Here is a 144,179-nt window from a genome sequence, read left to right as displayed (position 1 = left end):
TGCGGTCACTCCTATAGTACAACTGCTATATTCAATCATTGTTTCCCTCACTTGCATATATTGATACTGTGCCTTTAGCTTTTCTAAAATAAAGGCTCAAACTCTGCCCCCTAACATGTTTTGCCGAACCTTCGGCATCTTGAGGGCATCGGGCAGACTGGATCTAGTGACAATAGGGCATATATAGTCTTATTACTTTATGTAAAATGGAGACACAGTTGTAGCAGACTCCCCAGAACAAGTCCTCTTCAGCATTCAGATTGAACTTTTTTTTCCACCATACAGTATCTCAATCTGGATTGAGATCTGGATTCTGGAATATTTAGAGGCCTTATCAACAACTTGAACTCTGCCATGCTCCTCATACTGTAGTATCCCACTTATGTGTGCATGGGCCACTCCAAATTGCTATATGCCCTCTCATGTCATATTGCATTAATCACTGTATTTTCTGTTGTCAATGCTGCTAAATTCCTATTTCAGGCTGGTGAATGCATTACACACTACCAACACCAGAGGTCACTATAACACCATTTATATAGGTCAGCCACAGGAAGTTAGAGAGGAGATTAGGAGTTAGGAGGAGAAGAGGAGACAGACTTGTCTCTGTTCTCCTGGGCCTTGCCCAGGAGGTAAGCTCCTTGAACTTTTGGAATCCAGAAGCAGGATTTAATAATCCTACATTGTAGAGTCAAGGCCAGGAGCTACTTGGACTATAGTTCAGACAACCTTTTCAAAGAATGGAGCAGAAGACTGATGCCTGCCATGAGGGAGACCACCCTTGGGTTGTATACTATTAGTACCAGAGGATCCTGTGAGGGAAGGATTTATTATTTTACGCATATATAATTAGAACATTCTGTAGTACACATTTCTGTCCACTAGATGGCCGCAAACCATATGTATGAGAAGGTCAATAGGGGAGGGGGAAGAGGGGATTACATTACAGTTTTCACATACACCTATAAACTCAGTTGAGGTTGCTGAAACCACTCCTATCAGGTTAAGTACTGTGAATAAAACACACAGTGTTTGTACAGTGAATGTACTGTGAATAAAAGGCTCTCGCCTGCCTCTTCTACCATGGCTCAGGGAAGATGAGAAGATGCTTTCATGAAACCACCTAGTGTGCCTGGTCTCATTATAAAGCAGTATGGTGTACACATACTTATTCTTCTAATTGATTTGGCACCACACAAAGAAGAAGGAGAAGCGCATGAATTGCGCTAACAATCCATATTATTGCAAGACTGCATAGCTAGAGCAAGATCAGGAACCAAGTAAGGTATCATCATCACTCCTGCATAAGTTGACCTGAAACATATATACATCACCTCACAGAGACTGCTAATTGGGATTTGCAGCTTTATCATCTTTACCAACTTCATGTAAGACAAAGTACTGCTTTTGAATGCTACTAATTGAAAGATTACAAACTACAAGTAAAGTTTCCTGTTTGGTTCCACTACTGCCTCTTTTATCATTCTACTCCATCTCCTAATTGCATCTCACGGTGCTGGCGTCACGAACACAGGGGCCCAGCCACCAAAAGCATCCTAAGCATTACCCAATTACAATCAAGGGCACCTCAACCAACATCTGGCTGTTGTTTCCTGCAAGAGTGTTAGTGCTGTCTTCCCTTCCATGCCAGCCCAGGGAGCTACAGAAAAGTGAATACAACTACTACTGCACCCACTCGGCAACATCACCACTCTCACTGTGCACTCACATACTGCCCCTGTGGCTCGGGCTTCACAATACCATTCCTGAACAATTTTTGCAGAGCGCATTAACACCGAATGTGTGGCAGAGCGCATTAACCTGCTGAAAGCGAACACTGTTCATTAGGGAATTGCATTGCCATGATTGGGTATACTTGTACTGTAACAATGTTTAAGCAGGTAGTACATGTCTAAGTTACACCCACATGGATGTCAGGGCCTAGGGTTTAGCAGTAGAACATTGCCCAGAACATCACACTGCCTCTGTAAGGTTGCCTACTTTCCATAGTCCATATGATGTAAAAAGATAACATCAGACTAGGATACTTTCTCCCATTACTCCATGGTCCAGTTCTGATGCTCAGATTCTTATTGTAGATGCTTTTGCTGGTGTACAGGGGTCAAGCAGGGCACTCTAACCGGTCTGTGGCTACATAGCTCCATACTCGACAAGGTACAATTTTCTCTGCATTCAGACACCTTTCTATCATAGCAATAACTTTTTCAGCAATTTTGATACAGCAGCAGTTCTGTAGGTTCGAATCAGATTGACTACTGCTTGTCCTTCCTTGGACCACTTTTGCCACGGTATAGTGGGAACGCCCCACAAGACCTGCTGTTTTGGAGATCTGACCCAGTTCTCTAGCCACATTATTTGGTCCTTGCAAAGTCACTCAGATCCTTAAAGGAGTTATCTTGAATTGTTTTCTTGAAACTAAACCTACATGCTGGAATAAAATACTTTGAAATACCTTTCCTTATTAAAATTTTCTACCTTTTACATACTTTGGAGCTGCGCCACGTGACCTCTCTTCACTTCCGCCTGATATCTTCTACATCACGAGCCATATATTGCTTCTGTTATCTGCCCCTGCTGCAGCAGGGGCAGACTGGGAACTAAAAGTGGCCCCATGTTGCAGATGGGTCCCAACTGACAGAAGATGGGGCAACATAATTAGGCAGGGCCAACATATGTAGACAGGGCCAACAGAAGTAGGCAGGGCCAGCAATACCATAGTGCAGAGCAATATACTTCCCCAGCTGCACCAAATACCACAGTGCAGCACAAAATACCACCACCTGCTCTACAGTATTTAACTGTATCACTGTCCTGAGGATGTCGATGCAGTTGAATTCAGGAGGGCACCTACAGCTGCTAGTCAGGTGCATAAGAGGGAATCAGTTTATTATGAACCTTGCTGGTGGCCATGAGGGTCTATGGCCTGTCTGTGAGACACAAGGGGCTGTGTCTCACAGGCTTCCATAGGAGGCAAACTCTGATGCCTGTGTTAGGCATCAGGCTGCAGTTCCTGCCCTCGGGTCCCCATCACCACAGCGCGGGGACCTGTTGGGGACGAGGAGGGAGCCCATACCCTCTGCAACCCTGTGCATGCTGCAGTCAGCGCTGACTGCAGCTTACAAGGGGCTAATACGTCGGCATTGGTGTATGCACTAAAACCGGTGTATGCATCAGGGGTCTGGCTGTTCATGGTGGCTGTTGAGGGAATTGTTAGATTTAAATATATATATGTATATATGGCCTTACATATATGCATATATATTGGCCCTTTTGCATGGGCCTGTCCAGGGGGTGTAGATGTATACATAGGGATGTATGTATGCTGTCAGCATACATCTCTATGTATATAATATATATGTATAAATGGGCTTATTGCTGCCCATTCAGACCCCCAGTTTTATATGTACAGTCGTGGCCAAAAGTTTTGAGAATGACACAAAGATTAGTTTTTTCACAAAGTTTGCTGCTAAACTGCTTTTAGATCTTTGTTTCAGTTGTTTCTGTGATGTAGTGAAATATAATTACACGCACTTCATACGTGTCAAAGGCTTTTATCGACAATTACATGACATTTATGCAAAGAGTCAGTATTTGCAGTGTTGGCCCTTCTTTTTCAGGACCTCTGCAATTCGACTGGGCATGCTCTCAATCAACTTCTGGGCCAATTCCTGACTGATAGCAACCCATTCTTTCATAATCACTTCTTGGAGTTTGTCAGAATTAGTGGGTTTTTGTTTGTCCACCCGCCTCTTTAGGATTGACCACAAGTTCTCAATGGGATTAAGATCTGGGGAGTTTCCAGGCCATGGACCCAAAATGTCAAACTTTTGGTCCCAGAGCCACTTAGTTATCACTTTTGCCTTATGGCACGGTGCTCCATCGTGCTGGAAAATGCATTGTTCTTCACCAAACTGTTGTTGGATTGTTGGAAGAAGTTGCTGTTGGAGGGTGTTTTGGTACCATTCTTTATTCATGGCTGTGTTTTTGGCCAAAATTGTGAGTGAACCCACTCCCTTGGATGAGAAGCAACCCCACACGTGAATGGTCTCAGGATGCTTTACTGTTGGCATGACACAGGACTGATGGTAGCGCTCACCTTTTCTTCTCCGGACAAGCCTTTTTACAGATGCCCCAAACATTCGGAAAGAGGCTTCATCGGAGAATATGACTTTGCCCCAGTCCTCAGCAGTCCAGTCACGATACTTTCTGCAGAAGATCAATCTGTCCCTGATGTTTTTTTTGGAGAGAAGTTGCTTCTTTGCTGCCCTTCTTGACACCAGGCCATCTTCCAAAAGTCTTCGCCTCACTGTGCGTGCAGATGCGCTCACACCTGCCTGCTGCCATTCCTGAGCAAGCTCTGCACTGGTGGCACTCCGATCCGCAGCTGAATCCTCTTTAGGAGACGATCCTGGCGCTTGCTGGACTTTCTTGGACGCCCTGAAGCCTTCTTAACCACCTCCGGACCGCCGAACGCAGCGACGCGCACGTTCACAGGAACGGAAGGTAAGCGAGTGGATCTCCAGCCAGCTGGAGATGTGTTTTTTTTAACCCCTAACAGGTATATTAGACGCTGTTTTGATAACAGCGTCTAATATACCTGCTACCTGGTCCTCTGGTGGTCCCCTTTGTTTGGATCGACCACCAGAGGACACAGGTAGCTCAGTAATATGTAGCACCAAGCACCACACTACACTACACCCCCCCGTCACTTATTAACCCCTTATTCACCCCAGATCACCCCATATAGACTCCCTGATCACCCCCCTGTCATTGATCACCCCCCTGTCATTGATAACCCCCTGTAAGGCTCCATTCAGACATCCGTATGATTTTTACGGATCCACTGATAGATGGATCGGATCCGCAAAACACATACGGACGTCTGAATGGAGCCTTACAGGGGAGTGATCAATGACGGAGGTGATCACCCCATATAGACTCCCTGATCACCCCCCTGTCATTGATCACCCCCCTGTCATTGATCACCCTCCTGTAAGGCTCCATTCAGATGTCCGTATGATTTTTACGGATCCACTGATACATGGATCGGATCCGCAAAACGCATCCGGACATCTGAATGCAGCCTTACAGGGGGGTGATCAATGACGGGGGTGATCACCCCATATAGACTCCCTGATCACCCCCCTGTTATTGATCACCCCCCTGTAAGGCTGCATTCAGATGTCTGTATGATTTTTACGGATCCACTGATACATGGATCGGATCCGCAAAACGCATATGGACATCTGAATGCAGCCTTACGGGGGGTGATCAATGACAGGGGGGTGATCACCCCATATAGACTCCCTGATCCCCCCCTGTCATTGATCACCCCCCTGTAAGGCTGCATTCAGATGTCCGTATGATTTTTACGGATCCACTGATACATGGATCGGATCCGCAAAATGCATACGGACATCTGAATGCAGCCTTACAGGGGGGTGATCAATGACGGGGGTGATCACCCCATATAGACTCCCTGATCACCCCCCTGTCAGGCTGCATTCAGATGTCCGTATGATTTTTACGGATCCACTGATACATGGATCGGATCCGCAAAACGCATACGGACATCTGAATGCAGCCTTACAGGGGGGTGATCAATGACAGGGGGTGATCACCCCATATAGACTCCCTGATCACCCCCCTGTCATTGATCACCCCCCTGTCATTGATCACCCCCCTGTAAGGTTGCATTCAGATGTCCGTATGATTTTTACGGATCCACTGATACATGGATCGGATCCGCAAAACACATACGGACATCTGAATGCAGCCTTACAGGGGGGTGATCACCCCATATAGACTCCCTGATCACCCCCCTGTCATTGATCACCCCCCTGTAAGGCTGCATTCAGATGTCCGTATGATTTTTACGGATCCACTGATACATGGATCGGATCCGCAAAACGCATACGGACATCTGAATGCAGCCTTACAGGGGGGTGATCAATGACAGGGGGTGATCACCCCATATAGACTCCCTGATCACCCCCCTGTCATTGATCACCCCCCTGTAAGGCTGCATTCAGATGTCCGTATGATTTTTACGGATCCACTGATACATGGATCGGATCCGCAAAACACATACGGACATCTGAATGCAGCCTTATGGGGTGATCACCCCATATAGACTCCCTGATCACCCCCCTGTCATTGATCACCCCCCTGTCATTGATCACCCCCCTGTAAGGCTGCATTCAGATGTCCGTATGATTTTTACGGATCCACTGATACATGGATCGGATCCGCAAAACACATACGAACATCTGAATGGAGCCTTATAGGGGGGTGATCAATGACAGGGGGGTGATCACCCCATATAGACTCCCTGATCACCCCCCTGTCATTGATCACCCCCCTGTCATTGATCACCCCCCTGTCATTGATCACCCCCCTGTCATTGATCACCCCCCTGTAAGGCTCCATTCAGACATTTTTTTGGCCCAAGTTAGCGGAAATATTTATTATTTTTCTTACAAAGTCTCATATTCCACTAACTTGTGTCAAAAAATAAAATCTCACATGAACTCACCATACCCCTCACGGAATCCAAATGCGTAAAAATTTTTAGACATTTATATTTCAGACTTCTTCTCACGCTTTAGGGCCCCTAGAATGCCAGGGCAGTATAAATATCCCACATGTGACCCCATTTCGGAAAGAAGACACCCCAAGGTATTCCGTGAGGGGCATATTGAGTCCATGAAAGATTGAAATTTTTGTCCCAAGTTAGCGGAAAGGGAGACTTTGTGAGAAAAAAAATAAAAATATCAATTTCCGCTAACTTGTGCCAAAAAAATTTTTTTTCGATGAACTCACCATGCCCCTCATTGAATACCTTGGGGTGTCTTCTTTCCAAAATGGGGTCACATGTGGGGTATTTATACTGCCCTGGCATTCTAGGGGCCCTAAAGCGTGAGAAGAAGTCTGCGATCCAAATGTCTAAAAATGCCCTCATAAAAGGAATGTGGGCCCCTTTGCGCATCTAGGCTGCAAAAAAGTGTCACACATCTGGTATCGCTGTACTCAGGAGAAGTTGGGCAATGTGTTTTGGGGTGTCATTTTACATATACCCATGCTGGGTGAGATAAATATCTTGGTCAAATGCCAACTTTGTATAAAAAATGGGAAAAGTTGTCTTTTGCCGAGATATTTCTCTCACCCAGCATGAGTATATGTAAAAAGACACCCCAAAACACATTGCCCAACTTCTCCTGAATACGGCGATACCACATGTGTGACACTTTTTTGCAGCCTAGGTGGGCAAAGGGACCCACATTCCAAAGAGCACCTTTCGGATTTCACAGGTCATTTACCTACTTACCACACATTAGGGCCCCTAGAATGCCAGGGCAGTATAACTACCCCACAAGTGACCCCATTTTGGAAAGAAGACACCCCAAGGTATTCCGTGAGGGGCATGGCGAGTTCCTAGAATTTTTGATTTTTTGTCACAAGTTAGCGGAAAATGATGATTTTTATTTTTTCTTTTTTTTTCCTTACAAAGTCTCATATTCCACTAACTTGTGACAAAAAATAAAAACTTCCATGAACTCACTATGCCCATCACGAAATACCTTGGGGTGTCTTCTTTCCAAAATGGGGTCACTTGTGGGGTAGTTATACTGCCCTGGCATTTTAGGGGCCGAATGCGTGAGAAGTGGTTTGAAATCAAAATCTGTAAAAAATGGCCGGTGAAATCCGAAAGGTGCTCTTTGGAATGTGGGCCCCTTTGCCCACCTAGGCTGCAAAAAAGTGTCACACATCTGGTATCCCCGTACTCAGGAGAAGTTAGGCAATGTGTTTTGGGGTGTCTTTTTACATATACCCATGCTGGGTGAGAGAAATATCTTGGCAAAAGACAACTTTTCCCATTTTTTTTATACAAAGTTGGCATTTGACTGAGATATTTATCTCACCCAGCATGGGTATATGTAAAATGACACCCCAAAACACATTGCCCAACTTCTCCTGAGTACGGGGATACCAGATGTGTGACACTTTTTTGCAGCCTAGGTGGGCAAAGGGGCCCACATTCCAAAGAGCAACTTTCGGATTTCACCGGCCATTTTTTACAGATTTTGATTTCAAACTACTTACCACACATTAGGGCCCCTAGAATCCCAGGGCAGTATAACTACCCCACAAGTGACCCCATTTTGGAAAGAAGACACCCCAAGGTATTCGCTGATGGGCATAGTGAGTTCATGGAAGTTTTTATTTTTTGTCACAAGTTAGTGGAATATGAGACTTTGTAAGAAAAAAAAAGAAAAAATCATCATTTTCCGCTAACTTGTGACAAAAAATAAAAATTTCTAGGAACTCGCCATGACCTTCACGGAATACCTTGGGGTGTCTTTTTTCCAAAATGGGGTCACTTGTGGGGTAGTTATACTGCCCTGGCATTCTAGGGGCCCAAATGTGTGGGAAGTATTTTGAAATCAAAATGTGTAAAAAATGGCCGGTGAAATCCAAAAGGTGCTCTTTGGAATGTGGGCCCCTTTGCCCACCTAGGCTGCAAAAAAGTGTCACACATGTGGTATCTCCGTACTCAGGAAAAGTTGGGCAATGTGTTTTGGGGTGTCATTTTACATATACCCATGCTGGGTGAGATAAATATCTTGGTCAAATGCCAACTTTGTAAAAAAATTGGATAAGTTGTCTTTTGCCAAGATATTTATCTCACCCAGCATGGGTATGTGTAAAATGACACCCCAAAACACATTGCCCAACTTCTCCTGAATACGGCGATACCACATGTGTGACACTTTTTTGCAGCCTAGGTGGGCAAAGGGGCCCACATTCCAAAGAGCACCTTTCGGATTTCACAGGTCATTTACCTACTTACCACACATTAGGGCCCCTAGAATGCCAGGGCAGTATAACTACCCCACAAGTGACCCCATTTTGGAAAGAAGACACCCCAAGGTATTCCGTGAGGGGCATGGCGAGTTCCTAGAATTTTTTATTTTTTGTCACAAGTTAGCGGAAAATGATGATTTTTATTTTTTATTTTTTTTTCCTTACAAAGTCTCATATTCCACTAACTTGTGAAGAAAAATAAAAACTTCCATGAACTCACTATGCCCATCACGAAATACCTTGGGGTGTCTTCTTTCCAAAATGGGGTCACTTGTGGGGTAGTTATACTGCCCTGGCATTTTAGGGGCCGAATGCGTGAGAAGTGGTTTGAAATCAAAATCTGTAAAAAATGGCCGGTGAAATCCGAAAGGTGCTCTTTGGAATGTGGGCCCCTTTGCCCACCTAGGCTGCAAAAAAGTGTCACACATCTGGTATCCCCGTACTCAGGAGAAGTTGGGCAATGTGTTTTGGGGTGTCTTTTTACATATACCCATGCTGGGTGAGAGAAATATCTTGGCAAAAGACAACTTTTCCCATTTTTTTATACAAAGTTGGCATTTGACTGAGATATTTATCTCACCCAGCATGGGTATATGTAAAATGACACCACAAAACACATTGCCCAACTTCTCCTGAGTACGGGGATACCAGATGTGTGACACTTTTTTGCAGCCTAGGTGGGCAGAGGGGCCCACATTCCAAAGAGCAACTTTCGGATTTCACCGGCCATTTTTTACAGATTTTGATTTCAAACTACTTACCACACATTAGGGCCCCTAGAATCCCAGGGCAGTATAACTACCCCACAAGTGACCCCATTTTGGAAAGAAGACACCCCAAGGTATTTCGTGATGGGCATAGTGAGTTCATGGAAGTTTTTATTTTTTGTCACAAGTTAGTGGAATATGAGACTTTGTAAGAAAAAAAATAAAAAATCATCATTTTCCGCTAACTTGTGACAAAAAATAAAAAATTCTAGGAACTCGCCATGACCCTCACGGAATACATTGGGGTGTCTTCTTTCCAAAATTGGGTCATTTGTGGGGTAGTTATACTGCCCTGGCATTCTAGGGGCCCAAATGTGTGGGAAGTATTTTGAAATCAAAATGTGTAAAAAATGGCCGGTGAAATTCAAAAGGTGCTCTTTGGAATGTGGGCCCCTTTGCCCACCTAGGCTGCAAAAAAGTGTCACACATGTGGTATCTCCGTACTCAGGAAAAGTTGGGCAATGTGTTTTGGGGTGTCATTTTACATATACCCATGCTGGGTGAGATAAATATCTTGGTCAAATGCCAACTTTGTATAAAAAAATTGGAAAAGTTGTATTTTGCCAAGATATTTATCTCACCCAGCATGGGTATGTGTAAAATGACACCCCAAAACACATTGCCCAACTTCTCCTGAGTACGGAGATACCACATGTGTGACACTTTTTTGCAGCCTAGGTGGGCAAAGGGGCCCACATTCCAAAGAGCACCTTTCGGATTTCACCGGCCATTTTTTACAGAATTTGATTTCAAACTACTTACCACACATTTGGGCCCCTAGAATGCCAGGGCAGTATAACTACCCCACAAGTGACCCCATTTTGGAAAGAAGACACCCCAAGGTATTCGCTGATGGGCATAGTGAGTTCATGGAAGTTTTTATTTTTTGTCACAAGTTAGTGGAATATGAGACTTTGTAAGAAAAAAAATATATAAAAATAAAATCATCATTTTCCGCTAACTTGTGACAAAAAATAAAAAGTTCTATGAACTCACTATGCCCATCAGCGAATACCTTAGGGTGTCTACTTTCCGAAATGGGGTCATTTGTGGGGTGTTTGTACTGTCTGGGCATTGTAGAACCTCAGGAAACATGACAGGTGCTCAGAAAGTCAGAGCTGCTTCAAAAAGCGGAAATTCACATTTTTGTACCATAGTTTGTAAACGCTATAACTTTTACCCAAACCATTTTTTTTTAACCCAAACATTTTTTTTTTATCAAAGACATGTAGAACAATAAATTTAGAGCAAAATTTATATATGGATGTCGTTTTTTTTTGCAAAATTTTACAACTGAAAGTGAAAAATGTCATTTTTTTGCAAAAAAATCGTTAAATTTTGATTAATAACAAAAAAAGTAAAAATTTCAGCAGCAATAAAATACCACCAAATGAAAGCTCTATTAGTGAGAAGAAAAGGAGGTAAAATTCATTTGGGTGGTAAGTTGCATGACCGAGCAATAAACGGTTAAAGTAGTGTAGGTCAGAAGTGTAAAAAGTGGCCTGGTCATTAAGGGTGTTTAAGCTAAAGGGGCTGAGGTGGTTTACAAGAATTGAACCTCTTTCCTTGAAGTTCTTGATGATCCTATAAATTGTTGATTGAGGTGCAATCTTCGTAGCCACAATATCCTTGCCTGTGAAGCCATTTTTATGCAACGCAATGATGGCTGCACGCGTTTCTTTGCAGGTCACCATGGTTAACAATGGAAGAACAAGGATTTCAAGCATCACCCTCCTTTTAACATGTCAAGTCTGCCATTTTAACCCAATCAGCCTGACATAATGATCTCCAGCCTTGTGCTCGTCAACATTCTTACCTGAGTTAACAAGACGATTTACTGAAATGATTTCAGCAGGTCCTTTAATGACAGCAACGAAATGCAGTGGAAAGGTTTTTTTGGGATTAAGTTAATTTTCATGGCAAAGAAGGACTATGCAATTCATCTGATCACTCTTTATAACATTCTGGAGTATATGCAAATTGCTATTATAAAAACTGAAGCAGCAACTTTTCCAATTTCCAATATTTATGTAATTCTCAAAACTTTTGGCCACGACTGTATATATATATATATACAGTCGTGGCCAAAAGTTTTGAGAATTACATAAATATTGGAAATTGGAAAAGTTTTTGTTAGCTAAAGACTTACAAAAGTCTCTGGCATATGCTAACATTCCTGTTAGCGAATCTATGATACATAAAACACTAAACAAGAATGGATTTCATGGGAGGATACCACAGAGGAAGCCACTGCTGTCCAAAAAATACATTGCTGCACGTTTACAGTTTGCACAAGAGCACCTGGATGTTCCACAGCAGTACTGGCAAAATATTCTGTGGACAGATGAAACCAAAGTTGAGTTGTTTGGAAGAAACACACAACACTATGTGTGGAGAAAAAGAGGCACAGCACACCAACATCAAAACCTCATCCCAACTGTGAAGTATTGTGGTGGGGGCATCATGGTTTGGAGATTCTTTGCTGCATCAGGACCTGAACGGATTGCTATCATCGAAGGAAAAATGAATTCCCAAGTTTATCAAGACATTTTGCAGGAGAAGTAAATCAACAACAGAATGGCTTAAACAGAAGAAAATATGCCTTCTGGAGTGGCCCAGTCAAAGTCCTGACCTCAACCCGATTGAGATGCTGTGGCATGACCTCAAGAAAACGATTCACACCAGACATCCCAAGAATATTGCTGAACTGAAACAGTTCTGTAAAGAGGAATGGTCAAGAATTACTCCTGACCATTGTGCACGTCTGATCTGCAACTACAGGAAATGTTTGGTTGAAGTTATTGCTGCCAAAGGAGGTTCAACCAGTTATTAAATCCAAGGATTCACATACTTTTTACACCTGCACTGTGAATGTTTACATGGTGTGTTCAATAAAAACATGGTAACATTTAATTATTTGTGTGTTATTAGTTTAAGCAGACTGTGATTGTCTATTGTTGTGAAGAAGATGAGATGACATTTTATGACCAATTTGTGTAGAAATCCATATCATTCCAAAGGGTTCACATACTTTTTCTTGCAACTGTATGGTCCCCCAGTTTTACATGTATATCTATGTGTATATATATATATATATATATATACACTCACCTAAAGAATTATTAGGAACACTTGTTCTATTTCTCATTAATGCAATTATCTAGTCAACCAATCACATGGCAGTTGCTTCAATGCATTTAGGGGGTAGGTCCTGGTCAAGACAATCTCCTGAACTCCAAACTGAATGTCAGAATGGGAAAGAAAGGTGATTTAAGCAATTTTGAGTGTTTCATGGTTGTTGGTGCCAGACAGGCCGGTCTGAGTATTTCACAATCTGCTCAGTTACTGGGATTTTCACGCACAACCATTTCTAGGGTTTACAAAGAATGGTGTGAAAAGGAAAAAACATCCAGTATGTGGCAGTCCTGTGGGCAAAAATGCCTTGTGGATGCTAGAGGTCAGAGGAGAATGGGCCGACTGATTCAAGCTGATAGAAGAGCAACGTTGTCTGAAATAACCACTCGTTACAACCGAGGTATGCAGCAAAGCATTTGTGAAGCTACAACACGCACAACCTTGAGGCGGATGGGCTACAACAGCAGAAGACCCCACCGGGTACCACTCATCTCCACTACAAATAGGAAAAAGAGGCTACAATTTGCACAAGCTCACCAAAATTGGACTGTTGAAAACTGGAAAAATGTTGCCTGGTCTGATGAGTCTCGATTTCTGTTCAGACATTCAAATGGTAGAGTCCGAATTTGGCGTAAACAGAATGAGAACATGTATCCATCATGCCTTGTTACCACTGTGCAGGCTGGTGGTGGTGGTATAATGGTGTGGGGGATGTTTTCTGGGCACACTTTAGGCCCCTTAGCATCGTTTAAATGCCACGGGCTACCTGAGCATTGTTTCTGACCATGTCCATCCCTTCATGACCACCATGTACCCATCCTCTGATGGCTACTTCCAGCAGGATAATGCACCATGTCACAAAGCTCGAATAATTTCAAATTGGTTTCTTGAACATGACAATGAGTTCACTGTACTAAAATGGCCCCACAGTCACCAGATCTCAACCCAATAGAGCATCTTTGGGATGTGGTGGAACGGGAGCTTCGTGCCCTGGATGTGCATCCCTCAAATCTCCATCAACTGCAAGATGCTATCCTATCAATATGGGCCAACATTTCTAAAGAATGCTATCAGCACCTTGTGGAATCAATGCCACGTAGAATTAAGGCAGTTCTGAAGGCAAAAGGGGGTCCAACACTGTATTAGTATGGTGTTCCTAATAATTCTTTAGGTGAGTGTATATATATATATATATATATATATATATATATAGTTAAAATGTGGCCAAAAGATCCCCCATGAGTGCCACCTCCCCAGCTAAATCCTCCTGCAGGCACATTCCTACGTGCCTGCAGAAGGGCGATGCCGCCAAGATAGCTGGACAATTATGTCCAGGTGCGGCTAGTTCAAAAGACAGGGGATCAATTATGATCCCCTGCCTTTTGATAACATCTCCAGAGGTATGTACACGTACGTCTGGAGATGCGCAGTCACAGGAGAGGCGCGTGCCAGGGACGCGCGGGCTGGTGCGGTGATGTCATATTGCCGCGCCAGCCCACGTGTCCTTGCCTGCGGGCTGCTTGGGAGCGAGCTCCGCCGAATTTAAATAGTCAGGAGTTTGAGCCAGAAGCCCGGCACAAGAAAGGATCATCCCCTAGAGAGACGAGCATATACAAGCGGGAATTAACCCCTGGACAATGAGCCTATACAAGCAGGAATTAACCCCTGGACAACGAGCATATTGGGCTAAGTATCATTAACCCCTGCATTTCCCTATACCACCAATGCCTTTTACCCCTGCATAATCCCTGTTAACCCCTACTTTAACCCCTGCTCCCCTGGTATCCTCTCTAAACCCCCTGCAATATCTCCCCTGCATTAACCCCTTATTCACCCCTGAACCACCAAACTATACCCCTTCCATATCTGATTTAACCCTTATCTTTCCCTGCATTTAACCCCTAAGTCCTTTACCACCAATGATCTGCATTAACCCCTGCAATCCCTATACCACCAACGCCCTATATCACCAACTATTTACCCTTGCATTCCCTACCCTATACCACCAACGATTTAACCCTTATTAATACCCTGAATTGCATTCCCCTGTACCCTTACCCCTGCTGCTGTCCTGCAGTATTAACCCCTGCTTATACCCCGGCACTGTATTGCTTACCTTACAGTGCTAACCCTCAGTTAACCCTTTCCCTGCTGATTGACCCTTTATTACCGTAGGGATAGTATATTGCCAGGTTGGGTGGGCTGCTGTTATATGTGTGCTAATAAGTGTAATTGTAGTTAGATTCTGAGGAGGACTTGGGACTGTGTTAGCGTAGTTAGGACCCTATTAGTGTGTTTTTATAGTGTGTTTACATATATCGCTGTGTGCTGCTATAAATACAGTATACTGTATATATCCCCATTTATATAGATTTATATCATTTTATTTCAAGACACGGAGGCTCCTATTGCTTAACCCTTTCTTTACTGTCCACCAATAGCAGCAAAGAAAAAAACATGACATAAAGGAAGAAACCATGGCAACAAGCCCCCCCCCCCATATGTGCCATTATAATAGACCCCACATCCATAAGTCCTTCCTCTTTCTTTGCTGCTGCCACCAAGATAAGTACACTCCATAACAGTTATTTTCCTTGTTTGTACCTATCTCACTGGTTGCGTTTGATTATTAGGTTTTCTTCCCTCAGGTTCGCCTATAGATTTATATATAGAAATGATGAAAAACGGGCAGCACTCCGGTCTTGTGGTGAAAATTCTGTGATGTTTATTACACCCTAAAGCAATGCAGCATTTCAGTTCTCTCAATGGAGCCATATATATATATATATATCCTTATAAGTCTGGTTTTATTTCGGCGTATATATATATATACACTCACCTAAAGAATTATTAGGAACACCTGTTCTATTTCTCATTAATGCAATTATCTAGTCACCCAATCACATGGCAGTTGCTTCAATGCATTTAGGGGTATGGTCCTGGTCAAGACAATCTCCTGAACTCCAAACTGAATGTCAGAATGGGAAAGAAAGGTGATTTAAGCAATTTTGAGCGTGGCATGGTTGTTGGTGCCAGACGGGCCGGTCTGAGTATTTCAAAATCTGCTCAGTTACTGGGATTTCCACGCACAACCATTTCTAGGGTTTACAAAGAATGGTGTGAAAAGGAAAAAACATCCAGTATGCGGCAGTCCTGTGGGCAAAAATGCCTTGTGGATGCTAGAGGTCAGAGGAGAATGGGCCGACTGATTCAAGCTGATAGAAGAGCAACGTTGACTGAAATAACCACTCGTTACAACCGAGGTATGAAGCAAAGCATTTGTGAAGCCACAACACGCACAACCTTGAGGCGGATGGGCTACAACAGCAGAAGACCCCACCGGGTACCACTCATCTCCACTACAAATAGGAAAAAGAGGCTACAATTTGCACGAGCTCACCAAAATTGGACTGTTGAAGACTGGAAAAATGTTGCCTGGTCTGATGAGTCTCGATTTCTGTTGAGACATTCAAATGGTAGAGTCCGAATTTGGCGTAAACAGAATGAGAACATGTATCCATCATGCCTTGTTACCACTGTGCAGGCTGGTGGTGGTGGTGCAATGGTGTGGGGGATGTTTTCTGGGCACACTTTAGGCCCCTTAGTGCCAATTGGGCATCGTTTAAATGCCACGGGCTACCTGAGCATTGTTTCTGACCATGTCTATCCCTTCATGACCACCAGTAGCGTGATGGCTACTTCCAGCAGGATAATGCACCATGTCACAAAGCTCGAAAAATTTCAAATTGGTTTCTTGAACATGACAATGAGTTCACTGTACTAAAATGGCCCCCACAGTCACCAGATCTCAACCCAATAGAGCATCTTTGGGATGTGGTGGAACGGGAGCTTCGTGCCCTGGATGTGCATCCCTCAAATCTCATCAACTGCAAGATGCTATCCTATCAATATGGGCCAACATTTCTAAAGAATGCTATCAGCTCCTTGTTGAATCAATGCCACGTAGAATTAAGGCAGTTCTGAAGGCAAAAGGGGGTCCAACACCGTATTAGTATGGTGTTCCTAATAATTCTTTAGGTGAGTGTATATATATATATTTATTTATTTATTTTTTCTCCCTGTTGTTATCGCTCCCACACCAGTCTCTGCCCAGGGGCTGGTGTGGTTTTCCTTGCTTCTGGGGTCTTGGATCCGTCCCCCCCCCACCCTTTAATTCATTGTTCCTCCCCTCTTCCTACTGCGTCGTCCGCCATTGCTTACCTTCTCTTCTCTTGGCTCCGCCTCCTTCTTCTCCTCTTCGCGCGCTCCCCGACCGCTCTGGTTCTGGCCCGCCCCTTCTGACGCGCCCGTAGTCTCGCAAAACTTCAGGCGCTTCACTCTTTATCCCGGCCGGCAGTTGCGGACGTCGCTCCCGTAGTCTCACGAGACTTCGGGCGCCCCGATCTTCATTCCGGCTGGCAGTAACGGACGGCAGCGCTGGTTCTCAGGCCTCTGGTACAATTTAATCGGCTCTTGGGCTAATATTTTTGCCCCACCCCTTTGTTCTTTATACCCTTGCTGCAGGAGGGATCCAGGGTCAGGTTCACCTGCTGCCCTCGATTAGTTCCTATAGGTACCTTAGAGGGATTCATTATGTCCAAGCATAGGGTGCCCCTTAGTCCCCCTTCCTTTGGGGACCTTACATCTGGAGAAGCCCCAGCTAATCCTGGCTCTTTTTCCCCTGCGGGAGTGGATAATCCCCGGGTGGATAACTCCCAGGTCCTTGCCCTCCAGCGCTCTATGACGGACCATTTTGGCCCAGCCCTCTACTTCCAGACTTCAGGTTCCCCATGCCACCATTGAAGCTGGATCTTCAGCTCCTGACCTGTCAGCTTCCATGAAAAGATGTTAGTGGTGTGACTTTTGCCACCCGTGATAGCGCGCCTATGTCGCGCAAAAGGGCCTGTATGCGCCAGGCAGAAAGAGCGCGCCCGTGGAAATGTGCCAGAGCACAACAAGACACTGAGTCCGAGTCGGACTTTGGTTCAGATGAGGAGGCTCCGGCCTACGCTTTTGGCGACGCGGAGGGGGATCTTGGGGATGTTCCGGTGGACCGACCCTTCTCAGTCCCTTCGGCCAGTGGCTCCCTAGCTGAGGCCACCACTGCCTGTGCCACTACCCTTATAGACCCGGTCGGTGAACCCCTTTTTGACGCCCGGTAGACCACGTGGTCAAGTACTTAGAGGCCCGTGTGCGGTGCCCCCTTAGTAAGGAGGCCCGCAATAAGCTACGGGTGGAATACCCGAGACCCCTGGTACCTAACAAGGTCTGTGAGACTCCAGTGGTGTACCCTAAAATGGTACAATTTTTGGCCAAATCGGGTTGGAACCCTCGCAAGGGGCTAGAATCAGCCTTAAAAGCCTGCCAGGACAAACTCCTGGATGTCTTTGGCCCCTTAGCAAAAAATTTCGAGCTGGCAGAGACCGCTAGAGCTAAGGACAGACAGGTGGACCCGGAGGAACTCCGGGGCTGGGTTCAACGCGCCATTTGTATTACCGGGAATGTTAATACTTCCCTTTTTAAGATTGAACCCAAATTGGCCAACCTTGCCCTTACAGAGGCGGGCAGGGAGGCACAAGGTTTGCTCTTCGGTGATTCCTTTATCAAGGATATGGGCCGCTTTGTGGGCGCCTTTACGGCCTTGGACAAAGCCCAGTCCTCCATGAAAAGGGTGTTTCAGAATAGGGTTTCTACCAGGGCCGGCAGTTCCAGGGGCCGTCTGTCCGGCCGGTGGACCTTCCAGACCTGAGGCATGGGTCGAGGCTCCTTCTCTCAGAGGTCCTTTGCTCAGAGGAACCCTTACCCGGAGGCGAGGCAATCATCTTCTTTCTTCCACGTCCTTTTGGTAAGTCCAACACCTCCTCTGCATTTTTCGGATTGTTGTGTAGGGGGGGGGCGACTCCGTCTTTTTTCTCATGTTTGGTCCAGCATCACCTCGGACCCGTGGGTTCTTTCTACTGTTTGGGGGTTCCACATAGAGCTGGTAGACGACCTTCTTTTCCTTCCCCCGCCGCACATCCAGGTCTGCTCCACTCAGGCGCAAGCTTTGGTGGATCAGGAGCTGTCGGAACTCTACCGGAAAGGGGCGGGGATTCGGGAGTTGTCAGCAGCATTTTCCTAGTGGAAAAGAAAGGAGGGCATATGCGCCCAGTCATCAATCTCCGAACTTTGAATGCGTTCGTCAGGTACCGCCGCTTCAAGATGGAGGGGATTCACATCCTCAGAGATCTTCTTCTACAACAGGATTGGATGGTGAAGCTCGACCTCAAAGATGCGTATCTGACGGTTCCGGTGTCAGAGTCTTCCAGAGACCTTCTGCGTTTCCTCTGGAGAGGGGACATTTGGCGTTTTACATGTCTCCCCTTTGGTCTCTCTTCAGCTCCCAGGTGCTTCACCAAATTAATGCATCCAGCTATGGCTTGGTTGCGCAGTCGAGGAGTACGGCTCATAGTCTACCTGGACGACATCCTCATCATGGCTCAGGACTGATCCATCCTTTTCAGTCATCTAGATTTGACGGTGAATCTCCTGTCCCGTTTAGGTTTTCTTCTCAACAGAGAGAAGTCTGGGCTGAAACCATCTCGCTGTATGGACTTTCTGGGCTTGACAGTGGATTCGACCACGTCTACGCTACGCCTCCTTCGGGAGAAGATCCATTCCATCCGCAGGGAGTTGCGCCTCGCCTTGGCGACTCCTCAGATCTCGCTGCGCCATCTGGCCCAGATTATCTGCCTTCTGGCCTCCTCTATTCAGGCGGTCTTTCCAGCCCTGCTACATACCGAGCCTTGCAACGCTTGAAGATTGCCCACCTACACGGGGGCTTCATATGCAGATCTCATCTCGCTGGACTCGGAGACCAGAGACGAGTTGTTATGGTGGATCCACAATCTCTCGGCCTGGAATGGCAAGGCCATTTTCGGGCCCCAACCGGACTTCACGGTGGAGTCGGACGCCAGTCTGCGGGGCTGGGGCGCTCACTGCGAAGGTGTGACCACCGGAGGATGCTGGTCGGAGGACGAGTCCCACCTCCACATCAATGCTCTGGAGCTTCTGGTGGGATCCTTCGCGATCCGAAGTTTTGCGAATGGGGTAGCCAGGGCGTGCATCAGGCTGCGTATGGACAACGTCTCGGCGGTGAGGTACGTAAACGCCATGGGGGGCACTCATTCGGCTATGTTGTCTCAGCTAGCGAAGGATTTTTGGTAATTTTGTCTGGCCAGGGACATTGTGGTTCGGGCGGAATTCCTGCCAGGGCTACACAACACTCACGCGTACTGGAGCTCTCGATATCTCAGGGATGGCAGCGATTGGAAGTTACACGAACAGGTGTTTGCTGCTTTATCATCTCACTGGGGTCCCTTTTTTATCGACCTCTTCGCTTCCCATTTGAACACTTAGCTTCCCCGTTTTTTCAGCTGGCGCCCCGGATCCAGACGCAGCGGCGGTGGATGCCTTCCTACAGGACTTCCTACAGGACTGGTTATTTCCTTTAACAGTGGCCATGAGGGTCTATGGCCTGTCTGTGAGACCCAAGGGGCTGTGTCTCACAGGCTTCCATAGGAGGCAAGCCCCGATGCCTGTGTTAGGCATCAGGCTGCAGTTCCTGCCATCGGGTCCCCATCACCGGCAGCGCGGGGACCTGTTGGGGACGAGGAGGGAGCTCATACCCTGTGCAACCCTGTGCATGCCGCAGTCAGCGCTGACAGCAGCTTACAAGGGGCTAATACATCGGCATTGGTGTATGCACTGAAGACGGTGTATGCAGCAGGGGTCTGGCTGTTCATGGTGGCCATGAGGGTCTATGGCCTGTCTGTGAGACCCAAGGGGCTGTGTCTCACAGGCTTCCATAGGAGGCAAGCCCCGATGTCTGTGTTCCTGCCATCGGGTCCCTGTCACCACAGCGCTGGTACCTGTTGGGGACGAGGAGGGAGCCCATACCCTGGGCAACGTTGACAGCAGCTTACAAGAGGCTTATACGTCAGCATTGGTGTATGCACTGAAGCCGATGTATACAGCAGGCGCAGCTCCTGTACCCGCCTGACCAGAGCACCCTATGATGCTGGGACTTAAAGGGACACTGACAGGCCCAAAAAGCATATTTAGGTATATATATGACAGTACAGGTCTTATAAAGTGTATTAGAATCATCTAAGTATCCCCCCTGTCCACCTTATAAATACAGTAAAATTAAGTTTTATAACCTGCTTGAATCGTGTTCAATCTGCCCAAGGAGTGGCGTTTCATCTCAACTTGCGCCCAGCCAGCCTCGCCACAACTGCCGTTTGAAGCGTCGCCCAGCTCATCAATATTCACTTCGCTGGGCGGCTACTAGTGTCCCCGGCCATCTTCAGCGCATGCGCCCGGCACCCTCACTGGCCAGGATCGCATCGCGCCTGCGCACAGTCTGATTCTCAGAGGCCGATGCAGCCTCTGCTTTATGCGCATGCGCCGGGCACAGTTCAGAGCAGCGCTTCAGAATAGCCGCCCAGCAAAGTGAATATTGATGAGCTGGGCGGCGCTTCAAACGGCAGTTGTGGCGAGGCTGGCTGGGCGCAAGTTGAGATGAAACACCGCCCCTTGTGCAGATTGAACACGATTCAAACAGGTTATAAAACTTCATTTTACTGTATTTATAAGGTGGACAGGGGGGATACTTAGATGATTCTAATACACTTTATAAGACCTGCACTGTCATATATATACACCTAAATATGCTTTTTGGGCCCGTCAGTGTCCCTTTAAGTCACATCCTGTAGCGCCGTACATGTACGGCGCTGGCATCCTACGGGTTAATATTATGACAGATCATTGTATATTGCAATTCATTATATATAATCCACTTTAACTTTTTTATAAAGAAAAACAAACAGGAACAAATCTCTAAGGCATGAGAATGGGAAAGTTTCCAAAGGAAAAAGCTTTATCCTTCAGTCTTCAACATGCAGCAAATGAACTTGGCCTTGGTACTCTTTAGACAAAATCAGTCTGTCTGTGGCTTTCTGCTGGCAGCATTGAATGTGCAGAACATTTCATTATAGCTGCATTCTTTGCCAAGACAATGGGAGTGAAATGTTGGATGACAGATACAGCCTCTAGTCTTGTTTACAGAGAAACGGCTCAATCTGCCACTGACACTGACAGCAGCCTCTTTACACTGGGAGATCTGTTTCAGTTTCATTTCTTTGTAACCGAGACTCTTGTTCTAGCAGACGCAATGTTCACTTCTCCCTGCAGTATCATTACTCTCCGCTGAACGTACAGGCAAAACGCTATCCAGCGGAGAAACAAATGTAACTAAATCTTCTGATGACATCTATCGGACCTAGATTAGCACAGGTATCACCCATGTGGCCCAGTGAGATCACCAAACGATTTCTTTAAAGAACCGCAAAAATCTTTATTCTCCAAATTACATGATGTAAATAGTAGTAAAGGTAATCTTCTTACCAGTGACTGTATTTGTGAGTTGTATCTTCCCTTCTTCAACGTTACTGGATCGGTGCTGCAGGAACAATCAGGAACTCCTCGAAGAGGTAAGTATTTCAATCCTCATTACGAAGCAGCTGCTATCCCTAGGTTTATGCTCCAGTTCCCCGATCTTCACCTTCAATCTCCACTGGTTCTCTGAATCACATTAATCGGTAGTGATGTTTTTTCTGTGTGCGATGGTCTCCTGCTGTAGCCTTTAATCAAGGGTGAAGCCACATAGTGAAGATCCACTTAGGCCAATTTCACATATGAGTTTTGGCATCTTAAAACTGGGCCAAAACGGTTCTGTTTTGTCGCCATGCATTCTGAATGGAAAGATATCTGTTCAGGAAGCCTTCCGTTCCATCAGCATTCCGTTTTGTGACCGGACACAAAGCCGCTGCAAGCTGAAGTTTCCGATCATCGTAACGGAACAAACGGGATCAGTCACGACAAGCAATGTAAGCTAATGGTGACGGATCCGGTTTTCTGTCACTCATTGACTTTCAATGTATTTTGTGACGGATACGGTTTGTTCCGTTTTCATTTCACACAACCGCATCCTAATGGAACAGATGCATTCCAGGACCGTTTTGGTCAGGTTTTTTAAGATCCTCTGCCAGATCTCAAAACCTGAAATCAAAAAAGCATATGTGAAAGTAGCCTTACACAGGTTACGCAAAAACAATTTAATTTACTCACAAGATAAAAGCTTTTAAAACAGCGTATAAAATTCTTTCCAAACTTTCCTGACCCGGGTTTCGCTCCGTTTCATCAGGGGCAGAAACATACAATCAATCAGAGCTGGGGGGTGTTTATATAACGTTTACCGGCCATCTTGACCAGTCATTTTTGCTGGGTGTGCATTTCACAAAACTCACAGGTACATAATTCTTACAGCCGTTCATATTCTTTAAAATTTTCTTTTATATAGAAAGCATTTTACATCAATTCTCTATTAAATCTGTATTAAAAACCACGCTACCAGCATGAATGAAATCACATAACTATTATCACCAATCAGGGAGCGAATAGAATACTCCGCCCCTTCATTATCTTTATGAATGACGTCACTTGTCTCCTGCCACCAATCAGGAAGCAAGATAAAATACCCGCCTCCTCCCTTGTTTTTAGGACTGCAGGACTGTCTTTACTACATACTCGTGTGACATAGATCATACCATTCAATAAAATTCTCACTTTTTTCTCCTTCATCCATTGTCTATTACGATCTGTTTAGTTCTGGGTGCGCTTCCTAACAGAATAGGCGAGTTCTCAATCACTTCTATCTCTCTACTTCATTACAGAGAATATATGAAGTCATTTATCAAACTGGTGTAAAATAGAACTGGCTTATTTGCCCATAGCAACCAATCAGATTCCACCTTTCATTTGTAACAGCTCCTCTGGAAAAAGAAAGGTGGAATCTGATTGGTTGCTATGGGCAACTAAGCCAGTTCTACTTTACACCAGTATGATAAATGACCCTAATACTTCGTTCTTTTGTTCCCCCGACATGGAAATATGTTTCATGATCTTCAATCCACATGACTTGATGTCCCACTCTATACTCACTCCCAAAGGTTGTAGTGTCTGTAGATTGTATATCCACTCTACCTCTCTTTTATTTATAATTTTACTTTTAATGGTGAAAGTCTTTCGTCGGGTCGGCCCATGGGACGCAAACTGGGAGGGACCGTATAAGGTCCTTGAAGTAATGGGGGACACCATGCTGAAGGTACAAAGGCCTATCACGAGCAAGAAGAAATCCCGTAGACGCCAGGAAGTTTTTTGGATTCACATTGACCAGGCCAAAGCCACCCGAGCCTCCCCAACTCAATAACGCATACCGTTCCGAGTTGGGTGAGGGGGGGAGAAAGGGCTTGGTGGGTCGAGTGTGAATCCAATCCACTTAACACATTCCATCTCATTTCAGAACACAAGAGGGAGACACTCCATGGTACCACACTGCCAGGGAAGAGCTAGGCATCCTCTGAATGGGATACGTACCCAGCTTGTGACACTAGTGGTAAGCATGTTCATGGCGGGCTCAGCCTCTTCAGGGGAGGACCTGGGGACTAATATTGGTATGGCCAGCATATCACTTGATGGACCCGGCCTTTTAATGGTGGAATGTTTGGATGGCAAAATCCGGGAACCATACAAGAACGTTACCTTTACACCAGGTCAATGGTATCTGTATGGTTTCCAGAGAGAGGGTTTTGCCAATGGTGTAATTCAGCATTATACCCCGGTGGAGAATGTGTCTGCCATACAACATGACTTGCACGCCCTCTGTCTCAAGGAATACAGGCATTTTCAGGACTTGGACCCTGTACCTAGCAAATCCTTAAGATGGGTGTCTAGGAATCCACACTTGCACCCTTACCAGCAAGTGAGAGCCAACACTACCACAGTGTTGTGTACCAAGGAGGGTTTGCTGAGTCCTGAAGATGTCACTAGGGCAGAGTACAGCGGTTGGTATATCCTGAAAGCTACCTTCCTAGGGAAGGATAGCAGAGACGGGTTGAGGGTTAGGACATATTTTGATAGGCCCATTCCGGTAAAAGGCACCCTGAAGGCTTATTGTATGTTGAGGGATTCCCAGATGATTATCACCAGGGAATCCAGTTATGTACAGGGCCATGTATCCACAGATTACGTGCGAACCAGCATAATGATGTTAAAGTTAAACTGCAGTGACTCTGATCAGGCCATTTGGAATGATCAGAGTGGTCCGGTAAAACTGGAGGGTTTGTATCGAGCCACAGTTTTAAAAGTACGGACCGATGCCAAGGACCCAAGGTATGCGCAGTTAAAGGGGTCTCCATCCATACGGTCTTTCATGATCACGATCATGAGAGACAACTGCGTTCCTGAGGTGACGGGATACTATTTCGTCACCTATGCCCACTGGGAACAGGATACCCAGATGGTAATGTTGGACACTAATCCCTGGAGGTGGGATTTAGTGTGCAATGGGGTGGACACCCCTACAGTGGATGTATAGATGGATGGTACCCCTATGACTGAGGAATACCGGGGTAGGTATGTGTCTTCCGATTGGACAGACTCCAGGGGCAGGGACATTAACTTTGACATCAATATAGATGGTTCATTCAAGTGGCCTTTTTGCGAGGCAGCCGACGAAGGGTGCTGGACCTTTACTCAATGGGTCTATCTGTCTCAAACCAAACCCGTAGAGAAACTAGTGTTACAGGCTGGAGAAGACGATCAATGGTATCCATTCAAAGGACGGGGACGGGTCTGTGTTACTATAGTAAGGGTCCCCTACGAAACAGAAGGTCTCCAACCAGTAAGACCACATTCAGACTCTTGCACCACCCCTATCCATCAATTGGCAGACCCTGTAGCTCCCCAACTGTCATCCCCCTGGAAGATCATCACGGATGCAAAATTCATCCTGTTTACCTGGAGAATTTCCGTAGATGACTTCCGAGTTGATCACTGGGATCATAGGTGTGAGGAGTTCGTTAGGAACCAAATTGACATGGTAAGAGGTTGGATAGAGGCGGGGCAAGAGGTCAGGAAAGACGACTCTCGACTCAGGAAGAACAGGGGGAGGAGAGACCTGGTGGCTATGGGACTGGGCGGAGGTGCTTTGGGAGTGGGTGCCCTGAACACTATGGACATGGAAGTCTTGAGAAGTAAGCTTGGGGAGGTTGCGCGACACGCCGGGGAAGGATTCAAGACCCAGATTGATGTAGACCACGTCTTAGAGGGTTTACAACACTCGCACATTGATGCCACTACCTCTCTATCTTCTGCTATACGTGAGAAGTTTAGGAGGTTAGTTGTGGGTCTTTTAGAGGAGCAGGATCGGGCTCAGCTTGCTCTGGCGTGTACGCAGGTCCAGAGCGAACTCTCGGACAACCTTAAACATATTGTCACGGCACTTCACAACGGCCACTTCCCATTCAACCTCCGTCAGCGAATAAGTCCACTGATTTCTCCTTTTGCCATTAATCACACCAACTGGTGGGTGGTTCAGTGGCATGGATGTCAAAATTTAACCTGCACTGCTTCGTCCCTGGCACCTGTATCCGGTCGCATCAGACAAGGATACAGTGTCATCAATCTAGGAACGATGATTAACAACCAGACGGTGCTTCATCCCCAGCTCCCCTCGGGCGTTCTAACCTATGAGGAGGGCCATCCCTCTTTGTTTGATACAGAGGGATGTCGGATAAGGGAGAATGCCATCCTCTGTCAGGGTAGTCGGGAGCGGATGCTCAGACACCAGTGTTGGAACACCGAGGGGTCCTGTGAGATGAAGGCCAACCCAATGCCCTCATCCTCTTTGAAATATTTGGGGCAGGGGTATTGGTGTTGGTACCAGGGGAGTGACCCATCATATGCAATTTTTGGGCTTAACTGTACCGAACGAGGAACACTCCGCCCCGGAGCGTACTGCACCCTTAGTCCCGTTTTAGGTTTGAACGTCGCAGAGCAGCAGGGAAGAACCCCGATTACCCCAGAGAAAAGACTTGACATCCGCCCCGATGTTCCTGTAAGACTTCAGAAGATTCCTCTTGGCTTCGGCAAAGAACTTAGACATCTCCTGATGGATTTCGGCCAAGAGGAAGAGATCATACAACGTCTTCGGGAGACGGAAAAGCAAGCCACCATTCAACTCACCCATGACCGAACAAAGATTATCGCGGTTGCCACCGCATTGGACAAGGACTCAAAGGTTTCGTGGTGGGAGAGTCTTTTCGGATACAGTCCAAAGGCAACGTCATTTTTCAATTTATTGATTCACCCGGTGATAGTGCTTCTGGTTCTGGTTGGACTCATGTACCTTGGACTATGGTGGATGTATCGGAGAGTAAAGAGACTAACGGACCAACTAAACCAGAACCAGACGGCACTTCACGAAAACAACCGCCGAAGGCTCAGGACTTGACATCACAAAAAGTCCTGAGGCCTAATCGCCCAAAGAACAAGACAATTGGACTGAACTCTTGGATTTAGGGGGGGGGGGGGGGGGGGGGGTTGGGGGTTATTGTGTAAATAGGTGGTGTGAATGGGGATAAGATTAGGGCACGATAGGGACAGGCCCCCTCTGGTTTCCATTTGCCACTTTGACCCCTGAACGGTAAGGATCATAAGGGAATAACCTGGATGTGTAGTGTAACTGAGGTATTCCCGTTGTTAGAATTTAGGTACCGTGACATCGCCTCTATTGAAAGAAAAACATATATATATATCTGACCTGCCTTGTAAAGACCGATTCAGCTGTCCATGGGAGAACCGCACCCATCCTTCGATCAAGATGGAACAAGACAGGCTTAAGAAGAGTTGGCGCAGAATAGAGACTGAGACTGTAAGGGTGGACCCACTCCAGATTCCTTGGGCGTGGACGACACCTGAAGATCGACAGCAATGCCGAGACAGCGAGGGTGTGGTCATTCTAAACTTATCAGGAGTGACCGACACCGGAAGAGTGAGAGAAAGACAAGTCAAAGACTGCGAGGATCAAGCCACTCCGAAAGTCCAGAAAGAAATGACAGTAGGAGGGGCTAACACCGTAACAGTCAAGGCAGAAGAGAGTTCCTGGGAAACAAAGACGACGGTGTATCCTGTGGATGGAGGAGTCGGTTACGGTGAAGGGCAGGTCGGAGGAAGTCGTTGGGTTAGATGATGTCTAGGTACCTAAGAGACAGGGTGCACTCCGGTTTTCCTGGACCATCACCGAGGATGGGGTTGAGGGGGGCAAAAAGATGCCTCCACCCTTCCCCCAAGATATTGTCGTATCACCGACAACAGGGGGATTGTTGAGGAAGGGTGGCAGGTATACATAAATATATATGCATGCCTACTGGGCATGCATATATATATGTATATGTTAGCCCCTCAGAGGACGATGTGCGCAGATGTGCCCAGCACCTGCGCCCATCTGCCTCTGGTATTCCCCAGGGGCTCATTCATGCCCCTGTGGGAAGTCATATAATGTGATATATGCATGTGCCCCCTTAATAGATATGTATGTATATGTTAGCCCCTCAGAGGGCGATGTGCGCAGATGTACCCAGCACCTGCGCCCATCTGCCTCTGATATTCCCCAGGGGCTCATTCATGCCCCTGTGGGAATTCATATATGTATGTGCCCCCTTTAATAGATATATATATATATATATATATATATATATATATATAATGCCCCCTGTATCCTATAATGCCCCCTGTATATCATATATATATATATATATATATATATATATATCTATATCCCCATACCATATAAATCCCCCCCCCCTACATGGACACAGATGCATCAATGTAAATGTGCCCCAAGCATTTACATTGATGTAATCTGGGTGAAGGCGCCAGAATGACCGAACAAGGTCCGGTCATTCTGGTGACCTCAAAAGGATTCAAATTCAATAGAATTTGAATCCTTTTGTTCTAATTATCTGCAGCCCTGCTGAAGATAATTAAGCATAATAGAGGGAGAGGAGATACCTCCGCTCACTCTATTATGCGCATTCTGGCATCGCAATTACCATTGCGATGTCCAGAATGCTAAGAGCTACAGACGGGAGATCAAAGGATCTCCCGCCTGTCAGCTAGTGCACGCGGCCCTGCGGTGCGCGTGCAGGGACGCGCGGGCAGGCGCGGTGACGTCATCTCACCGCGCCGGCCCACGTGTCCTGCACTGTGGTGCGCGCTCGCGCGCCGCTGTGTGGGCGGTACGGCAGTGCGGGCGGCCGGGCATATAAGTCCGGCAGGCCTGCACTAGTGTAGAGAGAGCCGGCCGCCCACCCACCCTGAAGGAAGGAGACCCCCTTTGGACTGACGAGCACCCCTAGACGAACGAGCGACCCCTGGACAACGAGCATTAACCCTAAGTATCGATATATACCCTCCATATCACTATCTATATACCCTCCAGTCCCCCCTGATATACCCTCCGGTCCCCCCTGTCTATATATAAACCCCACTGCTCTCCCCTACTATATACCCCACTACTATATATATATATATATATATATATACCCCACTACTCTCACCTACTATATACCCCACTACTCCTAATATATACCCCCCTACTGTATACCCCTGGTAAACCCTACCCTATATACCCCTGGTAAACCCTACCCTATATACCCCTGGTAAACCCTACCCTATATACCCCTGGTAACCCTACCCTATATACCCCTGGTAAACCCTACCCTATATACCCCTGGTAACCCTACCCTATATACTCCTGGTAACCCTACCCCTTATTACCCCTGGTAACCCTACCCCTGATCCCTGATTTACCCTAATCACCTCCTGTGATATATATATATATATATATGCTCTGTGGTTGGCTTACACCCTTGTAAGACCACCATCAACCATCGTCAACCCCATAGGGATAGTTAATAGTACTAGGTGGGTGGGCTGTTAATATTGAATGTGTGTATTGTATAGTTAGTTTATGGGTGGAATTGGGAACGTGTAGTGTAGTTGAGTACTGTATAATTAGTGCTGTAATGTTAGTGTATTGCGCAGTGTATTGTTAATGAATACTGTTATATTTGTATCTACCTGTGTAACGTGTAGTTATTGGCGATAGTTAGTAAGGCGCATGCAGCTAGTGTAGCGATCAGTGTAAGGCATAGTGAAAATATTGTTATTGTTATATAAAGGCATAAATAGGCGGAGTTATCAATAGTTGACTCCTCCTATTTATGAATATTAACTATCGATATTTACATAAATATTGGTGATCAACATTCTCCCTTTACATTTTAATAGGGTCACCGCCTCTCCTTTTTTTTTAACTAACTCAACACCCATAAAATTGAGGCCTCTTGGATTCTTCCCATGACATTTTTTAAAATGTGCTGACACACTATGTGTCCCTAGTCCCTTTTTTTCAATATTTCGGATGTGTTCTTGGATCCTGATTTTTATTTTTCTCATTGTTCCCCCCACGTACTGAAGGCCGCTCAGCACTCTAGCACATACATCACTCCACTAAATTCACATGTAAAGTTCCCCCGTACTTTAAACTTTTTATTTCTAGTGTTTGAGCTGATACTTTCTTCTTTACTTTTAGTCTTCTTTCCTTCGGACCAATTCTTGCAGGCTGCGCAGAAACCGCACCATGTGAATATTCCTTTAGAGGAGTCTTTTTTGTTCTGAAATAAACTTCTGTGTACCAATTTATTTTTAACAGTTGGTGCTTTTCTGCAATTAAATGGAGGAGCTGTAGGTAGAATCAAACCCAGAACTGGGTCATTTTTTAAAACTCTCCAGTTCTTTTTAAATATACATTTTATTTGTGCATGATTCACATCAAATGCATATTTAAACTTTTCATCTTCCAATTTTTCTGGTTTTTGTGTTTTAGTATTTCTTTTCTACCTCTTCCATATTTTTCTTTAGTTCTTCCTCCTTATATCCCTTCTCTATAAACCTTTGGTTTGGTATTTGGCTTTGTTCTCTATAGTCCTGTTTTTTAGTGCAGTTCCTATAGACGCACTGAAATTGTCCCTTGGGTATATTCTAAATCTGTGTACACCATGGTCTGTAATGGTAACTGGTTACACCAATATGCCCTTTACGTTCCGTGGGTTTAAAGAAGGTTTTTGTATTGAGCTTTCCTCCCTCTATAAAAATCTCAGGGTCCAGAAAACTGACTGACTCTTGGCTGATACTCCATTAATTTTATATTCCACTCAGTCATTGATATATCTCTTCCACAATATTAAATTGCTTTTCACTCTATTTTGCACTAAAGGGTCAATAAAAAAAACTCTCCCAGTATGTCATAAAAATATTAGCGAAACTCGGAGCGAATTTCGCTCCCAGTGCTGTACCATCTATCTGGGAATAAAAACTCTCCCCATACCAAAACTAGTTGTGCGTAAGACAGAAGTCTATACAGTCTATAATCAAATCTTTTTGTTCTTGTGCAAGGCCTTCATCTTTTTTAAGGAAAAAATCCACCACTGTTAATCCTATATCTTTCAGAATAATGGTATACAATGATTTCACATCCACCGTTATTAGGTACCTAACCTCCAAGAAAATCCTGTCCTGTCCTATTACCCTCTGGTCATTTTCACATACTTCTGTAGGGAAAGATCTACATATTCCAAGACCCTACTCGTAAGCAAGTCTATCCCTGAAATTATTGGTCTTCCAGGCGGATTCTTAGTGTCTTTGTGTACTTTAGGCAGGTAATATATAACAGGGGTAATAGGGTGGGCAAAGTTAAAAAAATAATATTCTTTCTTATTTAGGTTATTTCTTAACCTCCCTTCTGATCCTCAACTGTGTCATGTGACACTTTGATCTACAACTTACACAGGACAGGAAGTCAGTTACTTCTCTACTCATTCCTATGAGACTGACATTGAGGCCCCCATAGGAATACATAGAAAAACTGGCTTCCTGTCCACACATAAGATGCTGTGTTATTTGGAGAGTCAGAGTGTTGGTCACATGACACAGCTGAGGATCAGAAGGAACATTATAACTCATGACTACAGTCACTGGTAAGAAGATTACGTTCACTACAGTTTACATCAATTTTTTTTGTGGATGTGCTGCTTTCAAACAATACAGATTGTGTCAGGATCTGAGAGGCCGCATTAACAAACTCCGGTGGGCACACGTGGACGAAACTGCCTACCCACACCTGTCAATGGATGCACGATTCTGAAGGTAAGACCTTGGTGTTACCGGCAAATCATGTGGTCATTTGCAGCTGCTGGGTTTAGTCTGCATGTAGCTGCTGGAGTGTGTAATGGATACATTTTTAAACCCTTGCCAACCCTCGCCATGCATGTATGGGGCAGCAGGAAGTGGCTTCCGAATCCACGCCCTTTATGTATGGCACGCTGATCGGGCAAACACAGCAGCTGTACGTAGCTCACGTGATGTTCCCCTGCTGTAGGGGGTGGATACAGCTAGGCCCCTGTTGCATCCGCTGACATAACTTAAAACTCTAATGCCAGTGGATTAACCCCCTAGATACCGCAGTCAATGTGGACCACCGCATCTAGAGAGTTAACAGAGGGAGAGGGCTCCCTCTCTCAAGATGGTACTTTGTCCCCTCAAAACGCATCCCGCTTGAGGGTAAATGTGCAGGCGTTACATCTTTTGCCAGCACATTTGCCAAGCAACTGGCCTGTTATAGCTACATAACAGGCTAGGGGACAAGATATCTCCTAAACTTTTACCCCTTTTAGCCACACACCTTACACCGCTTCCAACTTCTTGGTATAGAATGGGTAGATAACTCTGAATTATGTTGAAGGTGTAGACCAGGCATCAGCAACCTCTGACACTCCAGCTGTTCTGAAACTGCAACGTCCAGAATCCTCCGTTCGCGTCTATAGGAGTTAGGGCTGTTTCACACGAGCGGATGCCGTGCGTGACATCCGCTGCGTGAATAACAGCCAAGACCCGATGCAGACTGCAGAAGCACGGACTGATAATGCTCCGTGCCTCTCTGTGATCTCTTTACTACGAAATCACAGTGAGATAAAGTTGTCACTGGTATTTCGTAGTAAAGAGATCACAGAGAGGCATGGAGCATTATCAGTCATGTTAATGCTCCGTGCTTCTGCAGTCTGCATCGGGTCTTGGCTGTCATTCACGGAACGGATGTCACGCACGGCATCTGCTCGTGTGAAACAGCCCTTATAAGAACAGCTAAGTGTGCATGTTGGGAGTTGTAGTTCCACCGCTGCTGCAGTGCTGAAAGTGGCTGATCCCTGATATAGAGATAACTTGGTGGGACCTATATCCCTCTGTCTGTTATCGTTAAAAAGAGAGTTTTGGTCCAGTCGGCACTTGTAAGTAATGGCGTAGACAAAACTCTTGAGACGGCGCCATAATAGTACGTAATGTTAACTACCTTCCAGGGGTGACAACTACAGTGCGGTATTAGTAATAATGAGGTTTCAGAATGAGGGTGGTGCCCCATGCAGCAGGTGTCAGGTGGTCGAGCCAAAATGGCACAGCCATTAACAAACTAGTTAACACTTATTACACTAACACTGGTTGTGGTGGGTGTTGTGTGGGGCACTACCCAATGGAGCACCAGGAAACGTGTCATTGTAACGAGTTAACACTTATTACACTAACACTGGTTGTGGTGGGTGTTGTGTGGGGCACTACCCAATGGAGCACCAGGAAACGTGTCATTGTAACGAGTTAACACTTATTACACTAACACTGGTTGTGGTGGGTGTTGTGTGGGGCACTACCCAATGGAGCACCAGGAAACGTGTCATTGTAACGAGTTAACACTTATTACACTAACACTGCTTGTGGTGGGTGTTGTGTGGGGCACTACCCAATGGAGCACCAGGAAACCTGTTATTGTAATATAAAATGCTTTCAACTTTGATGAGTGAATTCAGAGTACTCTGTATCAGAAATGGGGGAATGGCTAGATTGATGCATTGTGTTATAACTTGACACAATATTAACGTTCTTTTATATCTCCTTTTATGTTGCAGTGTTAGAACAAAGTCAGTCCTTCTGTAGTATTCGGCACATCTGCACACAAGTCATACAAAAAGCCTTTTATATCTATATACAATACACTGCTATTACTCATGTTTCCTGTGTTAAACACTGGTGGTTACGAAGTTCAGATGTGGCAACAGTTTAAAAAAAAAGAAAGAAGAGTATATCTCCCTGTCTGTGACCACATAACCATGTCTGCAAGACAACCTTATTCCTCTGACAGGTTTCAAAACGATTGAATGTAAATCTCATAATATACCAAGTGCTCTGAAAGTGACAGTGAACCCCCCAGGCCTCAAGCCATACATGTTTTACATGGACAGCCATTCATCTGCAGGCAGCTACTGTGGAAACGGCTAGCCAGAGGCTTCCCTGGCAGAATCAGCTATTTATTTTTTATTTTTTTATATTTTTACTTGTTTTATAGGAGTCCTAAAACTTCCTTCAATTTGTGGATATTCACAATATTAAAATGCAAAAACGAAATCATCTGTGTACCGTATTTAAGTTCACACTTCAGCTGCAGTGGACATTCATGGTAGGTGCCAGAAAAATCAACACATCCATGAAATGTATCCATAGGCTCCCATTCACTTGTACGGCATACATATTAGGACATCCTCAGACATCAGCCACAACTCCATCCTCCATCAGGCAAAGCTCCATCCTCCGTCAGGCAAAACTCCATCAGTCCTCCTCCCTCAGACCAAACTCCCTCCTCCGTCAGACTAAACTCCCTCCTCCGTCAGCCCAAACTCCATCAGTCCTCCTCCCTCAGACCAAACTCCCTCCTTCGTCAGCCCAAACTCCCTCCTACCTCAGACATCAGCCAAAACTCTCTCCTCCCTCATACAAAACTCCCTCCTACCTCAGACGTCAGCCAAAACTCCCTCCCCTTAACTCAAAAGTCCTTCGTCCCTTAGACGTCAGTAAAAAAATACCTCCTCCATCAGCCCTCAGCCCAAGCTCCATCAGCCATCAGGTGTCAGCTCTCAGCCGTCAAGGGTCAGACATCAGTTGTCATCCCTCAGCCTAAACTGCATCAGCCGTCAGACATCAGTTGTCATCCCTCAGCCCAAACTCCATCAGCCGTCAGGGGTCAGACATCAAGTGTCAGCCCTCAGCCTAAACTCCATCAGCCGTCGGGGGTCAGACATCAGGTGTCAGCCCTCAGCCTAAACTCCATCAGCCGTCAGGGGTCAGACATCAGGTGTCAGCCCTCAGCCTAAACTCCATCAGCTGTCAGGGGTCAGACATCAGGTGTCAGCCATCAGCCTAAACTCCATCAGCCGTCAGGGGTCAGACATCAGGTTTCAGCCCTCAGCCTAAACTCCATCAGCTGTCAGCCATCAGGGGTCAGGTGTTAGACATCAGGTGTCAGTGTCCTCCACAGATCCCCCATAAGTGTCATCCACAGATCCCCCATAAGTGTCATCCACAGATCCCCCATAAGTGTCATCCACAGATCCCCCATAAGTGTCATCCACAGATCCCCCATAACAGTTACATCCACAGATCCCCCATAAGTGCCTTCTAGTAATGTATCAGTCGGGAGGGAGGAGGCGGGGACACTGGCGGCGGGGCCGGTGCAGTGACTCTACTCTGATACACCGGCCCCGCACACAGCTGTAAAGTATATTCATGTAAAGCGTAATCTTTGTAAAAGTAGCCCAAACCCCGCTGTTCTTACTAACTAGGGTGGCATGCAGACTCGCCGCGTCGGCAGCTTGAGCTTAACATCTCTCCCTCCGTCATGCGCCTCCTGCCCCATCTGCCTGCTTCATTCATAAAGTGGGAGGAGCCGGCAGATGGGGCAGGAGGCGCATGACGGAGGGAGAGATGTTAAGCTCAAGCTGCCCGCGCGGCAACGAGTCTGCATGCCACGTTTCTGACACTGTCACTGCACTGACTGCTGGCATTTTGCCAGCAGCTTGAGCGGCGCGATGTGGCTGAGCGGGGACTATAAAGTTGTGAGCGGGGCCACAATAATTCCTGCGCGGCCGCCCACCCGCGCAGCTTAGAGGGAAGACTGACTGCAGGGGCCAGGGGGATCCACAGGCGGCCGGGCCCCCTGGAGTGCCGGGCCCGGTCGCAACTGCGACCCCTGTATGTATGCCACTGTTTGTGCCGCCCCCTCCCCAGACAATCAATGTCTGACACCTGATGTCTAACACTTGACCCCTGATGGTTGACGGCTGATTGAGTTTAGGCTGAGGGCTGACACCTGATGTCTGACCCCTGACGGCTGATGGAATTTAGGCTGAGGGCTGACACCTGATGTCTGACCCCTGACGGAGTTTAGGCTGAGGGCTGACACCTGATGTCTGACCCCTGATGGCTGATGGAGTTTAGGCTGAGGTCTGACACCTGATGTCCGACCCCTGACGGCGTTTAGGCTGAAGGATGACAATTGATGTCTGACCCCTGACGGCTTATGGAGTTAGGGCTGAGGGAGGAGGTATTTTTTTTACTGACGTCTGAGGGACGAGGGACTTTTGAGTTAGGGGAGGGAGTTTTGGCTGACGTCTGAGGTAGGAGGGAGTTTTGGATGAGGCAGTTTTGGCGGACGTCTGAGGTAGGAGGGAGTTTGGGCTGACGGTGGAGGGAGTTTGGTCTGAGGGAGGAGGACTGATGGAGTTTGGGCTGACGGAGGAGGGAGTTTAGGCTGAGGGAGGAGGACTAATGGAGTTTTGCTTGATGGAGGATGGAGTTTTGCCTGACGGAGGAGGGAGTTGTGGATGATGTCTGAGGATGTCCTAATATGTATGCCGTACACTTGAGAGGCCTGAGGAGCGTGCTTTGGTCTCTGTCGGCTGGTATATCTATTTTGTTCCTGTACAGAAAGGCGCTTTTCTATGCAGAGGCATCCTGCCAAAATGCTAACAGCGCCCTATACCGTATTAGCAGACGAACCTAGGATTTTAAGAGGGAGGAAAATAAGAAATAAAACTAATTTTCATCAGACCCCCAAGCTCCATCAGACCTCAGATCAGACCCTCATCAGACCTCCAAGCTCAATCAGACTGATATCACATGAACCCCTTCCTGATATCCACCATACATGTACAGCAGATGTCAGCTCTTCAAAGATGGTGCCCGCTCACGAGCTGAGCCAGCTCCATAGCCATGGGTGATTGCTGTTTTACACAGCAGACATCGGCTGTCAGTGTCTGTGATTGGAGACAACTCTGATCATGGATCATGGGTTGCGACCACTGCATCTGAGAAGTAGTGATGGACGAACAGTGGCCCGCTACATTTGATCGCGTTTGCGAGCGCGATCAAATGTAGCGGGCCCCATAGACTTGAATAGCAGACGAACCTGAAAAACCTTCAGGTCATATTTGCAGCCACCAAATAATTACTAGAAGTGCAAAAATAATCCCACAACATGGACAGTGACATACCAGATGTATTATTCAAATTTGCGATCTCCATTCATTATTTTTTTCAATGCGAAATATCGGCAATGTAATTTTTGCGTATGCGCATAATAGGTGCCTGTCATTTTCAACATGACCCTGTGACAAAAGTCCCTATAGAAGAGCAGTATTTGTGGAAGAAGGTATATCACAGCCCTGCCTCAATCAGTTTTTTGGGGGGCAACTGGTAAATCACACCAGTAGAAATTATTTGTTCCAATAGCGTTTGTCACTACCTGTAGCTGAGGTAAAGCAGCTAAACCGCAGACAAATGCTGCACTAACTAATTGCACTATATAGAAAGTATATTATTGGTATATAACACCCCTGCTTCAATCAGTTTTTTTGGGGGGCAACTGGTAAATCACACCAGTAGAAATTATTTGTTCCAATAGCATTTGGCACTCTGTGTAGCTGCAGTATTGCAGCAGAACCGCACACAACTGCTGCACAATACAATTGCACTATAATATACTTTCTATGTTAGAAACTATATTATAAGTATATTACACCCCTCTGTAAGGCCTCATGCACATGACCGTTGTTCGGGTCCACATCCGAGACGCAGTTTTTGTGGCTCGGGTGTGGACCCATTCACTTCAATGGGGCCGCAAAAGATGTGGACAGCACTCCGTGTGCTGTCCGCATCCGTTGCTCCGTTCCGTGGCCCCGCAAAAAAAATATAACATGTCCCATTCTTGTCCGTTTTGCGGACAAGAATAGGCATTTCTACAATGGGCCGCCCGTTTCAATCTGCAAATTGCAGAAGGCACAAGGGCGGCTTCCGTTTTTTGTGGATCCGCGGTTTGCGGACCACAAAAAACGGCACAGTCGTGTGCATGAGGCCTAAGTCACACCTATCGATAGCAAACCTATACCAGTCCTTAAAAGGACTTTTGTGGCTCTATTAGCTAGCGTTTGGTGTTTTAACAGTCTGTCCCTGCTCCACACAGCAACCTCTCCCTACACTGGCAAAAGACTGAATGTAAAATGTTTTTTTTTAGAGGGTGGGGGTGTGTCCATGTGGTAAAACATCTCAATTGGCTGTCCTGTACCACCTGATGGATGTGTCATGGGTCAAAGTTCTTCACAATGTAAAAGAATATGGCGGGCGCGAATATCGCCATATGTTCGCATGTTCGGCGAATCGTGAACAGGCAAAGTTCGATGCGAAATGACCGCCGGGTGAACCGCAAAGCCATCTCTACTGAGAAGTCATTTAGAGGGAGAGGGCTCCCTCCGATGCCCAAATGCCACCCCTTTCCTGCTGTGATGGGAACATTGGAGCTGTTCATTTGCTAGGACCTGCCATTGTAAAGTTCCTGTTGACCAGTAGGATACCAGCACCATACATGTACGGAGCTGTGGGACTTGACTTAAAGGGAACCTGTCATCTGGATTTTGGCTATAGAGCTGAGGACATGGGTTGCTAGATGGCCGCTAGCACATCCGCAATACCCAGTCCCCATAGCTCTGTGTGCTTTTATTGTGTAAAAAAACCGACTCATCTCAGGGACAGGACTCATCTCAGGTTAATTTGCATATGTATCAAATCTTTTTTTTACACAATAAAAGCACACAGAGCTATGGGGACTGGGTATTGCGGATGTGCTAGCGGCCATCTAGCAACCCATGTTCTCAGCGCTATATCCAAAATCCCGGTGACAGGTTCCCTTTAAGTTCCAGCACCGAACATATCACTGCATCCATAACAACTTGCTCTATAAAAATATCACATGATCTATCCCCTCAGGTGAATGCCGCAAAAAATAAATAAATAAAATAAAAAACTGTGCCAAAACACTGAACGATCAAAAAATCATATGTACTAAAATAATACCAATAAAAACATCTGCCTGCAAAAAAGAGCCCCTAGACAAGACGATCTGCAGAAAAATAAAAAAAAATATGGCTTTCAGAAAATGGACACAAAAACATGATTTTTTTTCAAAAATGCTTTAATATGTAAAACTAAAAGAAAGAAAAAGAAAAATAGACATATTTGGTATTGTCACATCCTTAACAACCTGCACTTATGATCTAACCTGTCAGGTGAACACTGTAAAAAAATAAAAAATAAAAACTGTGCCAGAACAGCCATTTTTGGTTACCTTGCCTCACAAAAAGCATACTATTGAGCGATCAATAATCATATGTACCCCAAAATACTACCAATAAAACTGTCACCTTATCCTGTAGTTTCCAAAATAGGGTCACTTTTGGGAGTTTACTTTCTACTGTAGGGGTGCTTCAAATGAAACATGGCAACTTAAAGTTATCCCAGTGAAATCTGCCCTCCAAAAACCATATGTTTCTCCTTCTCTTGTGCCCATACAGCAGTTTACAACCACATATCTGGTGTTTCTGTAAACTGCAGAATCAGGGCAATAAATATTGAGTTTTGTTTAGCTGCTAACCCTTGCTGTGTTACAGAAAAAATTCAAATGGAAAATCTTCAAAAAAAATGTGATATTTTGAAATTTTCTTAACATCCTAAAAAATAAAATATAATTTACAAAATGATGCAAACATAAAGTAGACATATGGAAAATGTAAAGTGATAACCATTTTATGGGGTCTCACCATCTGCCTTAAAGCAGAGACATTCAAACACATATTGACTTCTATTTATCACTAACATGAAGTACAATGTGTCACGAAAAAAACAATCTCAGAATGGCTTGGATAAATAAAAGCATTCCAGAGTTATTACCATATGAAATGACTTGTCAGATTTGCAAAAATCCACCTAGGATTTAAAGTAAAAAGTGGCTTGGTACTGAACGGGTTAAGCCCTGCCTGCATCCCAGTACTATGTGCAAAGGGCAGCCGTACCCCAGGGCTCTCTATGTCGCATCCCAGGTGTAGGAAATGCCGAGTGGTATGTTGTGGCCTAAATGTCTCTTTATGTGTGTCACAGTGCTCCTACCTGGATATGGCTGGACCCCAGGCTTTGGCTCCAAAGCAATAAATAGGGGGAATAATTGAGGGATTTGATGAAATAACTTGAGTCCAGACCTTGAGATGAAGTTCAATGACAGCTTTACTTGAATAAACATTTCTCCAAACAGTTTCATGCTTTGTTTTGGTTCCAGCAGGCTTTAGCATTAAACTGGCAGGCAAACTCCACTCTGCTATATCCTTTCTTTCTGACTCTGCTGTACTGACAGGCTGGCTGTATAACTCAGCTTCTTCTGTATGCTGCACTTCTTCTCTGTAGTCTGACCCTAGGTTATGCCAGGAAACTTTCCTCCTGGCTACTGAGACTTCAAGCTTTGGCCTCCATGGCCAGCAGAGCTTAAGGTGCTCTGGCTGGCGTGGGCACGACCAGCAGAGACATGTCCCTGCACACCCTTCCCCTGTCTAGGGAAGATCTAAACTGGAACTTGTCCCCACCCTTCCTTCAGGAAGTGGGACTAGCCCATTTCTCTCCAGAGGGGGGTTAGAATGGAATGGTAAGTTCCATTCTATCTAAGTACAGCTCTGCCGTGTTTTCTGCCACCTGCTGGTGAACCAGGCATATTACATGAACAGTTGCATAACATTATTATACATGCACAGTTTTGAGGGACCTGGAAATAAATATATAGATGACATATAGGTTAGACCAATAAAGACAGTAGCAGGGTGCAGGAGTGGTAACATCATTCTGGGGTGTTACATATGTATGGATTATGAAATGGTGCTCAAAAAACAAAAAAACAAACAAGCCTTCATGTGGCTATGTGAATGGAAGCATAAAAAATGATGGTTTTTGGAAGGCAGGGAGGAAAATGAAAATAGAAATGAAAAATCAAAAAATGGAAAATGGCAGCACTTGGAATGGGTTAATTCAGCATGAATATAATCACTTACTATTGATTTTGTAGAGAAGGTAAGTCAAATAAATTCACTCCAGAGTGGAAACCATCAGAGATTATTGCTATTATCAGTGATTTCAGACTGGGGAATGAATGCCCATAGGTATTTCAGACTGGGGAATGAATGCCCATAGGTAAACCACCCTGAGGACACAGAAACCTATTATTTTCATTTTCATAGTGATAGAATAAGAAGGAAAACATATAAAGAGCCATGAAAAAGTATTTGTGTCCTTCTCCTTTTCTTTTATTTTTGCATGTAAATCACACTTGAATGTTTCATATTACACACAGATAAGCCAAGAATTCACAAAATGCTCTTTTACGAAGGAGAAATGCAGTTTGGTCCTACCTTGCCTTATGTGAAAAAGTAATTGCCCCCATTAGCTTCTAAATCAACCAGTTAACCAAATTCAATGGACAGCTGGGTTTGATTTCACTAGCCATGCCTGGGCATGATTAATGCCAGGGGAAGACTGGGAACTTAAAGTGGCCCTGGAAAAAAACTAAAAATTGCCCCATGTTGTAGGTGGTTCCAAAGTAATCGGCGGGGCAACACAAGTAGGCACAGTCAGGAATACCATAGTGCAAAATACAATCCCAGCAGAACCAAATACCACAGGACAGCACAACTGCCCCAAAGGCTGTCCCTCTGTGGTGGCCATCAATAGCTGCCATTTTCTGTCCTCCTGCAGTTGTCTCTGATTAAGATTTGGAGCGGGGTAGGGGGGGGGGGGGGGGGGGGGGCTTAGGAGGTGAGATGCGGCCTCAGCAGTAGAATTCATGAGAACATGTGTGGTCACTGGCATGGTACATTAGTAACTGATTCTTACAGCATTAAAGGGGTATTCCCATGTCAAAAATGGGGACATATCTCTAGGATATGCCCCATTGTCTGATAGGTGTGGGTCCCACCTTTGTTAACGGAGCCTTAAGAGTCACGGAGGGCACACTGTGCAGACGCGGCCTCCCTCCATTCATTTCTATGGGGCTTCCGATAATAGCCGAGTGCTGGCGTCAGCCCCATAGAAATGAAGGGGAGGATTGGCTGCACAAGCGTGGTGTGCGCTCCGTGACTTTCGAGGCTCTGTTCTCAATGTAGGCGTGCGACCCTGAGTTGGGACCCCCACCTATCAGACAACAGGGGGAAATCCTAGCAATATGCCTCTATTGTCTGAGATGGACGGCCCCCTGGGAAACTTACCGTAGGGTCTATGGCCCGTCTACCCTTGACTAATGCTAGAATTGTTAAATCTATACATCACTCACGTTGCCTGTCTGGCCATGTGAAGCAGGCTAGAAGGACTCCAAAAGCAGCACAACATAACAAGGTCTAAAGAGATTCAATACACATACAAAAAATAAATAAAAAATCATTGAAATCTAGAAGTCTGGAAAGGGTTACAAAGCCATTGCTTAGGCTCTTGGACTCAATTGAGAACCATTATCCACAAATGGAGAAAACCTGGACCAATGGTGAGCCTTCCCAGGAGTGGCCAGCCAACCAAAATGTCACCAAAAGCATACTGATGACTCATCCAGTAGATCACAAAAGAAACGAGACACAGTTCTACAAGAAGAAAGACACTAGCCAAAAATGTCATCCATTGGAAAGTTGCGAGGTGCAAACCACTACTGACTAAATGAGAAAGTGAGAAAGAATGTAGATGGGCCCCCTATGATTTTTGGGATTATATTCTGTGGACTGATGAGTCAAAGGTAGCACGTTTGGAAAGACATGGGTCCCACTACATGTGGCATAAAGCTAACTCCACATTCCACCACAATAACATCCTTCCATAGAAACATAGAATGTGTCGGCAGATAAGAACCATTTGGCCCATCTAGTCTGCCCAATATACTGAATACTATGAATAGCCCCTGGCCCTATCTTATATGAAGGATGGCCTTATGCCTATCCCATGCATGCTTAAACTCCTTCACTGTATTTGCAGCTACCACTTCTGCAGGAAGGCTATTCCATGCATCCACTACTCTCTCGGTAAAGTAGTACTTCCTGATATTACTTTTAAACTTTTGCCCCTCTAATTTAAAACTATGTCCTCTTGTAGCAGTTTTTCTTCTTTTAAATACACTGCTCAAAAAAATAAAGGGAACACTTAAACAACACAATGTAACTCCAAGTCAATCACACTTCTGTGAAATCAAACTGTCCACTTAGGAAGCAACACTGAGTGACAATCAATTTCACATGCTGTTGTGCAAATGGGATAGACAACAGGTGGAAATTATAGGCAATTAGCAAGACACCCCCAATAAAGGAGTGGTTCTGCAGGTGGTGACTTCTCAGTTCCTATGCTTCCTGGCTGATGTTTTGGTCACTTTTGAATGCTGGCGGTGCTTTCACTCTAGTGGTAGCATGAGACGGAGTCTACAACCCACACAAGTGGCTCAGGTAGTGCAGCTTATCCAGGATGGCACATCAATGCGAGCTGTGGCAAGAAGGTTTGCTGTGTCTGTCAGCGTAGTGTCCAGAGCATGGAGGCGCTACCAGGAGACAGGCCAGTACATCAGGAGACGTGGAGGAGGCCGTAGGAGGGCAACAACCCAGCAGCAGGGCCGCTACCTTCGCCTTTGTGCAAGGAGGAACAGGAGGAGCACTGCCAGAGTCCTGCAAAATGACCTCCAGCCGGCCACAAATGTGCATGTGTCTGCTCAAACGGTCAGAAACAAACTCCATGAGGGTGATATGAGGGCCCGACGTCCATAGGTGGGGGTTGAGCTTACAGCGCAACACCGTGCAGGACGTTTGGCATTTGCCAGAGATCACCAAGATTGGCAAATTCGCCACTGGCGCCCTGTGCTCTTCACAGATGAAAGCAGGTTCACACTGAGCACATGTGACAGACGTGACAGAGTCTGGAGACGCTGTGGAGAACGTTCTGCTGCCTGCAACATCCTCCAGCATGACCGGTTTGGCATTGGGTCAGTAATAGTGTGGGGTCGCATTTCTTTTGAGGGCCGCACAGCCCTTCATGTGCTCGCCAGAGGTAGCCTGACTGCCATTAGGTACTGAGATGAGATCCTCAGACCCCTTGTGAGACCATATGCTGGTGCGGTTGGCCCTGGGTTCCTCCTAATGCAAGACAATGCTAGACCTCATGTGGCTGGAGTGTGTCAGCAGTTCCTGCAAGACGAAGGCATTGATGCTATGGACTGGCCCGCCCGTTCCCCAGCCCTGAATCCAATTGAGCACATCTGGGACATCATGTCTCGCTCTATCCACCAACGTCACGTTGCACCACAGACTGTCCAGGAGTTGGCAGATGCTTTAGTCCAGGTCTGCGAGGAGATCCCTCAGGAGACCGTCCGCCACCTCATCAGGAGCATGCACAGGTGTTGTAGGGAGGTCATACAGGCACGTGGAGGCCACACACACTACTGAGCATCATTTTGACTTGTTTTAAGGACATTACATCAAAGTTGGATCAGCCTGTAGTGTGTTTTTCCACTTTAATTTTGAGTGTGACTACAAATCTAGACCTCCATGGGTTGAAAAATTTGATTTCCATTTTTTTATTTTTGTGTGATTTTGTTGTCAGCACATTCAACTATGTAAAGAACTAAGTATTTCAGAAGAATATTTAATTAATTCAGATCTAGGATGTGTTTTTTTTGTGTTCCCTTTATTTTTTTGAGCAGTGTATTCTCTCCTCTTTTACCGTGTTGATTCCCTTTATGTATTTAAAAGTTTCTATCATATCCCCTCTGTCTCGTCTTCCTTCCAAGCTATACATGTTAAGGTCCTTTAATCTTTCCTGGTAAGTTTTATCCTGCAATCCATGTACTAGTTTAGTAGCTCTTCTCTGAACTCTCTCCAAAGTATCAATATCCTTCTGGAGATATGGTCTCCAGTACTGAGCACAATGCTCCAAATGAGGTCTCACTAGTGCTCTGTAGAGCGGCATGAGCACCTCCCTCTTTCTACTGGTAATGCCTCTCCCTATACACCCAAGCATTCTGCTAGCATTTCCTGCTGCTCTATGACATTGTCTGCCTACCTTTAAGTCTTCTGAAATAATGACCCCTAAATCCCTTTCCTCAGATACTGAGGTTAGGACTGTATCACTGATTTTATATTCTGCTCTTGGGTTTTTACGCCCCAGGTGCCTTATCTTGCACTTATTAACATTCAATTATATATCAGACAGGAGGCTCATATCTTATGCATTAATCCTTCTTTATTAATGCTCACAGCAGAGAAAAAGTATTGCTCAATTTTAACGTAATCAATAGAAAAGAAAAGAAACTGCAGGGACTACACTTCCCAGCAGCCCTTGGTCTTAGCCACTCCCATCCTAGACTCTATAAAAGGACTGCTCACACCTCTCTCTTCCTCTTTCTTTCTGCTCACGGCATGGACAGATAAGTACTACTATCCCTCTATTGTTTATACTGTATGCTAATAGACACAAATTTAGGGCGGATGCGGTCACCAGCAGACCGTTCATTCCCCCCATTACAGTTGTCCTAACCTTCGTTGGATACCCGGACCGTGCGAACACTATTCTTCCCCCTGGTGTTCCGATCTTGTATCCCTTCACGGAGCCCGCATTCTCGCGAGATGACGCCATCTTGCTAAGCGTCACCTCGCTCAAGTATTCGACCGATGTACGCGGGCGCGGCTTCCTCTTCTCAGGAGCCGCGCCTAGTACGTGCGCGCGCGTTGCCGCTCCCTTCGCGCCCTTTTTCAGACGGACGGGAAGGATGGACCTCCTGACCGCCCCCTCTCAACCAACAACCTATAGAAATCCATCTCACTACTCCACCTCCCACCGCAGGCCAGTCAACGCCGGTGGTCGGAGGTAGGAGCCTGATCAAGATAGCTAGGGAGCTGATTATCGTTTCAGTTAGCCAGTTAGCGATATAGGAATTTATTCCAAACCATCACAAGCTTATTAGAGTTAGGTATCTTAAGATTCATACCTAAATACCCCCTCACCTGACACCCGGTATCACTATGGCAGAAGGGGGTCCCATACCTACCCACAATGATGAGTTGATGCTGGATTCAGCTCAACTTTTGAGCCCTGTCCAATTGCAGGACATTATTAATAGATCAGTACAAGCGGCACTGGCTGCTGCTATCACAAAACCCGATATGCAGCAGGCCATTATCCCTGTCCCGTTACCGCCACCACAAGACGATGAACCGCGCATGAAAGGCGGCAAATCCTTGCACAAAAGGAAGCATGCTTTGCTGACTCATGACTCCCCGGCAGGGGAAGCAAACAATATGCATAGAGCAGCTCCCCTCACGGACTGCCACCCCAAGTATCCTACAGACTCTCTTCAACCCCTGGGCCTCAGGGAGTCAACTAAGAGGCACGGCTCCGCTAAACGGGCCAAACCAGACTCTTATGTTATAGAGTCGGACGAGGATTCATCCGATGATTCGGACGGATCCGGAATCCCCGAGTCTGAGTATGACGGAGAAGAGGATGCTGGGGCATTGGCGATACTACACGACGCCACCCCTGATAATCAGGGCAAAGAAATTATGGATGCTCTGGGAGAACCTTTGTTCAACCCAGATGCCATCTCCCACCCCCGTTCTGGAGAGTGGTCTCCGTTACCCCACGTGTCCCAATACGTGGAGTTCTGGGCACGTAGGTCACTTGACCGGTCAAACCGTAACAAATTACGGGCGGAATGCCCTCGACCGCATATTCCAAGGAAAGTGGTCATGACACCAGACATTGATCCTATCCTTTCCAAATATTTAATGAAGACGGGAAAATTCCCCAAAAAAGGGATAGACCGTTCGTTTAAGTCCATACAGGATCGGATCCTCGACCTATTTGGACCACTAACTAAGATCCTCAACTTGTCAGAACAGGCTGTGACAAACGACCAGACGATCGACTTAACCCAACTACGTGGATGGGCCCAAAGGGCCATCTGCTTGGTGGGCAGCGCCAACACCGCCTGCTCCACCGAACGCAGACGTTCCATCCTAATGCGGCTCGACCCGCAATTAGCACATTTAGCCGAAACAGAGCCAGGCCCCGCGGCCGAGGGGATGCTGTTCGGGGAGTCCCTAGTCAAGGACATCAACAAGTTTGTGGGGCTTTTCAACAGCCTCGACAAGGCTCAGTCGTCACTTAAAAGAACCGGGAATTCTAGAGTTTTTCCCCGGGCCGGTAGAAGTAGGGGTCGTTCTACCGGCCGCAATAGCAACGGCAAACCGTTCCACAGACCGACCCAACCACAATATGCTCAGGCTCCCCCTCCATACACCACAACGGCGCAACCTGCACCGTTTTTCCCACCCCGTGGTAGACCGTGGAGAGGACGCGGCCACAGAGGATACCCTCGATCCCGCCCATACTCCGGTGAGTACCGCATACACTCCACTACCTCACACACCTGTTGGGGGACGTCTAATGTTTTTTATCCACGCTTGGTCTGCGATTACGGCAGATACATGGATATTAAACACAGTTGCAGGTTTCCACATAGAACTTATGTCAACACCAAACCTAGGTATCCTACCAACCCCGATTCGATTTACGGAAGAAAACGTTGCTCTGATAGACAACGAACTCCGAGAATTGATATCCAAACGAGCTGTGATCGAAGTCGACCCTTCCTCCCCAGGCTTTATCAGCAACCTCTTCCTAGTCAAGAAGAAAGGAGGGGGCTACCGCCCCGTCATAAATCTACGGGATTTAAACCAACATGTCACCTATCGACATTTCAAGATGGAGGGGATACATTGCCTCCGCGATCTCCTCCAGCCCGGGGACTGGCTGGTAAAGGTGGACCTGAAAGACGCATACCTCACCGTCCCCATGCATCAGGACTCCCAGCACCTACTCCGTTTCAGATGGTGGGGACGCACTTGGCAGTTTTCATGCCTACCGTTCGGCCTATCATCCGCCCCATGGTGTTTTACAAAAATCTTGAAACCAGTAGTGGCATCACTGAGGAGCAGGGGCGTACGGCTGATTATTTACTTAGACGATATACTCGTCATAGCATGCTCCAAAACTCTAGCTTATCGTCACATGGATTGGACGATCAATCTATTACAGAGCCTAGGCTTCTTGATCAATCAAGAAAAGTCGGTTCTTATTCCGGCGCAAGAGATGGAATTCCTAGGATTCCTGGTAGACACCAACCAGGCTGTTCTCCGCCTGCCCAACGCAAAGTTGGCTCTGATCCGCAAAGAGATCAGAGCGATACTACGCAAGGGTTACTTATCGTTACGCATCCTGGCACGTCTGGTAGGCCTACTGGCGGCCTCCATTCAAGCCATCTTTCCGGCCCCTCTCCATTACAGAGCCCTCCAGAGACTGAAGATCCTCCATCTGCGTCAGGGTCTCCGGTACGCGGACGTGATACTGCTCTCTTCAGAGGCCAAAGTCGAACTACGATGGTGGCTTCGACACGCCGTCGAATGGAATGGCAAAACGATTTTCAATTCCCACCCGGACATCACCATAGAGTCGGACGCGAGTCGCCGAGGCTGGGGAGCTCGCTTGGGAGAGACCTCGACAGGAGGGACCTGGTCCAGGGACGAAACCCTCCTACACATCAACGCGCTGGAACTTTCAGCGGCCTTATTTGCGGTACAGAGCTTTCTGGCGGAAAGTTCCAATTGTTGCGTCTTACTACGCATGGACAATATTGCAGCGGTACAATACATCAACCGCTTGGGAGGCACCAGATCCAAGATTCTGGCAGATATTGCCTCAGAGGTTTGGCACTTCTGTCTGTCTCGCAACATCACCCTCATGGCGGAGTACATTCCGGGCATTTCCAACTCTGTAGCAGACTGGAATTCCCGCTACCTCATCGACTCCAGCGATTGGCGCTTGCACCGCCCAACCTTCGTCAAACTGAACTTACTTTGGGGTCCCCTGGGCATAGATCTGTTCGCTTCTCGCCTCAATCACCAACTACCCCGTTTCTTCAGTTGGAGGCCGGACCCAGGGTCAGCAGCGGTGGACGCGTTCCGACACTCCTGGACGGGGGAGACGCATTACGCATTTCCCCCATTCTCCATGATCCCCAAGGTACTGCTGCAGATTGCGAACCAGAGGGCAACGGTCGTATTGATCACTGTTGAGGGAAGGGACATATCCGGGTGTGTATGTGTATGTATATATGTATATATATATATATATATATATATATGTGTATATATGTATGTATATATGTATGTATGTGTGTATGTATATATATGTATATATGTATATATAGGCCCTTCTTCTGGGCCCGTCCAGTTGTGATGTGTTGCACACATAGAGATGTATGTGTGCCCCCTGGGCGGCATGCATCTCTATGTGTGTAAGCCATATGGGTACATATATATCTATGGATGTGGCCCAGACATCTATGGATGTATATGGGCCCCTATAATATAGGAGGGCTTATTCCTGCCCCTATGTTATAATGCCCGTTCATATATGCGTATGGATGTGCCCCAAGCATCTATACGCATATATGCCGGAATCCCGCCGAAGTGCGCCTGCCAGGTGGGTGGAGGAGACCGACAGTTGGACAATTATGTCCAGCATCGGCCTCTACAAAGGACAGAGGATCAATAAGATCCTCTGCCCTTTGTCACCATCTCCGGCCGCGCCGGAGATGGTGCGCCTAACAGAGACATGGGAACAAAGAGTTCCCATGCCCCTGTGAGTGGCTGACCTCCGGCGCTGTAATTACAGCGCCGGAGGTAAGCGTCCGCTTCACAGGCGGGAGGATCAAAGGATCCCCCCCCTGGAAGCGCGCTCCGAGATCCTCGGGCCGGCGCGGTGACGTCACATCACCACGCCGGCCCACGGGTTGAGGCCGGCGGTGCGCATGCGCACGGCGCCAAGAGGAGGACTGCGAGCGGGCGCCGCGAAGTTTAAATAGACCGGCGGCGCTCCGCTCTGCAGTCAGGTAAGTCCACCACCACCAGCAAGCGAGGCATCCCCTGGACAACGAGCCCCCCTGGACAACGAGCATATTACCGCTAAGTATACTACCCTCCCTATACCACCAACGAGATATATATATATATATATATATATATATATATATTATCCCCCTGCCCTATACCACCAACGATCCCCTGTCATATCTACCTTCCCCTGCATTAACCCTATACCACCAACGATATACCCTGTGTCCCTGCATTTAACCCTTTGTATCCTCCCTATCAGACCCCAATTCCCCTGTGTTCCCCTATAGCCCCTGCTTTATACCCTTCAACCCTCATCTCATTTACCCTTACCCCTGCTTTCCCTGGTTTCTTAACCCTTGGCAACCCTCATCTCATTTACCCTTACCCCTGCACCCTTGGTAACCCTTACCTTCCCCTGCCCTGAGCCCAATCCTCCTGTGTTCCCCCAGGATCCCCGCTACCCTGGTGTTACCCCCTTCCCGGCTGCCCTGTTTACCCCAGCCGCCGCAGTGTCTGTATTTACCCCTTGTAATTCCCCGTAGGGATAGTATATTGCCAGGATTGGGTAGGCTCCGTATAAAGTGTATGTAAGAGATTGTAGATAAATTCTGGGGAGGAATTGGGACTGTGAGTGTAGTTAGGACCGTATTAGTGTATTGTTATAGTATGTGTACTTATTGCTGTGTGCTGCTATAACTATATGTATCTATTCCCTTGATATAGATATGTATGGTTATAAACATATGTTCCTTTGTAGTAGTAAGGCACCGCAGCAATAGTTTGTAGTGTATTGTTGGTACTGTATGATTAGTGTATTACGTATGTTATATTCTGTAAGGATTAATAAATACTGTGTTATTTATACTTATTGTGTGACGTGTGGTTACTAGCGGTAGTCAGTAAGGCGCACGCATCTAGTTTAGTGATTAGTGTAAGGCAATCAGTAGCGATTTGTTGTTAAGTAAGGCATAAATAGGCGGAGCTATCATAAGACGACTCACGCCTACTTATGAATATTAATTAGCGAGATTTGCATAAATAACTATAATTAATATCCCCTTTAACAATCACCCCATGGTGGCCAACACAACCATGGTTTCCTCTCCTGCTGGAACTAGCTTCGGACTACCCCAGGCTTCTACCTTCGCTCCCACACATACTCTCCCACCCGACCAAAGGTTTGCATCCTCTGGTAGAGGAGGGCACACTGATTCTCCTGGCATGGTTGGTTTCGGGGTGCCAGGAACACACGATGACCTTTCAAACTCGGCTAGAGATCTCCTCGCCCTGGGCTGGGCCCCCGGGACTCGATCGGCATATCGATCAGCCTGGAGACTCTGGGTACGTTGGTGCGATCAACGACAGGTTGATCCCATACATGCCCCTGTGACTGTCATAGTGAACTACTTGGCAGATTCTTTCGGATCCGGCAAATCATATAGTTCGCTAAATATTTACAGGTCAGCCATATCAGCTTACCACTACCCTGTAAATTCTCTCCCAATCGGCAGACATCCACTGATTTGTAGACTCTTACGAGGCATTAGATTCAAACGACCCCCTCGCCCTAAGTATCAGTCTACCTGGGATGTCTCCAGAGTTTTAGACATGTTCTCAGGCTGGGAGGACAATGATACTTTACCCCTCAAATTATTGTCGTTTAAGCTAACAGTCCTCCTATGCCTAATATCCATCAAACGCGTCTCAGACGTCAGGGCACTGGACATTTCCAGACGCCAGTTCTCACCGCAGGGCGTGAGATTCACGGTGGTCTGTAGAACTAAGACGGGCCTACAGTCGGTGTTTTATCCCTATTTTCCTACACACCCACGGCTCTGCGTGGTTAGATGCCTACAGGCATACGAGGCTCGCACTACAGAACTACGACCCCAAGGGCTGTCTCAACTTCTGATATCCTACGTAAAACCACATCACCCGGTCACCCCCGCCACTCTGGCGCGGTGGGTTAGATCGGCCATGGCAATGGCGGGCATAGACATTACCCTGTTTGGGGCACACTCCTCCAGAGGTGCCATGGCTACTAAGGTGGTCACGACAGGGGGCTCTCTCGCAGACCTTTTAATAGCGGCCGACTGGTCTTCCGAGACAGTCTTTCGTCTCTTCTATTTCAGACCGGAGGATCATGTCTCCATGTCAGTCTTAGGATGATTACATTTATTTATTTATTATTATAATCTTGTTAAGATGCTAATGTTAAGCTTTGAACTTGCATAAGATATGAGCCTCCTGTCTGATATATAATTTGAGATTTTCCTAACTTATGACGGAAAATATTGATTATATGAAGACAGGAGGCGAGTATCTTCCCTCCCTACCCAACCCTTTTCACGATTCTACATTGTATTTCAGGTTATTGAACAAGGTCACGGCACCGGCATGCAAACGATCTGTTAATCGAATGATGCTCAACCTTCCGGACGACCAATGGTCGAATTGGTTCTTGGTTTGTCCCCGTTGGGACCAGTTGCTGTCGACACAGACGGAGATGTTAGGCCGGCTGGCCGAAGAGTTGTCAGATGACGACGAAGTTCAGAGATAGACCTGGTTTCGATATCTGGGACTTACACAAAGAAAGAGGAAGAGAGAGGTGTGAGCAGTCCTTTTATAGAGTCTAGGATGGGAGTGGCTAAGACCAAGGGCTGCTGGGAAGTGTAGTCCCTGCAGTTTCTTTTCTTTTCTATTGATTACGTTAAAATTGAGCAATACTTTTTCTCTGCTGTGAGCATTAATAAAGAAGGATTAATGCATAAGATACTCGCCTCCTGTCTTCATATAATCAATATTTTCCGTCATAAGTTAGGAAAATCTCAAATTTTAGTTGCCAGATTTTTGACCATTCCTCTAGTTTTCCTAAATCCTTTTCCATTTGGTGTATCCCTCCAGGAACATCAACCCTGTTACAAATCTTTGTGTCATCAGCAAAAAGACACACCTTACCATCGAGGCCTTCTGCAATTTCGCTGATAAAGATATTAAACAATATGGGTCCCAGAACAGATCCCTGAGGTACCCTACTGGTAACAAGACCTTGGTCTGAATATACTCCATTGACTACAACCCTCTGTTGTCTGTCCCTCAGCCACTGCCTAATCCATTCAACAATATGGGAGTCCAAGCACAAAGACTGCAGTTTATTGATAAGCCTTCTATGTGGGACAGTATCAAAAGCCTTACTAAAGTCCAGATAAGTGATGTCTACTGCACCTCCGCCATCTATTGTTTTAGTCACCCAATCAAAACAATCAATAAGATTAGTTTGACATGATCTCCCTGAAGTAAACCCATGCTGTCTTTTATCTTTCAATCCATGGGACTTTAGATGTTCCACAATCCTATTTATTTATTTTTTTGTGTAAAGAAAACGATTTGATACATATGCAAATGAACCTGAGATGAGTCCTGTCCCTGACTCATCTCAGGGACAGGACTCATCTTAAGTTAATTTGCATATGTATCACTTTTTTTTTTTTTTACACAATAAAAGCACACAGAGCTATGGGGACTATCCTCAGCTCTATACACAAAATCCCGGTGACAGGTTCCCTTTAAATAATCCCATTTCTCATGGACTCAATTGAAACTGTTCCAGTCTGATAGGGACTCGTATACCACTAATCTAATTTTAGAAAAGTCAGATTTTCTAAAATCTAAAGCTTTTGTTTTTGTGTGGTGTGACTCAGTCACTGTACTTATAGTAAACCACACTGACTGGTGATCACTAAATCCTAAGCTTTCTCCTACAGTAATATCAGATACCAAATTTCCATTTGTGAATACTAAATCTAAAATGGCCTCCTTCCAGGTTGGCTCCTCACCTACTTGCTGTAGAGATAATCCCAGTAGGGAATTTAGAATATCTGTACTAGCTATTTTGGTTTTCCAGTTTACATCAGGAAGTTTAAAGTCTCCCATAATGATAACTTCCCCCTTCAATGTCATTTTATCTATTTCCTCAACTAGTAGATCATCTAATTCTTTGACTTGGCCAGGTGGTCTGTATATCACACCTACACGAGTTACCTTATGATTATCAAGCTGCAACGTAACCCAAACTGACTCTAAATTGGTCTCGCTAACTTGTATTAGATTCGATTTTATGCTATATTTTACATACAGGGCCACCCCTCCCTCTTTCTTGCCTTCTTTGTCTTTCCTATATAGAGAGAACCCTGGTATTGTTATATCCCAGTAATTACTCCGATTTAACCATCAGTCAAACTGATGAACCATCAGTCAAACATGGTGGACAGAATACACACCGAAATTCAAGTGGATGATCAACTGCAGGAACATGAACTAAACTGCACAAAAATATAGAAGAAAAAACTGCATCAGGTTTAGCATCGAGAAAATGTATATGAAGAAGGTGGGAATATTGTGCACTAAAATGTCATACTACAAATAGGAAAACATCAGATATAACATGTAAAACGTTGGGTGGGGTGACCTTGTGCTGTCACTAGAGGCTGAGGAGGCTTGAGAAAATTAAATTCAGCACTTTTACTAAAGATAGAGGGGGTCATTTACTAAACACTGGTGGTTCACATGCCACTCTTAGGCCTCTTGCACATGACTGTATGGCTTTTTCAGTATTTTGCGATCCGCAAAAAACAAATCTGCAAAAAATATGGATGACGTCCGTGTGCATTCCGTTTTTTGCGGAATGGACAGCTGGCCCCTGATAGAACAGTACTATCCTTGTCCGTTATGCGGACAATAATAGGACATGTTCTATCTTTAAACGGAACGGAAACGGAAGGCATTCGGAGTACCTTCAGTTTTTTTTGCGGATCCATTGAAATGAATGGTTCCGTATACGGTCCGTATGCAGAACGCAAAAAACGGAATGCAAACGAAGAAAAAAAACGTTCGTGTGCAAGAGGCCTTAGTAAAAAAGTCCACTAGCTTAAAGGGGTTTTGTCACTTCAGCAAGTAGCATTACTTATTAGCAAACAGCGGCTACACCCAGTAGCATTACTTACTTATGTAATGGGATTGTCCATATTGCTTCGTTTGCTGGCTGGATTCATTTTTCCATCACATTATACACTGCTTGTTTCCATGGTTACAGACCACCCTGCAATCCATCAGAGATGGCCGTGCTTGTACACTATAGGAAAAAGCACCAGTGTCTCTGGTTCCCAGGACCATGGGAGTTTGCATAAGCCAGGGCTCTTTTCCTATAGTGGGCAAATACAGCCACCGATGCTTGATTACAGGGTGGTCGTAACTGATAGGAATCTCAACGTCCCACTTGGTACCCCTGGCACCAAACTTCTAGTATCGGCTTGGTTTGAGTCCCTTTCTGACGTCAGGAGAGCGCTTCACTCAGTAGGTAATGAAAGACACAACAGTAATATACTGAATGAACACTCTGAGGTTTATTTTTAATGCACACAGGTTATATAGAGGGGGCTTTACCCCCTTTATTAGCATATCATTGTAAGTTATGTATTCAACCTATTATATTAACACGTTCTATTCTACAGACAGAAAAAGAGAAACAAAAACGGAACTTCTATATTAGGAATATTGTCCGGGAGTAGTGCCAAAGAGATAAGATTCAGGGTTACAGAGAAAAGAAACTTAACAGCAATCAGATTAACAGCAATCAGAGTTAGTTTCTAACAGAGAAATGAAACTTCAGCAAAAAGCAGAATTGGTTTTGACATTAAAAAAAAACATGGATTCCTTTCAGTAACCATGGAAACAAAAAATGTATAATGTGATGAAAAAATGAATCCAGCCAGCAAAGGAGGCAATATGGTGAATCACACTACATTAGTAAGTGCCTTGTATTAACTTTCTCTACATAAGAAATGCCACTTGCTGACATGAGACAACCCCTTTAAGGTGTGTTCAATTTATTGAGGTGCGGGGCTCTTAATACATTTGTCACCTCTGTGATGTCGGTGCTCGAGAAACTAAAACCTATACCGGCTAGTCTCTGGTGTAGCTTTCAGTTAGAATTTCTACAAGTTTTCTGGTGTAAATTATAGTAAACGTCCTGGTCCAATAAGCTCCACCCACTTTCTAAGAAACTGACGTAAATGTTTAGTAAATGCTCTCCAGTGATTCTGCTTTAAAGGGAACCTGTCATCAACTTTATGCAGAATAAAGTAGAGACAGGTGAGATGATTTCAGCGGTCTGTCATTTATAAGTTAAAAGTAAGTGGTTGCCGAGAACCAACATCACAATCATTGCAGACTGGACCTGGAAAAGAGTCACGGCCACCTGAGAAGAGTCATGGTTATCCATGAAGTCCTGCTCCCCCGGCCCACCTGGTCATGATTGACAGGCTTCTACCTCGTTTTCTCCCTTTCTCTCTAGGAGAAAACTGCCAATCTTCAGCAGATGGGTGAGAGAGCAGGAGATTAGGAATAACCATGACTCTTCTCAGGTAGATTTGACTCTTTTCAAGGCCTGGGCTGCAATGATTATGATGCTGGTTCTCAGCAACCACTTACGTTTAGCTCATGAGTGACACACTACAGAAATCAGCATTTCTGTCACTATTTTATGCTGCCCTCAGTGAAGTAGGAAAAAAATTGATGACAGGTTCCCTTTAAGGATGAACGGGCCACATAGGGCAGGCTCGGTGCACCACTTTTTGGCGCTTATAGTGGAAATAGTGACATAGGCTGAGCTTCATCAGGACAGGTGATAAGTGTCTGTTCTCAACAGCTGGACCCCCACTGGTCACCAGACCTGTGCTCCTCCGCCTCCCTCTATGAAGTGATGGTTGGAGATGTACTTCTGCTCCATTCATCTCTATGGGACAGTCCGACTTTCTGAGCCTCAGACGTCTAGTGCCCATCTGCAGTTTATACTGCCCGCTTTTCAATGATCCTGATCCGCTCATTTTTTTATATTTTTATTATGCAGTGTGGGCCATATATCCAAGTAGTGTATGCCCAGAAATACTGTGGTGTGAAATACACTACGGACTTCCATGGGCTGAAATATACACCCGTCTGAACGAGCCCTAAGGCTCTTCTGATGTCATTAGTGGTACCTCATGGCCCCTACTGGCTTGTAAAGGGATCCATCAGGTTCCAATGAGGTGTTTCCCCGAATCTACGCTGGAGGAGCCAAATGTGAACACAGCCTAATGCCTGATCCAGATGGCCATAATCATATTTTTTTAAAAATATTTTTATTAGGCTTCATGCACACGAAAGTTGTTTGTTTCCGTGTCGTTTTTTTTTTGCGGATAGGATGCGGACCCATTCATTTCAATGGGTCCGCAGAAAATGCTGGCAGCACACCGTGTACTATCCGCTTCCATTCCGTAGCCCCGCCAAAAAATAGAGCATGTCCTATTCTTGTCCGTTTTAGGCATTGTTACAATGGATCCGCAAAAAAAACAAAAAAACGGATGGCATCACTTTTTTTTTTGGGCGGACCGCAAAACACATACGGTCGTGTGCATGTAGCCTTATATCCGTCTCCAGTCCGTGTTCTGTAAGGTGTGAATTACACTATTGAGTTCTATGAGGCGAAATATATACCAGTCTGAACGAGGTCAATACTCCTGGGAGAATAGATCAGAATATTTTACTGCGGAGTGCATTATTCAAATCTCGGCCCTGAAAGGGTTAAGAGCCCTAGCGGACGAAGCGTAACACGCGCCCTATTTATTATGCGCCATGAGACATTTTTGACAGAATTGCCGCAGGTTTTCCCCTTTAGCACCGGTGTCCGGCACCGAGGCGGTAACCGTCACTATGGCAGTGCATGAAGCACCGTATCACGCCGCCGAGAAGACGGCCAGCGCTGAGGGAACACTGCTGAGGAGAGGGAGAGAGGGGGCGGGGCGACGGGGATCCCGCGGGCAGCCAATCAGCGCGCAGAGCGCAGGACGTCACGGCTCAGTCTGTGGAACCCGGGGAAAGAGAACGAGCGTTCTGGAAGTCTTTCCTGGATCCTCCCCTCACACGCCCAGCGCCCGCTTCTGCGATAGAGTACCCGGTACGGGCGGACATGGCACCGGGCGTGCGTCAGCATCTGTGCTGATAATGCTCACGATGAAGCTGCCCCAGTATAAGCAGAGCGCGTCGGATGAGGACGAAGGCGGAGAGCGGCTCGGGATGTGTTCTAGTCCCTGCAGCCTCTGCCCAGCCGCCGGTGGTGCTCCGGGGCCGGGCTCCCTCCAGAGGGAGGCGGTGTATGAGTGGTTCGTGCAGGCGCTGGGCCCGGCGCAGAGACTGGAGTTCACCTGCGGATTACTGGACTTGTGTAACCCGCTGGAGCTGCGCTTTCTGGGCTCCTACCTGGAGGACTTGGCCCGCAAGGACTGCCACTATCTGCGGGACTACGAGAGCAGAGCCAACGGCCTGGCCGGGGAGATGCTGGGCGACCTGGGGGACCCCCTCATCCGCTCCCGCCTCATAGTCTTCCTGGCGCTGCTCAGCTCCGAGAACCGGGACGTAGCCGGCCGCCTCTACCGAGCGCTGCTGGCGGGCTGGGACGAGGAGGACCGGGAGCCCGGGGAGGAGCTGCTGCTTCTCTTCACCATGGCGTCCCTGCACCCGGCGTTCTCCTTCCACCAGCGGGTCACCCTGCGGGCGCGCCTGGAGCGTCTGCACGAGGCCTTGTGTGGGAGAAGCCGCCCTGAGGTAAGTCGCCATGTGCAGCTCCTGTCAGGAGGTTGTGGGACTAGTACATCCTTCTGTTGGGAAATATACAGATATATAATCTCTAGGTCCCTGGTCATGTGTGCTGCTGCAGCCAATGACTGACCTCAGTGGAGATATCTCCAAGCGGGACTTCACTGCTGGGTCAGGTACCACTTGGGGACATGTCACCGCTGCTCCGTCCAGAAGAATGGAGCCGGGTGAGTGTGATTAAAATTAGTATTTTTCTTATTTGTCGACAGGTACGACGTGCTATTGGGGACAGTTAAAGTCCCAGCGGGTGGACAACCCCTGTATCCCCCTGAAGTGAAGAACAGGTAAGTACTTATCTCACTGATTCCTTGACTACATCGGGGACAACATGTCACTGCTGCAGCCAATCTCTGGCCTCACTGGGTGCACTGCTGAGGCCGGTGATTGGCTGGAGCAGTGACACGTTATCCGGTGCAGCCTGGCTGGGAGAACCCGAGTGGCAGCATGGAATCTGTGGGGTAAGTACTTACCTGCGCTTTATTTTAGGCAGATCCTCTTGGCCCCTTTAACGTTCCTCTACCGGTCGATACAAATACTCTGATGGTATTAAGTTCTAGGGTTTGTGCAATAAAGACGTGTTTTATGGGAAGTTGTCTTTGTGCTGCCGAGAACCAAAACCAGTTGATATTTTCATTGATGCAGGCGTACCAGGTGAAGTTGTTGGTCATTTTGGATATATATATATATATATATAATTTTATTTTTTTTAAACTCCCTGTGTTGCGCGATCCTTATTCTGTTGAGTGTCAACGATCTGTCTCTTGTCCCCCTAGGGAATTTGAAGCTGCAGTTACTTCGGATCATGGGCTTGGGGGTGATGGACCGGTGCGGGGGGGGGGGCTCTTTGCCCCTGGTAAACATCTTAGATGCCACGGTCACCACTGAGGGTGTCGTCTAAGGGGTCAAACAGTGGAGATCTCCACCGTTAGTGAGGCTTCTGCGTTCAGACTGTGCTATTCCGGAGAACCTATTGATATAGGCAGATAAGATGGGGGGCGCCCCTAATTTAATGGCACGGAGACACCTTTTTGAGTCAGGTAAATATATATTTTTCTAACATTTTATAAAAAAAACTAAAACCAAATACATGGAAGTCCCTTTCCACAGCATGGAGCCTATATAGATGGCCTGCTGGCACAGAGGAGTCCACCGAGTGACATGGTACAAGCATTTTCTGACGTGCCAGTATGTGTCACCATTGCTGGTGATCACAAGGGTCCACGTGCACTCTCCCATCCTATCTGATCCGTACCTTTCCTGAGGCAACCATACAATGTCTTGTACATTAGGATAGAACCGGTGCTGGGCTGTACCGGCCACATATGTCTGGAGGGACAGGTAAAACAACTTTCTTACATGATCATCACATGTTGGTGTTTCTACCTGGCACAAGATGCCAGTCATGTCCAACCATCTACTAATGCCATGGTTTTAGGCTGAGCTGGCAGGAGCTTTGTAGAAGGAATGCGACATAATAGGCGTAGTACATAGTGACCCCAAAATCCCACTGAAGGTTTTTTTTTTTGTTATAGACCTTCTATGAACTTATCAATGGGGGTATTTCATTCATCTTGTTGGCCAGAGACTACACAAGGAAAGCAACCTGTCCACCGGGGACATGCTTGGGTCAGACTCGCAGGTTCAGTCGAGTGTTCCTCTCACACGAAGTTGCAGTAGAACCAGAGGGTATTTTCTGTAAAGTTATTCCAGATTAAGGCCGTAGTGGCCGTTACGTCTGTGACAGATCCTGCGCAGGCCTCGCAGCATTTCCTTTAGGGCTCTTGCACACGACCGTATGTCACGCGTGAGCGGGCCATATGTCCCAGAGCGGCATTGATCGGGAGCACACCGCATCATAGATTACAATGACTCTGTGCACGTCAGGCCATCCGCGGGACTATTGTCCCGCAGTCATATGATATTATGACAATAGCCCCGCAGGCGGCCCCAGACGTGCACAGCATCATTGTAACCTATGATGCTGTGTGCTCCTGTGTGCACGATCAATGCCGTGACGGGACATATAGCCCGCTCACAGACCGTATATCTCGGAGGGCATACGGTCGTGTGCAAGAAGCCTTTAGGGTACATTCACACGACCGTATGTGTTTTGCGGTCCGCAAATTGCGGATCCGTAAAACACGGATACCAGCCGTGTGAATGCAGCCGGCCCCATGATAGAAATAAAACAGAAGGTGCGCGCTCTAAATCAACAGTTTTATGTCAGTTATTTGAGTTGTCTGCGATTGCGGACAAGAATAGGACATGCTCTATCTTTTTTGCGGGGCCGCGGAACGGATCTACGGATGCGGACAGCACATTGTGTGCTGTCCGCATCTTTTGCGGCCCCATTGAAATTAATGGGTCCTCACCCAATTTTGCGGAATGGATGCGGAGCCAAAAATACGGTCGTGTGAATGTACCCTTAGGATAAGTCTACGTGTCAATTTTGTCTGCCAGAGCTGTTGCACAACTGAAGATAGCAGTGCATCGGGCTGCCATCAGAATGAATGGGGTCGCAGCACAAATATGGCAAAGTATCCAGCAGTGTACGATTGGTCGCACCGTGCACTTATTTGTCAGTGTTCAGTTTTATTTCCCCCTCCCCCCTTCGAGATTGACCTTCAGCTGTCAGGGGACAATCATGCTAGAATGAGGACCCCCCTCAGTGACCCAGGACTGAGCCCTATACAGCAATCAGGAGAACATGGGTTCGGTCTGGCGCTCCAGTCTGAGGGCCAGGTGTTCACCCTGGCAGTGATGGGAAGATGAATGTAGCGGCAGTGCGCAGTGTCGTCAGAGCCTTGGGGATCCTTATGTATAGCAGAAAACAATGATCAAAGAGAAACGCCCATTTAACCTCATCTGCCATCAGTGTCAGGTGCAGGTCCTTCCTTTGGGACCCACGCCTATCTCCATAACTGAAGTGAATGCCATGGATGTCCCAGATGGGAGTACCCCTTTAATGTTTGTTACAGTAATCTTCTGTTTATTCGTATCTGCGATCATTTGTGTGATCGCCTCTGTCTCCTGTGTACAGTGCAGAGGACGCGCATTTACATGAGGGGATATGCTGCCAAGAAATAGTCATTTTCAGGACATGATGACATCAAGGACAAATAAATTGGCGCTGGTCATTACACTGGACAGCGACTAGGAACTAACGTCATGAACGTCTTCTGTATGAGGCAGGATTGCTCCGTTCCTTCAGGATAGGTGGTAGGGCCTGCTGGCTCATCAGGTCTTCCCATGTCCTGGTGCTATTTTCACCTTCCACAGACTTGAATGTGATTTCTGTAGAGCCTTCTTTTAGCCCTTGTAAAAATGAGTGGTGGAGTAACATCTGCAGCTCCTGTGACATAACTGCATACCACCGCTCACAGGAACGCTCTGATATTGGGCCTAATGGGGCCTCACTCTATCCTTTCTTCCAGACATGCCAGGAGACCCAAGGCAGCTCTCTACAACAGCCATCATTTTATTTTATTTTTTAGACTTTTTTTGCTTAGCAGTTAGCAAGCCTCAGTGCTGGTATACAGCGTGTGATTGGAAGTCTGAGCAGTCTGACACAGTGAACAAGTAATTTAGTAAATTATTTACTGACTGAGGTTTTTACTATCCATTATCCTTTAAGGCTCCTCGTACACTAGAATTATTTACAATGGCATTTTTTACCTGTAAAAAAATACAAATAAAAACTGAATATGCTCTTTTTTGTTTAGGGTAGTTATGTTTTTATTGTGTTTTTAAATTATTATTTTCTTCTTTTTTTCTTTTTCCCTATAGTAAGAGAGGGGGCTGGGTTATTTTGGCCTAAAATCTATATCGCGATATAATTGGAAGCATGTGCGATATAACGATATATTGCGATATATTATTTTCTTCTGTATGTATGCAAATTACAATACTGTTCAAGAAATTTTTAAGATGTGTATTGTGTAACAGATCTTTTTCCAAACAATGTAAAGATGAAGTGTCCCCCATCCAGCGCCATCAGCCCCATGTCATTGCCATATTATCCATGTTCCCAGCCAGGGCCATCAGCACCCTGCCATTGCCAGCGCCATCAGCCCCATGCCATAGCCATCCCCCCCCCCCCCCCCACCCACCCACTCCCTGGTAGATTCGGGCCCCTGCTAATATACTTGCCTTTCCTGCAGGTTGCGCGGCTAGCTGATAGTCTGCAGGAGACGGACTGCGTCTTCTTCCCAGCATGCACTGGGAGGGACCTGACGTCACACACAGCGTCAGCCAGCGTGCTAATGATGTGTGCACACAATGCCCTTGCCAGGGCAGTGCGGTGCAGAGTCGGGAGGCCACGGAGCGGTGAGTCAGAAGCTTCTTCAATTCACTTACCGCTCCGTGGTCATCTATCGCGATATGGCGTTATAGCTAAAATCTATATCGTTGCCCGAATTTATGATAGTTTATATCGCCCACCCCTAGTAAGAGATGTCTGTAGAAAAAAGCAGCAGAAAGGCAAAAACACAAGCTTTTCTTATTTTGTATGGACCTTCAGCTAATATTTGGAACTGGCATTTTTACCACAAAAAACACTTCTAAAAACGCAGTTGTGCAGAAAAACGCCACCAAAAACCAATATGTGAAAGCAGCCTTATACAAGCAGGATGTCTGACAGCTGTCATTTTTAGCACAGTCCCCAGACCGCCATTGTGACACATTTAATAAGTTCTAGTGCAGACTGTTCAAAAAACTGGCTTCATGCCTTGTGCCAAATTTATTATGCATTTTCAACACTGTGTCTCAATAGTATAAAACAATGTAATTCTAGAATGTGCCAGATTAGCAGATGCTGTGCACACTACTGGTCTATCAAGATGTGACCAAGTAAATTTTAGGACCTGAGCTGTGTCCACCAGAATATTGCCCCCCTCCAGCAGCGCATCAAAACCTCAATGTTATTTTCCCTTCAGGTATCACATTTCCCACATATATTACCCAGCAGAGTCTCCCTTAACAAACATCTAATCCCCAGAAACTGCATCAATGTGATACTAGTATCCCACACCCCCAGACATCCCCCCCCCTTTTTTTTTTTATAAACAAGTTGGTTAAACTCTTTTAATACCATTGCCACAAGTCTGACAAAAAGGCAGGTACAAGAGGCTTGGGCCTCATTCACACGTCCATGTCCGTGGTATGACCAGAACTACATGGTCTGTGTATCATCCGTGACACACTCTGTGATCCATCTGTCTTTGATTTTGTGGTTCTGTGATTTGCGATCCTTGTGGCATCCAAATTTCACAGGCGGTGCTTTGCTGAAAATTTCCAGAGCGTCTTCTATCAATGATCCACGAAATCCATGGACCAAACACCAATGGCATCCATGTTCCGTGGACTATAATGTGCAAAATGAATCTGTAATCATAGACAAAATAGGACATGGTTCCATGGTGTCGCCACAGATTCATGGTCCGTGGAAAACCAGTGATGTGTGAATGGTATGTGCAGACCACGGACAGCACACGTACATCAATCACTGACGTGAATGAGGCCTTCAAGATAATCTGTCAGCATGATCAACCCTATGAAAGCAGTGCCTGGTAGTGTTTGCTGATCTTTCTTTTGTATGTTGAATTATTGCAGAGAGACCCCCGTCTTCATTCTAATGCAAATGAGAAAGTTTGAGCTCCGAATGGCTGGCCGGAGCCCTTAAAGCTCAGATTTATCTAGACCTGTATTCCTTCGCCTAGTCTGCTTAGTGACTCGACGCTTGTGCAGTGGATATGATGCTGCTTCCCAAGCTTGGAAAGCAGCAGCTGATCTGTTGCGCAGTTGCTGCGTCGGCCCAGGCGCTTGTGCAGTGGATCCGATGAGTTTGGAAAGCAGCATCAGACCCACTACACGAGCGCTGAGTCACTGAGCGGACTGCTCAGGAGCGAGAATACAGGGCTAGACATTAGATGAGAGGTCTAGCCCTGCCCATCAGGGGGGACTGGGCAGAGTGCAGCTGCGTTACCTTTCTTTACCCTTATTTTAATAATTTTAATTAGCATGATCAACCCTTCTAGGTAGTATCTGGTTTAGTAGGGTTGACCATGCTGACAGATGCTCATTAAGGTCTCATGCACAATAGTATTTTGTATCTGTGTCCAATCTGCTTTTTTTGCGGATTGCACACGGACCCATTCATTCTTATGGGTCAACAAAAGACAAAACCCCGGAAGTCATCCATGTGTCCTTTCTGCAAATATCAAAAATGTACCAGATAGCTCGCGGTCCTCCAATTGCGCTGCTCTGGAAGGGGCAGTCCCCATCAAACGATTCAAAAAATAATCCCAGCAGACATCTTCATTTTCAATCCATGATATTCTTTTATTCCATAGCAAAATTACAATACAGGACGCGTTTCGGCCCGTCCAGCCTTCCTCAACTGCATAATACTAAGTAACACCATATAAGATTATATAGACACTTAATCATGTCATCAATGATCAACAGAAAATCACTTAAAGGGAACCTGTGAACGGTATTTTGTGTATAGAGCTGAGGACATGGGTTGCTAGATCGCCGCTAGCACTTCTGCAATAACCAGTCCCCATAGCTCTGTGTGCTTTTATTGTGTTAAAAAAAAATATTTGATACATATGCAAATTAACCTGAGATGAGTCCTGTATGTGAGATGAGTCAGGGACAGGACTCATCTCAGGTTAATTTGCATATGTATCAAATTGTTTTTTTAACACAATAAAAGCACACAGAGCTATGGGGACTGGTTATTGCGGAAGTGCTAGCGGCGATCTAGCAACCCATGTCCTCAGCTCTATACACAAAATCCAGGTGACAGGTTCCCTTTAAATATGTGACAGAATGCATTCATCCTGCCATAATCCATGTTCACCAAAAGGAAACACAGTCCTCCACTTTATGTTCGCGACCTCGTAGTCTGTAAGGGAATACATTCTCATTAAAAATGTTAAAAACACATCACCTCATAATCCCTATTTAAGCCTCTAGGTTGCAAAGTATCCAGAGTATGGATCCAAAAGGCTTCGCTTTTGAGAACAGTTTTTTTTTTTAATCGCCTCCCCTTCTTGGCTGATGCGCCCGTTCTATCACCTGATACTTTAACTGTGCAATTGAATGTTTTTGAGTGTGAAAGTGGTGAAGTATAGGCAATAGGAGATTCTTGTGCTTACTAATGCGGTCTGTTACCATCTGCATTGTCTCCCCTATGCATAACAGGCCACAAGGGCACTTTATCAAGTAGATTATGTATAGTAACCCTTGATCTTATAGGGTTTCCCTGTCGCCAACTTTCGGACACTTGCCTATAAGATGCTGGACTGCAATCCTGTATTCCGAATAAAAAGGAAGATCCTGGACTTGGTGATGGGTATAGACATCGGGGAGTTATTGATGAGAAGTTATGTGAGTTTTTGATTCATCATTCACCAGTGACGAAAGTACACAAAACCTCGATAGATCCTCCAGGCTGACCGATTGTGGCCTCGGTCGATTCCGTGTTGTCACCCTTAGCAATAGTCTTAGAGAGGACACTGACGCCGTTGGTGAAAAACACTGCTTCCTTTTTGTTGGATACTTCTCACTTTCTACGTCCCAGAAGATTGCTGGCTTGTCACCATAGACGTGGTCAGCCTATATACTTCTATTGAGCACAGCAAAGGTTTGGAGGCAGTGACGTTGATGTTGCAATCAAGTAATTATTCTGTTGAACAGCAGCAGTTTTTTGTGGATTTATTGTGGTTAGTCTTAGATGAAAAATATTTTTTATTTGGTGACTGCTTTATTTTTATTTATTTTTTCTTGCAGCAACAGGGTACCGCAATGGGCTCGAATGTGGCCCCGACCTATGGGATGAGATGACTGTTTTATTGGCACTATTTTGGGGTGCATATGACTTTTTGATCGCTTGCTATTCTTTTTGTGACGTAAAATGACAAAAAAAATAGCTTTTTTTACACCGTTTTTATTTTTTTTACGGTGGTCATCTGAGGGGTTAGGTCATGTGATATTTTTTTTTTTTTATTTAAGTAAGTTTTACACAATGATTTCATTTTTGAAACCCAAAAAATCATGTTTTAGCGTTTCCATAGTCTAAGAGCCATAGTTTTTTCAGTTTTTGGGCGATTATCTTGGGTAGGGTATGATTTTTGCCGGATGAGATGCCGGTTTGATTGGTACTATTTTGGCGTACATGCGACTTTCTTGATCACTTTTATTACCTTTTTTTTGGGAAGTAAGGTGGGCAAAATTTCAATTTCCTCAGTTTTTATTTTTTTATTTTTATGGCGTTCACCGTGCGGGGAAAGTAACATGACCGTTTTATAGATCAGGTCGTTACGGACGCGGCGATACCTAATATGTGTAGTGTATTTTATTTTTTTAATTTTTATTCAGTGATAAATGTGTTTTTTCACTTTTTTTTTATTTTTTATTTTATTTTATTTCTACACAGACCCACTTAGGCTACTTTCACACTTGCGTTCGGAGCGGATCCGTCTGATGTTTCATCAGACGGATCCGCTCCGATAATGCAGACGTTCGCATCCGTTCAGAACGGATGCGTCTGCATTAAAACTTAGAAACCTGAACGCTAGTGTGAAAGTAGCCTTAGTTCTTGAAGATCCAGTGGGTCTGATGTCTGTATAATACAGTACAGTACACTATATAGGGTACTGCACTGTATTTTACTTACACTTTGTCTGAACAGATCTATGCCTTTAGCACAGATCTGTTCAGCACCATGGACAGCAGGATGACTGAGAAGGCGTCCTGTTGCCATGGGAACCTTCCCCGTCTGCTCGGTTGTAGCCACAACTTCGCACAAGGCGAAGGGTAAGGAGGGGGGCTGTCTGGGAGCTCTCTCCCTCTCCCATCGGGGGGCTGCAAAGGCACAGCAGCCCCCCGATGGGAGAGGGAGGGAGCTCCCTGAGCTGTTAACCTTTTCCATACAGCGGTCCGTACGGACCGTGGTATGGAAAGGGTTAAACGGCTGACATCGCATCACAGATGTCAGCCGTTTATACCAGAGTGTCAGCAATGTGCTGACACTCTGGTATAACCACTGGCTACCAACGATTATTCAAGAGGAGGCGGGCGGGGGATGCGCCCCCCCCAACACCCCAGTATAATAAACATTGATGGCGCAGTGCGCCCCACCAGTATAATAAACATTGGTGGCGCAGTGCGCCCCCCCAACACCCCAGTATATTAAACATTGGTGGCGCAGTGCGCCCCCCCTCCCTAGTATAATAAACATATAAACATTGGTGGCGCAGTGCGCCCCCCCCAACCCCCAGTATAATAAACATTGGTGGCGCAGTGCCCCCCCCCCCCCCAGTATAATAAACATATAAACATTGGTGGGCAGTGCCAATGAGGGTTAAAAAAATAAATAAAAATTAACTCGCCTCCTCCAATTGATCGCGTAGCAGCCAGTCTCCTGTTCTTTCTTCAGGACCTGTCAAAGGACCTGTGGTGACATCACTGTGCTCATCACATGATACATCACCATGGTAATGGACCATGTGATGAGCTCAGTGACGTCACCACAGGTCCTGAAGAAAGAACAGGAGAACGGCAGCTACGCGATCAATTGGAGGAGGTGAGTTAATTTATTTTTTTTAACCCTCATTGGCACTTCTCACTGCGCCACCAATGTTTATTATACTGGGGGGGGGGGGGGGGGGGGGCCGCACTCAATGTTTATTATACTGGGGGGGCCGCACTCAATGTTTATTATACGGGGGGGGGGGGCGCACTCAATGTTATACTGGGGGGGCCGCACTCAATGTTTATTATACGGGGGGGCCCGCACTCAATGTTTATTATACGGGGGGGGCCGCACTCAATGTTTATTATACGGGGGGGGGGGCCCGCACTCAATGTTTATTATACGGGGGGGGGGGGGGGGCCGCACTCAATGTTTATTATACGGGGGGGGGGGGGCCCGCACTCAATGTTTATTATACGGGGGGGGGCCGCACTCAATGTTTATTATACGGGGGGGGGGGCCGCACTCAATGTTTATTATACTGGGGGGGGCCCGCACTCAATGTTTATTATACGGGGGGGGCCCGCACTCAATGTTTATTATACGGGGGGGGGGGGCCGCACTCAATGTTTATTATACGGGGGGGGGGGGCCGCACTCAATGTTTATTATACTGGGGAGGGCCCGCACTCAATGTTTATTATACGGGGGGGGGCCCGCACTCAATGTTTATTATACGGGGGGGGCCCGCACTCAATGTTTGTTATACTGGGGTGTTGGGGGGGGGGGGGGGGCACTGCGCCACCAATGAAGATAACTGACCTGTTAATACAAATACAGGAGGCGGGTGCCGGAATCAAATAGCCGACACCCGACCTCTATGACAGGGGGCTGCGATCAGCGGCAGTTAACCCCTCAGGTGCCGCTCCCTGTCATAGAGGTCAGGTGCCGGCTCTTTATTTCCGGTGTTCTGCCAGATCTCTATAGCTTGCCGAAAGTCTATAGCGGAAGTGACGTGGTGCGCTGCGCAAGCGCACAAGCGTACTTCAGCGAAGCATTCCTGCAGCACCGCGCGTGCGCACACATTTCTTAAAGTGACAGTTATCTACATTAAAATACAGCTCCATTAATCTACATTAATTTGTACCCTTGCGGGCTCGCTTCGCTCGCCACGCATCGGGCTCGGCCTCGCTGCTCTCGGCATTTTGGAAAACTAACTCTGTGCCGCCATTGATAGTAAAGAAGGAAATGGATAGTCTCTTTCTTTACTATCCATTTCCTTCTTTACTATCAATGGCGGCATAGAGTTAGTTTTACAAAATGCCGAGCGCAGCGAGGCCGAGCCCGATGCGTGGCGAGCGAAGCGAGGCCGCGAGGGTACAAATTAATGTAGATGCTCTATTTTACTGGAGCTGACTGTCACTTTAAGACGATGATGCGGATGATTTGTGGAAGTGCGCTTGTGCGCTTGCGCAGTGCACCACGTCACTTCCGCTATAGACTTTCGGCAAGCTATAGAGATCTGGCAGAACACCGGCACCCGCCTCCTGTATTTGTATTAACAGGTAAGTTATCTTCATTGGTGGCGCAGTGGCCACAGCCCCTCCCCTGTCGCTCTTCTTATTGGCCGCGGCGGCAGCAGCACAGGGGGATGGAGAGACTCTTCCACTGCGCTGCTGATAAGAACATGATAGTTCAGCTTCTGTGCCCGCCGCTGTATTCAGAGCTGCGGCGCGGCTCTAGTCGCAAATGGCGACAAGACTAAAAAGTCTTGTCGCCATTTGTAAATTCTAAGTCGCATTGGCGACCATTTTGGTCGCCATCAAACCATGAGAAAGTGTCTTATCGTTATAAATCCTCAGGAATCCACACTCGCGCTCCTCCTGTGTGTCTTCACTGGCTGATTCCCTGTCTCCAATAACTCCAATTGATAGAACTTTAGAGCAGGAGAAATACACAAGCAACTGTCGATAGTGAAGTACCGCCACAGTTAAACCCAATGCAAAGGTTTTATTATACTTCAAAAGATAGAAGCATCACAAGGGATATAAAAAAAAACATGTTGACCCCATGGCTCTCCCAACTCGAGTTTCACAACAGCATGCCCTGGAAGAAACTCGTGTGAAACTCAAGTTGGTCGAACCATGAGGTCAACATGATTTTTCTTTTTGCCTTGTGATGCTTTTATCTTGTGAGCAGAAAAAAACGTTTGCATGGGTTTATCTCTGTGGCAGTACTTCACTATCGGCGGTTGCTTGTATACTTCTCCTATTGGAATTATTGGAGACAGGGAATTGGCCAGTGGAGGAGTGGAGCAGCATTGCTGCGAGTGTGGATTAAAACGATAAGTGACTCACCTTGTATTATATATTCAAACGTGGAGCATTAACAGGGCTTTGCTATCATGAAAAATTTGGAAATGGCTTACATTTAGTAAGGTGAGTCACTTATTATTTTCTGTCGGTAGCTGTGATGCTTCACATGCAGTCTGGTGACCATGCTATAGTTATCTCCTGTATGTGAATACATACTCAGAACATGGCTTTGTGTCCCCCACCCAGTACTACAGGCTGTCGCACATCACATGCCTCCTGCTCCCTTCTTTCCCAGTCCCTCCCCATCTCTGGAGGAATAGAGTTTCACATGCTGGGCAGCACAGATAATGCACAGTTATAGCAAGCTCTAGCAGCAGCAAGACTGCGGCAGAATAGGCTTAGGGGCAATGCGGCAGTCGTCATTGCTCTTATTGCACCTAAGCTCCATTTCTTCCATTGGCCAGCTCCTCCCTCTCCTTGCAGTGGCAAAGCAGCGAGACAGGGGCTGGCCACAGAAAGGGGTAGAGATTGGGTACAACAAGAGCAATGATGATGCCCTCATTCCACCAAAGGCCTAATTTGCATATTAAGAAAACTTACCATAACTCGGGAATGGAAGTCGCTGGTGACAGATTCCCTCTAAATACTGTTGTTCACTGAGTTAATGTTTCCTCTTCTCTTTTGTAGGAGAATATTCATGAATATTTACCCAACCATGATGGCTGCGTCCCAGATGGCAGTGTAGGTGCTCGCAATGGAGTTGGAGCAATGGTTCACAATCTTCAACAAGCAGGTATGTGTCATCCAGACGTCTTAATCATCTAGCTCATATCCTGCATTTTCTACATTTTTAATAAACTTACCACATCCAGTGGCACACAGACCATTAATGCCTGATTATCGTTGTAGTCTGGAATTATGGAAATTGTCTATAGTTTATTGGTTTATTCCTAATATTATCCAGGGTCTAAAAAGCTTTATTTGCTGCTATTACTATATGTAATGTACTGGCTTCTGGAGGACAGTACATTACACGTAGTAATAATGGCAAAGGAAAACCTTTTTCGTATCTAGCAGTGCTACAGTGAGAGTAAAAATTTAAACCTATTGCCCATAAACCTAATCGTGCTTCTTCTGTCACTTCCGTTTCAGTAGGCCAGCCCCTAGATATGCCTTGGAGTACCAAAGCAAATGGCCGCAGAGTTAAGGAGCCCTTACCCCTTAAATAGCTGTCGGCTGAACACTCATTTGGTGGACTTCTATCGCTCACAAATCCCTCATACGTGTTCTATTCAGGCAGGTGTCTGTTTTCATTGGGGAGAAACAAGAAAGCTGCTGCCAGACATCTCTGGTGATGGCTTATCTCTAAAGAGAAAACATGCCCAATTCTTTTCTCCCCCAACATATTATGGATCGGAAGATCATCATCCAGTCCGCAAACTGTGGGTCCGTGTGCATGCAGCATTTGCCTAATAGAAATGGTCTGCGTGCGATACACCTAAAATGCGGATCTGACAAGGACCCAAAATATGGTTTTATGCATGTGCCCTTAGGGTACTTTCACACTTGCGGAAGAGGATTCCAGCAGGCAGTTCCGTGGCTGGAACTGCCTGCCAGATCCGTCAAAACGCATGCAAACTGATGGGATTTGTCAGACAGATCAGGATCATGATCCGTATGACAAACGCATTGAAATGCCGGATCCGTCTCTCCAGTGTCGTCCGGAAAAACGGATCCGGCATTTATTTTTTCAAATTTTTTGCGGTCTGAGCATGCGCAGACCGCAATGCCGGATCCGTTTTGCCGAAACACTCTGGTCCAGATCCGGCATTAATGCATATCAATGGAAAAAAATGTGTTCCGCAATTTTGGATGGAGATAAAACCGCAGCATGCTGTGGTATTTACTCCGTCCAAAACGCCGTTCAGTGACTGAACTGAAGACATTCTGATGCATCCTGAACGGATTTCTCTCCATTCAGAATGCATGAGGATAAAACTGATCAGTTCTTTTCCGGTATTGAGCCCCTAGGACGGAACTCTATGCCGGAAAAGAATAACGCTAGTGTGAAAGTACCCCGTGGACCTGTATCAAAAATGGATTTGGCCAGCAATAGCCTAATGTGTATTTGGGCCTTTTAGAAATAATGTATTCAGTAATTCTAGTCATTCATTTAGAGGTGTTTTAACCCATTTCTGACCAGCGCCATACTAGTATGGAGCTGGCCGGGTCTTTAAAGATGGCACCTGCTCCCATGGCCCCAGGGTGCCTGCTGTTTCATATAGCAGACACCCATGGCTCATGTCCACGACTGACGATAATGCCAGTCGCGGACATTTAACACTTCAGATGCCGTGGTCAACCCTCCCCCATCCCCCCAAAAATAATAATAATACAGATCAGAGTATCGCCATGTGTGAAAACACCCATACTATAAAAATATTTTCCCTATGCTCGAAACTTCAAAATGGCCGATTCGCCGTTTTTGGTCGTACACACCCCAAAATGGTATCAATCAAAAGTACACATAACCGCAGCTCCGTACACATAATCACAAAAAAATTATAGGGGTCAGGATATGGCGGCAAAAAATAAAACCTTTCAGTGTGTGTGTGTATATATACACACATACACACACACACACAACGGAAGTTCAGGGCAGCACACCTAGTAGTAGATGAATGGGTGCCAGCGATGAAGACTCCTTACCAAGGTGTATAATACAAAAAGAATAAAGACACCGCAGCACATCCGTTGGTGAAAAAAGAAAGTGTGAACCTTTATTCACCCTTGCGACGTTTCAGTCCACTTGCTGGGACTTTTCTCAAGCAAGTGGACTGAAACGTCGCAAGGGTGAATAAAGGTTCACACTTTCTTTTTTCACCAACGGATGTGCTGCGGTGTCTTTATCCATATATACTCGAGTATAAGACGAGTTTTTTGGCACATATTTTTGTGCTCAAAAAGCCTCCTCGTCTTATACTCGAGTCTAGGTCTTAGCTCCGGTAATAGCAGACGGATGTGCTGCGGTGTCTATATATCTATATCTATCAAAAAAATAAAGGGAACACAAAAATAACACATCCTAGATCTGAGTTAATTAAATATTCTTCTGAAATTCTTTGTTCTTTACAACCCATGGAGGTCTGGATTTGGAGTCACACTCAAAATTAAAGTGGAAAAACACACTACAGGCTGATCCAACTTTGATGTAATGTCCTTAAAACAAGTCAAAATGAGGCTCAGTAGTGTGTGTGGCCTCCACGTGCTTGTATGACCTCCCTACAACGCCTGTGCATGCTCCTGATGAGGTGGCGGACGAGCTCCTGAGGGATCTCCTCCCAGACCTGGTCTAAAGCATCTGCCAACTCCTGGACAGTCTGTGGTGCAACGTGACGTTGGTGGATAGAGCGAGACATGATGTCCCAGATGTGCTCAATTAGATTCAGGTCTGGGGAACGGGCGGGCCAGTCCATAGCATCAATGCCTTCGTCTTGCAGGAACTGCTGACACACTCCAGCCACATGAGGTCTAGCATTGTCTTGCATTAGGAGGAACCCAGTGCCAACCGCACCAGCATATGGTCTCACAAGGGGTCTGAGGATCTCATCTCGGTACCTAATGGCAGTCAGGCTACCTCTGGCGAGCACATGGAGGGCTGTGCGGCCCTCCAAAGAAATGCCACCCCACACCATTACTGACCCAATGCCAAACCGGTCATGCTGGAGGATGTTGCAGGCAGCAGAACATTCTCCACGGTGTCTCCAGACTCTGTCACGTCTGTCACATGTGCTCAGTGTGAACCTGCTTTTATCTGTGAAGAGCACAGGGAGCCAGTGGCGAATTTGCCAATCTTGGTGTTCTCTGGCAAATGCCAAACGTCCTGCACGGTGTTGGGCTGTAAGCACAACCCCCACCTGTGGACGTCGGGCCCTCATATCACCCTCATGGAGTCTGTTTCTGACCATTGGAGCAGACACATGCACATTTGTGGCCTGCTGGAGGTCATTTTGCAGGGCTCTGGCAGTGTTCCTCCTTGCACAAAGGCGGAGGTAGCGGTCCTGCTGCTGGGTTGTTGCCCTCCTACGGCCTCCTCCACGTCTCCTGATGTACTGGCCTGTCTCCTGGTAGCGCCTCCATGCTCTGGACACTACGCTGACAGACACAGCAAACCTTCTTGCCACAGCTCGCATTGATGTGCCATCCTGGATAAGCTGCACTACCTGAGCCACTTGTGTGGGTTGTAGACTCCGTCTCATGCTACCACTAGAGTGAAAGCACCGCCAGCATTCAAAAGTGACCAAAACATCAGCCAGGAAGCATAGGAACTGAGAAGTGGTCTGGGGTCACCACCTGCAGAACCACTCCTTTATTGGGGGTGTCTTGCTAATTGCCTATAATTTCCACCTGTTGTCTATCCCATTTGCACAACAGCATGTGAAATTGATTGTCACTCAGTGTTGCTTCCTAAGTGGACAGTTTGATTTCACAGAAGTGTGATTGACTTGGAGTTACATTGTGTTGTTTAAGTGTTCCCTTTATTTTTTTGAGCTGTGTGTATATGTGTGTGTGTGTGTATGTGTGTGTGTATATATATATATATATATATATATATATATATATATATATATATATATATATATATATATATATATATATATATTTTTTTTAAATATTAGAATGAAATTAACTGGTCCGTTTTATCACATCGAATATCGGAAATTAAAAAAACCTGTAAAGCTCTTTGATAGAGTAGAGATTGTTAGTTTTGTGGGAAGGAAAATATTCAGTAAAACCTGTAATTTACTAATTTAAATTCCTGCTCACTTTGGGAAGTCCAGGAGGCGGTCCTATCAGTGATGACAGCCTTCCCTCTAGGTCTGTGTGTACACATAGCTGTCAGTCACTGATAGGACCGCCTCCTGGACTTCAAAACCCAGAGCAGGAATTTAAATGATTGAAATACAAGTTTTACTGAATCTTTTCCTATAAAACGACATCAATCTGCTCAGATGCTCCTGCTCTATAACATTCTGCTTGTAAAGTACACTGCATGTTCATGGGGACAGGTTCCCTTTAGCCCCTTTCTGACACATGACACACTATTACGTCATGGAAGTCAGTGCGTTCCCACATCATTAACGTAATAGTACATCATGGTGATCGGGTGGGCACCGGAGCGGTGTGCGCCCGATCACTGCAGGGGCTCGGCGGTCCCAGATAGCCGGGCCCCTGCTGTATCCGCTGGCATTGCTGTAAAAGCTGATGCCGGAGGATTACCCCCTTCTATGCCGCGGTCAGCGCTGACCACGACATAAAAGGGATTTGCAGAGGGTGAGGGAGCCCATCGTGTCCCCGTGCGGCTGTGGCGGGGACCCGATGGGTGACAAGGCAGCCTGATGCCATGCAGAGGCTGCCAAATGACTTGCATGGCATCGGGATCCAGCCTCAGGCCTGTCTCCTAGGCAACCTGTTAGTGTATTACTTTGTGTATTACACAAACAGGCAATGCATTACGATACAGATGTATCATAATGCATTGCAGAGGGGATCAGACCCCCAAAAGTTGAAGTCTCAGAGTGGAACAGAAATAAAGTATAAAAAAAAAGTTTTTAATAAAAATAAAGTTTCAAGTAAAAAAGAAACGCCCCTTTCCCCTGATTTTATAATAAAAAATTGAAAATAAAAAGGAAAAAACACACCTATTGGTTATCACCACGTCCGTAACGACCGGCTCTATAAATATATCACATGATCCACCCAGTCTGATAAACACCATAAAAAATTAAAAAAAAAAGCCATTTTTGTCACCTTACATCACAAAAAGTACAACTCCAAGTGATCAAAAAGGGGTATGTCCCACAAAATAGTACCAACAAAACAGTCACCTCATCCCGCAAAAAATGAGCCCCTACATATTTTTGTTTCAAATATGCTATTGTATTAAAGTGAAATAAATAAAAAAAGTCTACATTAGGTATCGCCGCGTCCGTAACAACCAGCTCTATAAAAATATCACACGACCTAACCCCTCAGCTGAACACCCTAAAAAATTAAGTGCCAAAAAAGCCTTTTTTTTTGTCACCTAACATCACATAATTTGAAACACCAAGTGATCAAAAAGGCATATGCCCCCCAAATTAGTACCAATCAAACCGTCACCTCATCCCGCAAAAAATTAGACTCTACCTAAGACAATCGGGCAAAAAATTTAAAAAGCTATGGTTCTATGGAGACACTAAAACAGAAATTTTTTGATTTAAAAAATGCTATTGTGTGAAACTTAAATAAACAAAGTGTACATATTAGGTATTCCCACGTCCATAACGATCTGTTCTATAAAAATGTCACATAACCTAACCCCTCAGGTGAACGCTGTAAAAATAAAGAAAAACGTTGCCAAAATGACCATTTTTTTTGTCACCTTGCCCCATAAAGTGTAATAATGAGTGATCAAAAAATCATATGTACCCAAAAATTGTACCAATAAAAACGTCAACTCGTCCTGCAAAAAACGAGCCACTGCTTAAGACGTTCGGCAGTAAAATACAAAAAATAAGGCGTTCAGAAAATGGAGACACAAAAACAGTTTTATTTTTTCCAAAAATGCTTTTTTATGTAAAACTGAAACAAAGAAAGTAGACATATTTGATATCATTGCGTCCATAACAACCTGCTCTATAAATATAGCACATGATCTACCATGTCAGATGAATGTTTTTTCGGGTTACCTTGCCTCCCAAAAAACGTAATGGAGCAATTAAAAATCAGATGTACCCCAAAATAGTACCAATAAAACTGGCACCTTATCCCCTAGTTTCCAAAATGGGGTTATTTTTTGGGAGTACTTTCTACTGTAAGGGTGCATCAGGGGGGCTTCAAATGGGACATGGCATCTAAAAACCAGTCCAGCAAAATCTGCCTTCCAAAAACCATATGGATCTTTTCTTCTGCGCCCTGCCGTGTGCCCATACAGCAGCTTACTTCCAAATGTGGGGTGTTTCTGTAAACCGCAGAATCGGGCAATAAATATTGAGTTTTGTTTGGATGTTAACCCTCGATGTGTTAAAAAAATGGATTAAAATGGAAAACCTGCCAAAAAGTGAAATTTTGAAATTTCATCTCCATTTTCCTTTAATTCTTGTGGAACGCCTAAAGGGTTAACAAAGTTTTTAAAAATCAGTTTTGAGTTACTTGAGGGGTGTAGTCATTTATGGGGGGTTTCCACTATGTAAGCCCCACAAAGTGACTTCAGACCTGAACTGGTCCTTTTAAAAAGTGGGTTTTGGACATTTTCTTTAAAATATTATGAATGGCTTCTTAAATGACATTTACAAAATGATGCCAACATAAAGACATATGGGGAATGTTAAGTAATAAATATTTTTTGAGGTATCACTTTCTGTTTTAAAAGCAGAGAAATCTAAATTTTTAAAGTTGCGAACTTTTTGAAATTTGTGGTAAATTTGTAATTTTTTTCATAAATAAGGGTGAAATACATTGACTCAAATTTATGACTCTCATGAAGTACAATGTGTCACGAGAAAACAATCTCAGAATGGCTTGGGATAAGTAAGTGTTCGAAAGCTATTACCCCATAAAGTGACACATGTCAGATTTGCAAAAAATGGCTTGGGCAGGAGGGTGAAAACTGGCCCAGGGTAGAAGGGGTTAACTTCAAAAACTAGAAAGTGATAAATATTAGGGGTGCACCGAAATTTCGGCAGCCGAAAATATCGGCCGAAAATGCACCTAATCCACTTCGGCCGATATTGTTACATATCGGCCGAAAATATGGGGTGTGGGATTTGTCACCCACCATCTGCGGGCGGGCGCCGGGCGGGCGGTTTACTTTGTCACTGCATCTTAATTTTACCTTACAATCGTGAGGCTCCAGTAACTAACAACTCTGCAGGCAGAGCGGAGGGCGGCGTAACGTCACTTACTCACGTGACGCGCCTGCTCCGCCTCCTTCATTCATAAAGTGGGCGGAGCAGGTGCGTCACGTGAGTAAGTGACGTTACGCCGCCCTCCGCTCTGCCTGCAGAGTTGTTAGTTACTGGAGCCTCACGATTGTAAGGTAAAATTAAGATGTAGTGAGTGATTAGTCTGCTGTGAGCAGCAGGGCCGGGGCTGTTATGGGTAGGGGGATCGGTCTATGGCACTGCTATGGGGAGGGGGGATCTGTGCACTGCTATGGGGAGGGGGGATCTGTGCACTGTTATGGGGAAAGGGATCTGTGCACTGTTATGGGGAAAGGGATCTGTGCACTGTTATGCCCATAACAGTGCACATATCCCCCCCTCCATAACAGAGCCACCCACAGATCCCCCTCTCCATAACAGCGCCACCCACAGATCCCCCTCTCCATAACAGTGCCACCCACAGATCCCCCTCTCCATAACAGCGCCACCCACAGATCCCCCTCTCCATAACAGCGCCACCCACAGATCCCCCTCTCCATAACAGCGCCACCCACAGATCCCCCTCTCCATAGCGCCACCCACAGATCCCCCTTTCCATAGCGCCACCCACAGATCCCCCTCTCCATAACAGCGCCACCCACAGATCCCCCTCTCCATAACAGCGCCACCCACAGATCCCCCTCTCCATAACAGCGCCACCCACAGATCCCCCTCTCCATAGCGCCACCCACAGATCCCCCTCTCCATAACAGCGCCACCCACAGATCCCCCTCTCCATAACAGCGCCACCCACAGATCCCCCTCTCCATAACAGCGCCACCCACAGATCCCCCTCTCCATAACAGCGCCACCCACAGATGAATTTCATTCATGAAAAAGAATTATTAATAAAATCATTAAAAAAAAAGTATTTTAAAAGTATTTGGGCAAAAAGGCAGTTTCGGTTTCGGTTTTCGGTCAAGGGCATCCTGAATTTTCGGTTTCGGTTTCGGACCAGAATTTTCATTTCGGTGCACCCCTAATAAATATACAGGAAAAAAAAATCATGATCTGGCACAGTCCTGTAAAATTGACATTTATTGAAAAATTCCAGAATAAAACGGATCCAAAAGATAAAATGTTGATGAGACGCTTTTATGTTTCACACGCTCCTGTGCTTTCTCATATCTAACATATAAAAACGTTAGTATTAGGCTACTTTCACACTTGCGTTCGGGGTTCCGTTTGAAGGCTCTCGCAAGCGGCCCCGAACGCATCCGTACAGCCCCAATGCATTCTGAGTGGATGCGGAACCGCTCAGAATGCCTCAGTCTGGCTCCGCTTGGCCTCCGTTCCGCTCAGCAGGCGGACAACCGAACGCAGCTTGCAGCGTTCGGGTGTCCGCCTGGTCGTGCGGAGCCAAACGGATCTGTCCAGACTTACAATGTAAGTCAATGGGGACGGATCAGTTTGAAGATGACACAATATGGTGCAATTTCAAACGGATCCGTCCCCCATTGACTTTCAATGCAAAGTCTGGACGGATCCGTCTGACTAACTTTCACACTTAGTTTTTTTTCTGAAATATAATGCCGACGGATCCGTTCTGAACGGATACCATAGTTTGCATTATGGGAGCGGATCCGTCTGTGCAGACACCAGACGGATCCGCTCCGAACGCAAGTGTGAAAGTAGCCTTAACTAGCGTTTGAGAAATTAGTTCGGTCTTTTGCTGTCCAGATATAGTTGAGCGCATGGAGTTATCAGGAGACGGGAGTCCATGCCCACTTGCATGTAATAGGAGAGCATCACTCACCAGTCCGTGCAAACAACCGTTCAGTGTAGGAGCGCCAGCATCCAGATGGTCCACACACTCCTAACATTATGACATTTATTGAAAAATCCAGATTAAAGGGCTCACAGATCCAAAAGAGAAGATGTCTAGAAGACTCTTATGTCTTCTAGTTCTTCTGTGTGTATGCCACATGTCTCTTTCCATATTTGTCTTGTTGGTCAGTGGTTAAATTGGAGATTTGCACAGACTAGTGAGCAATATTTTCGCCTATAATTGAGAAATATATGGTTAGAAATATATGCTCTAAGTACTTGATGTGCCCCTCACCCATGGTAAATGTTTGCTTCATGTTTTGCAGCTGTTCACATTGCGAGTATAAGTATTAAGCATGTACAGAGGAGGAGAGCTGACAAGAACTCGGACTACACGTTTGAGGTGAGTGCGTTTGTGAACCTTTTCTGAGGTTTTATTTTATAGCCCCTCTGTGATTTGATTGTACTTTTAGGGTCCATTCACACGTCCGTAGTGTATTGCCTATTCTTGTCCGCTATTGCCACTCTCCGGAAATGCGGACAGCACACACACTGCTGTCTGCATCCATTCCTGCCCCATAGAGAATGAATGGGTCCGCACCCGTTCTGGATAATTGTGGAACGGGTGCGGACACATTCTACGGCCGTCTGAATTAAGCCTTACAATTTAGTTACAACAGCGTTAACCAGACGCTGCATTATTTTTTTTTTCTCTCCATGAAGAATTAGTGTATTGCTCTGCATAGGGAACTTGGTACTTACAGGCCAGTTGCACTTACTGTTAATGGACAGTCACTGCTTTTTTTTTTTCTCTCTGCCTAATAGTCCTGCAGTGTATTCTAATACTGCTCAAGTCATTGCATGGTGGGAACTAAAAAAAAAATAACTAAGTTTTTAATAAAATGTTCAAAAACATTTAAAGATCATCTGTCACCAAGATCAACCCTTATTAAAACTAATAATGAAATTAATGGGTTCACATCGAGTCTTTCCCATCCGTTTAACGTATACAAAAAATATACGTTAAACGGATGCCTCAGACGGAATCCATACTGTGGCATCCATTCACCATAGAGTTCCATTGTGGTAAAAAAAAAAAAAAAAAAAAAATTTTTACCGGACTGTGCAGGATACAATAACGTGGTGTGCTGTGTTTTTGTACATTTTTTTTTTTTTTTTTTGGTTACTTATATGTCAAATGAAGGCATAAAATGTGATGTGAACTAGGGATCGACCGATTATCGGTTTTACCGATATTATCGGCCGATATTCAGGATTTTGACCGTTATCGGTATCTGCATCTATTTTGCCGATATTCCGATAACGTATGGGGAACACAGATCACGCTGCTGTCAGCGCTCTGTGTTCCCTCAGCAGCACAGGGGAGAAGGAAGCAGTGTCTCCCTCCCCCTGTGATGCCGCTGCCGCCAATGAGAGGAGAGAAGACAAGAGGAGGGGAGGGGCTGTGGCCACTGCACCACCAATGATATTGACTTACTCATTCATTCAAATTGAACAGGAGGCGGGAGCTGGCTGCAGAATCACATAGCCGGCTCCCGACCTCTATGAGCGGTAGCTGCTATCCGCGGTAGTTAACCCCTTAGGTGCCGCGGATCGCAGCTACCGCTCATAGAGGTCAGGAGCCGCCTATGTGATTCTGCAGCCAGCTCCCGCCTCCTGTATATGAATAAATGAGAGATTTATCTTCATTGGTGGCGCAGTGCGCCCCCCACCCCCACATTAAAAACATTGGTGGCGCAGTGCGCCCCCCCAGTTTTAATCATTGGTGGCAGTGGCCACAGGGTCCCCTCTCCCCTCCTCCTCCGATCGGTGCCCCAGCAGTGTAAGCCTGGGGCTCCGATCAGTTACCATGGCAGCCAGGACGCTCTTGAAGCAAAGCACAGAGCAGCAGGGATAGTGTGAGATCCTATTCACCCTGATAGAGATCTATCAGGGTGAATAGGACAAGGGTTCTAGTCCCTAAGGGGGTTAAAAGTTAGTAAAAAATAAACACCAAAATATTAAGTATAAATAAAAAAGAAAGATTTACAAAAAAAAAACTACACTAACAATAAAAATATTCATTCTCATCAGATGTGTGTAGGAATTATTTTTCTTTTCAAAAATGAAATTTCACAGAAAATCTGTATAAATTATCGGCTATCGGCCTGAAAGTTCACAAATTATCGGTATCGGCCCTAAAAAATCAATATCGGTCGATCCCTAATGTGAACCCACCGTAAGTGGGTCTTTGGAGCACCGCTTCACCTCTACCCCTCCCCCTTCTTTTGATATTGACAGGGCATGACAGCCTCATCGCTCCAATGCGGACTATCGTGCTCAGTCCCTTCCCTGCATCTTTATCCTCCCCTCAGTGCTGGCGTAATGAGTTAAAAAAATTTTTTGTGAGATAGCCCCTTAATTTACATTTTTTAAAATATTTTTTATGTAGACTTCATCCACTAGGGATGGCCCCGTCATCACCCTAGGAGAGAAGCCCTGCTATAGTCTACGTATACAGTATCCAGATGACAAATATTCTGTAGATCGGTATCTTATGCCTTTCTCTTTCTTTTAGGTAAAGTGGTCCGATAACTCAAGAACATCTGTTACAAAATCTCATCGGGAGCTGCAGGAATTTGTTTTAATGGTATATACAAATTGTTAGAGATTCCTAATGCTCATTAAAGAAGAACTCCTGCAAACATTTTTTTTATTCTCTAACCTGAAAGGTACATGATGTAATCAGTAGTGAAGGTAATTTTCTTACCAGTGACGGTATTTGTGAGCTATCCCCTCCCTTCTGATTCTCAGCTGTGTCATGTGACCAGCACTCTGACTTTCCAAATAACACAGCATCTTATGTATGGACACAGTCAGCTTCTCTATGTATTCCTATGGGAGCATGTCAGTCTCTCAGGAATGAATAGAGAAGTAACTGACTTCCTGTCCTGTGTCAGTTGGAGATAAGAGTGTTTCTCACATGACTCAGCTGAGGATCAGAAGGGAGGGGATAACTCGTAAATACAGTCACTGATGAGAAGATTACATTCACTCCAGATTACATCAACTACCTTTCTAACAGGTCAGAGAATAAAAACTACTTTAATGCAGATGGCTCAATCCAATTTCTTTAGAGGTCGGGGAGCACAAATATCTCAAACTACTGCACCTTATATGCTAGTGGCTTGAGTCTGCGTCTAGTCGTCCTGCTTGTATTTTGGAAATTGCAATTAGATTATACAGGTAAAACACGAAAAATTTGAATATCGTATAATGAAGTTCATTTATTTCAGTAATGCAACTTAAAAGGTGAAGCTAATATATGAGATGGACTCATTACATGCAAAGCAAGATGTTTTAAGACTTTATTTGTTATAATTTTGATTATGGATTACAGTTTATGAAACCCCAAAGTCACAATCTCAGGGGGTATGGATTAATTAGCTGACTAGAATGTGACCCTTTAAGCCTAGAATATTGAACCTTTTCACAAAATTCTAATCTTAATAGGGCTGCAGTAAACGATTATTTTAGTAATCGAGTATTCTATCGATTTTTTATTTTTTACGATTAATCGAGTAATCTAATAAGAAAAAAATAATAGACTGTTTTCCTTTATAAAAACTCAGACCCCCTGCCATTAGTCCCTAACACCCTTTGTTCCCCACTGTGCCATCGGCTCTCCCTCACCCCTGTGCCATCGGCTCTCCCTCACCCCTGTGCCATCGGCTCTCCCTCACCCCTGTGCCATCGGCTCTCCCTCACCCCTGTGCCATCGGCTCTCCCTCACCCCTGTGCCATCGGCTCTCCCTCACCCCTGTGCCATCGGCTCTCCCTCACCCCTGTGCCATCGGCTCTCCCTCACCCCTGTGCCATCGGCTCTCCCTCACCCCTGTGCCATCGGCTCTCCCTCACCCCCCTCCTGACACCTGGATTGCACAGCGTCACTGGTTTCTATGACGCTGTGCACTCCAGGCGCCTGGTCTTAGTTGCGCCCCCACCCCCTCGGTTTCACCAACTTACCTTTCCAGCAGGGGCGCTGCCGACACTCCATCGTTCTGCGCTGCTCTGCTCCTGATGTCACACAGTGCGTCAGGTCACGGCGTGCGTACGTCAGGAGGTCAGAGCAGCGCGGGACCATGGACGTACTGTGGAGTGTCCGGAGGCCGCCTGCTGGAAAGGTAAGTATTCCAAGCGCCGCGGGAGACCATGGAGCGGGAGTAATAGCAAGCGCTTCACTCCCGCTCCATGGTCACATGACACAAACGAATCTTCGATGCAAAAAATTTGCATCGGGGATTTTTTTGTGTCGAATTACTCGATTTAATCGAGTAATCGTTTCAGCCCTAAATCTTAAGCTGCATTAATGCAATTCCTTTTAATTTGCATTACTGAAATAAATGGAATTTTGCACAATATTCAAATTTTTTGCGTTTCACCTGTAGTCTCGGTCCACTGCAGCAGCGTTCTGAATGGTATTAGAGGACAGCTGATGAGAAGCCTATATTGCATATTAAAATTATATCCAAATTAACGAGGTGGTGATTGTGTGGCCTATTTAGTGATCCAAAGATAAATGGCCTTAAAGGGAGTCTGTCGCATAAATCTCACTAATATAACTACCAGCAATGGCCACCAGAACGTTGTAAAAGCGTTATAACCGATCCTTTATGTCAACTGGGTGTTTATTCCATGTCCAGGAAAAGCACTTTTATTGCTGTGAAAAAAAGGCTCCCTAGTGCCCAGATGGACGGGCTTGCCATTTGAAAGTGCCCAATCCCACTGCCCTTCCCAAGGCTTTTTCCCCTGCATGGCTGTGACATCAGGGGAGAGGTGGCCATGCGTTCTTCATTCACCGATGTGGGGCTTAACGTGAGTGCTATAGAAGTGAATAGAAATAGATGTAGGTCTCACGTCTGAGACCCACTGCTATCTGACATTGGTTGGCATATCCTAGTGATATGTCACCAATGTATAAGGTGAGTGTAACCCTTTAAGGCCCTATTTACTGAGCGATTTTCGGGCCTGCTATCAGGAACAGGAATGCTTGTTTGTATGAACTTGCTCCTATCACTCTCCTGCCGATAAGGAAAACGCTAGTTTTTTGGCTGCTTCGCATCCTATATCAGAATGAATGACCGTTGTCGGCAGCACATCTAATCAGGCATGTGCTGCCAATTGTTAGGGATTGGGGAGGATTAATTGCGAATCACTTCTCCCTATTCCCTTAGCACCGGCCTGTGTAAGATACTAATGCAAACAAGTGCAGTCGGCGGGTTTATTATCAGGCCATGGTCCCACCTGAACATTGGGCAGTCTATCAAGGCCTTTACGCCTAAACTATTGTGAGACAGTAATGTTTCTTCACAAGGGGTTTCTGGCACTGTATATAGATATATAGATGTATGGAATATGTAGCGGTGTCTTTGTATGGATTAGTATTTGTAGATGAAGAATGTTTTTTATGGTATGCTGCCTTACACATTTCATGACATGAACAGATTTTCCTTTTCTTGTTTTAAGCTTCCAAAAGAGCTCTCCAATGAAAACCTTGATAAACCCATTTTATCAGCCTTACAACTAGGGAAAAGGAGAGAAGAGTCTCACTGCTGTGACTTGGAGCTGATTGTAAAGTAAGTTGGGACCTGGATGTGGAGCCATATTTATCAGTGGATGTGTGCCCCACATCACCTCCAAATAAAGTGTCATAAATGAAACTGGCGGGCGCACGTCTGCTGTGGTTGTAATGCAAAAGCAAACACAAATATGCCGGTCTATATGCAAGCTTGGAAGCGTTTTATTCTAAGATGCATTGTTTTTAATCAAATTGTATGAGCCCATCTGCCATATGGCAAGTTTGTCTCAGATAAGAAGATTGCAGAGACAGGATGGCGACAGTTACACATTTATTAGTCTTCCTATTTAGTAGAGGGATGTATTGTTCTAGCGCTTTGCTTTATGATCAGTGGGGTGATCAGACCCCCACTGATCACAAAATGATGGGATATCCTAGTGAGTTTTGCTATTTTCTTTATAAAGCAGACTTCCCTGTATGAACATTTCATATTCGGCTATTATTGAAGTTCTAAAGTACACAAGAAGCAAAACACAACACTGATCTGGGAACCTGAGATTTCTCCTGACCTGTCCATTGTAGTACATACCGGCATTCCCCACCAAATAAGAAGCATCATTTCTTCACTCTGCAATCTGCACTGTGCTGTTATTCCTCTTAGAAATGTATTCATAAATTGACAATAGTCTGTTACCATTCTTCTTGTTAAAGCAGTGCTTGGACAGGGACACAGTTGCCAATATAAATTTTAAGTAGGAATAATAAGGGAACAACATACTACAGTGTTTTATGAAAAGATGCTCCAGAATTGTTATTTAAGTAATCACTAAACAAACATGTCCAGACAGGTGGTGGGTCCTCATTAACCACTTGTTCTTTTTGTTTTTTGCAAGTTTGTCAAGAAATATGTATGTACTGCATCCCTGCTTGTTTTGCAGTTTTCAGTCTTTTTTTTTTTTTTTGTTCTTTCAGGCAAATCTTTTCATCTCCGTCCCAGGCTCTACTTCAGAATCAAAAGGTCTACAGCTTTTTCCAGAGTATCCAAGCAGAACCTACTCACTCTGGTAGTAAGTAATAACTACAAACTTAGAATGCTGCAGCTTGTCTAATTTCTGCTTACTTCCCACTCTGAGATGTCTCCTTGGTTCTATGTTGGAAAAGATGACAATTACACTGAACATATGAAATGTAAGCCCGTGTAGTGTGGCTGAAAGTAATAGGACACTTATTGACAGTTCTTGTTTTGTGGCTTTGAAATTTCACCAAATGCTTAAATAATATGGACACCTTTGTAAAAAAAAAAAAAGGATGTTAGGTGTCTATTCAGTGGCGAGGAATCGCCACATGTGCCACTGAGAGAAAACTGGGTAATGTTGTAGATTTTAGAATGACACATCAGATGTTGGCAACCTATATGTGACTATTCTATGCAAAGAAGTATCTCCCAGGGAATGAGAACATCTCGCCAGCGCCACCTTCTGGAAATGCCTCCCTATGAGTCAAAGTCTGACTTAAAGGGGTTTTGCCATCACATACAATGGGGGCATATCGCTAGGATATGCACCCATTGTCTGAGGTGAGGGTCCCACAGCTGGTTCCGCACCTACAATGAGAACAGAGCGGGGAAATTAATGGAGGGCGCACTGCGCATGCGCAGCTGCCCTCCATTCATTCAATGGGGCCGCCAAAAATAGCCGAGCCAGCTGGCTCTGCTATTTCAGTCTGCCCCATAGAAATGAATGGGAGCAGGGGCAGCGTGTTGCGCTCCCATTCACTTGTATGGGAGCAGCGCTCGGTGGTGGACTGACGTCGGGAAACCCGGGGTCCTCCAGTCACAGCTCTTCCCGCTCCATTCTCCTTGTAGGTGCGGGTCCCAGAGGTGGGACCCACACCTATCGGACAATTGTATGTGATGGGAATATCCCTTTAACAAGTCTTGGGACATGACCAGGGAAAATAGCCAAGCCAAATATCTATCCGTAGACAGCTGTTTCTGGTTAGTTGCAAAACGTCTCCATATACAGCTGTAAGGAGAGCCAGCACCCTGCCTGAGCTGCGTCCAGGGCATCGTACTCAGCCAGCCAGAATCCTACTTGGTATTAATGAGGGGCGAGCAAGGGACTTTCACTATCATCACAAAACCACATTACTGCAGCAGCATAAAAATACAATTTACCATTGGCAGAAAGCTACAAAATTAACCGAAATATGACTAAACTTTGTGCTCTTAACCACATAGCAACTATAAGAATAAAAAATAAAAAAAAAACTAGTATGACTGACTAATTTTTTATTTTTTGCATGAAACTCCCGCAGGGATCTCGCCTATAGAAGTATACTGAATTTTGCTCTATCCTAATAACATTGACTATACTTTACAGAAAATAGGTTAATTCTAAATCTGAGTAATTCTGATGTTCCATTGTGCAACATTTTCATCAGGTCATTTACAACCTAGTTCAAAGTATTGTAAAAGCCAAGAAGACAGCTCCGAGACCTCAAGTCAAGAGGAAGGTGAGTGAAATGTGTTGAGATCCAATAACTGTTGTTCTCAACAACACATTTGTCTCAGCTTGCATGATTCAAAAAAAGTCTTCAGTCTGTCTTAAAAAAAAAAAAAAAAAATAGTAGTCTTCTGTAGCTGTCTGGATCCGGCATTGCAGGATGGTACTGGAATGCCTGCACTGGGGTCCAGTGGAGCTCTCGCTGCTACCGGGCAAATATGCAGAGAATTGGTGGGACAAAAAACGCTGTAGTGCCACGTATGTGAAACAAGTCTTACTAAGGCAGACTGCGGGCATTAGATAAAAACTACTTTTATTCCCAGACAACGCCTTAAGATCAAGGAATCCGTTTGGTTGCTATGGCAACCTCGGGCCCTCAGAAGGATCTCAGGCCTGCCATAGCAATGTTTCTATGAAGTCGTGCCCGTGTCAGGGCTCCATAGGAACCTAGCGAATCTCTAATAGACTGCAATAGTAATTCATTGTAGACTATTGGAGAAGTGATTAGATAATCTCATGTTCAAGTCAGGTCAAGTGGAAAAAAGCTAATTTCTTTAAAAAAAATTATAAATAATACAAATTCAAGTCACTGCATTTTCCCCAAATTTTTAAAGAAACAAAGTCATAGTAGCAGAGCGCCAAATAACTAAGCTTTCACAAAGTAAAAGGCTACACTGTCTTCCACCACAATTGGCACATTAAGCAAGCCTAAAAATTACAAGTAAATTACTTTAGAGCTGAGAGACAACCTTATCGAGGCATACACCTACAGGGAATCAGTAGCTATGAAGGTAGGGGGAGAAAGCTAAGCTGGGGGTTTACCTTGTGCATATTCGAGAGACAGTGCACCCAAAAGGAAGAGCGAGCTGGACTGTGGATACATTTGGATTAAGATGTTATGAAACCAACCTTTGGTGCTTTTGGAATTATAGTTTAACCCCTTAAGGACTCTGCCATATTTCACCTTAACCCCTTAAGGACCGGGCTCATTTTCACCTTAAGGACCAGGCCATTTTTTGCAAATCTGACCAGTGTCACTTTAAGTGCTCATAACTTTAAAACGCTTCGACTTATCCAGGCCATTCTGAGATTGTTTTTTCGTCACATATTGTACTTCATGACACTGGTAAAATGAAGTCAAAAAAATTATTTTTTTTGCACAAAAAAATACCAAATTTACCAAAAATTTGAAAAAAATTAGCAAATTTCAAAGTTTCAGTTTCTCTACTTCTGTAATACATAGTAATACCCCAAAAAATTGTGATGACTTTACATTCCCCATATGTCTACTTCATGTTTGAATTGTTTTGGGAATGATATTTTATTTTTTGGGGATGTTATAAGGCTTAGAAGTTTAGAAGCAAATCTTGAAATTTTTCAGAAATTTACAAAAACTCAATTTTTAGCGACCAGTTCAGGTCTGAAGTCACTTTGCGAGGCTTACATAATAGAAACCACCCAAAAATGACCCTATCTAAGAAACTACACCCCTCAAGGTATTCAAAACTGATTTTGCATACATTGTTAACCCTTTAGGTGTTGCACAAGAGTTATTGGCAAATGGGGAGGAAATTTGAGAATTTCATATTTTTGTCAAATTTTTCATTTTAACCCATTTTTTCCACTAACAAAGCAAGGGTTAACAGCCAAACAAGATTGTATCTTTATTGCCCTGACTCTGCCGTTTACAGAAACACCCCATATGTGACCGTAAACTACTGTACGGCCACACAGCGGGGCGTAGAGTGAAAGGTGCGCCGTTTGGTTTTTGGAAGGCTGATTTTTATGGACTGGTTTTTTGACACCATGTCCCATTTGAAGCCCCCTGATGCACCCCTAGAGGAGAAACTCCCTAAAAGTGACCCCATCTAAGAAACTACACCCCTCAAGGTATTCAAAACTGATTTTACATACGTCGTTAACCCTTTAGGTGTTGCACAAGAGTTATTGGCAAATGGGGATGAAATTTGAGAATTTAATTTTTTTGCCTAATTTTCAATTTTAACCCATTTTTTCCACTAACAAAGCAAGGGTTAACAGCCAAACAAGATTGTATCTTTATTGCCCTGACTCTGCCGTTTACAGAAACACCCCATATGTGGCCGTAAACTACTGTACGGGCACACAGCGGGGCGTAGAGTGAAAGGTGCGCCGTTTGGTTTTTGGAAGCCAGATTTTGCTGGACTGGTTTTTTGACACCATGTCCCATTTGAAGCCCCCCTGATGCACCCCTAGATTATAAACTCCATAAAAGTGACCCCATCTAAGAAACTACACCCCTCAAGCTATTCAAAACTGATTTTACAAACTTTGTTAACCCTTTAGGTGTTGCACAAGATTTAATGGAAAATAGAGACACAATTTCAAAATTTCACATTTTTGGCAGATTTTCCATTTTAATATTTTTTTACAGTTACAAAGCAAGGGTTAACAGCCAAACAAAACTCAATATTTATGGCCCTTATTCTGTAGTTTACAGAAACACCCCATATGTGGTCGTAAACTGCTGTACGGGCACACGGCAGGGTGCAGAAGGAAAGGAATTCCATACGGTTTTTGGAAGGCAGGTTTTGCTGGACTGTTTTTTTTGACACCATGTCCCATTTGAAGTCCCCCTGATGCACCCCTAGAGTAAAAACTCCAAAAAAGTGACTCCATTTTAGAAACTACGGGATAGGGTGGCAGTTTTGTTGGTACTAGTTTAGGGTACATATGATTTTTGGTTGCTCTATATTACACTTTTTGTGCAGCAAGGTAACAAGAAATAGCTTTTTAGGCACGTTTTTTTATTTATTTACAACATTCATCTGACAGGTTAGATCATGTGGTATTTTTATAGGGCAGGTTGTCGCGGACGCGGCGATACCTAATATGTATACATTTTTTTTTTATTTATGTAAGTTTTATACAATAACTTCATTTTTAAAACCAAAAAAATGTTTTAGTGTCTCCATATTCTAAGAGCCATAGTTTTTTCAGTTTTTGGGCGATTATCTTGAGTAGGGTCTCATTTTTTGCGGGATGAGATGACTGTTTGATTGGCACTATTTTGGGGTGCATATGACTTTTTGATCGCTTGCTATTACACTTTTTGTGACGTAAGATGGCAAAAAATGGCTTTTTTTACACTGTTTTTATTTTTATTTTTTTACGGTGGTCATCTGAGGGGTTAGGTCATGTGATATTTTTATAGAGCCGGTCGATACGGACGCGGCGATACCTAATATGTATACTTTTTTTTTATTTATGTAAGTTTTACAGAATGAGTTCATTTTTGAAAAAAAAAAAATCGTTTTAGTGTTTCCATAGTCTAAGAGCCATAGTTTTTTCAGCTTTTGGGCGATTATCTTGAGTAGGGTCTCATTTTTTGCGGGATGAGATGACGGTTTGATTGGTACTATTCTGGCGTACATGCGACTTTTTTGATCACTTTTATTACCTTTTTTGGGAAGTAAGGTGGGCAAAATTTCAATTTTCGCATAGTTTTTATTTTTTTATTTTTATGGCGTTCACCGTGCGGGGAAAGTAACATGACCATTTTATAGATCAGGTCGTTACGGACGCGGCGATACCTAATATGTGTAGTTTTATTTTATTTTTTTAATTTTTATTCAGTGATAAAAAAAAAAAATTTTTATCTTAACTTTTTTCACTTTCTTTTACATTTTTGTGACCCAGACCCACTTGGTTCTTGAAGATCCAGTGGGTCTGGTGTCTGTATAATACAGTACAGAACAATATATATTGTTCTGTACTGTATTTTACTTACACTGAACAGATCTGTGCTTTTAGCATAGATCTGTTCAGCACCATGGACAGCAGGACGCCTGAGCAGGCGTCCTGTTGCCATGGGAACCCTCCCCGTCTGCTCAGAACTTCGCAGACGGGGAAGGGTAAGCACGGGGCTGAGGGGGGCTCTCTGGGGGCTCTCTCCCTCTCCATCGGGGGGCTGCAAAGGCACAGCAGCCCCCCGATGGAGAGGGAGGGAGCTCCCTGACCGATGACAGTTAACTTTTTCCATACAGCGGTCCGTACGGACCGCGGTATGGAAAGGGTTAAACGGCTGACATCTTCACAGATGTCAGCCGTTTATACCAGGGTGCCAGCAATGTGCTGGCACCCTGGTACAACCACTAGAAGCCAACGATCGTTCATGGGGAGGCGGGCGGGGGATCGCGATCCCGCCTGCCGCACCGCCCGCCTCCCGCAACGCCCCCACCGCCTGCGACACTAAAATATTTATTTTAGCCACTCTATAGTTTCTGATCCCCGCGGTCAGGGACCGCGGCGATCAGAAACTGCAAAAAGCGCAGCAAACCCCAGGTCTGAATTGACCTGCGGTTTGCTGCGATCGCCGATACGGGGGGGTCAAATGACCCCCCCCCCTGCATTGTTACGGGATGCCGGCTGAATGATTTCAGCCGAAATCCCGTTCCAATTAACCCCTGGGGCGCCGGAATACAGATTTTAAGTCAGGACGTACCGGTACGTCCTGGGTCCTTAAGGACTCGGGAAATAGGGCGTACCGGTACGTCCTAGGTCCTTAAGGGGTTAAAGAGGACCTTTCACCTATTATTACACTATGAACTAACTATACAGACATGGAGAGCGGCGCCCGGAGATCTCACTGCACTTACTATTATCCATGGGCGCTGGTCCGTTCTGCCGCTATGCCCTCCGGTATCTTCGGTCACTAAGTTATGGTAGGCAGAGTCTGCCCTTGTTCTGCTGTAGCGCTGGCCAATCGCAGCGCAGAGCTCACAGCCTGGGAGAAAATAACCTCCCAGGCTGTGAGCTCTGCGCTGCGATTGGCCAGCGCTACAGCAGAACAAGGGCAGACTCCGCCTACCATAACTTAGTGACTGAAATCTCCGCCTACCATAACTTTGTGACAGAAGATATCGGAGGGCATAGCGGCAAAACGGAGCGGCGCCAAGGGATAATAGTAAGTGCATTGAGATCCCCGGGCGCCGCTCTCCATGTCTGTATACTTAGTTCACAATGTCATAATGGGTGAAAGGTCCTCTTTAAGGACCAGGCCATTTTTTTGCAAATCTGACATGTCACTTTGTGGTGATAACTTTAAAACGCTTTTACTTATCCAGGCCATTCTGAGATTTTCTCGTCACATATTGTACTTCATGACAGTGGTAAAATTGAGTTAAAATTATTATTTTTTATTTTAAAAAAAATTAAAATTAAAATAAATTTTTACCAAAAATGTGGAAAAATTTTCAAATTTCCAAATGTAAATTTCTCAACTTTTATAATAGCAAGGAAAAATAAATAAATAGTTCTATGTGTCAGTCCCAAACTAAGTGATGCCTCCAAAAATAGTTATTACTTTACCCATATGTCTACTACATGTTTGGATCATTTTGTGAATGTCATTTTATTTTTTGGGACATTAGAAGGCTTAGAAGTTTAGAAGAAAATCTTGAAATTTTTCAGAAAATTCCCGAAACCCACTTTTTAAGGACCAGTTCAGGTCTGAAGTCACTTTGTGAGGCTTACATAATAGAAACCACCCAAAAATGACCCCATTTTAGAAACTACACCACTCAAGGTATACAAAACAGATTTTGCAAACTTTGTTAACCCTTTAGGTGTTTCACAAAAATTAATGGAAAATGGAGATGAAATTTCAGAATTTAACTTTTTTGGCAGATTTTCCACTAACAAAGCAAGGGTTAACAGCCCAAAAAACTCCATATTTATTGCCCCGATTCTGTAGTTTACAGAAATGCCCCATATGTGGTCGTAAACTGCTGTACAGGCACACGGCATTGCGCAGAAGGAAAGGAACGCCATATGGTTTTTGGAAGGAGATTTTACTGGACAGTTTTTTTGACACCATGTCCCATTTGAAGCCCCCCCCGATGCACCCCTAGAGTAGAAACTCCAAAAAAGTGACCCCATTTAGGAAACTACGGGATAAGGTGGCAGTTTTGTTGGTACTATTTTAGGGTACATATGATTTTTTTGTTTCTCTATATTACACTTTTTTTGTGAGGCAAGGTAACAAAAAATAGCTGTTTTGGCCCTTTTTTTATTTTTGTTATTTACAACATTCATCTGACAGGTTATATCATGTGGTATTTTTATAGAGCAGGTTGTTACGGATGCAACAATACCAAATATGACTACTTTTTTGGGTTGTTTGTTTCAGTTTTACATAACAAAGCATTTTTGAAAAAAAAAAATTTGTGTCTCCACATTCTGAAAGCATTTTTTTTTTTTTTTTGTGCTAATTTTTTTTGGGGGGATGAGATGACTGGTACTATTATAGGGTGCATATGACTGTTTGATCGCTTGCTATTACACTTTTTGTGATGTAAGGTGACTAAAAATGTTGTTTTTCTCTTGAATGCATTGGGGGACACAGCACCATAGGTATATGCCCAGCTGCCACTAGGAGGCTGACACTAGAAGTAAAAAGTGTTGGCTCCTCCTATCTGGGCTATAACACTGCAGATGCAGGAGCAAACCATTTTTTTTTCTACTGTCTATAGGAGGCAGACACAACCTGCTTTTTTTTTCCTGCAGGTCTTGCTGCTATTTTTTTTTTTTTTTCTTAATGTTTTTTTCTTCTTTATGGAGGTTTTTCTCCTGCTGCAGGTGGGTGCTCCATCGTGGGCTGCCACTTTAGTTGCACCCCTGCGGGCGCGTACTTCGGTACTGCTGGTCACCCAGTCCCCAATATTGCCTTCACAGTGGCTTGCCAGCATTCCCACTGGGCCCGTGTTGAGTCTGCTGATGGGGTGACCCTGCTGCGACTGAAGAAGTCAGAGGGTAAGTACAGCTCTCTCCCCCCTCTGGGACACTGAACCCTTACTACCTTGGCCAGGGCGTCTGTTCATGGGGCTCTTGGTGTAGTCACTGAAGGGGACTCTGCAATTCAGGGACGCATGTAGCTGGACATAAGGGCCTGCAATTCTCGGTCGGTTCCTCCTCTTTCTGGTGGTCTCCTGGGGTGTCGCGGCTCCCTCCGCTGGGGTCCGTATCTTTCAATCCCCCTCCCGTTTCTGTGCGCGGCCGCCGGAGCTCCGGCCGCTTCAACTAATTTAGTCCCCGGCTTTTTGGCCCGCTAATTTAGTCCCCGGGCTTCGGCCTGACTCCTCTTCTCACTGGGATGGACCTCCTGCTTAGCTCCCATCATGGCTAAGTGCGTTTTTTTTTTCCTGTGGAGGGGCAATATCTTCTGCTGCTGAGAAGAAGGAAAAGAGGCTCCATCTTGCAGCTCAGGGCCTAATCGCCATTTGGAGTGTTCCTGTTCTCCCTTCGCTGCTTCTGCGCATGGTGGGGCACAGCACCTGGGGGCCTGGTAGGATAGCCTCTCTGGCTAGAGACTTCCTTTCTGTAGTTAGTCTCTTTTTGCCATTATGTCCTCTGCTAGTATGGACCCTAAAGCCCGGGTGCCTATTGGGCTGGCTATGTTTTATGCTTGCTCTAAGTGCAATAAGGCTTTTCCTTCCCCGAAACCTAACTCGCTCTGCGCGCAGTGCGCTGCTCCCATGCCCCCTCCTGACACCCTGGCCCCCTCTGCGGTGGCGGTTACTCCTGATTGGGCCGCCTCACTGTTCCAGGCAATAGGCGACCTTGCCAGCCTGTCCCGGTCCATGGTGCAGTCGCTGGACCGCTTGCCTGCTCAAATTGCGGCAGTCTCTGCCCCTCGCAGGGACCATGTTGCTGAAGGGGCTCGCCCCCGCTCTGACACTAGGTTCCGTAAAAGACCTCAAGTGATCTCAGCCGCCTCCTGCTCTTCCTCGGCGTCCTCTGGTCACTCCCTGGACAAGTCTGAGGCAGGCGAGGTCTCGTCTTCTGCCGCTCCTGGGGACACCTCTGACTCTTCTGTATCAGAGCAGAGATCTACTTTATCTGCGGCCATGCAGGACCTCATTAAGGCGGTTAGAGACGCTCTCCATGTGCAGGAGGGTACTCCCTTCTATTCTCAGGATTCTGTGTCCTTCTGCCGTTCCAAACGTTCCGTGTTGGTTTTTCCTAAGCACCCGGACCTCGACGCAGTCCTGGCCAAGGAGTGGCGTCAGCCTGATAGGCTCCTGCAGACCTCTAAGGGTTCGGACGCTCTGTTTCCTTTCAGTGCAGAGTCACTGAACCTCTGGTCAGTCCCACCCCTGGTTCATCCTCAGGTGGCCTGTTTGGCCAAGGCCACCACCCTTCCCTTGGCTGATGCAGCTTCCTTGGGCCAAGCAGCTCATCCGTTTACTGCCAGATTCTGCTCCAGGTGACGTTTCCATTCTTGCCTCTCAGCTTCTCCAGGCTTCCCGGTACCTATGTGATGTCTCCCTGGAATCGGCTCGCCCCTCTAGCAGGGCTACTGCTAACTATGTGGCTATCCGCCGTACGGTCTGGCTCCGTTCATGGGCTGCAGATGCGGCTTCCAAAAAGGCGCTGATCTCTTTCCCTTTTCCGGGTGAAAAGCTGTTTGGGAAACGCCTGGTGGAGCTCATTTCAGAGGCCACGGGAGGAAAAAGCTCCCCCAGAACCGCCCTTGGCGGCTTCAAGGTCCAAAATTTTTTGCTCCTTTCGGGACTCTTCCTCCCGCTCGAACAAGAATTCGGGGGGCGAGGGGGGGCCTTCCTTCAAGGCCAGGCCTGCCTGGCATTCTCGCCCCAAGCCTTCAAAGCCCCAGTCTGCAAAAACCTCTTCTGCATGACTGCGCTTTACCACATGTGGGTGGGTGCTTGCTCGACTTTCAGGAGTTGTAGCGTGCAAGCGTGGACGACGCATGGGTCCTGGAGATCGTCTCCTCCGGTTACAGGATAGAGTTTTCCACTCTTCCTTCGGGTCGGTTTTTCATGTCGCGTCTCCCGTAAAGGCAGCAGATTTTTCCGGGCCATTCATTCCCTTCAATCCCTTGGAGTGGTCGTTCCAGTCCCCGATTCAGAATGCTTCCAGGGATTTTATTCAAATTTTTTTTACGGTCCCCAAGAAGGACGGCTCCCTCCAGGATCTGAAGGTGCTCAACTGCTTTGTTCGGACACGGCACTTCCGCATGGAGTCGTTCAGGTCGGTGATTGCCTCACTGGAGGAGGGTGAATTTTTGTCGTCCATCGACATACAGGACGCATACCTCCATATTCCCATTGCTGTGGCCCATCAGCGGTTCGTTCGCTTTTCGGTAGGTTCTCTGCATTTCCAGTTTGTGGCTCTGCCCTTCGGCTTAGCGTCCGCCCCGAGGGTATTCTGGTTTTCCTGGGCATGACCTTAGACACTCTCCTCTGTCGAGTGTTCCTTCCCCAGGACAAAGTGGTGGCTCTCCAAGATGCAGTGGTTCACCTTCGCAAGCCGTCCCCTCTACCTCTTCGGACGTGCATGCGGGTTTTGGGCTGGATGGTTGCCTCTTTCGAGGCAATTCCCTTTGCGCAATTCCACTCCAGGCCTCTTCAGCTGGCGATCCTGTCCTGCTGGGACAAGTCCCAGGTGGGCATCGACCGTCTGGTTCGTCTTCCCTATCTCGTCCTGAACGAGTTGTGCTGGTGGCTTCTACCTCGCACCCTATCGCTGGGCAAGTCCTTTCTTCCCCCTCGTTTGCGTGTGATCTCCACGGATGCCAGCCTGACTGGGTGGGGAGCGTTTTCGGGTCCCTCTCTGCTCAGGGCCTGTGGTCAGCAGCGGAATCCTCCCTGCACATCAATATTCTGGAGCTCCAGGCGATTATTATTTTTTTTTCTGGCTCGCTCTCATTGGACACACCTTCTCTTCGGTCTTCCGGTCCGAATCCAGACAGACAACACCACTGCGGTGGTGTACCTGAATCATCAGGGGGCACCAGAAGTGTGAGGGTCATGGAAGAGGCCTCACGCATACTTCGGTGGGCGGAGTCCTTTGTTCCAGTCCTCTCTGCAGTCCACATTCCCGGGATCGACAATTGGGCAGCAGACTGTCGCCAAAGCCCCGACCCGGGCGAGTGGTTCCTTCACCCAGAGGTGTTTCTTCGACTCAGTCAGCGTTGGGGCATGCCGGACATGGACCTTTTTCGCCTCCCGTCTCAACCACAAGGTAAAGCGTTACTTCGCGAGGTCCCGGGACCCTCAGGCGCTGGCCTCGGATGCTCTGGTCCTTCCTTGGTCCCAGTTCAGTCTCTTGTACCTCTTTCCTCCCATTTTGCTCCTTCCCAGGGTTCTCAACCGCCTGAAGTCAGCCCGGGTTCCGACGATTCTGGTGGCCCTGGACTGGCCTCGCCGAGCATGGTACGCGGATCTTCTGTTCCTACTCGCAGACGCGCTGTGGCGTCTCCCTCTACATCCCGACCTCCTTTCCCAAGGTCCGCTACTCCACCCGAGTTTACATCAGCTTTGTTTAACGGCGTGGCCGTTCAGGCTGCGGTACTGAGGTTCCGCGGTCTCTCAGAGTCTGTTATCCAGACTATGCTCCACGCACGCAAGCCCCAGTCTTCCAGAATTTATCTTCGTACCTAGAAGACTTATTTTTCCTGGTGTGAGGCTGCTCAGTTTCACCCTCTCTACCTTTCTATTCCCAGAGTCTTGTCTTTCCTCCAGCTGGGCTTTGACAAGGGCCTTCGGCTGGCCTCTCTCAATGGTCAGGTTTCGGCCCTATCTGTTTTCCAGAAACCCCTGGCTTTTCGCCGTCAAGTGAGAACCTTTCTGCAGGGGGTCGCTCACCGCGTTCCGCCTTTTCATCCTCCTGTGGAACCGTGGGACTTGAACATTGTTTTGGACGCTCTTCAGGCCTCTCACTTTGAGCCTTTACAGGATATTTCTCTTTCCTTTTGAGATCACCTTTCTTGTGGCGATTACTTCTATTCGCAGAGTTTCTGAACTTGCTGCGCTCTTGCAGATCCCCTTTCTTGGTGTTTCATCAGGATAAGGTGGTTCTGCGTCCAGTCCCTTCCTTTCTCCGTAAGGTGGTGTCCTCATTCGACATTAATGAGGAGATTGTCCTTCTGTCCTAACCCCTCTCATCCTAGGGAGCGTTCTCTTCACCATTTGGATGTTGTTAGGGCTCTTCGCCTCTATCTTCGGTTGACTGGGTCCTTCCGCCGGTCGGACTCCCTCTTTGTGGTCCCTGAGGGTCCTTGCAAGGGCCTGCAAGCTTCCAAGTCCACCATATCCCATTGGATTAGGTCGGCAGTTAAGGAGGCTTATGTTGCGAAGGGTCGCGTTCCTTCCTTTCGGTTGACTGCTCATTCCACTAGGGCGGTCGGGGCTTTTTGGGCGGTTAGACATCAGGCCTCAGCTTCCCAGGTCTGCAAGGCCGCCATCTGGGCCTCTGTCCATACGTTTTCCAAATTTTATCACATCCACTCCGCAGCAGTAAATTAGTTGCGTTGCATGGCTGTTTTCCTGCCCTCCCTTGAGGACCGCTTTAGGACATCCCGTGGTGCTATGTCCCCCAATGCATTCAAGAGAAAACTGGATTTTTGTACTCACCGTAAAATCCTTTTCTTGTAGGATGCATTGGGGGACACAGATCCCACCCTCTGTGGCTAGTTTTTTTCTGTTGGTCCTCTCTGGTTTAGGACTTGTTGGCTTATAGTTGTCTTGTGCTTCTACTGATTTTCTACCTACTGGTTGGCTCCTGCATCTGCAGTGGGTATAGCCCAGATAGGAGGAGCCAACACTTTTTACTTCGTGTCAGCTGGGCATATACCCATGGTGCTTTGTCCCCCAATGCATCCTACGAGAAAAGGATTTTACGGTGAGAACAAAAATCACGTTTTTCTCACAGTTGTTAGCTCATGTGATATTTTCATAGAGCAGGTTATTATGGATGCGGCGATACCTAATATGTCAATTTTTTTATGTAATGTAATTTATGTAAGTTTTACACAATGATATAAAAAAAAAATAATAATAATAATGTTTGTCTCCATAGTCTGAGAGCCATATTTTTTTTCAGTTTTTGGGTGATTGTCTTAGGTAGGATATCATTTTTGCGGAATGAGATGACTGTTTGATTGGTACTATTATAGGGTGCATATGACTTTTTGATCGCTTGCTATTACACTTTTTGTGATGTAAGGTGACAGTTTTTATTTTAAAAAATAATTACGGTGGTCACCTGAGGGGTTAGGTCATGTGGTATTTTTATAGAGCAGGTTGCCTTTTTGATCGCTTGGTGTTGCACTTAGTGATGTAGGGTGACGAAAAAATTGTTTATTTAGCCCCATTTTTATTTTATTTTTTTGATTGGTATTCACCTGAGGGGTTAGGTCATGTGATATTTTTATAGAGCCCAATTTTTTTCCCTTTATTTTGGCAAAAGGGTGTTTTTATTTAATTTTTTTTACTTGAAACTTTTTTTATTTTTTGAACTTTTTTTTATTTTTTATTTATTTTTTATTTTATTCTTTTCCTTTTATTTTTTGTCCCACTCTGGGACTTCTACTTTTGGGGGTCTGATCCCCAATGTATTGTCATGCATTGGCTGTAAGTGTATTACACACTATAATACACTTACAGCCTTCCTGCCTGTGAGATCCAGGGGCTAGATCTCACAGGCTCTCCTGGAAGGCAGCCACGATGTCTAAGGAAGGCATTGTGCTGCCTTCCATGCCATCAGGTACCCGTCACAGCAGCGCGGGGACCCGATGGCTGCTTCCTCCCTGCACGGACATCGCACTTACCACAGTCAGCGCTGACCGTGGCTGTGCAGGGGTTAATGCGCCAGCATCGGTGATTTCACCGATACCGGCGTATGCAGCAGGGGTGCGAGTATCAGTGACTGCTGGACCCCTGCCGCTGATCGGGAGGGCACAGCTCCTGCATCTATGCATGTACTTCTCTGGTCCTTAAGTCATTTTTTTTATATCTCTATCTCGCAAATGACGAGGCAGCACCTACTCTTAAACTATAAAAATATTTATCTCTGATGGTGAGCGCTGTCATGGAAAGAAAAATCAAATGGCTGACGCTACAGTGATATATCATGAAAGCAGGACATTTAAGTAGAAGCATGCAATGGTGATTTCCTCATCAAACAATTTATTGAAACAAAAGCCAACAGTGGTGGGTATACCCCCACAAAAAATGTCAGTGTCTCAGTAACTTGTCATGTGGCTTTGAGCATCAATTACAGCTTGTCAACGGTGTCTCATGCTGTTCACAAGTCGACATATTGTCTGCGGAGGCATGGCATCCCACATTCTTGAAGGGTGGCCCTCAGGTCATTGAGGTTTAGGGCAGTTCTGTATTGACTAGACAGACACACCTGCCCACACTGTAACACCACCACAAAGGCTCGCCTGGTGACAACAGTGGCTAATGCATAGCGCTCTCCTTGACGTCTCCAGCATCCATCATTGGCGGCCATCATTTCTGCTCCTCGTAAATTGACTTTCATCAATAAATGGTACAGAGACCCATGGTCCCTCATCCAGCATAGATACTCCCTGGCCCATGTGAGATGATGACGCCATTGCCTGATGGTGTGGTGAGGTGCTCTTGCAGGTCGTCTAGCACATAGACCCGTTTCGAATGGTCTGACATAATACTTGGGTGCCTCTCACCTCCCTTAAATCTGCCTGGAGTTGTGTGGTATCCATCATCCAGTTCCGCAGGGCATTGTTCACAATGAAGCGGTCATCAGTGTGGGATGTGGCCAAAGGACATCCACATTTATGCATTTCTGTGACTCTTCCAGTCTCTCTGTATCTCTGTTGTTACCTGTTGATGACACGCGAAGCTCAGTGGCCACTTCCATCTGAGAACATCCTACTTGAAGCCTCGCAATGGCGAGGTACCGTTAATCAATTGTTAGGTGTCGTCTTGGTCTCAAAATGTGAACAGCATGTTGTGGAGGACTGGTTCAATAACAATTCTAATTGAACCAGGAAATGTATTGGGCGATTCATGGATCCAAACGCCTGTTGTAAATTTTGCCATTAAGCTCCTTGTTAGAGAACGGCAAGTTGCGCAAGGAGTACTGAAACATTGAACAGTTGAACATGTGCATTCAAAAGTTTAGAGAAGATCACATCAAGTTCACCTGTAAAGCTTAGAGTGCATTTTAGGTTCATTCTGAAATTTCACCCTCAAGCCAAATATCCCAAACTTTTTGTGAGTAGTGTAGGTGTGTAAGCCGTGTACCCCATGATACAGTGAAGTCAGAAACAAGGAAAGCAACACCAGCTTTTGCCAAAACAGAATTTTGCTTAAATGTGGCAATAAACACAACCACGAATGCTGGGAACATGCAAGAAATTTACATACACCCAGCCCGAAGGCTGAGACCCTTGTGCTGCACAGCACGGCACCCTCCGATGAATGCAGGAGGTAAATGCAGTAATTTACCTACTGGCGGGCACAACTAAACTGCCACACCTTACCTGTTATTATTCTTAAAAAAACAAGAACCACTGTATGGGCGTGTGGTACGGGCTAGCCTGCGGTGAAGCATAACAGCTTACAATCTTACAAAGCTCTACAGTATTCTCCCTCCCATAACTTGTTCTGTAGCACGTGCTTGAGCATTCCTTCTGAGCAAAACGCCAGCCTGGTTTGAGTTTGTGGGAATTTTATCAGCTCTCCAATGTGTAATGGCACTTTAAAGAGGACCTTTCACTGTACTTGAAGGGTGCCACCCGCCGTTGGTGCCACCTGGCCATTTTGTTGAAATAGAGCTCCTACGTCGCGCTGTGCCCCCAGGTATTTTCCCCGCTCAGTATGCAAATACTGAGGCGTCTCCTTCTCCCCTGGCTGTAGCGCTGTCCAATCGCATCGGAGAGCGTCACAGCCAGGGAGGTCTTCCTCCCTGGCTGTGACGCTCCGCATTGCGATTGGATAGCGCTACAACCAGGTTAGAAGATGACGCCCACATAGAGACTGCGTCGTCTCCCCATTGGCATACTGAGCGGGGGGAAAAATACCGGGGGGCACAGCGCGGCGTAGGAGCGCTATTTTAACAAAACAGTCAAGGTTGCAGCACCAGCGGGAGGCACCCCACAAGTACAGGTACTTATCTCAATTAATAAAATTTAGTGAGAAGTCCTCTAAGTTATGGAGTCCTTGAAATGAACAGTAGTGGCCTGACACAGAGACCCTAACTAACTAACTACAGGCCTGGTCTCAGTCTCTAGGCGCCAACACTGTAATGAGGTGCGTGCATGATCTTGCCAACCCGGGTCTGCTTTGCATCCACTGGTGACTCTGAACAGAAAAAATGCCTTTCCAACCACCATGCGGTACCACAGTGTATGTAGCTTTGCTCCTCAGCTCTCATCAGCGTTCCTGGAAGCAATCCTCATTCCTCTGAACAGGATCAGGGTCTTGAACACGATCAGCTTCACTTAACTGTAGCTCTGGTCACTAAGGGATGCTCACACACCTAAATGCCGTTGGATTCTCTGCTCGTACAGTTCCTCAGTCTCTGCTTCCTCTAAGGTGACTGCTTCCTTTGCTTCTCCAGGCTCTGAAACTCCACCTCTCATGAATATGGAAATATATACAGCCTGTTAGCTGTGTTTTGGAAACAGCGGCATCTTGTGGCCAAACAGCAGAATGTCAGTCCAGATCATTTAATTTAGGGTCCATTCACACGTCCGCAAAATGGGTCCGCATCCGTTCCGCAATTTTGCGGAACGGGCGCGTACCCATTCATTCTCTATGGGGACGGAATGGATGCGGACAGCACACAGTGTGCTGTCCGCATTTGCGGTGCGCGGCCCCGATCTTTGGGTCCGCAGCTCCGCAAAAAGATAGAGCATGTCCTATTCTTGTCCGCAGCTTGCGGACAAGAATAGGCATTTCTATGGGGGTGCTGGGCTGGTGTGTTACGGACCCGCAATTTGCGCGTCCGCAACACACCACGGACGTGTGAATGCAGCCTTAATCTATACAAACAGTGTTCAGACAATGAGCTGTTTCCCCATCTCACAGGTGCATCTATCTGACATTGGTCGCATATCCTACCAATATGCTCCCAATGTCTGATGGCACAGCCCCTTTACATTCTTACTCGTTACAAGGTTGTATATTGTAGATTTGGCTTTGTTCAGCGCAGTATCACAGAAAACATTTATTAACGTTTTTGTACTCTTCCCTATTCTATAAGTGTCCTCTGATTCTTTCTTAATAAAGTAACAAATGTAAATACTGTTGTGAAGCTGCCAGTAAGTAAAAAGGGATGAAAATACCCTCACTTTTTTTTCTCCTGGTTACTTAATGTTTTTTTTTTTTCCTTCTTAGATGTTACACACCATACGTCGGTTCATAAGAAATCTGCTGGGAAATGTTTGGTCACAAAGTGAGTTGAAACCTTTAAATTCTCTTTCCTTAAAGGGGTGTTCCAACTTTTAGATACTGATGACCTGTCCTTCTGATAGTTCATCAATATCAGATCCGTTGTGCTCTGACACACAGCAACCCCACCAATCAGCAGTTTTTCGGCAGCTGCCAGTGCTAGAAGCTAAACAGTGGAAGGAGCTGGAAGCAGAAAGCTCTATATCTACTGTGTAGTGCCCATGTACTGAAGCTCAGCCCTCATTTAATTAAATATGGGTCCCATCCACAGAAGTGATTCATTTCCTCACCCCCTTCCCCCCAATTCCACACCCCCACCCAGCGGAACTTGTAAAGAGAACTATTCTTGCTTGCTTTCTTTTGCTCTGACTCTCAGGCGGTCTTCACTGTATGGCTCCATTCACACATCTGCAATTCCATTCCGCATTTTGCGGAACGGAATTGCGGACCCGCAATTCCGGGTCCGCAATTCCGATCCTGAAAAAAATAGAACATGTCCTATTCTTGTCCGCAATAGCGGACAAGAAAAGGCATATTCTCTTGGTGACGGCAATGTGCGGTCCGCAAAATGCGGAACGCACATTGCCGTTGTCCGTGTTTTGCGGATCCGTGGATGGACCCTATTTCTGGTCCTCTCCCTGTAAATTTTTTACAAGGACAGGGGTCATCTGTGCTGCTTCAGCAAATCCCTGGCCTCAGCAATGATTTGTCCCGGAGCCGAACGTCACTGCTGGGTCTAAATGCAATAAATGTAAAAACATAATGTGAAAATTTTTGTTTAGAATATGGAATGGATGGATAGTGAGCTAAACTAAGCCTGAATACTATTTTCTACTGCTTTTGCAACACTGAAATATTTAACAATTCTAATATATTTCTAAAAAATCTCCGATAAGTTTCAGATTGTCAGACAAGAAAATGTAAATGCTGGTTACCAACTGAAAATAGATAAGAGAGCGTTTAATACATACTGTAATACAGTACATGATCTAATGTTACCTATTAGAAACACATGCAACAAACTTTAATGTTAATTATTTTTTTTTATTATCTTGACAGTTTTATTGCAGCAAAAAGTTCCCCTGGGACTCATGTGGGACATGGTGAACAGAATGGTAAAGACTGGAGTAAGAGTAACTGCGCCTCTGAGTATTATTTAAGTACAGGGCACCAGGTGAGAACATCCTGTGGTACAGAACTGTTCTGGAAATGTTTGACGTCTTGTTGGTATGGTGTGAACATTTAAGCTATGGTGCAGATTTACTTATCCTGTAGGCAGTGTAAGTGTATGCAGTTGCGCTAAATCTATAACAGTGGCCCATGCTGAATGATAAATTTGGTGCATGGCTAGACACCAACATACCATCTTTTGGTTGATTACTTTGTGACATAATTTTGTACTAAAATTTGGTGCAATTTTTGATGCAAGATGTTTGGTCACGCCCTCTTTCCTGCGAAGCTCAATGTCTATGCGCAATGTGTTCTGGCATGTACATGAAGAGCAAAATGGCTACATAAAACCAGGAGTATATTTTGGAGGGGTTTTTAGTGGGTGTATTTTTCACTACTAGGAGGTGGTAGCAATTTCCTTCACTTTAAAGCCTCTTGCACACGGCCATTACTTAGCCATTCTGTGCATTGGGCACCGCAATTTGCAGTCCCCAATGCATGGGCAACATCCGTGTCGCTGAATAGGTCCGTGATCTGTCTGCACCTCAAAAAAATAGAACACGGCGGCACGGAGAGGAACCCCAAGGAGGTGAATGGATCGGCATCCGTGATGCGGTGAGCACACGGCTGGTGCCGCATATTGCGGACCCGCTGTTTGCGGGCTGCAGTACGGGCCACGGCTGGCAACTGCTGTGTGCATTAGGCCTAAAGCTGTCCACCTATTAGATCTGCAAATAATTTGCAAATTAAATTAGGACACAAGTATACGGTTGATAGAAATGGTACTAAGGGTCTATTCTCCAAAACGTTGCTGCCCCGGCAGCTGTGAGGCCAGTGACCTGTGGGTGCGGCTTTATTAGATAGCCGTCGACCTGCTCTAATGGCTGGGATCAGACAAAATACCAGTCCTGCCTGTGTGACAACATAGTGGTTAGAGGAAGCTCCCTCTGTGAGCACCGGGTGCCTATGGGTTTTTAGGCAGGCAGTGTAATAGGCCCTAGGTCTTGATTCGTAGCACAAACTTCAGCTAGGACGTCTTCTCACTCAAACCAGACAAAAAAAATTTTTTTTTAACTTTTGGGGTATTTTCAAAATATTAGTAAAAATGTTCTTAAATTTAATAAATTTTTTTTCCATTTGTCAAAATATGGAAAAACCGCAGCGTAATAATCACTAGTAGTAGTAGTAGTATCAGCAGTTGCGGAAATTGACCTGCGCTGTGGATTTTGAAAAGAGCAGCAAGTCGATTTCTCCCATTTCAATGAAACAGTAAGATCTGCGGAAAATCCGTACCAAAAAACACAAAAAAAAATGCTCAAATGCACCAAAGTTTCTGCATGCAAATCTATACAGTGTACAGGCATCCTTAAAATAGCCCACGGTGTTTAACCACCTCCTGACCGCCTAACGCAGGATCGCATTCCGGAGGTGGCAGCGCTGCGCAGAGTCACGCACATACGCGTCATCTCGCGAGACGCGAGATTTCGCTCAAAGCCGGCCCGCGCATGCGCATCGCGGGCCGGCAAAAGTTAGAGGACAAGTTCGTCACCAGCCTGCCAGCAACGATCATTGGCTGGCAGGCTGGCGATTTTCAAAAAAACGAATCACAAGCCATATAACAGATCATATTAGTAAATATGATCTGTTATATGGCTTGTCTGCTCCTCTGTTGGTCCTTTTCGTCGGTTGGATCCAGCAGAGGAGCAGGCTTCACAGTGAGTAGCACCAACACTACACTTTAGCCCCAGATCACCCCCTGCACCCCAATTAACCCTTTGATCACCCCTTTGATCGCCCCTGTCAATCACTTAGTGAAAGACAAAAAGTTATCAGTGTAAACTGTCACTTTTTTTTTGCACTAGTATTGGCTGTTAGGTTTTAGGATAGTTTAGGCCCCTTGGTTAGGTAGTTAGCGATCGGTTAGCGCCCAGCCCACCGCACCGCAGTCGCTGATTAGCGTATCGCTAATCAGCATTTGTACTTTTATAGTATCTGTATGTGATCAAAACTGATCACGGTCAGATCTATAATTGTATTAGTGTCACCTTAGCTCGCCCTCAATCCCAAAACGCAGTGTTTGCCCGATCAGGCCTGATCGGTCGCCCACACGTGCGTTCACCCACGCCCGGCCCACCGCAGTGACAAAAAATATTATATTTTTTGATCACTGCACAATCATTTTACACGCACTGCGGCGATAAAAAAATCAGTTTTGATATTTTTTTATCAACCGCGGCGGCCTCCGGTACTTCGCTAGCCTCCCCTTTGTAAGACAGGCTTGCTTTTTTTTCTTGGGTAGTCTCAGGGAATACCCCTAAATTTAGTAGTCCAAATGTCAAACAGGGGGTATTCTTCTGAAGAGGCCTACAGGATTCTGACCCAGTCGGATGAGGAATGGGAACCCTCATCTGACGAATCTAGCGGGTCAGACTATGAACCTGTAGAGAGCAGTGGCAGTCTGACCCAAAGTTCGGACGAGGAGGTTGAGGTCCCTGATAGCACCAGGCATACCAGGCCCCGTGTCGCTAGACCACAGGTTGTGCAGGATCCGTTTCAAGGGCAGCAGAGTGGGGCTGGCGCTGTCGGATCACGTGGTGAGGCATACACCAGCAGCGCAGCCCTCCCTGGACCTAGTACCAGCACTGCCGTACAACATGGTGAAGTGGCGAGCACCAGAAGGGCAGTTGAAGCTGGTACGGTGGCACGTGCAATAGTTACCCCGTCGCAGCCACCGCAAAGACAGGCCCGTAGAGCCCCTAGAGTCCCTGAGGTGCCGGCAAATCCCGATTGGCAGTCACCAGCTTCAGCCGCACGTGTAGTTCCCCCTTTCACCGCCCAGTCTGGAGTTCGGGTTGAGACGGCTCAGATCGGTTCGGCCCTGGGATTTTTTGAGCTGTTCTTGACTGCGGAGCTCTTGGACTTAGTCGTGGCAGAGACAAACCGGTATGCCACACAATTTATATCCGCCAACCCGGGAAGCTATTATGCCCAGCCTTTCCGGTGGAAACCAGTCCAAGTTTCCGAACTTAAAATTTTTCTGGGCCTTCTCCTCAACATGGGTCTAACTAAAAAGCATGAATTGCGGTCATATTGGTCCACGAACCCGATTCATCACATGCCCATGTTCTCTGCTGCTATGTCCAGGGCACGTTTTGAGACCATCCTGCGTTTCCTGCACTTTAGCGACAACAGCACCTCTCGTCCCAGATGCCACCCAGCTTTTGACCGGCTCCACAAAATTCGGCCCCTCATAGACCACTTCAACCAGAAATTTGCAGATTTGTATACCCCCGAGCAAAACATCTGCGTAGACGAGTCCCTAATACATTTTACCGGGCGCCTTGGCTTCAAACAATACATCCCAAGCAAGCGTGCCCGGTATGGGGTCAAATTGTATAAGCTCTGTGAAAGGGCCACAGGCTATACCCACAAATTTCGGATCTATGAGGGAAAAGATCAGAACCTGGAGCCGGTCGGTTGCCCTGACTACCTGGGGAGCAGTGGGAAGACAGTCTGGGACTTGGTGTCACCCTTATTTGGCAAGGGGTACCATCTTTATGTGGACAATTTTTACACAAGTGTGGCCCTCTTTAGGCATTTGTTTCTAGAACAGATTTGCGCCTGTGGCACCGCGCGAACTAGTCGCGTGGGCTTCCCCCAACGGCTCGTTACCACCCGTCTTGCAAGGGGGGAGAGGGCTGCCTTGTGTAACGAAGAACTGCTCGCGGTGAAATGGAGAGACAAGCGTGACGTTTACATGCTCTCCTCCATTCACGCAGACACGACCATACAAATTGAAAGGGCAACCCGTGTCATTGAAAAGCCCCTCTCAGTCCACGACTCTAATGCGCTCATGGGAGGGGTGGACTTCAATGACCCAGATGTTGGCTCCCTATTTAGTTTCCTGACGCACCAGACACTGGTATAAGAAGGTGTCTGTATATTTGATTCAATTGGCTGCATATAATAGTTTTGTTCTCTACAGTAAGGCTGGGAGAACAGGATCCTTCCTCAAATTTCAGGAAGAGATCATCGAGAACCTCCTGTATCCAGGAGGTTCCGTGGCCCCATCCACCAGTGTAGTTAGCCGTCTACACGAGCGACATTTCCCCAGTGTCGTTCCTGGTACCTCAACCCAACCGTCACCCCGAAAAAGATGTCGTGTCTGTAGCAGGAGTGGAATAAGGCGTGACACCCGCTATTTCTGTCCTGACTGTCCTGACCACCCTGCCCTATGCTTTGGAGAGTGTTTCCGGAAGTACCACACCCAGGTACACTTAGCATAGGGATTGCATCTCAAAGGACAGGCACACAGGGCTATTAGGGCCCTTTTACTCACAGCTGCTGCAAACCTCTCCTTTCACCTGGGAAAAAGTGCATAACGTACTTCGCCACATCTTTGGGCGATTTGCGCTTTGCACATTGTCCCATGGGGAAGGAGAGGTTTGTTCTATAAAGGTAAAAAAAAAATTAGCGGTAAGTAAAAAAGTTAACGTTCAGTTAAAAAAGTTTATATGTTCTGTTCAAAAGTTATTATCAAGTTAATCAATTTATTGCGTTGCGGCCTGGTTTTTTCTTTTTTGTTTTGTTTTTTTTACCTTCCAGGTGGACCAACCGATCGACTAGCTGCAGCACTGATGTGCATTCGGACAGAAGCATTGCGCTGCTGTCAGATTACACAAAAGTCTGTGTATGCGGCGCTGCAAGACGAGATTTCTCCTCTGCAGTAAAAGATACGTTTGCCGAGGCATATGAGCTGAGGAGGTGGCGGTGTTCATATACTTTGGCAAACACTTTGTAAATATATAGCCCAGAGACTGAACGGAAAAAAAAAATCTCATTACCCGTATGCTCAATATAAGGAGAATAGCAGAAACTCCTAATGCTGGCCATACATGTAATGATTGCGGAGACCCTCAAATGCCAGGGCAGTACAAACACCCCACAAATGACCCCATTTTGGAAAGAAGACACCCCAAGGTATTCACTGAGGGGCATATTGAGTCCATGAAAGATTGAAATTTTTGTCCCAAGTTAGCGGAAAGGGAGACTTTGTGAGAAAAAAAACCCAAAAAATCCTTTTCCGCTAACTTGTAGCAAAAAAAAAAAAAATTCTATGAACCTATATAGAAATTCTATGAACCTATGTAGAACCTCAGGAAACATGACAGGTGCTCAGAAAGTCAGAGCTGCTTCAAAAAGCGGAAATTCACATTTTTGTACCATAGTTTGTAAACGCTATAACTTTTACCCAAACCATTTTTTTTTTTTTTTACCCAAACATTTTTTTTTTTATCAAAGACATGTAGAACAATAAATTTAGAGAAAAATTTATATATGGATGTCGTTTTTTTTTGCAAAATTTTACAACTGAAAGTGAAAAATTTCATTTTTTTGCAAAAAAATTATTAAATTTCGATTAATAACAAAAAAAGTAAAAATGTCAGCAGCAATGAAATACCACCAAATGAAAGCTCTATTAGTGAGAAGAAAAGGAGGTAAAATTCATTTGGGTGGTAAGTTGCATGACCGAGCAATAAATGATGAAAGTAGTATAGGTCAGAAGTGTAAAAAGTGGCCTGGTCTTTAAGGGTGTTTAAGCTATAGGGGCTGAGGTGGTTAAAAAAAAAAAAAATATGCATAATGCAAATTGTTTTTTGTCACCTCTCCTCCACAAAACGAATAGAATAAAAACAGGCCCTCATACGGCTCTGACAATAGAAAAGTAAAAAGTTATGGCTTGGTTGGAAGGTGAACTGAAAAACAAATGTTGCTGCCAAAACTGCCTGTGATGGGAAGGAGCTAAGCATGGTTTAGTTTTGCCTTTGAAAATTTTTTTGTTGTTGTTGCTGAATGACAGACATTTTCTTGTTATATTGTGGGGACACTAAAACTAGTATTGACATGGTCATGGTGCTCTAGTAATGTGTTGTTTTTCCCCCCCCCCCCCCCCCCCACAACAGCGATCATTGGATAGACGGAGTTTACATCCAATAGCGCGGGAATCCTCGGATAGGTAAGAATGTTTTCTTTAGTTGCAGTTCTGTTTTTTGGGTGTAAAGTGGAGATATTCCTTTTGTACCAGTGTGTGTCACTGGTATTATCTATAGTATGCTTGCAATGAATGGGTCCGCGCCTGAACCGCAGAAAATGCGGATTGGATGTGCGGACCAAGGCTACTGTCTTGTGCATGAGGTCTAGTCAAGGGGACAGTTAAGTGATTGATGGTTATGTCTGTACACACATACAGGGAAGATTTCAGTCACAGGTCAGGACCACCCACTTGTCTGTTAAAACCATTATGGTGAGAGATTTAAAGGGGTTCCCAGGATTTGGAAAACAAGGCTTTTTCTTCATGAAATATGTCACCCCTGCCCATGGGTTACATCTGGTATTGTTGCTCATTTCCTTTTTCGTGAATCTGGCAGTCACAACACTATACACAACCTGCGGCATTTTAAATGAATACATGACAAGTACTGGAACCTTTCAGCTCCTTCTGCTCTATAAAATTCTGCCTGCAGATTGCACTTCATTTTCAATGTGACCGCTTCCCTTTAAATAGTACCCATCACCGGATGAACTAAGTACAAGGAACTGATTCAAGTTAAAAAAAAAAAAAAAAAAAAATTTTTTTTATTGTACTACCTGTAGGAAGTGCATTCATGGTGTTTAAACGGTTATAGCGGTGTGGGTTCTCTTACACACTGCCATGGCCATATTTCAGTCCACAAAATATGGGTACCATCCATATTTTCTTTACTGCATCAGTAGAAAGGACTATTCTTGGCTGCAATATAGAGAAGAATAGGACATGTTCTATAATTTATGGAACGGACACATGGATCCACAAAAAATACAGGTGTGCACATGGCCACATAGAAATGATTGGGTCAATGTGCTGTCTGCAGAAAATGCAAATAGCACACCGATGAAAGATACATGTGTTCATGAAGCCTCCGTGTGAGAAGATTTACACATACAGTAGTGAGTGTCGTTTAAGTGGTTTTCTGAGCTATGGCTATTGTTGACCTATGCTAAGAGTAGGTCCATGGTATCATATTGTTGGACACCCACCAACTTCTGCTGCCCCCGGATGAGATGTTACCTGCAGACACTGGAACTACCAGAGAAAAGAGCCAGAAGCCCAGCTCTGTTCAAACTGTAGTGGCTGCTCCCATTTAAAGTGACTGTGTCCCTTTTTAGTGACAGTTTTTCTTTCTGCTGCTATTACTTTGTAATAATCCTAATTGTGTCACTGATATGGTTTCTCAGCAGAACTGCACAGAAACTGAATGGCCGGTCAATATACAAAGCAAATGGGGTGAAACCTCCTCCAAACTTGAGGACCTTGACTGGGAAAGGTGATTATTACACTTAGACACTTTGCAGTCTCTGTGTTTTATACTTTGTTGGCTAGAAAAAAAAAATAACTTCAGTTGTGGAGTGTGAGCATTTGCTTTGAAAATCAGTGATATATATATATATATATATATATATATATATATATATATATATATATATATATATATATATATATATATATATATATATTAAAGAAAGACACCGCAGCACGTCCGTTTGGGGAAGAAAGTGGGACCCTTTATTCACCTGTGCGACGTTTCGGTCTGCTTACTGGGACCATTTTCAAGCAATGGTATTGCTTGAAAATGGTCCCAGTAAGCGGACCGAAACGTCGCACAGGTGAATAAAGGGTCCCACTTTCTTCACCAAACGGACGTGCTGCGGTGTCTTTCTTTATTCTATATTGTACACCTTGGAAAGGTGTTTTTCGCCGCTGGCACCCATACCCGACTACCAGGAGTGCCTATATATATATATATATATATATATATATATATATATATATATATATATGTATATGTGCAATGTCAAAGTATGGTAACTGGTGCTTACCCACAAATATGGAACAAATAAATCGGACTGCACTCCAGTTGAATCCTCAGTGAAAAAAGGTTTATTCACCCATAGGTGGCACAAGCTTGTGCCACCTATGGGTGAATAAACCTTTTTTCACTGAGGATTCAACTGGAGTGCAGTCCGATTTCTTTGATATATATATATATATATATATATATATATATATATATATATATATATATACACACACACACACACACACAAATGATGCAAAAAAATAAAACATGACAAATGAAGTGTGTTTCATACTAATGCCTGAAATGCCACTAAACCTGAAATCATATGTTAATTTTGACTTTACTGTCTGTCTTTTAGTGTAGTCCAACAATGCTTTTAAATAAACCTGTGACCCCCTACAATGCCGCTCTCACTAAGGACTGCATAGTATAGTGACAGATCTGCTTATTTCAGCAGGCTGTTACTTTTGGGTTAGCATTATGTACTTTTACAGTACTGTCAGATTGAAGCTCACTTCGAGGGAGATGAGTCCAATGAGAAACTTGGCCGTGCTCTCTCCGCCTCCAGACTATGGGCCAGATTTATCATTACACTTATATTTTACTCCACTTTTACATATGTCCTTTTAATACTGTGATTGTCCTAATGGTCCTTTTAATACTGTGATAAATGTGGTTTGACAGTAGCAGTTTATCCTTCCGTAAGTGGCTTTACAAAAGTTGCACGTCTTTACGAAAAAGTCGCATGTTCTATTAAAAAGTCGCATAAGATAAGCATGGTCCTCACTGGAGTGAAATTGCGTAATTTTTTGAAACTTTTTTTAAATTGTCGCAATAGTAAATCTGTCTAGAGATTAATTTGCATAATAAAACACGCCCACTTTCAGAAAACTGGCGAGCATAGCGCAGAGCCAATAAAAGTCGCAAAATTTTGCGCAGTTTTAGCAATTGCTCAAACATTTTCATTCCATTATTTTGACTTGAGCTAATGATAAATCTGGCCCTGTGGCTGTCAAGTTTCTATCCTTTTGCGTATGGGAAAGAAACCTGCCAGTAAGGAGGAAGGGTCACGAGTCTCATTGGACTCCTCTACCACACAGTGGGGAGCTGTGAGGTTCAGCCTGTCAGTACAGGAAGTGACAGACCAGCTTTCAGCACGCTCATCGGGGGCAACCTAGTGGAGATGACAGGTTCCTTTTTAAGCCATTTATCTGTTTCTTTACGCTTGGGAAAACTTTTCCAGTGTTTACTTCTCTAAACATGTGAAGTTAGATTTAGATTCCTCATAGGAGGTAAGTGTACAAATGTGTTACATCAGTTATTTCCATTTATTCTCTGCAATCTTGCACAGTTAGATCTGTGTTTTGAAAGAACATTTGTGTCTAATTTTTAGATCCAGCATTGGAAATTGGGTCTGGGCATGACACTTGTGGAGAAACCTCTTCTGAGAGTTACAGTTCCCCACCTAGCCCCCGCAGTAATAGGAGAGAGAGCTTCGAGAGCGAAGAAGAGAAAGACAGAGGTTTGCATAAAAGGGGCCTTCTGTGATGAAAGGATAATAGTTTTTTTATATTATGACTTTGGGTGTGAAATAGAATTATATTTACGAAAGTCATTGGGCTGTCTGCTCATTGGCATCCCACAACACGTGGGGTGTTGATGTTACCATGGCAATTATGGACGTAATGAAGCACCCCAGGTCTGCCATAGTGGTGTGGCCTAACATTACCTGTTAGTATTACACTAACAGGCTATAATGCTGCAAGCCCTGCCCCCTATCCCCAAACTAAGAGGTTTTCACATCTGACATTTATAGCATATTTATAGGATAAGCCATAAATAGGTCAGATAGGTGAGGGTTTTCTTTTTATTTTGTTCCCTGTTCTGGAGATAGGCGCGGATCCCACTTCTAAGACATGCTCATATTAGACAATTATGACACATCATACCATTACACCATAAATGTCTCCAATGCGGAACCCTCTTTAACCCCTTCCTGGCTGCCCACTGACTATATATGTTCTATGTGCACATACCCCGTGCAGATAGAGCGCATATATATGGTCAGGCAGCCCTTTAATTAGAGTTGTACAGCGCTGGGAGTAAAGCTGCTGCAATCTAGCAGGAGCAGGTCTGTTCCTGGCTGTCAGACACAGCGGGGACCCGAAGGAGAAGATGGGAGCGGTTTTATTATCGCTTCTGCCTTCTCCAATGCTTGCAGGAGATTGGTACCGGAGAGCAGGAACTGCCGAGCCTCTTCCTCTATTAGTCTCTGCGGTCACTTGACCCCCCGGGTGTGTCACGGCAGGAGCAGAGCTGCAGGGTCTAAGGAGACCCTGATCAGCTCTGCCTATGTGTAATGCCCCCATAGGGGTCTTTTTTCCCTCTATAACTGGGGCTCTTGTGGATGCCACAGTTACAGTGGAAACCGTGCAAGTAAAAAAAAAAAAAAAAATCTGTCTCAAAGAGGTCTTTTAATGACCTCTTTGGGAACATATTATGTGCCAAAAATAAATGTTAAATATAAGTAAAAAAAATGTAAACATTTTTAAGAAATATTGTAAAATGCTGTCACTAACTGAAACAGTCACCATAGTCTCCCTGTTCACTCAAACCTTTACATGTTATAGGGAACCCATTGCAATAATTGTCAGTTTTTTAATATTTTAAGAACTAAAAAGCTCTAATAAAAAAATATATACCGTATTTTTCGCCCTATAAGACGCACCTAGGTTTTTGAGGAGGAATCTGTGGATGGCGCACTGTTATGGGGGATCTGTGGATGGCGCACTGTTATGGGGGATCTGTGGGTGGCGCACTGTTATGGGGGATCTGTGGGTGGCGCACTGTTATGGGGGGATCTGTGGGTGGCGCACTGTTATGGGGGGATCTGTGGGTGGCGCACTGTTATGGGGGGATCTGTGGCTGGCGCACTGTTATGGGGGGATCTGTGGGTGGCGCACTGTTATGGGGGGATCTGTGGGTGGCGCACTGTTATGGGGGGATCTGTGGGTGGCGCACTGTTATGGGGGGGATCTGTGGGTGGCGCACTGTTATGGGGGGATCTGTGGGTGGCGCACTGTTATGGGGGATCTGTGGGTGGCGCACTGTTATGGGGGATCTGTGGATGGCGCACTGTTATGGGGGATCTGTGGGTGGCGCACTGTTATGGGGGATCTGTGGGTGGCGCACTGTTATGGGGGATCTGTGGGTGGCGCACTGTTATGGGGGGATCTGTGGGTGGCGCACTGTTATGGGGGATCTGTGGGTGGCGCACTGTTATGGGGGATCTGTGGGTGGCGCACTGTTATGGGGGATCTGTGGGTGGCGCACTGTTATGGGGGATCTGTGGGTGGCGCACTGTTATGGGGGGATCTGTGGGTGGCGCACTGTTATGGGGGGATCTGTGGGTGGCGCACTGTTATGGGGGGATCTGTGGGTGGCGCACTGTTATGGGGGGATCTGTGGGTGGCGCACTGTTATGGGGGGATCTGTGGGTGGCGCACTGTTATGGGGGGATCTGTGGGTGGCGCACTGTTATGGGGGGATCTGTGGGTGGCGCACTGTTATGGGGGGATCTGTGGGTGGCGCACTGTTATGGGGGGGATCTGTGGGTGGCGCACTGTTATGGGGGGGATCTGTGGGTGGCGCACTGTTATGGGGGGGATCTGTGGGTGGCGCACTGTTATGGGGGGATCTGTGGGTGGCGCACTGTTATGGGGGGGATCTGTGGGTGGCGCACTGTTATGGGGGGATCTGTGGGTGGCACATATATAGCATCTTATGCTATGTGTCATCCACAGATCCCCTCCATAAGTGTCCCTGTAGTGAATGGCCCTCAATACACGCTGGGGGCCGGCATCTGCTTTTATAATGACAGCGGGGCCCGTGCAGTGACTGTATTCTACTACACGGCCCCCGCTCACTGTATAATCCTATGTCTAATAGTTAATTGTATGTAATCGCATAAGGAGCGCTGTGTATTACCGGTACTTACAACTACAAGCGCTCGCCCGCTTGGTAGGTAGCAGAGAGGAGGAGGCAGGCCGGGAGGACGGACGCTGGCAGTGTGAGTCATGCGTCATGCGCCCACGCCGCCTGCTTCATTCATAAAGTGGGCGGCGCATGACGTATGACTCACACTGCCAGCGTCCGGCCTGCCTCCTCCCTCCTCTCTGCTACCTACCGAGCAGGCGAGCGCTTGTAGTTGTAAGTACCGGTAATACACAGCGCTCCTTATGTGATTACATACAATTACAATTAACTATTAGACATAGGATTATACAGTGAGCGGGGCCCGTGTAGTAGAATACAGTCACTGCACGGGCCCCGCTGTCATTATAAAAGCAGATGCCGGCCCCCAGTCCCGCCTCCCTCACAGCTGATACACCCGCCGCACGGCATCGCGGCGGGTGTATCATTGAAAACTCAGCAAAATCAGCAGCATTCGCCGTATAAGACGCACTGCTATTTTCCCCCCACTTTTGGGGGGGGGGGGAGTGCGTCTTATACGGCGAAAAATACAGTATATAATTTTTTAATAATTGGTTCCCCAAATTAAAACTAAATAAATATAATATCCTAAATGTCAAATAAAAATCGCCGCAAATATTATTTTGGTAGTCAAACAAATAAAAAATAAGTTATGGTCACTAAACCACCATGTGCACAAAATCGCCAAAAAATTGACATTTAGGCTTTTAGATTTTTTTTTTTTTTTTAGGCCTGGTCATGAAACTGTGTTTTTTTTTTTGTTTTTTTTTAAGGTGTGGAATACAAAAAATAAAAGCAGGACATTGCTGTTTTTGTAATTTACCTATAAAATAGCATTAATATTTACCGGTATATTACTTATATCACTGGGTGCATAAAAAATAGTGATTTGCCTTTTTATTTCAATCCCCCTAAAAAAAAAAAAAAAAAATCCAATAAATGATGTACCCTAAAATGGTACCAGTACTATAAATATCCTGTAAAAAACCAAGCCCTCACATGGCTGTCAACTTGGAATGCTGTAAAACACAAAAATTACCGTACTTCTTTCCGTGTTTGGTGAACTAAAGTTAATTTGTTATCTTTACTGCACTGTAATTGGGGAGTAAGAAAACTGAAAGTCATAGCAGAATTTTGGGGGTTCTTTTCCCCTTTAAAATATGGAGATCTGTTTGGTTGCTGGGGATCATTCCTCAGGGCCACTGCAATTTGCAGCTTTCATAATTTGTTATAAAATGTCATTATTTATTTTTTAATTGGTCTTTACTAGAAATTTTCAACAGTTTTCCTTGTACAGCTTTCATTTTCTCTGTATATTAAGTCTGTCCAACTTTCTGATTCCCGGTGACTCCATCAGGGAACTGCTCTCTCAGCTCTGTCTGTAGCCCTGGTCTCTGAACCCATGACAGCTCATAAGCACTCATAGCTCAATTCTGATCAGTTTGATAAGGATTTAGCTTAAATGAGTGTTTATGGGCGATAGACTGAGCTGTCAGAGCCATTAGAAAGCCTGCTAGTCTGCAAATACACACACCATGAAAGCTGTACAGGGAAAACTGTTGAAACATTTTTATAAAGACCCTTTGAAAAAATCTTTTGGCCAAAACAAGTAGAATTCACTAATTAAAAAAATGCCCCCAAATGGTTTAAAGGGATTGTCCAGTATTTTCATAGTGATAGCATATCTTCGGGATAAGGGCCCATGCACACGGCGGTAGCTGTTTTCATGTTCTGCATTTTGCAGAACAGAATGTCCTGGCCTCTATATAACTATCCCATCCTTGTCTGTAATACGGACAAGAGTAGGACATTTTTTTTATTTTTTGCCGGGCCACAGAACGGACATACTGATATGGACAGGACACGGTGTGCTGTCTGCATCTTTTGTGGCCCCATTGAATAGAACGGGTCCGCATCCAACCCGCAAAAAAATGTGGAACGGATGCGGACAAATAACTCTGTGTGCATGAGCCCTAATCCGTCAATATTAGATTGGCTTGGAACTGCACACCACCATCCATTGTGTAGTGGACGGAGTGAAAGGGATCAGCACTGCAGTAACCTGCTCCATCTACTCCGTAGTGGAGGGAGGTGTGTAATTCTGGTGCTGGAGCTACAAGGTATGAGCTGGTCAGTGGAGGTGCGGGGTGCCAGGTACCTGCCAATCTGATGCTGATGGCCTTTATGAAGATAGGCAATACCAGAATACTAAATAACCCCTTTAAGACTATTTTATAGTACAACTCTGCCTTAGCAATAAAAACCCAAGCTGTTTTGCAGCTGTCAGTATTTGTAAGACAGTAATGCTTGGCAAGTAGCCTTTTAGGTCTGGTTAATGTTCAGATTCTTGTTACTATATGCTGTTTGTTTTCCTCAGTCTAGTTACATTACTTGTTTTTCACAGATACAGACAGTAACTCGGAGGACTCCACCAAGCATATTTCTGGTTTCACAACATTTGGCGCAGTTAAAGCTTCCGCTGCCAAATTGTCTGAGCACCTTAACAATGAAGACAATACTACTGAGACCCTGAACAATCCCAAGTTTTTTCTCTTGCCTCCATTACATTGTGTGATGCCAAGTGGCGCAGATAAATTGGAACATGGGATTCCACCATCTATGTCCTCAAATGGAAAGCCTCTTGGTATGCTTGTTAGTCCTGTATCCATATCCCCTTTGAGAGAAGTATGTCACCAGAGTTCTCCTGGAATTGGGGCTCCACCTGCAACTTCCGTTTTGGGAGAATCTGAGAAATGCGTTGATTTACTTGCTACCTCTCTGCCTGTTCCTTCCACTTTTCTCCCTCGTAATTGTCAACCCAGCAGCCCTGCTCTGCATATCCCCGTTCACAGGATGAAATTAACTACTCAGGGGCCATCAGAAAACTGTACAGTTAACGGATCAACACAGAATAATTTAGGTCTAGGGACTGCCAATGCTGGTTTTATATCTGTTCACAGTCCAAGTGGATTTCCAGCCTCTCCTGTGACTGCTTCAGACCCCCTAGCTAAACCTATTTCACAAATTGCAAGTTTTAATCAGGTTGTGCCTCGCCTGGATGGAAGTGCTGGGGCACTGCCTGCACCTACAAACATGAAGCTGGTTCTCTCAGCCACTAACTTACCCACTGCACCTTCAGCGGTCACTTTCTCTTTGCCTGCACAAGCACTTGCAAGTAATATGGTGCCTTCACCAAATACTAATGTGCTGAATGCCTCTGGTACGGTTGCATCCACTCAGACAGGTAGTTGCAGTACAGGTCAGTTACAGTCTATCCCTCCCACAATTCCCACGCATAGCCCTGGACCAGCACCAAGTCCAAGTCCTGCGCTAACTCACAGTACGGCACAGAGCGATAGCACTTCCTTTATTAGTGCTGCGGTTGGTAATACTAGCACAAATGGGGCACCCCCGACACCTCAGCAAATGGGACAAGGAGCATGTGGGTCCTGCGGACGTCGCTGCGGATGTGGAAACAGTGGAGCAATCCCTTTTGGCAGTTTCTATTATCCTAACCCAATCACAGGACAGATGTATACAAGAGTTCCTCCTATCTTTATTCCATCGCTTTGCAATAACACCTACCTCAGCCAAGCACATCAGAGCAATGGAACACAATTTCCTGTCTTCCTTCATCAGGCTCCTTACTCCAATGGACTGATACACGACCCTGTGCTTGGAGGTCAAGCCAACTATGGCATGCAACAGATGGCAAGTTATGCGAGGCTGTACCCAATGTACCCAGCAACTAATGTCGTAGGCAGCACTAATGGATCAGTGACTAAGAAAAATGGGAACGTATCCTGCTATAACTGTGGGGTAAATGGCCATTATGCACAGGACTGTAAGCAGCCACCAATGGAGGCCAGTCAGCCAGGTAATCGTGATAGTTCCCAGAGGACATGTTTCTAAATGTCTAGTGTCTTCTCCATGTGATGGCTGCGGTGTGGCTGTGTTTGTGTGATTGTGTATTGCTGTCATCCTGAACTGTCTGCAATGGTGCGGATCAACTGAGATCTTTGCCACCATTGAAATGCATTGTATTTCTAGCTACATGTGTAAATCCTTCCTTGTTCTAATGGTTTGTATCTTCATTTGTGCCTAATCTGTTAACTCGTGTGCCTCTGTAACTCCGAGTGTTGACTGTATCACGTATTTACAGTGTTGGTCTTCAGTAGCCAAACGAAGAAATGAAGAGCACGTTCAAATGGAAGCCCCCAAATTACAAAGTAAACCCTATATCACCCTGACTGCTTTTCTTTTTGGGGCCGTTCATAAAGACCCTTCAGCAGTTGTCCGATGCTTGGATTCTCCATTTTTAGGAAAAGTGCCTTTTTGTTGTGCTTCTTTTTGTCCACGTTAAATATTTTGTTGAACTTTAATTCTGCTTTGTAAGCATTGACTTAGCAGTTTTCTTTCCTGTTTTAGGCACTTTCAGGCTGAGGTATCTCCTTAATCCTTCTAATGATTCTTTGGATTCTGCAGAAAGACACCAGTCCACATTAAATAAATGAAAAAAAAAAAAAAGTATAAAAAAAAAAGTGCATCCATTTATAACGATACGGAAGTTTTGCTTTCCATTTGATAATGGGAGCTAGTCTCTCATGATTGCTTCACCGTGTTGTCAAACCCATTCCTGTGCCATGAAAAATGAACCCTGAACTTGAAGACCAGAAGCAGTTTTGAGGAAGAGAGGCTTGGTAACATGGCCTGGAAAAATCAGTTCTTAGAGGCTGTTGACCTGGAGACTGAGAGGATTCTTAATCGAAATTATAAATCGCCCAGAAGACTTGATTGGAGCACCTTTCTTTTAATTCATTTGATAGATCTGGGGATATTATGCAATTTTGTATTTCTTTTGAGATTAAAGCTCTAGAAGGAAGAGCCTCTGCACTGTCTGTCCAATAACCTCCACACTTTAGGTTCAAGGTTACTGGAGTAAAATGAGAATCTGTTTTTAAGTCATTTACAGTGGAGGTGTCCTTATGTGTATGTCTGTGCTCGGTGAGAACTTCTTCAACAAAAGCACTAGTACTCCAACTTGAGTTGTTGCATTTCAGATATTTATTGGGAAAAATCCTTGTGTTCTCCTAATATTGAAGTATGAATACGAAGATGTCTCCAAGATCACCGTTGGTGCAGAATTCCTCTCTGTGTCATGCTCATTCTTTACCAATCGGTTGTAGGAGATGTTTTCCGTGATTATTTTTTAGCATAGGAAATAACCTATGTTTTTTAGGTTTCTATTTAAACTTGTCTGCCTATGAATTTATGACTGTATGTTAAGTCTTCACAGTAAGGCTTGGCCATACACATGAGAGAGCTGGCGGTCTACTCTCTGGAGGTGGCTTATCTCTCTGAGAACAAAAGGATCGACCTTGATGAATTCCAACAGAGAGTGAAGATACCCCATGCACATTAGATGGTCAGCCGAAGCCTGCAGATTCGGATGATATAGATCTAATGGGTAGGGCAAGCGTAATGTTTTTTGCGAGTCATACACCTAGTCCTAATTTATTTTCACTCAGGATGTATGAAAGTATTTAAATCTAAAAGCCTTGACTGTGTAATTTTGAGGAATATTCTTGATCCTTAGAAGAATAAAAGCGTTACTATTAGTTTTTTTTTCAATTCTGCCACTAAGTGTGATACATAATGTGAAAGTCTGAAACTGTGTTAGGTTACCTGAACACGAGGCAGATTTGTATGCAGAGAATCTGCTTGAAATCCACACTAATTGTGGTTTTGGTGTTTTTTGCGGATTTATTGTTTAACAACCCCTTTGAAATCTATGGGGCGAACCACTCTACATAAGGTGTGGAATTGCACAAACATTTGACATGCTGTGGGTATTAAAATCCGCACAAAAACAAACTGTACATGGCATTTGTCAGGTGCCCTAAGCTTAATTGCACACACTGCAGATGACACGCGTTTTTCCAAGCTGATTTTTGTGCAGAAAACAAAACGTAGAATACAGTACTGTCAAAGTGAATGAGATTGGACTACTTTCACATACACTTTTGCTTTTTTTCTTCAGTGTGGAAATTGACCTGCAGTGCGTGCAGATTTTCAAATGCACAACAAGTCAAATGTTTGCAATTCCAAACCTTGTTTATAGTGGTTTTTCCCTTAGTCTTCACAGGGGTTAACACACAAAATTTGCACCAAAAACCCTAGCTAAAACCTTAACAAATAGTGTGGATTTATGTGCGGTTTTAGTGCAGATTTTCTGCGTACAAATCCCCACCGTGTGCAGGTTCCCTTAATGTCAAAAGACTAATGCTGCTGTTTTTTTTTTTTTTTTAAAGTTTATACCCCAAACCCATTGCCAACTTATGCACTACAGTCCATTCTTCCAGGTAATGTTTATACTGTAACTGTGTGCACTGAGGTTATTTGGGAGTTATGGATGTGTTTCCAGCAGCAGTCTTTTACCAGCAAATTTTTGTTATTTTTATTTTTTTGCATTCCTATCATTTCCATTTGCTGGGAGGATATAGTTTAATATGCCTTTTACATAGGCCAAGTATATTTTTACAGCAGGTATAGCAGCACTTGTAAATACGTAGTGTATGTAAAACTACACGTATGGTGTTAGACCATAAAATAGGAAAACGAATATTCAGGTGCAATACTTGGAAAAAAAAAAAGTTGGTCTTGATGTAAAACACTGTTTTGTCCTCCCCAGCTAATGCAGTGTTGTTTTTTTCCTTTAATAATAAAGCATCCAATTCTGATGTCTGAACAGCATTTAGTTACCGTACTAGTTCCTATGAAGCTTTAATTTAAGAGAAAATATCTTCTATTTTATTTGAAATTCTAGATATTTTTGGATATGATAGAACACAGTGAAGGTATTGCAAAACTCTTCAGGTAAAAAAAAAAATCTGAGGATTACAGATGGGCAAGAAGAGAGGATTCTACAGTACTGTGCATTACCTTCCAGTTATTAGTATGTTTACCATATTCTTTGATATTTCAACCGTTATGTACTGGAAAGGTTACTTATATTTCTAGAAAAGATTTTGAATTTTATGCAAAAATATTTCCTTGAATTAACAGCAATAAAAAAAATAAAAAAAAACAGGAAAGCATCTCACGTGTGTTGGCACTTTATTTACAGCCTGTGTGTGTATGGTTGGAATGATAACTTGCTAGGATGTGTTCTGTATTACATCATATAAAGTACATGCAGATCAGCAGACATTACAAAAACTAAGGGATGCTGCAAATGGCAGTGGATTTTTAAGTCTGGCATGAGTCACTGGAACTTAATCCAAATGATTCAGACATTTTCTTTTTGAGGCACATTGCGGGAGATCCGTCACCCACAGATACCAGAAAACTGGCTGTAAAAATTCTCAAATACTGGATTTGCAACTTTTGAAACACCATTTGCGCAAGTTTTATGTGCATATGGTGATTTACTACTGACCCTCATCACTTTCCGAAAAGACTGCATGGTGTTTTAGTTTTATCCTAATTTACTCGAGTTTCTTGGCATAAATGACAACTGAACTCTATGCTGTTTAAATTTTTGATGAGGCACAGGTTGCCAGCGTTAAACCCTGGTCTAGATAAATCTCCCCAATTGTACTTTTTAGTGATAAATTTCAGTTAAGAAATTTTTACTTTTTTGACACAAATTTTAACAAGAATTTGGAAAAACTATAAATTTTTCTGCTTTTAAAAACTGTTTTCTGCCATGTTTAGGAAGTTTTTAACTCTTTAGGTGTTTCCATGTATGTTACAAATATTTATACAATTATTTTTACAAATATCCAATTACATTTTTCCCTGTAATACAGCTGGTGTTAACAGAAATAGAACTCAATATTACACTGATTCTGCTGTTAGAATTAACCCATATGTGGTCCTATGGATTTTCAGCCTCCATTTTATTAACCACTTTTCTACCACTGCACCATTATATACATCGGCGTAACAGTACCCCAGTTGAGCACTGAACTATTAAACGCTGCTGTGACACAAGGAAGTGGCACAGTGCCGATGCCTCAGCTGTCATGGACAGCTGAGACTCTGGAGATGCTGGCAAGGGACCAATAGAGTGGTCGCTTGTCAGTGATTGCTCTGAACAGACTAACCAATTAGTGTACTTTGGCGGAAAATGCCAGTTTTCCCAACACTTCCACAGCGGCACGGACTACTAGGAGATTACCCTGCCTCCCTAGGGACAGGAAACAACTTGGAGATCTTTAAATAGCCCCCTCCCCTTACCTGCTCCAGTTGTTTCCTGTCCCTCCCGGATGGTGTGGATATCTCCTGTAGGCGTACACCTATGGGATGTAGGTATGACACCTAGCCTGCGCTTCTACGGATCCTTGAGCAGGGTTGCGGTGCAACCCTTCCTGCTCTGGCATAAGTCCTCCCGTGGTGGTGGACCCCGGGCAGCGTCTGTGCGAAATATCACTCGAGGACGCCAGGGTCATGTGAGTGGAGGCAGACTGTATCTTGGTGGGCTTGAAATTTCAATGAGCTCTTCCGGAGCGGCACTTCCCCCTAGGCAACTAGCGTTTAAAATCTGGAGGGAATGCTCAGGTCGGCGTCTCCTCTGTGGCAGGATGTCAGGACCATGTGCAAATCTGCAGACCCGGTAAAAGCCCTCAGCCCGGTGAGTTCTCCTCCTCTGTATGATGTGCCCTTCTATTGCTCAATTATTGAAGGTAATATGTTAGCACACGATTAGGTGGTGGGGTTTTCTTTTTTAATGGGTTCTGCTGCTTCCTCCCTGATTATGTTTGATTATCCCTGACCTAAGGACATACCAAACGGCCACTGAAGGATCTCAGAGTACTAAAAAGTGTTCCATATGCAAGAAAAGTCTACCTTCTGGACATAAAAAGCTGTTAGGCTCCAAATGACTGGATAAACTAATTTCTGGGGAGTCACCATCACTATTAGACAATATCAGATCTTTTATCAAGGATGAAGTAAGCAGCACAGTGGATTTCAGGATGGCGTCCATATGTCTCTACTGCCGTGGTATCCACTCCTGAGATAGATCCTCAAGAGGAATTAGATGAAGGAGAATTAATCTCAGGTTCTGACTCAGACTCCTCAGAAAATGAGACAGGTCGTCCTCTCTGCTCTATTAAGGAAACTGATGCTTTATTAAAGACTATCAGAGCGACGTTAAATATAATTATTCTAAGCAACCTTAGAATAATCAGTCCAAGACCTTATGTTTAAAGGATTGGGGGAAAAGAGTATTCCCTCTCTATTCTACTATAACAAAACTTATAAAGAAAGAGTGGGCGGACCCGGAGGGGGAAAAAAAAAACTAGGGGTTTCCAGAATCTTTAAGAGAAAGTATCCTTTCTCAGAGGAAGAGACCACCCTCTGGGATAAATGCCCTAAGGTGGACGTTCCCGTGGCAAAAAATAACGAAAAAAATCAGCCCTTGCCTTTTGAGGATGTTGGTCTCCTTAGGGAGCCGATAAATAATAAAAAATAAAAAAAAAGGTGAAGCCCTATTGAAAATATCTTGATAAGCTTCAATGGCTATATTCAAACCTAGTGTAGCAGCTACCTACACTGCAAGATTTATGTCCATCTGGATTAGTCAGATCGAGAAGCATCTAACGGCAGGAACCCAAAGGGAAGATATCATTGCATCCCTACCTATGTTAAAACGGGCAGCAAATATTCTGGCAGACGCTTCGGCGGACACAGTAAATCTAGCTGCTAGATCTGCAGCCCTCTCTAATGCCACTAAGCGGGGCAGTATTCTTAATGTCGTGGTCAGGTGATGCAGCTTAAAAGAAAAAATTGTGTGGTATTCCTTGTGAGAGAGAGACTTTTTGCATCAGTCTTAGATGATATTCTGGAGAAGGCTACGGATAGAAAAAAAGGTTTTTCCCTCAGACTCAATTTTTGGCCCTTTTGGGTCTTTGGCCCTTCAAGGAAAGGAAAATAGGATCCGAAAAAAGAGGGTTTTCAGGAAAGTGGCAAGCAAACAGAGGAAGGGGCAAAGTATTCCTTTTTAACCCTAGAAAATCCTCTAAAAAGTTTGATGGGAGAAAGGCTAAAAAAACTTCCCTCCTGGAAGAAAATCTCCACAGCACCCTGGGTGCTAGACGTAATAGAGTAGGGACTAAAACTAGAATTTTCCTCCCACCCACCAAACGTCCTTTGTGTGAACAGAGAATTAAAAAGGAAAGACCAGTTAACCCTTATACCAGCTGGACATTCTCCTTCAAAAACTAGCTATTGCTCTGGTACCTGCAGAAGGGAAGGGTTCTATTCCCCAATCTTTGGGGAAATGGCTCGCACAGACTAATTATAAATCTGAAAGGTCTAAACAAACACATACAGTACAAACAGATAAAAATGGAGACAGTGAAGTCTACAATAAATCTATTAGGAAGGAACTTTTATACAGCAACTCTAGATCTCACAGATGCGTATTACCACATTCCAATATATAGTGGACACCACAAGATTGAGGTTCGCAATACAGACTGGAGACAAGATATCTCATTTTCAGTTCCAGGTCCTGCCCTTTGGCTTAACATGAGCCCCCAGAGTGTTCACAATTGTCATGTCAGAAGTAATATCGCATCTCCATCAAAAAAAATATATTAGTCATCCCTTATTTAGACAACTTTCTCATAGCCGCAGTTTCAAGGGAAAAACTGATAGAACACTTAGGTATAGTTTGACAGGATCTGGAGACCTTAGGATGGCTAATAAATACAGAAAAGTCAGACCTGATGCCTGGCAGAAGGAAGATATTTTTGGGAGTACTGATAGATTTGCAGGCGATATCTTTTCCTTGCTTGAAAAAATGAAAAAAAGAGTCTTTGTTTTATAATGAAGATCCTAGGTCTGCCCTCGACAATTCCAGCGGTAAGGTGGGCTCCAGAGTCCTTCAGGTCTTCATGCAACAGAACTCGAACAAGAAGAGTCAAAATTCCTCATCAATTGAAGGTTTCACTAGTGAACCCGGACATACCCATATTTTCACCTAGGCAGCCCCACCAAGATGAGCATTTCATAAAATGCTCCAATGGTCATCTTAGTGTCTGGGTGAAAATATGGCTATGTCTGGGTTCATCTCTGAACCCAGACAACCCCTTTAAGGGAACCTGTCATCAACTTTATGCTGCCCATACTAACAGCAGCATAAAGTAGAGACAGGTGAGTTGATTTCAAAGTAAGTGGTCGCTGAGCACCAACATCACAATCATTGCAGACTAGGCCTGGAAAAGAGTCACAGCCACCTAGCCTACCTAGTTTTCTCCCTTTCTTTCTATAAGAGAACTGCCAATCATCATCAGATGGGTGAGAGCAGGAGATTATGAATAACCATGACTCTTCTCAAGTAGATTTTCATTGCCTGTGCTGCAATGATTATGATGCTGGTTCTCGGCAACCACTCACTTTTAGCTCATAAATGACATCCGCATTTCTGTCACTATTTTATGCTGCCCACAGTGAGATCAGCATAAAGTTGATGACGGGTTTTCCCTTTAAGTCAGAGCTCCTCCAATCTAAGATAACTCTCGGCAGTGTGGGAAGCTCTGAAGGCACTACAGCTAGAAATAAGGAGAAGAGATGTAAAGATCTTCTCAGACAACATCACTACCGTCACCTACTTAAACAAACAAGGAGGTACAAGAAGTATATCCTTGGCAAAAGTCTTGCGGAAAATATTCGACTGGGTAGAAAAAAAATCTAACCTCTATTTCCACAGTTCATATAAAGGGGAAAGCAAACATGGTAGCCGATTTTCTGAGCAGAGATGCATTAAAGGAGGGAGAATGGAGTCTAAATCGACGAGTTTTTCTTCAAATAACAGATGGTCTGTACCATATCTATTTTACTCCTTAAGGAGTACGGAGGATTATTGCCAATAGAGCAATAGCAACATCCAAAGAGGGACCTGGAAGCAGAAGCGCTCCCCTAACATCATTTGCACTCTCAAACCGGCCCGGCAGATCCCGATCACGTGACCAACACTAGGTCACGTGCATACCTAACAACAGACGCGCGCGCTTGGATACCACGTGGGACGCCGACAGCCGGAGAACAGAGCTGCAAGCAACATCTGTTTGGAGCACCGACGGAAGACATAACTGCGAGGTGGGTAAGTGATCTCTGAACCCAAGACAGTACGGGACGCCGTACCGAGGTCCAGAACACCAATTCCCCCACAGGTTGTTGTTTCTTTCCTCCACAAGCATAAGCTTCACATTGTATACTATACAGGATAGTGCTTTTTTTTTATCCATTTTTCCTTTTAGCGCTACCCTATATAAGCTATAGTCCCACAAGGGACCATACTGTGTATGATTATATTTTATAAGACTTGACAACTTCTTCTTTTTTTCGCAACCTATATATCTATCTACTTATAAAGGGACATAGACTGATCACCAACTGCTGGGAAAGGATATTATATCCATAGAAGCCCACCAGAAAAGATCCAACCCATGGTCAATAGCACCAGTAGTACATCTTATTGACTTTTCCAACTTTTTTCATCCTGAAAAGTACATTATTTTTCACAGATTTTTTTATTTCTATGTCCTAATATTTTTTTTTTATCATACTTTTTATAATTTTTTATCACCTGTTTTACAACCTTTTTCCCACCACTTTATATACTAATTATCCTAATGGACTAGACACCACTGATTTTCCCACACGGATCCATCCTAAAAAAACTGGTACCAGCCACCCCTTATCTGGCACCCACCACAAGTGCCCAGATTCCCCCACTCACTCACCTATGCTATAAAAATCCCTACCTTATTTTTAAACTAGTATTTTAAATAAAAACTACCATTATTAATCCCACTTATGAGTGTGCCTGCTATCTCCTTATTTTAAACTTTTAAAAAAAAAGTCAGCAGCCCTAAACTTATGTTATCCGTGATTTCCTTCAAGCAGGTCTAGACATGGGACTAACGGTCAGTACCATTTAAAGTTCATGTAGCTGCCTTGAGTGCCTTCCTAGATACTAAACTGGCAGACTATGAACTTGTAAAGAGATTCATCAAAGGGGCTCAAAGAAATCAACCTATAGTCAGGCCTACGGTTCCTCCTTGGCACCTAAATTTAGTATCATCTGCCTTGACAGAACCTCCCTTTGAGCCTTTATCAGAGATTCCCTTAAAATTGCTCTCATTTAGGGCACTCTAGTATTTACAATTTATACTGTACCACTTGGCATCTTTGCATTTATACATTTATATACCTTGTTAGATATTCAGGAAAAAGATTTTTCTTAATCAAGATTTATATGTTTGACAAAATGAATAAAACAGTTTTAAAACAAAACAAAGTTGCTCTAATTTAAACAGTATTCCTAGTAGCTATTACGACAACCAGGAGAGTGGGAGAAATTCAGGCATTTTCATGCAAACCTTCCTACTTAACGATAGTTCGTAAATAAAGTTGAGCGAACACCTGGATGTTCGGGTTCGAGAAGTTCATTTCCGGGAAGTTCGGCCGTTCGGGTTCGGGATCCGAACCCGACTCGAACTTCGTCCCGAACCCGAACCCGAACCCCATTGAAGTCAATGGGGACCCGAACTTTTCGGCACTAAAAAGGCTGTAAAACAGCCCAGGAAAGAGCTAGAGGGCTGCAAAAGGCAGCAACATGTAGGTAAATCCCCTGCAAACAAATGTGGATAGGGAAATGAATTAAAATAAAAAAAATAAAAATTAACCAATATCAATTGGACAAAGGTCCCATAGCAGAGAATCGGGCTTCACATCAGCAGAGAATCAGTCTCTTCATGCCATAGCAGAGAATCTGGCTTCATGTCAGCAGAGAATCAGTCTCTTCATGCCATAGCAGAGAATCTGGCTTCATGTCAGCAGAGAATCAGTCTTCATGTCATAGCAGAGAATCAGGCTTCACGTCACCCACCACTGGAACAGGCCACTGTCACATATTTAGGCCCCGACACCCAGACAGAGGAGAGAGGTCCCGTAACAGAGAATCTGGCTTCATGTCAGCACAGAATCAGTCTTCATGTCATAGCAGAGAATCAGGCTTCACGTCACCCACCACTGGAAGAGGCCACTGTCACATATTTAGGCCCTGGCACCCAGACAGAGGAGAGAGGTCCCGTAACAGAGAATCTGGCTTCATGTCAGCACAGAATCAGTCTTCATGTCATAGCAGAGAATCAGGCTTCACGTCACCCACCACTGGAAGAGGCCACTGTCACACATTTAGGCCCTGGCACCCAGACAGAGGAGAGAGGTCCCGTAAGAGAGAATCTGGCTTCATGTCAGCACAGAATCAGTCTTCATGTTATAGCAGAGAATCAGGCTTCACGTCACCCACCACTGGAACAGGCCACTGTCACATATTTAGGCCCCGGCACCCAGATAGAGGAGAGGTTCATTCAACTTTGGGTTGCCCCGCAATATAATGGTAAAATGAAAATAAAAATAGGATTGAATGAGGAAGTGCCCTGGAGTACAATAATATATGGTTAAGGGGAGGTAGTTAATGTCTAATCTGCACAAGGGATGGACAGGTCCTGTGGATCCATGCCTGGTTCATTTTTATGAACGTCAGCTTGTCCATATTGGCTGTAGACAGGCGGCTGCGTTTGACTGTAATGACGCCCCCTGCCGTGCTGAATACACGTTCAGACAAAACGCTGGCCGCCGGGCAGGCCAGCACCTCCAAGGCATAAAAGGCTAGCTCTGGCCACGTGGACAATTTGGAGACCCAGAAGTTGAATGGGGCCGAACCATCAGTCAGTACGTGGAGGGATGTGCACAGGTACTGTTCCACCATGTTAGTGAAATGTTGCCTCCTGCTAACACGTTCCGTATCAGGTGGTGGTGCAGTTAGCTGTGGCGTGGTGACAAAACTTTTCCACATCTCTGCCATGCTAACCCTGCCCTCAGAGGAGCTGGCCGTGACACAGCTGCGTTGGCGACCTCTTGCTCCTCCTCTGCCTTCGCCTTGGGCTTCCACTGGTTCCCCTGTGACATTTGGGAATGCTCTCAGTAGCGCGTCTACCAACGTGCGCTTGTACTCGCGCATCTTCCTATCACGCTCCAGTTAAGGAAGTAAGGTGGGCACATTGTCTTTGTACCGGGGATCCAGCAGGGTGGCAACCCAGTAGTCCGCACACGTTAAAATGTGGGCAACTCTGCTGTCGTTGCGCAGGCACTGCAGCATGTAGTCGCTCATGTGTGCCAGGCTGCCCAGAGGTAAGGACAAGCTGTCCTCTGTGGGAGGCGTATCGTCCTGTGTTTCCCCCCAGCCACGCACCAGTGATGGGCCCGAGCTGCTTTGGGTGCCACCCCGCTGTGAACATGCTTCATCCTCATCCTCGTCCTCCAGTAGTGGGCCCTGTCTGGCCACATTTGTACCTGGCCTCTGCTGTTGCAAAAAACCTCCCTCTGAGTCACTTCGAAGAGACTGGCCTGAAAGTGCTAAAAATGACCCCTCTTCCTCCTGGGCCACCTCCTCTTCCATCATTGCCCTAAGTGTTTTCTCAAGGAGACATAGAAGTGGTATTGTAACGCTGATAACGGCGTCATCGCCACTGGCCATGTTGGTGGAGTACTCGAAACAGCGCAACAGGGCACACAGGTCTCGCATGGAGGCCCAGTCATCGGTGGTGAAGTGGTGCTGTTCCGCAGTGCGACTGACCCGTGCGTGCTGCAGCTAAAACTCCACTATGGCCTGCTGCTGCTCGCACAGTCTGTCCAGCATGTGCAAGGTGGAGTTCCACCTGGTGGGCACGTCGCATATGAGGCGGTGACCGGGAAGGCCGAAGTTACGCTGTAGCGCAGACAGGCGAGCAGCGGCAGGGTGTGAACGCCGGAAGCGCGAACAGACGGCCCGCACTTTATGCAGCAGCTCTGACATGTCGGGGTAGTTGCGAATGAACTTCTGCACCACCAAATTCAGCACATACGCCAGGCAAGGGATGTGCGTCAAACCGGCTAGTCCCAGAGCTGCAACGAGATTTCGCCCATTATCGCACACAACCAGGCCGGGCTTGAGGCTCACCGGCAGCAACCACTCGTCGGTCTGTTGTTCTATACCCCGCCACAACTCCTGTGCGGTGTGGGGCCTGTCCCCCAAACATATGCATTTCAGAATGGCCTGCTGACGTTTACCCCGGGCTGTGCTGAAGTTGGTGGTGAAGGTGTGTGGCTGACTGGATGAGCAGGTGGAAGAAGAGGAGGAGGAAGCTGAGTAGGAGGAGGAGGAGACAGGAGGCAAAGAATGTTGCCCTGCGATCCTTGGCGGCGGAAGGACGTGCGCCAAACAGCTCTCCACCTGGGGCCCAGCCGCCACTACATTTACCCAGTGTGCAGTTAGGGAGATATAGCGTCCCTGGCCGTGCTTACTGGTCCACGTATCTGTGGTTAGGTGGACCTTGCCACAGATGGCGTTGCGCAGTGCACACTTGATTTTATCAGACACTTGGTTGTGCAGGGAAGGCACGGCTCTCTTGGAGAAGTAGTGGCGGCTGGGAACAACATACTGTGGGACAGCAAGCGACATGAGCTGTTTGAAGCTGTCTGTGTCCACCAGCCTAAATGACAGCATTTCATAGGCCAGTAGTTTAGAAATGCTGGCATTCAGGGCCAGGGATCGAGGGTGGCTAGGTGGGAATTTACGCTTTCTCTCAAATGTTTGTGAGATGGAGAGCTGAACGCTGCCGTGTGACATGGTTGAGATGCTTGGTGACGCAGGTGGTGGTGTTGGTGGTACATCCCATGTTTGCTGGGCGGCAGGTGCCAACGTTCCTCCAGAGGCGGAGGAAGAGGCCGAGGCGGCAGCAGCAGAAGAGGTAGCAGGGGGAGCCTGAGTGACTTCCTTGTTTTTAAGGTGTTTACTCCACTGCAGTTCATGCTTTGCATGCAGGTGCCTGGTCATGCAGGTTGTGCTAAGGTTCAGAACGTTAATGCCTCGCTTCAGGCTCTGATGGCACAGTGTGCAAACCACTCGGGTCTTGTCGTCAGCACATTGTTTGAAGAAGTGCCATGCCAGGGAATTCCTTGAAGCTGCCTTTGGGGTGCTCGGTCCCAGATGGCGGCGGTTAGTAGCAGGCGGAGTCTCTTGTCGGCGGGTGTTCTGATTTTGCCCACTGCTCCCTCTTTTGCTACGCTGTTGGCTCGGTCTCACCACTGCCTCTTCCTCCGAACTGTGAAAGTCAGTGGCACGACCTTCATTCCATGTGGGGTCTAGAACCTCATCGTCCCCTGCATCGTCTTCCACCCAGTCTTGATCCCTGACCTCCTGTTCAGTCTGCACACTGCAGAAAGACGCAGCAGTTGGCACCTGTGTTTCGTCATCATCAGAGACGTGCTGAGGTGGTATTCCCATGTCCTCCTCATCATCAGGAAACATAAGTGGTTGTGCGTTAGTGCATTCTATCTCTTCCACCCCTGGGGAAGGGCTAGGTGGATGCCCTTCGGGAAACCCTGGCAGCAGAGTCTTCAAACAGCATAAGAGACTGCTGCATAACTTGAGGCTCAGACAGTTTCCCTGATATGCATGGGGGTGATGTGACAGACTGATGGGCTTTGTTTTCATGCGCCATCTGTGCACTTTCTGCAGAAGACTGGGTGGGAGATTATGTGAACGTGCTGGATGCACTGTCGGCCACCCAATTGACTAATGCCTGTACCTGCTCAGGCCTTACCATCCTTAGAACGGCATTGGGCCCCACCAAATATCCCTGTAAATTCTGGCGGCTACTGGGACCTGAGGTAGTTGGTACACAAGGACGTGTGGCTGTGGCAGAATGGCCACGTCCTCTCCCAGCACCAGAGGGTCCACTAACACCACCACGACCGCGTCCGCGTCCCTTACTAGATGTTTTCCTCATTGTTACCGTTCACCACAATAAGAAAAATATTATTCGGGCCAATGTATTGAATTAAAATTCAGGCCTTTTTTTACAGACACCTAACACTGTCTGGCTATCTATTTAGGTACCGTATTACACTAATACAGGCACACCAGTAATGACAGATTTAGCTGAATATAAATGTGAGGCCTATTTTTTAGGCGCTGTGTGACAGGTATACGTTTAATCACAGAATTAGACTTGTATCTGCACTGTAGCGTGTGTGTTAAGTTTTTCAGAATGACACTATCAGCACCTTGAATCTAATATACCCTTTTTGGGATAGCTTTAAAGTAGGCCTGATATAGCAGAAACTACTAATTTTGAGAATGGCAAATTTGGGAATAGTTTTTCAACACAGAACAAAAACTGTGCTTTTACGGTCACTAAAAATAACTTGACCAGCTAAAACAGTACTGATTTGGAGGAATAGAAATGTCAGGCCTATTTTTTAGGCGCTGGGTGACAGGCTCAACTTGCCCCTGATGTAGTATATGGCCAAAAAATAACCACACTATTGATGGTTAAATGCACTTGGTGGTAGCTTGTGCTGGCGCACCACAAGCCACAAAATAGCCGCCGATCACCCCAGAAAAAAGTGATATAAAAACGCTCTGGGCAGCCTAAAAAAAGTGAGCAATTCAATATCAGCACTTCAATTATCCACAGCTGGAGATCGATCACTGAATGAAGTCTTTTGGAGGAGTTAATCTGCCTAATCTCGCCCTAACGTCGCAGCAGCAACCTCTCCCTACGCTTGTATCAGCAGAGTGACGTGCAGCGCTACGTGACCCAAGCTTATATAGAGGCTGGGTCACATGCTGCACTGGCCAATCACAGCCATGCCAATAGTAGGCAAGGCTGTGATGGCCTCTTGGGGCAAGTAGTATGACGATTGTTGATTGGCTGCTTTGCAGCCTTTCAAAAAGAGCCAAGAAAGCGCCGAACACCGAACCCGGACTTTTACGAAAATGTAGTTCGGGTTCGCTCATCCTTATTCGTAAACATTCCCCTTTTTTTTTTTTTTTTTTGCCCAAGGTTGTATCAAAATTTCACTGTCAACAGGAAGTTTCACTACCATCGTTTGGGTCTCCAGCAGGCTCAAAGGAGGAAGCTTTATTCCATATGCTAGATGTTCGTAGATGTGTCTTGGCCTACCTTGAAGCAACCAGTACCTTCAGAAAAAAACGGACTGGCTCTTTGTGCAGTTTGCAGGAACCAGTAAGGGGCAAGCAGCAAGTAAATCATCTATAAGCAGATGGATAAGGCTACATGCACACGACCGTATGTGTTTTGCGGTCCGCAAATTGCGGATCCGCAAAAAAAAACTGATGACTTTCCGTATGGCATCTGTTTTTTTTGCGGATCCGTTTTTTGGGCGGATCCATTGTAATAATGCCTATCCTTGTCCGCAAACTAGAAAAAAATAGGACATGCACAATTTTTTTTTTGCGGCGGAACGGACATACTGATGCGGACAGCACATGGTGTGTTGTCCGCGTTTTTTGCGGACCCATTGAAATGAATTGGTCCGCATCCTATCCGCAAAAAAACGGAACGGACACGGAAACAAAATACGGTCATGTGCATGAGGCCTAAGATCTACAATTGTGTGGTGTTCTAAAACTAAGGACATTGAGCCTCCTGAGGGTCTCAAGTAGGGCTGAAACAATTACTCGAATGAATCGATTAACTCGACACAAGAAATCCTTGATGCAAATTTTTTGCATCGATGATTCGTTTGTGCCATGTGACCATGGAGTGTGAGTGAAGCGCTTGCTATTTCTAACACACCATGGTCACCCTCCTGCCCGCACAGTGCTGCACTGGATCCTGACTTACACACTAGTGATGAGCGGCATAGGCAATATTCGTTTTCGCAATATTTTGTGAATTTTTCGCATAATATTTGCAATAAATTTGCGAATTCTAGAATTTGCAATCTCCAGTTATTCTTTTCGCGATTGTGCAAATTGGCACTAATGATGCAAATTCTTTTTGCACAATACATGCAACTTCACATTTTATCAGTTCTGAGTAGATATTACTGATTGGTGCACTAAGGCTACTTTCACACTAGCGTTCGGGTGTCCGCTCGTGCGCACCGTTTGAAGGGGCTCACGAGCGGTCCCGAACGCATCCGTCTGGCCCCAATGCATTCTCAGTGGAGGCGGATCCACTGAGAATGCATCCGCCTGCCAGCGTTCAGCCTCCGCCTCGCTCAGTGAGCGGACACCTGAACGCTGCCTGCAGCGTTCGGGTGTCCGCCTGGCCGTGCGGAGGCGAGCGGATCCGTCCACACTTACAATGTAAGTCAATGGGGACGGATCCGTTTGAAGATGACACAATATGGCTCAATCTTCAAGCGGATCCGTTCCCCATTGACTTTCAATGTAAAGTCTGAACGGATCCGCTCAGACAATTTCACACTTAGAAAATTTTCTAAGTTTTAATGCAGACGCATCCGTTCTGAACGGATGCGAACGCCTGCATTATTGGAGCGGATCCGTCTGATGAAACATCAGACGGATCCGCTCCGAACGCTAGTGTGAAAGTAGCCTAAGTATTGTTGTGACATCACATCACCGAGATGAGATCCTCAGACCCCTTGTGAGACCATATGCTGGTGTGGTTGGCCCTGGGTTCCTCCTAATGCAAGACAATGCTAGACTTCATGTGGCTGGAGTGTGTCAGCAGTTCCTGCAAGACGAAGGCATTGATGCTATGGACTGGCCCGCCCGTTCCCCAGACCTGAATCCAATTGAGCACATCTGGGACATCATGTCTCGCTCTATCCACCAACGTCACGTTGCACCACAGACTGTCCAGGAGTTGGCAGATGCTTTAGTCCAGGTCTGGGAGGAGATCCCTCAGGAGACCGTCCGCCACCTCATCAGGAGCATGCACAGGCGTCGTAGGGAGGTCATACAGGCACGTGGAGGCCACACACACTACTGAGCCTCATTTTGACTTGTTTTAAGGACATTACATCAAAGTTGGATCAGCCTGTAGTGTGTTTTTCCACTTTAATTTTGAGTGTGACTCCAAATCCAGACCTCCATGGGTTGAAAAATTTGATTTCCATTTTTTAATTTTTGCGTGATTTTGTTGTCAGCACATTCAACTATGTAAAGAACAAAGTATTTCAGAAAAATATTTAATTAATTCAGATCTAGGATGTGTTATTTTTGTGTTCCCTTTATTTTTTTGAGCAGTATATACAAACCGGATTCCAAAAAAGTTGGGACACTATACAAATCGTGAATAAAAACTGAATGCAATGATGTGGAGGTGCCAACTTCTAATATTTTATTCAGAATAGAACATAAATCACGGAACAAAAGTTTAAACTGAGAAAATGTACAATTTTAAGGGAAAAATATGTTGAATCAGAATTTCATGGTGTCAACAAATCCCCAAAAAGTTGGGACAAGGCCATTTTCACCACTGTGTGGCATCTCCCCTTCTTCTTACAACAGTCAATAGACGTCTGGGGACCGAGGAGACCAGTTTCTCAAGTTTAGAAATAGGAATGCTCTCCCATTCTTGTCTGATACAGGCCTCTAACTGTTCAATCATCTTGGGCCTTCTTTGTTGCACCTTCCTCTTTATGATGCGCCAAATGATCTCTATAGGTGAAAGATCTGGACTGCAGACTGGCCATTTCAGTACCCGGATCCTTCTCCTACGCAGCCATGATGTTGTGATTAATGCAGAATGTGGTCTGGCATTATCTTGTTGAAAAATGCAGGGTCTTCCCTGAAAGAGATGACGTCTGGATGGGAGCATATGTTGTTCTAGAACCTGAATATATTTTTCTGCATTGATGGTGCCTTTCCAGACATGCAAGCTGCCCATGCCACACGCACTCATGCAACCCCATACCATCAGAGATGCAGGCTTCTGAACTGAGCGTTGATAACAACTTGGGTTGTCCTTGTCCTCTTTGGTCCGGATGACATGGCGTCCCAGATTTCCAAAAAGAACTTTGAATCGTGACTCGTCTGACCACAGAACAGTCTTCCATTTTGCCACACTGCATTTTAAATGATCCCTGGCCCAGTGAAAACGCCTGAGCTTGTGGATCTTGCTTAGAAATGGCTTCTTCTTTGCACTGTAGAGTTTCAGCTGGCAAAGGCGGATGGCACTGTGGATTGTGTTCACTGACAATGGTTTCTGGAAGTATTCCTGAGCCCACTCTGTGATTCCCTTTACAGTAGCATTCCTGTTTGTGGTGCAGTGTCATTTAAGGGCCCGGAGATCACGGGCATCCAGTATGGTTTTACGGCCTTGACCCTTACGCACAGAGATTGTTCCAGATTCTCTGAATCTTCGGATGATGTTATGCACAGTTAATGATGATAGATGCAAAGTCTTTGCAATTTTTCGCTGGGTAACTCCTTTCTGATATTGCTCCACTATCTTTCTGCGCAACATTGTGGGAATTGGTGATCCTCTACCCATCTTGGCTTCTGAGAGACACTGCCACTCTGAGAAGCTCTTTTTATACCCAGTCATGTTGCCAATTGACCTAATTAGTGTTAATTGGTCTTCCAGTTCTTCGTTATGCTCAAATTTACTTTTTCTAGCCTCTTATTGCTACTTGTCCCAACTTTTTTGGGATTTGTTGACACCGTGAAAATTGGAATCAACGTATTTTTCCTTTAAAATGATACATTTACTCGGATTAAACGTTTGATCTGTCATCTACGTTCTATTACAAATAAAATATTGACATTTGCCATCTCCACATCATTGCATTCAGTTTTTATTCACAATTTGTTTAGTGTCCCAACTATTTTGGAATCTGGTTTGTGTGTGTATATATATATAAGCTAACTAATGTAATTAAATAAGGATCCAGATGAGTCTACAAAGCACAGCAATGACACTGCTCTCTCTCTCAGAACTGCAAAAAAAACAACAGAAAATGGCTGCTGGGGAGTTTCTTATATAGTAAAGGGGTAGGCAACTTTCCTATTGGTTGCTAGGGATGTTGCGAAGCTCTGACAAAGATATTGCAGTCTTCTCATTGGCCCACAAACAAGAAGCAGTAGTACTGATGAAAAAAAAAAACGAATATTCGCGATTATGAATATATAGCACTATATTCTAGATCTTCGTGAATTCTCAAAGTGCCGATATTCACGATCAACACTAGTACACACATCTTCAGGACACAGTGCACGTAAGCACGCACTATGACCTGATGCTGTGTGACGTCAGATCACAGTGCAGCGCGTGAAAAAGAGGGTGGAAGATCTCTGGAGTGTTGACAGTGCCCCTACAGGAAAGGTAAGTATTTTAGTTTACTGGGCACTGTTGGCTAGGAGGGGGAGTGAGGGAACTGATGGCAGTGGGGGCAGCTGGTGGCATTGGAGGGGGAGCTGGTGGCACTGGGGGGGAAATGATGGCACTGTTGGAGGAACTAATTGCATTGAAGGAGGAACTGATAGCAGGGGAGCTGATGAGTTTTTATAGGAAAAAGGTTCTTTTAATTAGCTTTTTCTTATTAGAGTACTAGATTAATCGTTGGATTAATCTGTATAATACTTGATTACTAAAATAATCAACAGCTGCAGCCCTAGTCTCAATGCCCATTCAACTCGTTACGTGGCAGCTTCATGGGAAGAATTATCCATGTCCCGTTAGAACAAATATGCCAGGCAACTAGCTACCTGGTCTTCACCTTCCACCTTTTTTTTTTGACATTATCAATTGGATGTCTTGAAGAATCAAGACTTGTCCCTCGCCTGTAGAGTATCTGCAGTGGTCCCATCCTGATTGTTTTTTGATTTCTCTGTTATTCCTCCTAGTAGTCTGTGCCACTGTGGAGGTGTTGAGAAAAGATGACAGTTACTTACCGGTAATTAGTGTTGGGCGCGAATATTCGAATAGTGAATATTAAATCGCGAATATCGGCACTGAGAATTCGCGAATATTTCGAATATAGTGATATATATTCGTATTTTCAAATATTGTAGATTTTTTTGTACAGCCATCAGACTGGCTATTTAAGAATCAAGTGGGACTTTGTAAAAAAAAAAAAAAAAAAAAGTTAAGGAAATTCAATAAAAATAATAGCTTTTTCCAATACATATCTTCTAATTTATAATTGGTTTAAAAAAAACACCGCATAATTGCCCCGTCTGTAATGACCTGTATGGTATAGTTACCGTACACCGTAAAAAAAAAAAATTTTTAAAACAATGATGGAATTGAGGTTTGTCAACTTACCTCCCAAAAACATGGTATAAAAAGCAATCAAAAGTCATGTGTAACCCAAAATGGTACCAATAAAAACTGCAGTCTGCCCGCAAAAAGTCAAGCCCTCAGACAACTATGTTGACAGAAAAATAAAAATTTCATGGATGTTAGTATATGGATATACCAAATATAACTATGTATAAATATTTAATGCAAATATAAATTATAAATATAATACTTATGGACTTTTTTCAACTGTATCAACTATGTAACAGTACTAAATTAGTACAAATATAATGATATAAAAAGCTATCAAAAAATCATTTGTACCAGAAAATGGTACCAATAAAAACTACAGCTTGTCCTGCAAAAAATAGTCCCTCACACAGCTCAGTCAACAGAAAAGAAAAAAGTTATGGCCCTTAAAAACTATTTCAGCATATTCCATTTTGTAAAATCCAGTTGCCGCTCCTTCCCTTCTGAACGCTGCTGCTTCCCCAAATAGCAGCTTATGACAACATATGTGGTGTTGCTGTATTGAGGAAAAATGCATAACAAATTGTGGGGTGCATTTTCTCTTGTTACCCCATGTGAAAATTTTCAATTTGGACCTAAAGCGACACTTTCTTCTTTTCATGGGCAAGTGTTTATAAATTCTATGGAACACTTTTTGGGCCAAAGCACCCACTACACCACTTGAAATATTCCTTAGGGGGTGTAATTTCCAAAATGGGGTCACTTTTTTGGGGTTTCAACTGTAGGGGTACCTCAGGGTTTCAAATGGTGCCTGAAAATGATTCCAATGAAATCCGCTTTCCAAAACCTGCCTGGCGCTCCTTCCCTTTTTGAGCCCAGCTGTGCGCCTATATACCAGTTTATGACTAACATATGCTTTGTTTCTGTAAACTGAAGAATCAGGGTAATAAATATTGAGGTTTGTTTAGCTGTTAACCCTTGGTATTACTAGAAAAATGGAAAATCTGCAAAAATAACATTTTTAAATTTCACCTTTATTTTTCTTTAATTCTTGTGGAACACCTAAAGGGTTAGAAATGTTTGCAAAACCAGTTTTGAATATGTGTAGTTTTTAACATGGGGTCATATATGGGTGGTTGCTGTCATGTGAGCCCTATCCCACAAAGTGACTTCATAACTGAATTAGTCCTTTAAAAAGTGTGTTTTAGAAATTTTCTTGAATTTAAAAAATAGCTTCTAAAATGCAAGGCCTTCTAATGTCCTAAAAAATAAAATGACATTTACAAAATGTTGTCAAAATAAATTAGACATATGGGGAATATTAAATAATTTGAGGTATCACTGTTTATGACTTACCACTATCACTATGGATTTTTTATATATTTTTTGTTATAAATAAAGGTAAAACATATCAACTGAAATTTACCACTGTCATGAAGAACAATGTCTCAGAATGGCTTGGATAAGTAAAAGCGTTCCAAAGTTGCAGATGAGTGGCACATGCCAGATTTGCAAAAGTCGGTCTGTTCCTTAAGAAAACTGCCTTGGTTCTGAATGGGTTAAAGATGGCCATACTCACTAGGGATCGACCGATATAGATTTTTTTTTTTTAGAGCTGATACCGATAATCTGATAATTTATACCGATATTTTATATCTCATAATATATATTATATTAGTTGGTAGTCACTGAGGTGGTGGAAATTTGCATTTGGCACTAGTATATTATAAATGTAAATTATAAATTAATAAAGCCCTTAGTTGGTAGTCAATTTATAATTTACATTTATAATATACTAGTGCCAAATGCCAATTTCCACACCATCCCCCCCTCCTCACTGACTTTATTAACCCCTATCAGACCTCAGATGAATAAAATAAAAAACTCCTCACCTCTCCTGCGCTGCGGCTCCTCTTCATCTCCGGGTCCAGTGTCTCGCTCCCCTGTGTTCTCTGGCCCGCGCTGCACTGTCACCTGACAGCGTGCAGCGTCAGATCATAGTGCGCGTACTACGTCCTAAGCTGTACGGGGTCAGGACAGTGCAGTGGGGGCCCCATCAAAGAAAACCAGGGAGGGTGCGTATCGGAAGCGATTGCTGCGCTTCTTCCCCGCTCCCTGCATCTGATGCATACTAGTGCGAGCTTCCATAATGGAAGTGCTCACTAGTATTCGCTTTAGGCTACTTTCACACTTGCGTTTCTGAGTCTGCTTGTGAGATCCGTTTCGGGGCTCTCACAAGCGGCCCAAAACGGATCAGTTAAGCCCCAATGCATTCTGAATGGTTAAGGATCCGTTCAGAATGCATCAATTTGGCTGCATTTGGCCTCCGTTGCGTTTTTTAGACGGTCACTAAAACGCAGCTTGCAGCGTTTTGGTGACCGTCTGACTATGCAGAGCCAAACAGATCCTTCCTGACTTACAATGTAAGTCAATGGGGACGGATCCGTTTTTCACGGACACAATATGGTGCAATTGAAAACGGATCAATCCCCCATTGACTTTCAATGTAAGTCAAGACGGATCTGTTTTTTTGAATGAATAATGCAAACGGATCCGCTATTAACGGATACAAGTGTTTGCATTATTGGT

General features: G+C 45.2%; 1 protein-coding gene across 6 annotated transcripts; it reads left to right on the top strand.

Moving 5' to 3' along the window:
- Positions 1 to 57,813: 57,813 nt before the first annotated feature.
- Positions 57,814 to 125,264, top strand: ZCCHC2 (zinc finger CCHC-type containing 2). 6 transcript variants are annotated; one of them, XM_040431953.1, is made up of 14 exons: positions 57,814 to 58,594; positions 71,128 to 71,233; positions 80,498 to 80,574; positions 82,750 to 82,821; positions 85,698 to 85,807; positions 86,722 to 86,816; positions 88,192 to 88,263; positions 104,423 to 104,480; positions 105,536 to 105,650; positions 111,610 to 111,662; positions 112,922 to 113,010; positions 114,938 to 115,066; positions 119,942 to 120,181; positions 121,966 to 125,264. In XM_040431953.1, the coding sequence occupies exons 1-14, from the start codon at positions 57,995 to 57,997 to the stop codon at positions 122,049 to 122,051; spliced, it is 1,902 nt and encodes a 633-aa protein (XP_040287887.1). In that variant the 5' UTR covers positions 57,814 to 57,994; the 3' UTR covers positions 122,052 to 125,264. The 6 variants fall into 6 exon arrangements, with proteins under 6 accessions (XP_040287887.1, XP_040287884.1, XP_040287881.1 ...); XM_040431950.1 differs by having other exon boundaries at positions 119,942 to 121,414; positions 122,598 to 125,264; XM_040431947.1 differs by having other exon boundaries at positions 119,942 to 121,414; positions 121,966 to 122,055.
- The last annotated feature ends 18,915 nt before the right edge of the window (positions 125,265 to 144,179 follow it).

Source organism: Bufo bufo, chromosome 5, assembly GCF_905171765.1.
Source record: "Bufo bufo chromosome 5, aBufBuf1.1, whole genome shotgun sequence".
NCBI lineage: Eukaryota > Metazoa > Chordata > Amphibia > Anura > Bufonidae > Bufo > Bufo bufo.
The sequence above is the reverse complement of the archived record's forward strand: the minus strand, read 5'-3'. Positions and strand labels throughout refer to the sequence as shown.

What these genes read in the sequence shown, in the direction of transcription:
- ZCCHC2 (XM_040431947.1), top strand. Translation starts at nt 57,995, where the DNA reads ATGCTCACGATGAAGCTGCCCCAGTATAAGCAGAGCGCGTCGGATGAG. An exon ending in GACCTCAAGTCAAGAGGAAG is followed by an intron (nt 88,264 to 104,422) that starts GTGAGTGAAATG and finishes TTTCCTTCTTAG; the next exon opens with ATGTTACACACCATACGTCG. An exon ending in GCGCGGGAATCCTCGGATAG is followed by an intron (nt 111,663 to 112,921) that starts GTAAGAATGTTT and finishes ATGGTTTCTCAG; the next exon opens with CAGAACTGCACAGAAACTGA.